The 144179-nt window shown below is 39.5% G+C and overlaps 2 long non-coding RNA genes across 4 annotated transcripts; both read right to left on the minus strand.

The window, feature by feature from the left end:
* Positions 1-52269: 52269 nt before the first annotated feature.
* LOC127484845 (uncharacterized) lies at positions 52270-92670 on the minus strand. 2 transcript variants are annotated; one of them, XR_007912017.2, is made up of 4 exons: positions 92353-92670; positions 86447-86544; positions 76988-77054; positions 52270-67920 (listed from the first exon to the last, which is right to left on the minus strand). It is a non-coding gene; the product is annotated as an uncharacterized lncRNA (long non-coding RNA). The 2 variants fall into 2 exon arrangements; XR_011385618.1 differs by lacking the exons at positions 86447-86544; positions 92353-92670 and adding an exon at positions 77864-78071.
* A 7041-nt stretch (positions 92671-99711) lies between these two features.
* Positions 99712-117561, minus strand: LOC127484844 (uncharacterized). 2 transcript variants are annotated; one of them, XR_007912015.2, is made up of 5 exons: positions 117367-117561; positions 108605-108834; positions 106303-106369; positions 103665-103766; positions 99712-102055 (listed from the first exon to the last, which is right to left on the minus strand). It is a non-coding gene; the product is annotated as an uncharacterized lncRNA (long non-coding RNA). The 2 variants fall into 2 exon arrangements; XR_007912016.2 differs by lacking the exon at positions 108605-108834.
* Between the last annotated feature and the right edge of the window lie 26618 nt (positions 117562-144179).

The following is a 144179-nucleotide window of genomic DNA, read 5'->3' on the forward strand; positions in this document are numbered from 1 at the left end:
GTTCTCTCAGGCTATCTTGAATCCTTCGTAGAACACTGCTAGTGGCAGGCGCCGTGGCTCAATAGGCTAATCCTCCACCTGCGGCGCTGGCACACCAGGTTCTAGTCTCAGTCGGGGCGCCGGATTCTGTCCTGATCGCTCCTCTTCCTGTCCAGCTCTCTGCTGTGGCCCGGAAGTGCAGTGAAGGATGGCCCAAGTCTTTGGGCCCTGCACCCGCATGGGAGACCAGGAGAAGCACCTGGCTCCTGGCTTCGGATCAGTGCAGTGCGCCGGCTGCAGCGCGCCGACCGCAGTCGTCATTGTGGGGTGAAAAAGAAAGGCCTTTCTCTCTGTCTCTCTCTCTCTCTCTCTCTCTCTCACTGTCCACTCTGCCTGTCAAAAAGAAAAAAAATTTTAAAAAAAGAACACTGCTAGTAGAAATGCTGCCACAAAAGCTCCAGACCTCCCTCCAGCTGTATCAATCACTACAGTATTGATCACTATTTTATTGATCACTACTAGAAAACAATAGTTCCATATTCTTTTTTTTAATTTTAATTTTTATTTATTTGAAAGACAAAGTTACAGAGAGAGGTAGAGACAGAGAGAGAGAGGTCTTCTATCCACTGGTTCACTCCCCAGATGGCCACAACGGCCGGAGCTCTGCAGATCCAAAGGCAGAAGCCAGGAGCTTTTTCTGGATCTTCTATTTGGGTGCAGGGCCAAGGGACCTGGGCCATCCACTGCTTTCCCAGGCCACAGCAGAGAGCTGGATCGGAAGAGGGGTAGCCGGGACTAGAACTGGTGCCCATGTGGGATGCCGGCGCTTTAGGCCAGAGCTTTAACCTGCCGCGCCACAGCGCCAGCCCTAGTTCCATATTCTTAAAGCCAAAGTAGAAAGTCTTAGGCATCATCATCATCATGTTGCCGTCCCCTCCACCATGGCAGTGTGATGTTGAGGTGGTCAGGTGGTCCATGTGGTGAGAATGATTCATTTTTCCAGGAAAAGTTCAGAATCAGCAGAAGAGTCTCTTCCTAGGTCGAGTCCTGCCACCTGTGCCTACTTCTCAGAGCCTTAACCTGTCACTCCTAATGGCTCCTCAGAAGCCCCTCCACTTCTCTGAAAATTATTTTTTTAAATTCATTCATTTATTTGAAAGGCAGAGTTACAGAGAGGCAGAAGTGGAGAGAGACAAAGAGAGAGAGAGACAGAGACAGAGAGAGACAGGGAGATCTTCCATCCGCTGGTTCACTCCCCAAATGGCAGCAATGGCTGCAACTGGGTTGATCCGAAGCCAGGAGCCAGGAGCTTCTTCCAGGTCTCCCACACAGGTGCAGGAGTCCAAGGACTTGGGCCGTCCTGCACTGCTTTCCCAGGTCATAGCAGAGGACTTTAACGGAAGTGGAGCAGCTGAGATTCGAACCAGTGCCCACATGGGATGCCAGCACCACAGGTGGCAGTTTTACCTGCTACCCCACAGTGCTGGCCAATGAAAATTATTTCTTAATAGTAATCTTTTGACATACAATGTTAAGGAAGTTAGGATAATTCTCAGTCCTACCAAAATAACAATTTTTTTTGTTTAGAAAACTTTAAGAATTTTTTTCTTTATCCTGAATGTCTTGAAATTTCATGGTGTTTTACAATTGTATGTGGTGGGTATTTAAACCCTCAGGTTTTGAAAAATTTTCTATTTATTTATTAATTTTTTCCTTTCTACTTTCTTTGTTGTATCTTTCTGAAATTTGTGGATTGGTTTTCTGTATTTGTAATAGTTTCTTTAATAAATTATACTCACTTTGCCCTTTGGGGTCAATATTCTGGAAAATTTTCTGGACTTTTGATAATCCAATAATCATGTTTAAAAAGATTTATTTATTTGAAAGGCAGAGTTACAGAGAGAGAAGGAGAGACAAACACACACAAATACACACACACACACACACACACAGAGAGAGAGAGAGAGAGAGAGAGAGAGAGAGAGAGATCCTATTTGCTTTTTCATGTACCAAATGTCCACAATGGCCAGGTGAGCCAAAGGCAGGAGCTAGGAACTTAACAAGGTCTCCCATGTGGGTGGCAGGAACCTAATCACTTGAGCCATGATCTGTGCCTTCCTTGGTCCATATTAAGAGGAAGCTGAAATCAGGAGCTGAAGTCAGGAATCAAACCCAGGTACTCCAATGTGGGACCTGAGTATCCCAACTGGCAGCTTAACTGCTAGGGCAAATTCTTACTCTCTGTTATAATTTTTAAATTCTTCTTTTCTATTCTAGAACTTGTTGAAATCCCTTATCTGATAATGATCTGTACTATCATTAATTTTTTCATTTTATTGTGTTCATCCCTCTTTCAATGGTTTTGCTATTACGTGAATAGGGTTTCTTGAGGGAGAAGAGAAGAATGTGTAGTAATTAGGTATAATTAGAAAAATAAGGGCTTTGGGGGTGCTTTGGTTCATAGAAGAAAAATAATGTTGAAAGAAGGAAATCTTTTGATTATTCTTATTTTGCAGTATTTTCGGCCAAAATTACCATGCATCCTATGTGACTTTTAATAGGCCTGTAATAGGGCAAAACAAGGCCTTTTAAGACCATTCATAGCAGGATCCAAGATGGCTGAATAGAACATAGCCTCACTAACTCAGCTCCCTTGGGAAATGAAAAGAGCAAAGAACAGAAGATCATGCTTCCAGGGATCTGACTGACAGAAATGTTCAGCAAAGAAGTGAAAAAACAATGAAAACTCAGTGAGACAAGAGGAGGAAGAGAAGAGACATTGCTGCAGTCAGCTGTATGGTGCAGCCAGCTTCCAGCTGTGAGCTGCCATCTTATCAAATCAAGGTAGGAAAAAATTGTCATGTACCCTGTCACTCACAGTTTTAGCTGGGAGGAAATTCCATAGCCATCCACTTTTGCTTTGGCCTAGGGAGCTAGCCGAGGTCTGAGCAACTGCCAGGCTTGGAGCAAAGAAGTTACATTGTTTCCCTCTCCTCCTCCAACCTCACAGAGCTCCCTACTCAGCAGGGAAAAGTTGCTCAGTGGGCCTCTGTTCTTCTCCTACCAGAATCAATCAGGGCAACTTTTCAAACAAAGGACAGATCCCCCACATCCTGCAAATGTAATTTTTGGACATTAGCCCTAGAGCTATGCTCACATACTCTACATGAGCCAGGGGACTCCCCTTAGCTTCTGGGGGCTAGCACCAGAAGCAGCCCATAAAAAAACCTGCTTACACCCTGAGAGATCTGGATCTGGATAATGGCCCCACTGCATCCAGCAACACTAGGACTACAGCAATTAGCTCTTTTTTTTTTTTTTTGACAGGCAGAGTGGACAGTGAGAGAGAGAGAGACAGAGAGAAAGGTCTTCCTTTTGCCGTTGGTTCACCCTCCAATGGCCGCTGCAGCCAGCGCGATGTGGCCGGTGCATCGCGCTGATCCGAAGCCAGGAGCCAAGTGCTTCTCCTGGTCTCCCATGTAGGTGCAGGGCCCAAGGACTTGGGCCATCCTCCACTGCACTCCCAGGCCATAGCAGAGAGCTGGAGTGGAAGGGGAGCAATGGAGACAGAATCCGGCAATTGATGGATAAGCCCTAGCATCACTCAAGCTTGCCAGTGAGAAAAGGGGAAAACTATTTTGTTTCCCTCAGCACCAAGAACAAGGCACTGGCCATCACACTCACCATGGAGACTGACAACAAACTCTATGTGATTTGGTGTCACAAACCCTTGGAAACCATATTCATCTCAAAGCCAGACTTCTATCTCTATGAACTGTAGCAAACCAGACCACTGTGTCACTTATAAACATTAAGACAAAAGAAATCACTCAGAGATTATACCCCTGGGCTCACCTAGAGCCAAAATCAAATCAACAAGCTAAGTGATACCCTGCATTCCAGCCAAATCATAAGCTCTTTTCCAAGAAGTTCTACTCCATGTAGAATGAAATATTACATCAGATCCACAGATGTCAATGTAGATACAAGAGACATGAAGGAACAAGGTAGCATCATGTGTCCAAACGAACACAATAATCCTCTAGATTTAGATCCTAAACTGAAAGAAAGCTATGAAATGACAGATATAGAACTCAAAACGATTATAAGGAAACTAAGTGACATTCAAGAGACTGCAGACAGATTAAAGAAATGAGGAAATCAGTGGGTGACATCCATGAAAATAGTAGTTAGAAGATAGAACACATTAAGAAGAATCAAACAGAAATTTTGGAGATGAAATCTCCAATCAGTGAAATGAAAAATAGGATTATGAAGCTAAACAATAGAAAAGACCAAGTAGAGGAAAGAATTTCTGACCTCCAGGATAAGACTTCTGAAATAACCCAATCAGACAAAATTAAAGAAGAAAGAACTAAAAAGAATGACGAAAGTCTAAGCAAAATACGGAATACCATTAAATTACCAAATATTCATATTATAGGTACTCTTGAAGGAGAAGAAAAGAACCTGCTAAATGAAATAATAGCTGAAAATTTTTCAGGTCTTGAAAGAGACATGGATATCAAAATACAAGAAGCTCAAAGAACCCAAAGCAGATTCAACCAAAAATATTCTCCCCAAGGCATATTGTAGTTAATTATGTCAAGAGTTAAGGACAAGGAAAGAATCCTAAAGACAGTAAGAGAAAAGCATCAAAGTTACATATAAAGGAAAACCAATTAGAATAGCATCAGACTTCTCAGCAGAAACCCTACAGGCCACAAGAGAATAGGATGATATATTCAAGATCTTAAAAGAACAAACTTCCAACCAAGAATATTATATCCAGTAAAGCTATCCTCTAAAAGTGAGGAAGAAATAAGGTATTTCCAAATAAGCAAAAACAGAGAATTCACAATCACCAGATCAGCCTTACAAGAAATTCCTAGGGGCACCCTACCTTAGAAGTAAACATCAGGCCAGCGCCGTGGCTCAATAGGCTAATCCTCCACCTGGCGGCGCCGGCACACTGGGTTCTAGTCCCAGTTGGGGCGCCGGATTCTGTCCCGGTTGCCCCTCTTCCAGGCCAGCTCTCTGCTGTGGCCAGGGAGTGCAGTGGAGGATGGCCCAAGTGCTTGGGTCCTGCACCCCATGGGAGACCAGGAGAAGCACCTGGCTCCTGCCTTTGGATCAGTGCGGTGCGCCGGCAGCAGCGCGCCAGCCGCGGCGGCCATTGGAGGGTGAACCAATGGCAAAAGGAAGACCTTTCTCTCTGTCTCTCTCTCACTGTCCACTCTACCTGTCAAAAAAAAAAAAAAAAAAAGGCCGGCGCCGTGGCTCAATAGGCTAATCCTCCACCTTGCGGCGCCGGCACACCGGGTTCTAGTCCCGGTTGGGGCGCCGGATTCTGTCCCGGTTGCCCCTCTTCCAGGCCAGCTCTCTGCTATGGCCAGGGAGTGCAGTGGAGGATGGTCCAGGTGCTTGGGCCCTGCACCCCATGGGAGACCAGGAAAAGCACCTGGATCCTGGCTCCTGCCATCGGATCAGCGCGGTGCGCCGGCTGCAGCGGCGGCCATTGGAGGGTGAACCAACGGCAAAGGAAGACCTTTCTCTCTCTGTCTCTCTCTCTCACTGTCCACTCTGCCTGTCAAAAATTAAAAAAAAAAAAGAAGTAAACATCATAAAATCACATGACACCACCAAATCTACTAACAGAGCAGGTAGAATCAGTATCCAATCAACAAAATGACAGGTGTTAGTTCTTATCTATTAATACTAACCTTGAATGTAAATTTTCCAGCCAAAAGACTTATACTGGGTAAATGAATAAAAAACTAAAACCCCAAAGTATTCTGTCTTCAAGAAACTCACTTCACAAAGATACACAGAGACTAAAAGTGAAGGGCTGGAAAAAATATACCAGGCAAATGGAAACCAAAATTGAACAAGAGTAGCCATCTTGATATCAGATAAAACAAACTTTAAATCAAAAACTGATAAAAGATTTGATTCACAGATTGGATTAAGATGGAAGATTAAGGAGGGGGTTTACTGCTCTAGTCTGGGAGAAGATAGTTTAAAAAAAGTGGAGAGAGTGCAGACTCAGGGAAGAGTTAGGGAGAAAACAGCAGAGGAAACTCCACCCAAATTAGAGGAACACAGTGAACCTACATGGAGGGTGTGGACACGCACAAATCAGGACCCCAGCAGCCTAGAGCCTCCACACCAGCTTTAGAGAATGGTGAGACCGGACTGCAGCAGCCCAAGCCACTGGCAATAAAGCTGCAAGAAAAGCCTGGAGGGAATCCGGCTTGGAGCCCTGTGGGGCATAGTGTACCTGCCAGACTAGAGGAGAAAAAAATGGGAGGGCATGTTTCTCTCTCCCCAACCACTCTGTAATGGCGTCCTTTTGGACATAGATAACAGCTGGGCCAGTTCATGTCTGTGCCCAGCAAACAGCTGAGTGGAGACTCCTAAGTCTGGGGGTAGAACTGACAGGAGGTTGGCTGCTTGTGACTGCAGGAGGCTTGTGTGCCAGGACTGTGTAAACACTGAAGCTGTGGGACTGAAAACACTGAGGCTGCATGGAAAGGCTCAGGGTGTGGCTGGTACATTGGGCAGTCACCATGGGAGGCTCCACATGCTCAGGGCTCCCTGGTTCCCTGGTGAGGGACATTGCTGGGGAATCTGCTTACACCAAGGACTGCATAGATCCTTAGTGTGGTCCTTGTGGAAGTGCAGAAAAGTATTATATCCACTAGGGTTAGGGCCCAGGCACCAGTGTCCACTGAGGAGAGGAAGTGAGCTGAGTCTATGGTAGCCAACAGAGCAGAACAAACCTTCCTTCTGAAAAAAAAAGAGAGGAGATTTACCACAACCAATCTGAATTTCACTTTAACACTCATTTCACCCTAGAGCACTGAACAGAGCTCCCTGGCCACACCCACAACATGCCTCCAGGAATTCACTGAAAGCTGACAATCCAGGAACCAACATAGTCCAAAGATAAAAGCAGCCACAGCAAAAAAACAAACAAGAAATTAAAGAGTATCTCCATAAATGCTGAATAATAAAAGCACCAATTCCAGAAACAAGAATAAGGAACACAACATGATGCTCACAAAAGAATACAATACTTCAAACAGGAAGATGTAACTATTCTAATCATATATGCACCTAATTACAGGGCACCTGGCTATTTAGAAGAAATGTTAATGCATCAAAGGAACACATGGACTCAAATACAATAGTAATGGGGGACTTCAATAATCCACTTTCAGTAATGGAAAGATGAACCAGACAGAAAATCAGCAAGGAAATAACAAAGTTAATAGACACTGTAGACCAAATGGACTAACAGATATCTACAGAACTTTTCATCTTACAGTGGCAGAATGTACATTCTTCTCAGAAGTACATGGAACTTTCTCTAGCATTGACCACATGCTAGGACATAAAGCAAGTCTCAGCAAATTCAAAAAAATTGAAATCATACCATGCATCTTATTGGACAACAATGGAATGAAGCCAGAAATCAGCAACTCGGGAATCTCTAGCATATATGCAAACACATGGAGACTGAACAACATGCTCTTGAATGAACAGTGAGCCATAGGAGAAATAAAAAAATTTCTGGAAACAAATGAAGATTCCACTATAACATAGCAATACTTATGAGATACAGCAAAACCAGAGTTAAGAGGAAAGTTAATAGCAACTGGTGCCTACATCAAGAAATTAGAAAGGCACCAAATAATTGAGCTATAAATGCATCTAAAGGATCTAGAAAAACAACAGCAAACCAAACCCAAAACTAGTAGGAGAAAACAATTATTAAAATAGAGAAGAAATAAACATAATTGAAACCACAAAAACAATACAAAAGATCAGCAAAACTAAGAGCTGGTTATTTGAAAAAATAAACAAACTTGACAAACCATTGGCCCAACTAACCAAAAAAAGCAGAGAGAAGACCGAAATTAATAAAATTAGAGATGAAAGAGGAAATGTAACAACAGACACCACAGAAATAAAAAGAATCATAATAAATTACTACAAAGTGCTGTATGCCAAAAATCTGGGAAACCTAGAAGAAGTGGAAAGATTCCTGGATACAGACAACACACCTAAATTGAGCCATGAAGCCAAAGAAAAATGAAAAAATAGACCCATAACCAATATGGAAATTTTAATCAGTGATAAAGACCTTCCAAACAAAGAAAAGCACAGGATCAGAAGGCTTCACCGCTAAATTCTACCAGACATTTAAAGAAGAACTAACTGCAATTCTTCTCAAGCTATTCAAAACAATTTAAAGGGAGGGAATCCTCCCAAAGTATTTCTGTCAAGCCAGCATCACCTTAATTCTTAAACCTGAAAAAGATAAAACAGAAAAGGAGAGCTACAGACCAATTTCCCTGATGACCATAGGCAAAAAAAAAAAAAAAATCAACAAAATACTATTGGAATTCATAGAAGAGCTTGGTAAAGTGGCAAGACATAAAATCAATACACAAAAATCAACAGCCATTGTATACACAGACAATGCCACGACTAAGAAAGAACTTCTAAGATCGATCCCATTCACAATAGCTACAAAAAAAAAAAAAAAAAAAACAAAAACAAAAAAAAAACAAAGACCTTGGAATAAATTTAATCAATGATGTCAAAATATCTACAATGAGCATTACAAAACATTAAAGAAAGAAATAGAAGAAGATAAAAAAGTGGAAAAATCTTCCATGTTCATGGATTGGAAGAATCAATATCATCAAAATATCCATTTTTTCCGAAAGCAATTTACAGATTCAATGTGATACCAATCAAAACACCAAAGACATTCTTCTTGGATCTAGAAACAATGACACTGAAATTCATATGGAAACACAGGAGATCCTGAATAGCTAAAGCAAACTTATACAACAAAAACAAAGCCGGAGGCATTACAATACCCAATTTCAAGACATATTACAAGATAGTTATAATAAAAACAGCCTGGTACTGGTACAAAAACAGATGGAAAGACCAATGGAACAGAATAGAAATGCCAGATGTCAATCCAAGCTTCTATAACCAACCTATATTTGACAAAGAAGCTAAAATAAATCCTTGGAGCAAGGACAGTCTCTTCAACAAATGGGGCTGGGAAAACTAGATTTCTACATGCAGAAATATTAAACAAGAACCCTACCTTATACCTTACACAAAATGCACTCAAAATGGATTAAAGACCTAAATATATGACCTGATACCATCACATTATTATAGAATTTTTGGGAAACCCTGTAAGACATTCACATAAGGCAAAGAATTCTTGGAAAAGACCCCAGAGACACAAGCAATCAAAGCAAAAATTAACAAATGGGATTACATCAAATTGAGAAGCTTCTGTATTGCATAAGTAACACTCAGGAAAGTGGAGAGGTAACCAACACAATGGGAGAAACTATTTGCAAACTATTCAACTGATAAAGGATTAATAACTAGAATATATAAAGAGAACAAGAAACTCAACAAAAATAAAACGAACAACCAAGTGAAGGAATGGGCAAAGGCCTTAAGCAGATATTTTTCAAAAGAGGAAATCCAAATGTCCAACAGACACATTAAAAAATGCTCAGGATCCATCCTCAGGTTCCACCTCACTCCAGTTTGATCAACTATCATACAGAAATCAACAAAAAAAATGCTGGTGAGGATGTGGGGAAAAGGTTCCCTAATCCACTCTTGGTGGGAATGTAAATTGGTAAAGCCACTATGGAAGGCAGTATGGAGATATCTCAGAAATCTGAATATAGACCTACCATATTACCCAACCATCCACTCCTGGGAATTTATCCAAAGGAAACAAAATCAGAATATGAAAGAGCTTTTTATATACACTATTTATAGATCTTGTTACTTAACATAGAGTTAGATATATGTATATAACCAGTTTGGCACTTGTTCAATCGGACTTGCCCCAAATGGTAGAGTTAGACACATGCCAGGGGATTCCAATTCAATCCCATCAAGGTGGCATGTACCAATGCCATCTCACTAGTTCAAGTGATCAGTTTCAGTTCATAATTGATCATAATGACAGGATTAAGAGTCAAAGGGATCACATAAACAAGACTAGTGTCTGCTAATACTAACTGATAGAATTAAAAAGGAGAGAACTATCCAACATGGGAAGCGAGATACACAGCAGACTCATAGAATGGCATATGTCCTAAACAGCATTCTGGCCTCAGAATCAGCCCTTAAGGCATTCAGATATGGCTAAAAAACCTATGAGAATATTTCAGGCATGGAAAGCCAAGACACTCTGGCAAAAAAAAAAGACCTAAATGAAAGATCTCTGTGAGATCCCAGTGGAAAGAATGGGCCATCAAAGAAGGAGGTACCTTTCTCTGAAGAGAGGAGAGAACTTCCACTTTGACTATGATCTTGTCTAAATAAGATCAGAGTTGGTGAACTCAACAGGCTTCCATAGCCTTGGCAACTCATGACAAGAGCCTAGGGTGATTACTGATGCCATAAACAAGAGTGTCAGTTGTTAAGTCAACAACAGGAGTCACTGTGTACTTACTCCTCTTGTAGGATCTCTGTACTTAATGTGTTGTACTATGTGAATTAATGGTATAGCTAGTACTCAAACAGTACTTTACACTTTGTGTTTCTGTGTGGGTGCAAACTTTTGAAACCTTTACTTAATATATACTAAATTGATCTTCTGTATATAAAGATAATTGAAAATGAATCTTGATGTGAATGGGATGGGAGAGGGAGCGGGAGATGGGAGGGTTGTGGGTGGGAGGGAAGTTATGGGGGTGAAAAAGCCACTGTAATCCAAATGCTGTACTTTGGAAATTTATATTTATTAAATAAAAGTTAAAAAAAGAAAAAAAAATATATTTATATGTATAACATCAATAGAAAATAGATCTGACGACAAAATAAGAGTGGGAATAAGAGAGGGAGGAGGGAGAGGGATGGGAGTATGGGTGGGAGAGCAGCACAGTGGGAAGAATCACCATGCTCCTAAAGTTGTAATTATGAAGCGTATGAAGTTTGTAAACCTTTATAGTTCTTCATACATTCCTATGGACATACTTCTAAGGGTACAGTTCAAAAACTTGCCATGGGATCCCAAATACCTTCAGCTGGGTGGACAAAATACCAGGCTTAGTGTTAAAGTGATATGGATAGGATTGAGTGTGTGGTAATAAAAATAGATAAACTAAAAAGGAGTGAAAGTTCCATCATGGGAAGCAGTCCACACATCAGACTCATAGAATGACAATCACTTTAAATAGCACTCCGATCTCAGAATGAGCCCTTAAGGCATTCTGGTCTGGCTGAAAAGCCCACAAAAGCATTTCAGGCATGGAAAGCCAAGACACAAGGCAAAAAATGTACTACATGAAGGATCTCAGTGGGTGAGACCCCAGTGGAAAGAAGTGGTCATCAAAGACGGAGGTATTTTTCTCTGAAGGGAGGAGAGAACTTGTACTTTGCTTATGGCCTTGTCTAAATGCTGACGGAGTTTGTGGATTTGAAAAACTTCCATAGAGTAGGCAGCACATGTCAAGTGCCTCAAGTGATCACTGATGTCATACATAAGAGTGTTAATTATTAACTTAGCTACAATTGTCACTGTGCACTAACTTCCCATGAAGGACCTCTGTCCTCAAAGAGTTGTATCATAATTATGTCTAAGTGCTTGCAAAAGATGTATTATTCTTGGGTGCTTCTTTAAAGTTAATTAAATTTCTTAAAAAAAGCAAATTAAATTAACTTCAAGATGCAATGACTTTGAACAGCCCTTGTCTCGACTGTTGAGGAGCAGACTTTTTGTTGTTGTTTTTATTTTGTTTTGTGTAAATTAATGAACTCTTTACTTAGCATAGAGTTGGTCTTCTGTGTATAAAGTTAACTGAAAATCGATCTTAGTGGAAAATTGGACTGGGGATGGGAGATGGAGGTGGAGGAGGGGTGTGAGAGGGTGTTGGAGGGTGGGTGTGGTGGGAATAATCACTATATTCCTAAAGTTGTACTTATGAAATTCATGAAGTTTGTATCTCTTAAATAAAAGGTTTCTTTGAGGGGTTTAAAGTTTTGATTCAGAAAAAAGACATAACATAAATATATATGCACCCAACACAAGACCAGTCAGATATATACAGAAAATACTATAAGACCTAAGTGGAGGGACCTGTGCTGTGGCACAGAAGATTAAGCTACACTCTGCAGTGCCGACATCCCGTATAGGTGCCAGTTTGAGTCACAGCTCCTCCAATTTCTATCCAATTCCCTGATAATGGCCTGGGAAAGCAGCAGAAGATGACCTAAGTGCTTGGGTCCCTGCACCCATGTGGGAGACCCAGAAGACATTCCCGGCTCCTGGCTTTGGCCTGGCCCAACCTGGCCATTGCAGTCATTTAGGGAATGAACCAGCAGATGGAAGATCTCTCTCTCTCTCCCCCTCTCCTTCTCCCTCTCTCCCTCTCTCTCCCCCTCTCTCCCCTTTTGCCCCTCTCTCTCTCTTCCTTCTATCTCTCCTTCTCTCCCTTTCTCCCTCTCCCTCTGTCTCCCCCTCTCCCTCTCTCTCCCTTCTCTGTATCACTCTGCCTTTGAAGTAAATAAATAAAACTTAAAAATGTGATCTAGGGCTGACGCTGTAGCACACTGGGTTAAAGCCCTGGTCTTCAGTGCCAGCATCCCACATGGGCACCAGTTCAAGTCCCGGCTGTTCCACTTCTGATACAACTCTCTGCTACGGCCTGGGAAATAGTGGAACATGGTCCAAGTGTTTGGACTTTTGCACCCACATGGGAGACTTGGAAAAAGCTCCAGGATACTGGCTTTGGATTTGCCTGGCTCCAGCTGTTGTGGCCATTTGCGGAGTGAACCAGCGGATGGAAGACCTCTCTCTCTGTCTCTCTTCTCTCTTCCTCTCTCTCTCTCTCTCCTTCTCTCTCTGCCTCTGCCTCTCTGTAACTCTGCCTTTCAAATAAATAAATAAAAATCTAAAAGAAGTGTGACGTAAATGGACAGATAGACTCCAGTAGAGTAATAGTGAGTGACTTCAACACCCCACTCTCATCAACGGACAGATCATCTGGGCAGAAAATCAATAAAGATACATTGGAGTTGAAACACTATCAAGCAAATAACCCTAAATGACACTTACAGGACATTTCACCCAACAGCCACAGACAACACATTCGTCTCATCAGCACATTAACACTTGCTAGGATAGACCGCGTATTTGGCCATAAATTGATTCTCAGCAAATTTAAAAAGACTGAAATCATACCATGTAACTTCTCAGACTTTAAAGGGATAAAGCTAGAAATCAATCACAGAATAATAGAACACTCATAAATATTTGGAAATCAAACAACATGCTACTAAATGATCAATGGGGCATTGAAGAAATTAAAATGGAAATAAAAACTTTCTTGAAATAAATGAAAATGAAAACACAACATTTAAAAACCTGTGGGATGGAGCAAAAGCAGTATTAAGAGGGAAGTTTATAGCATAAAGTGCTTACACTAAAAAGCTAGAAATGTCTCAAATTAAAGATCTAATGATGCATCTTCAAGGCTTAGCAAAGCAAGAACAAACCAAACATAAAATCAGCAGGAGGAGAGAAATAATAAGATCAGAGTAGAAATAAATGAAATCGAAACTAAAAAAAAAACCTGTAAAAGATCAACAAAATCAAAAAGCTGGTTTTTTGAGAAGATAAAAAAATAAATAAAACTCTAGCCAGATTAACAAGGAACAAAGAGAAAAACTCAAATAAATAAGATTAGAGATGAAAAAGGAGACATTACAACTGACACCACTGAAATACAAAAGATCATAAGAAATTACTATGAAGAATTAGATGCTAATTAACTGGAAAAGCTCAAGGAAATGGATAAATTCCTGGATACATAAAACCTATCAAGATTAAATAAAAAACATACGGACAATCTAAACAGACCCATATCAAGCAATGAGATTGAAGTAGTAATCAAAATCTTCCATCAAGGAAAAGCCCAGGGTTCAATGGCTTTACATCTGAATTCTACAAAACATTCAGGGGAAGTAACTCCAATACTTTTCAAACTATTCCAAAATATTGAACATATTGAAACCCTGTCAAACTCTTTGTATGAGGCCAGCATCACTTTGATACCAAAACCAAAGACATGACAAGAAAAGAAAACCACAGAATTATACCTTAATTAACATAGATGCAAAGATCCTCAACAAAATATTAAAGTGAATCCAAAACCACATCAAAAATATCATCCATTACAATCAAGTGGGATGTGTCCCAGAAATGTAGGAGTGGTTCAATATTCACAAATCAATAAATCACATAAAAAGAATGAAGAACAAAAACCATACAGTCATCTCAATAGATGCAGGAAAGCATTTGATAAGTTGCAACACCCTTTCAAGATAAAAAAAAAAAAAAAAAACTCCACGAATTAGGTAAAGAGACTATAAAAAATGTTTCAGAACAAATGGACATCTTGTGATTTGATTGTTGTTTTTACCCCTTATTTATACTCCTGTGGAACTGTGGTCTTTGTACTTTTTACTTGTTGAATATTATGGTTTGTGGTGCAAAAGATATAAAAATGAAAAAAAAAAGAAGGAACATACCTCAAAATTATAAAGGCTGTATATGACAAACCAACAGTCAATACATTGAATGGGAAACAGCTAAAAGCTTTTTCATCTCAGATCTGGAACAAGACAAGGATGTCCACTTTCATCATTTTTATTCAATAATTGCATAAGAAGTTTTACCAAGAGCAATTAGGGAAGAGAAAGAAATCAAGAGCATCAAAATTGGAAAAGAGTAAGTGATATTATCCATGTTTGCAGATGGCATGATGCTGTACATGGAACACTTCACCAAAAAGCTGTTAGAATTGATTAAATAATTCAGTAAAGTTGCAGGTTACAAATTAAACCTACAAAAAACATTAACTTTTTTATATACTAATGACAAACTGTAAAAGAAATCAAGAAATTCTATTCACAATAGCCAAAAAACCAAAATACTTAGGAATAAATTTAACCAAAGAAGTGAAAGATCTCTACAATGAAAATAATCAAACATTGATGAAAGAAATGATCATGAGCACACACAAAAAATGGAAAAAAAAAAACTTCCTAGCTCCTGGATTGGAAGACCCAATATCATTAAAATGTCTATACTACCAAAAGCAATCTACAGATCCAATGCAACGCCTATCAAAATAGCAATGACATTTTTTATGGAATTAGAAAAAATCCAAAATTCATATGGAATCACAAAAGATGCATCACAATGCCTGACTTCAAAGCATATTACAAAGCTATAATAAATAAAACAATATGGTACTGGCATAAAAACTGAAACATAGATCAATGTAACAGAACAGAAAGCCCAGAAATTAATCCACATACATGCAAACAACTGAGTTTTTAACAAATGTGCTCAGATCATACAGTAGAATAAGGATAATGTCTTCAACAAATGGTGCTGACAAAATGGATGTATATATGTAGAAGAATGAATTCATACCTCACACTCCATCCTCCCTTCTCATTCCTTACTATTTTTAAAATTTTTTATAATGACATAATTTCAGTTTATTTTATAATCATAAACTTAACCCTCTACTAAGCAAAGAATTCAACAAATAGTTAAAAAAAAAAAAACACTGTTCCTCAACAGTAGAGAAAAGGACTGTAAACAATCAAACCAATGGTTAAGAATTGTTATACTACTATAGTTCTAACGATTTGTGATTACTTTAAAATTTACTGTGTATGGTGAAATGGTCATTTTTCCATTCAATTGTCGTTTATAGCTATTTGTATTCCCACTAAACCCTGGTGTTTTTGCTTTTTACTTGTTAAACTTTTTATTGGTGCATGATTAAGCCTTTTTACTGAAATGTAAATGTATCTCAAAAACTAAAAAAAAAAAAAAAAGAATGAAAGGGAGTGGGAGGGCTGGTGGGAGGAAGAAAGTGAGAGGGAAGAAGGGAAGGAAGGAAGAAAGGAGGAATTAAATATTATAATCTTATAATTTTACCTATAAACTATATTGAATCTCTCAAAAACCAATTAGAAATTTTTAAAAATGAAAAAGAAACAAATCTGAAAAATAGACTGTTCATAGGTATGTGTATATGTGTCTATACCTATGAATGTGTGATTGCTTTTGTGCGGTATTAGAGGCTCATCAAGAACCAGCACTACTATAAATAGAGGATTTGTGGGGCTGGTGCTGTTGTGTACAGGTAAAACCGCCACCTGCAGTGCTGGCATCCCATACAGGCACCAGTTCAAGTACTGGCTGTTCCACTTCCAATCCAGCTCTCTGCTACAGCCTTGGAAAGCAGTAGAAGATGGCCCAATCTTTGGGCCCCTGCATCTATGTGGCAGACCCAGAAGGAGCTCTTGGCTCCTGGCTTTGGATTGGCTCAGCTCCCACCATTGCTGCCATTTGGGGAGTGAATCAGTGGATGGAAGACACCTCTCTCTTGCTCTCGCTCTCGCTCTCACTCTCACTCTCTCCCTCCCTCTTTCTCTCATCTTCCTCTCTTTCTCCCTCTCTCTCTGTAACTCTGCCTTTCCAATAAAATGAATAAATCTTTTTAAAAAAAGAGGACTTGTTGGCAGCAGAAGTTCTAAAAATAAATATATACATAAATTGATAAGTAGATAGATGGAGACATGAGCTGAATCCCATCTCTGAGCTTAAGGGTAGTATGTGTAAGGAAAAGGGGAGCAGAACAGAGAAAAGACAGCATATGAACTTGCAGCCGGAATGAATTTATTCAAGAAAAATAAATTCACAGAGGTGAGTGGCCAACTGCCAGTGTGAACACAGACGGAACTCATGGCAGACAACCTAGTCCCCCAGCGAGCTTTTATGTCTTTGAATGGGCTAAGGGTAGGGAGGGGTGCAGTAATTGGAGGCGAATTTCTCCATATAGGTTTTCAAACTTGGAAAAGAATGCAGGGGATGCAGGGGGTGGGATGGAGAACAATACAGTGTGTGGGGTTGAGGTGGTCTCTTGAAAGGCAGGGTAAGGGGTAAAATGGGATTTTATCTATTTTCAGGCAAAGAGATAAAATGGCTGAGGCTTATGTCCCTGTTTCATCAGTATGGACCATGTTGGAACTTACAACAGGAAAGGAATATAATGCTATTGGTTATATAGCAACAGTGTTATCTGGCCTTGAGTTACACATATAGCAAGACTATAGTTATGGCTAAATACAAATGTCTATTTCACAATGCCACCTAGGAAGAAAAGCAGTATCTTTCCTAATCCTATGATCAAACACCTCTTCTTGGCAGATTCAGCTCTATCACAACACTTCTCCATCCTTCCTGATGGTCACTGACAAACATGGTATTCCTGCCTTCTCTCCTCTCTACTTGCAAATACAGTTGTCCCTCCACATCCATGGGGTTTCTTTGTAGAACTACTGTGGTTGCTAAAATCCACTCTGCTAAAGTCCGTTATGTAAGATGGTGTAGATTTGCATACAATTTATACATATCCTCTAGATCACTTATGATACCTCAAACAATGTAAATGCTATGTAAATAGTTGTTACACTGTATTATTTATGGAATAACCACAAATATATATTCATTAGAAATCCAACTATCATAGGCCTAACTACCTAATACAGATAAGTAATAATATAACATATAAAGTATATGCTTAAAGTTCACAGTTAGTTGAATCCTAGATGCAGAACATGCAGTTATATATAGATGATGAACAGTGCTTACTTTCTTGATCTCAGAATGTCCTTCAGAAAATCTCCTAAAGTATCTGGGTGCATGGCAGCTCCCTACTGGATTGTTATATAATCCTGCATTTCTTTCTTTTTTTTTTTTTTTGACAGGCAGAGTGGACAGTGAGAGATAATCCTGCATTTCTACCCTTCCTTATTCATCAGATCTCAGGTGAGAGTTAGCCTTATTTACAATTGAAACCATATTTCCCAACAAAATGAGACCTCAATTTGTGTATAAAACCACATGGTGCTTCAAGATTTCTCTGGCCCATGCTAGAGAAAGAAAATGAATGTCTTATTCTCAGTGGTCATGGCCTGAGGAGTTAAAGCTAGCGTTGCTTTTGTGCAGTATTAGATGCATATTTCATACATTGCTTGCATTTTAGAACTGAAAGTTTATAGTATACATTTTGCAGGAAGAAACTAAAGACCAGAGACATTGTAATTTGCCTACAGTCAAGCATTTAGTTTGTCAAACATCTGGGTCTAGAACCCCTGTCCTCATCCTATTACAATCAATTATTTTTCCATAATAACAAAAATAATAGTAGCAGCTAAGCTTAGCTTCTATAGCTATTAAATTGCAAGCTTATACTGACCTTCACAACAGCACCAAGACAGGTATCACTATTATCATTTCTATTTGACAGATAAGAAAAGGGAGGCTAAATTTTCTGTCCAAGATCACATAACAGTTTGCAGACCTGGAATTGAAAACCTTGTAATACAGCTCCAGAATACATATGTGTTGCCATTAAACCATTCCGCCTCTCTCCATAGTGAGGTCCTCATTTCAGTGATTGTGTTTCTAAGATGAGATTCTTCTAATTCCAGCATGATAAATAGTATAAATAATACTCCAATCACAGGAGGACTTCACCTGAGGCTTTGTCACTGATACACTGGGCAGGAAAACCAACAAATTGGATAAAAAAGTGATAGAGGAGAGAAATTGGGAAGACTTCTCATTTTAACACAGATGTAAGCTGCAGAGCCACTGGCACACAGCTGGGACATTGCCGTTGGAAAATGAAATAATCAAAAATGGAGAGAGTTACTTAGAGTTGCAGAGGTTTTCTGCATTCTTTTCTCAGTAGGCATTTTACCAACAGCCTTTAAGAAAGCAGGTCATGTCTTCTGCTGTACTTACAAAGCCTGCACATGGTAATATAAACTGGAACTGGAAAACATTCATCACTGCAAAACCTTGCCTTACAGACTTGGATGAAAAACTTGGCTCCAGCTTCTTGCAACTATGGGCCCAGGTGAAAACCTTGTAATGGGAACCCATACGTTTCCCCAGGTAAGGAAAGACAGCTCCCAGCATTGAAGCCTTTATAAACAGTAGCTGCATCAGTTATCTGTTGCCACATAACAAATCACTACAGAACTTAATAACTTTAAATAATTTATTATTTCTCATGATTCCATGGGTTGCTTGGGTGGACCTTCTGTATATTTTGCCTGGAATCACTTACGTCTTCAGCATAAATAGCCAATGGAGTCTGAATTTGCCTGAAATAGCTGGGCAGACTGGACTTCTCTCTCCTCACAGTTTTTCATTCCACTTTTCACAGTAGGTGCTATGGTTTGAAAATGATTTTGTACCCAAACTCCTGAAGTTTAGTAACCAAAATCTTATGTTAATGGCACTAAGAAAGTGGAAATAGGGCCTTTGGGAAGTGATTATATTGGTTTGGGTTATTAGGGTGGGGTTTCCATAATTGAACCTTAGTGGTTTTACAACTATAGAGATAGACACATAGAGAGACGCATGTGCTCTCTGTCTCTTGCCATATGATGCTCTGTTCTACCTTGGAACTCAGCCAACAATAGTCATCAGCAGTCACCAACCAATGATGTTTTGCCAGATCTTAGACCATGAATCTCCAGAACAATGAGCCAAAATAAATGTATTTTCTTTACAAAGTTAGGCTATGTCAGATATTTCATTATAGTGATGAAGATATTCCTAATGCAGCATGGTTTTCTCAAGATTTCAAGAGAGCATGAGAGGAGGCTGTAAGACATCATAGGGCTTTAAGTACAGAGCTTTGTAGCATGATTTCCATCACATTCTAGTGGTCCAAGCAACTTCTAAGGCCAACTCTCAGTCAACATCGGAGAGAAATACACAAGACCATGAATTCAGGGTGGTAGGATTCACTGGGGCCCATTTTGTAGATATCTATTATTTAGGCATTTTAAGCCAGACCAGCCTTTCTGTTCTGTGGATATTTGGATTAGAAGCAGCTAATACAAGAGGAAAACTAAGCACTCATTATTGGGTTACCCTTTCAGAAAAAGACATCATGCCATGCTAAATGTAAGAAATATGGCTTTTTTTTTTTAGTGTTTCCTTATTGTCAATGATTCTCATAGCATCTAATTGGCTCTTACAAGAACATGGCCACCAGAGGGTGGGGTAGTACAGATTTTACTCCAGAATGTGAGGATGAGAAGGAGGAGGAAGTTGTACAGAATGCAATGTTGCCACAGGGCTGTCATACTCTAATATCAAAGCTAACAAAATATCCATGTACTGAAGACAGAGGGGATTCTTCAAGAGTATCAATGAAAACTCGTTTCTCCCACCAGCATACTCAATGACAAAGCTGAAGTTTTCTATGACAGGAGATTGGTTCTTCCATGTCCTTTACTAGGATATACGTATAAGAAGGCAGCATAGCAAGAAACATATTTGTATGTATGTGTTATGGTATAGTTTGAGGTACAACAGATCATCTGGGACAGAGTTTCCAAACAGATATACATGTTTGCAATGTAATTCTACAACTGTCCTCCTCTGAATGGAAGTTTCAAGAATGTTAAGGGGTGGGACAAGTCTTTTTCTGGAAAGAAAATATCATATATGACTTCACAGCATTTGTATTGCCCACGAATCTATCTGAGATTAATCCCTTAGATAGAGAGGTAGCTGGCATCTGCCAAGGGGCTTCCTGCTTGCAAGAAGATATATCAATAATCTAGCAAATGCAGTCCATCTACTCTGCTGTTTGCCCAGGTAAGAGGCACTCCAAAATCAATGATGGAAAGACAGTCATACATCTTTCACACTTTCTCAGCAAAGCTTGACAGAACAGTAACATTTGGTGGTATGTGGTTAGGAGAAAAGAAGAAAAGCTAGAAAATACTTTAGGAGAAATAGACTGAATGTCTTTTCAACTATTTACACCTTATTTGATTCTAAAGATAACATTTTTATTCTTCCATTAAGATTTTAGTAGTTTTACCAGAGAGCTACAATGATAAATTATGAACTTCCTCATGAAGATATCCTGGTCTTTTCTAAGCACAATTTTCTCTGTGTTTCTCTATTTGTCCATGTTACTGCTACAGGATGACTGAATTATCTCATAAAGACTATGGGCTAGTGGAATTCAGGAACTGTGTCTTATTGTTTGTACTGGGACTGGTACTTAAGACAGTTCCATTTGTTAAGCTTACATATAGCAATCTCAGATGCTTTTTAAAAAAAAAGATTATTTATTTGAAAGGGAAAGGAGAGGAGAACAGAGGAGAGTAGAGGGACAGGGTGGAGTGGGGAGAGGAGGGAATAGGAGGGAAGAGGAGAGGAGAGATATCTTCCATCTGCTGGTTCATTCCCAGAAATGTTCACAACAGCCAGGGTTGGGTCAAACTGTAGCCCAGAGCCTGGAACTCCATCTAGCTTTCCCATGTGGGTAGCAGGAATCCAAGTACTTGATCCATTATCCACTGCTTCCCAGGCACAATAGCAGGTAGCTGGATCAGGAGCAGAGTAGCCAGTACTGAAACTGGCACTCTGGTATGGCGCATGGGTATCCCAAGTGGTAGCTTAACATGCTGCACCACAACACCTGAACCCTGAGATTCTTCAGTACATAGTGACAGAATTTGGCATAAAGCAGAAGATGACTTATTAGGGTAATAATAGAGTTTGCTAAGATATAATTCATAAATATTATAAAATAATAGTTTCTGTTAGTGGGAGAGCTTGCACAAACTGAAGACAGGAGTGTGATGATAAGTGGGAGTGCAAGTATTTTAAAGTCAATGCTAATTTGCCAACTTGGGAAAATATAAGATGAGAACTTTAATATGTGATTTATAGAAACATGTCAAAAACCAAATTAGTGTACATATTTGTAATAAAAAAAGATAAACCAGAACACATTAGCTCAGTTAAGTAGCAGAAAAGTTTATGTGATGATAAGGCTGTTTGGCTTATGATTTCTTCCCATGTTAGTGATGTAATACTTTTTAAAAAGTTGCAAGCAAATGAACTGGCTATTAACCAGGAACAGAGCAACCAGCATATAACTAGCTTCAATTATGAAAGGATTAGGGAAGGATTTGGGAGAGATTTGGTTGTATATAAAGGACTAGATCCCAAGGGAAACTGGGTTGGAATAAAAGAGATTGGCCAAGTCTGTGGATCGGTGCTAAAGTGGTAAGGTGGATGATGGGGAGTTGGGGTGATGCTAATTGATTACAGATAAGGTAAAACTAGTCAATTCTCTTCATGTTGTCAACATGTCTTAAGGAGGTTCTTCTTCAAGCAAGAAAAATGTAAACATCATTTGGAGGGAAACTGAGCCTAATGTGTAAAGACATAATAAATATTTAGCTACTTTAATGAGGTCAGTACTCTAGGTCAGAGATAATTTGCTTTGATAAAACTGGCTCTAAGGACCATAGCAAGTTAAGTAAGCCCCTACCTGTGACACTGACATCCCATAGGAGTACCAGGTTGAGTCCTGGATGCTCCACTTCTGATCCAGCTCCCTGCTAATGTATATGGAAAAGCAGCAGAAGACGGTTTAAGTACTTGGGTCCCTATCACCCATGTGGAAAACCTGAATGGAGTTCCTGGCTTCTGGCTTCAGCCTGGCCCAGACATAGCGATTTGCCACCATTTGGGGAGTGACCAGCAGATGGAACATCTTTCTCTCTGTCTCTCCCTCTCTTTGTAACTCTTCCTTTCAAATAAATAAATAATAAATCTTTTAAAAACGTGTCACTGAACAGTTATTTTTTATTTGAGATACAGAGACAAATAGAGCGATAGCTCCCGTCATTGGTTCAACCCCAAATACCTGCAATGTCTGGGGTTGGGCTCAGGTCAAAGCCAAGAGCCTGTAATTCAATTCATTTCTCTCATGTGAGTAGCAGGAACCCAATTATTTGAACCATCACTGCTGCTTCCCAAGATTTGTATTAGCAGAAAGCTGGATATTGAACCCAGTTACTCTGATATGGTACACAGGCATCTTAATCACTAGTCCAAATGTCCACCCCAAAGCAATTGTTTTTATTGAATAGAAGGAAATAAATGAAAGAATGAATAAAATATATGAACAAAGAAATGTCATCCATGGCTCTTTAAATAAATTATATATAGAACTACAGCATTTCCAGAGGGTTCGATGATTTGAATTAAGAGGCCATATGCCCTGTCATTATGGTCAAGAAAAGGGCCTTTGGGTCTAAGTTGAGGGGAACGTAGGAAAGGGTGGCAATGGTACTCACTTCTCCTTGACTCATTGTTATGAGAATATTCGTCACTACAACAGAAATCCCAATATTTAAGAAAACAGAGGAGACCAACATCTTTGCTTTGAAACACTGCTCTATTGCTACTTGTTCTTCATAACATCTGAGTCTTTTGCTTTCATTTTCCCTTAAAAATATTTCCCTGGGCAGGCGTTAGGCACAGTGGTTGTGATACCAATTGGAATGCTCACATCTCATATCCCAGTCTCCAATTGGAATGCTCATATCTCATATCATAGTGCCTGGTTTGAGCACCAACTCCACTTTCATTCCAGCTTCCAGCTAATGTGCATCTTGGAAGGCAACAGAAGATGGCTCAAGTACTTGAGTCCCTGTCACTCACATGTAAGATCTAGACTGAATTCCCAGCACATGTTTTTGGCCTGACATTTGAGGAGTATGAACCAGCAGATGGAGGATAGGTCTCTCTCTCGACCCTCTGTCCCTCTATCTAACCGATAGAATAAATAAAGGGGAGAGTGATCCAACATGGGAAGTGAGATACTCAGCAGACTCATAGAATGGCAGATGTCCTAAACAGCACTCTGGCCTCAGAATCAGCCCTAAAGGCATTCCGATCTGACTGAAAAGCCCATGAGAGTATTTCAGGCATGGAAAGCCAAGACACTCTGGCAAAAGATCTCTGTGAGTGAGATCCCAGTGGAAAGAACAGGTCTTCAAAGAAGGAGGTACCTTTCTCTGAAGGGAGGAGGGAACCTCCACTTTGACTATGACCTTGTCTAAACAAGATAAGAATCGGAGAACTCAGAGGGCTTCCATAGCCTTGGAAACTCATGACTGGAGCATAGGGAGATTACTGATGCCATAGACAGGAGTGTCAATTGGTAAAGTCAACAACAGGAGTCACTGTGCACTTACTCCTCATGTAGGATCTCTGTCCTTAATGTGGTGTGCATTGAGATTTAATGCTATAACGAGTACTCAAACAATATATTTCACTTGGTGTTTCTATGGGGGTGCAAATTGTTGAAATCTTTACTTAATGCATACTAAACTGATCCTCTGTAAAAAAAAAAAAAAAAAAAAAAAAAGAAGAAGAAATTATCAATTCCCAACTTGACTCTAACTGGGATTAAACATGACAATAGGTCTGATCTGATTTCATCATCATTTAAAAAAATCATCTATTATTTTTCACTTTATGTTTCTGTGTGGGAGCAAACTGTTGAAATCCTTACTTAATGTATACTAAGCTGATCTTCTGTATATTAAGATAATCGAAAATGAATCTTGATGTGAATGGAAGGGGAGAGGGAGTGGGAAAGGGGAGGGTTGTGGGTGGGAGGGACGGTATGGTGGGGAAGCCATTGTAATCCATAAATCGTACTTTGGAAATTTATATTCATTAAATAAAAGTTAAAAAAAATAAAAATAAATAAAAATTAAATATGTATTTCTCGAAGTCACTTATTCTTAGCTTATGTATTTCCTTTAAAAATTTTAGGTTTCCTATTTTTTATCTTAATCTTTCTTAATCAATTCACTCTATGTAATTTTTAACAGCTTCATGGAGATATAATTCACATAACATAAAATCCACTCATTTACAGTGTACAACTCAGTGTTTCAGTATATTCATAAAATTGTAAAACCATAAATACTATCTAATTTAGAACAGTTTAATAACTCAGATAAACTTGATACTCATTAGCAATCATTTACAATCCCTGCCTCCTCCCATTCCCAACACGCACATAAAATATGAGGTAACTGCTAAATTACTTCCTCTCTTCATAGGTTTGTCTATTCTCGACTTTCCATATAAGAAGAATAAATTAGACTTATACAATATGCACTCCTTTCTGACTGGCTATTCCATTATTATAGGATTTTTTCAAGGTCCAATCATGTTGTAGCTTGTATCAGTACTTTATTCCGTTTTACTGCCAAATAATATTTCATTGTATGGATATAACACATTTGTTTACACATTCATCTGTTGATTTGAATTGATTCCACATTTTGAATATTATGAATGATGCTGCTACGCATACTTGTGCAGTTTTTATGTGAACATATGCTTTCAATTCTCTTGGGTAGATACATAGGAGTAGAATTTCTAGGTTATATGGTTACTCTGTTTAATATTTTAAGGAATGTCAAATTGTTTCCCAAAACATCCACATGATTTTACATTCCAACTAGCAATGCATGAGAGTTTCAATTTCTCTGTATCATTATCAATACATTGTATTGATTGCACTTTTTATATTAGCCTTCTTAGTGTATAAAGTAGTATTTAATTATAGTTTATTTTTCTTAAAGATTTATTTGTTTATTCGAAAGGAAGAGTTAAAGAAAGGCATAGGCAGAGATAGAATTGTCTTCCATTCACTGGTTCACTCCCCAAATGACCACAATGGTCAGAGCTGGGCTGATCCGAAGCCAGGAGCCTGGAGGTTCCTCCAGGTGTCCCACATGGGTGCAAGGGGCAAGGATTTGGGCTATCTTCCACTGCTTTCCCAGGCCATAGCAGAGAGCTGGATTGGAAATGGAACAGCTGGGACTTGAACAAGAGCCCATATGGGATGCCAGCATTGCAGACACTGGCTTTACCCACTACAGCACAGTGCAGGCCCCTCATTATACGTTTTTTTTTTATTTAAAGATTTATTTATTTATTTGAAAGTCAGAGTTACAGAGCGAGAGGAGAGGCAGAGAGAGAGGTCTTCCATCTGCTGGTTCACTCCCCAGTTGGCTGCAACCTCCGGGGATGCACCGATCCGAAGCCAGGAGCCAGGAGCCAGGAGCCAGGAGCTTCCTCCGGTCTTTCCACACAGGTGCAGGGGCTCAAGGACTTGGGCCATCTATTATTGCTTTACCAAGCCATAACAGAGAGCTGGATTGGAAATGGAGCAGCCGAGACTTGAACTGGTGCCCATATAGGATGCAGGCATTGCAGGCAGCAGCTTTACACACTACGTCATAGCGCCAGTCTCTCATTGTAGTTTTGATTTGCATTTCCCTAATAACTAATGATAATGAGCATATTTTCATGTGCTTATTTTTATATATTTGTATATATTCTGTGAAAAATGTCTTTTTAATACTTTAGCTCTTTTTATGTGCGTTGTCTTTTTATTATAAAGTTGTAAGAGATACTTAATGTTTGTTTTTTTTTTTTTTTTTTTTGACAGGCAGAGTGGACAGTGAGAGAGAGAGACAGAGAAAGGTCTTCTCTTGCTGTTGGTTCACCCTCCAGTGGCTGCTGCGGCTGGCGCACCGCGCTGATCTGAAGACAGGAGCCAGGTGCTTCTCCTGGTCTCCCATGGGGTACAGGGCCCAAGCACTTGGGCCATCCTCCACTGCACTCCCTGGCCACAGCAGAGAGCTGGCCTGGAAGAGGGGCAACCGAGAGAGAATCCGGTGCCCCGACCGGGACTAGAACCTGGTGTGCCGGCGCCGCAAGGCTGAGGATTAGCCTATTGAGCCGTGGCGCCGGCAAGATACTTAATGTTTTGCATATAAGTTCCTTAGCAAATTTGCAAATGTTTTCTTCAATTATTTTGTTATATTTTCACTTTCTTAATATCACTGGCAGCACAAATGCTTTTAATTTTGATGAAGTCAAATTTACCTACATTTTTTTCTTGTTGGTACTTTTTGTGTCATATGTAAGAAAACATTGTCTAGTGCAATTGAAGATTTACTTCTTTATTTTCTATTAAGAATGACACATTTAGGGGGTCAGTACTGTGGTGTAGTAGGTTAAGCCTCTGCCTGCAGGGCTGGCATCCCTTATGGGTGCCAGTTCGTGTGCTGGCTACCCCTCTTCAGATCCAGCTTCCTGCTAACGGCCTGGGAAATCAGTAGAAGATGGCCCAAGTGATTGGACCCCTGCACCCACGTGGGAGATCTGGAAGAAGCTCCTGGCTCCTAGCTTTGGATCCGCTTGTCTCCGGCCATTGCAGCTCTTTGGGGGGGCGGGGTGAACCAGTGGATGAAAGATCTTTCTCTCTGTCTCTCCTTCTTTCTGTCTGTAACTCTACCTCTCAAGTAAATAAATAAAAATTTTTAGGAAAAAAAAGAATTGCATGTTTTAGGAGCAAGGGTGCGGTACAGATGTTGAGATATCACTTGGGAAGTCCACATCCCATGTCAGAGTGCTTGGTTTGAGTCCTGGCTCCACTTCTCATTCAGCTTCCTGTGGATATACACACTGAGAAGGTAGTAAGTAGGTGGTGGCCCAAGTACTTGGGTCCCTGACACCTGTGTGGAAGACTTGGATTAAGTTCATGGGTACTGGCTTCAGCCTGGCCCAGCCCTGGCTATTTCAGTTATTTGGGGAATAAGCTTGAAGATAAAGAATCTTTGTCTCTGTCCCTCTGTCTTTTTAAAAAATTGGGAAAAAATTTAAAGAATTGCATAGTTTTAGTTTCTACATCTAGGTCTATGATCCATTTTTAGCTAATTTGTGTTGTGGTATGAGGTAAGGCTCAAACTTCATTCTTTTGTATATGGATATCCAATTGTCCCTCTACCACTGAGACTATTCTTTAACCATTGAGCAGTTCCAGCATTCTTGATGAGATTTGGTAGACCTTGGGTGTATGGGTTTATTTCAGAACTCTTGATTCTATTCCATTGATCAATATGTTTATCCTTTTGTCAGTACAACACTGTTTTGATATACTTTAGTTTTGTAGAATGTTTTTAAATGAGAAATGTGAGTCTTCCAACTTTCTTTTTCATTTTCAAGATTTTTTTATATTTGGGGTACATTGCAATTTCATATAAATTTATTGTTGAATTATGTTTTCCTTTGCTTCCAAAAAATGCTATTGGAGTTTTGATAAGAATTGCACTGAGGGGTTGGTGTTATGGTATAGCTGGTAAAGCCACCACCTGCTATGCCATCGGCATCCCACATGGGTATTAGTTCATGTCCTGGCTGCTCCACTTCCAATCCAGTTCTCTGCTAATGGCAGGGGGAAAGCAGTGGAAGATGGCACAAGTGTTTGAACTCTGCAACCCAAATGGGAGACCCAGATGAAGCTCCTAGCTCCTGGCTCCAGCCTGGCCCAGTGCTGGCTGTTGTGGCCATCTGGGGAGTGAACCAGTGGATGGAAGATCTATCTCCCTCTCCCTCTGTAACTTTCTAAATGAATAAGTAAATCTTTTTTTTAAAAGAATTGCACTGGATATTCAGATTTCTTTGGGTGGTGTTGCGCCTATTAAGCTTTTAAGTTTATTAACAGAGTTTCTTTCCACTATTTAGGTAGTCGTTCACTTCAAAGAGCAATGTACAATATGGGTTTCATATAATGAGTTATCAGTTTTCATCACAGAAACCTTATAAATCACTTGGCCAAATTTATTCCTAAGTATTCTTTATTGTAAATGGAACTATTTTCTTAATTTATTTTTCAAATTGTTCATTACTAGCATATAGAAATGCAATTGATAATTAGGTATTGATCTTTTATTTTCTGTCATTTTTGAGTGTTTTATTAGTTCTAATAAGTTTTTGTGGAATCTTTAGGATTCCTTATGTATATGTCACCTCCAAATAAAGATGATTTTATTTTTTCCTTTCCAGTTTTTATATTTTTCTTTATTTTTCCTAACTGCTCTGGCTAGATCTTCTATTATAATATTGAATAGCAGTACCAAGAATATACATCTTAGTCTCATTCCTGATGTTAAAAGAAAAGTGTTAGTCTCTTACCTTTAAGTATGATGTTAGCTGTCAGTTTTTCATAATCTTTAGTAGTGACAAAGTTCCTTTATATTTTTAGTTTGATGACAGTTTTTATTATGAAGGTATGCTAGTCCCTTTCAAATGATTCTTTAGCATCTATTGAGATTATCATATTTGGGTGCATCCTTAATTAATGTCATGTATATACTAATTTGTGTATATTAAACCAACAACGTATTCCTGGATAAATCCTATTGGTCATGTTGTAAATTGTTTATATGCTACTGGATTTAGTTTTTGAATACTTCATTAAGGATTGTTGTATCTATATTTCTTTATTTAAGGGTTTATTTATTTGAAAGGCAGAGTTAGCGAGAGAGAAAGGGAAGGAGAGAGATTTTTCACTGGGTATCTCCCCAAATGGCTATAATGGCTGTGACTGGGCCATGCTTAAGTCAGGAAACATGAACTCCATCTGGGTCTCCCATGTAGGTGGCAAGGAATCCAAATATTTGGGCTATCTTCCACTGATTTTCCAGGTGCACTAGCAGAGCATCAGATAGGAAGTGGAGCAGCTGGGACTGCTTCATATGGGATGTGGGATGCCAGCACTGCGGGGTTTGCTTAACCTGCCGCACTACAATGTCGGCCCTTGTGTCTATATTTCTATTAACTTATAAACTATTTCTATTAACTTATAATTTTTCTTTTCTTGTCTTATCTTCATATGTAGATTTTGTTTCTTTCAACGTTTCTTTGTCTTGACTGCATATCAGGTAATTCTGACCTCATGGAATGATTTGGCAACAGTTCTCTTCCCTTTTGGAAGAGTTTGTGAAGGACTGGTGTTAATCCTTTTTCAAACAATTGATAGAGTTCACTAATGAAGTAATCTGAGGCTAAATTTTTCTTTGTGACAAGTTTTTTTAAATTAATTAATTAGAGAGGGACAGAAGAGAGAGAGTGTATATATACAAGAGAAAGAGAGAGAGAGAGAGTGTGTGTGTTTCCATTCACTGCTTCACTTCCCAAATGCCCATAATGGCTGGAATTGGGCCAAATCGGGCCAAATCAAAGCTATGAGTCAATCTAGGCTTCCCACGCAGGTGGCAGGGACCTAACTGCTTGAGTCATTGCTTGCTACCTCCCAGGATATATACTAGGAGGAAGCTGGAATTGGGAGTGTGGCTTGAACCCAGGGATTCTGATATGAGATGTGGGCATCCAAATTGATTATTAACGCCTCAGCCAAATGCCTGCCCCAGAGAAGTCTTAAAAATCAATGATTCAGGGGCCAGTGCTGTAGTGTAGCAGGTAAAGCCACTGCCTACAGTGCCAGCATCCCATATAGGTGCCAGTTCAAGTCCTGGGTGCTCCTCTTCTGATCCAGCTCTCTGCTATGGCCTGGGAAAGCAGTAGAAGATGGCCCAAGTCCTTAGGCCCCTGCACCCACATGGGAGACCTAGAAGAAGCTCCTGGCTCCTGGCTTCGGATCGGCACAGCTCTGGCCATTGCAGCCATCTGGGGAGTGAACCAACAGATGGAAGACCTCTCTCTCTCTGCCTCTGCCTCTCTGTAACTCTGCTTTTCAAAAAAAATAAATCTTTAAAAAAATCAATGATTCCTCTTTTGAAAAATGTCTATTGAGGTCCTTGGCCCATCTCTTAAGTGGGTTGTTTGTTTTAATGTAGTGGAGTTGCTTGATTTCTTGGTAGATTTTGGTTATTGACCCTTTATCCGTTGCATAGTATTTTCCCATAGTATTTTTTCCCATTCTGTCGGTTGCCTGTTCACTTTCCTGACTGTTTCTTTTGCAGTACAGAAACTTCTCAATTTGATGCAATTCCAATAGTCAATTTTGGCTTTGACTGCCTGTGCTTCCGGAGTCTTTTCCAAGAAGTCTTTGCTGGTACCTATATCTTGCAGGGTTTCTCCAATGTTCTCTAATCAATAGACATTTTTCAAAAGAGGAAATCCAAATGGACAACAGAAACACGAAAAAATGTTCAAGATCACTAGGAATCAGGGAAATGCAAATCAAAACCACAATGAGGTTTCACCTCACCCCAGTGAGAATGGCTCACATTCAGAAATCTACCAACAATAGATGCTGGAGAGGATGTGGGGAAAAAGGGACACTAACCCACTGTTGGTGGGAATGCAAACTGGTAAAGCCACTATGGAAGTCAGTCTGGAGATTCCTCAGAAACCTGAATATAATCCTATCATACAACCCAGCCATCCCACTCCTTGGAATTTACCCAAAGGAAATTAAATTGGCAAACAAAAAAGCTGTCTGCACCTTAATGTTTATTACAGCTCAATTCACAATAGCTAAGACCTGCAGTCAACCCAAATGCCCGTCAACAGTAGACTGGATAAAGAAATTATAGGATATGTACCCTATAGAATACAGGATATGTACCCTATACAGCAGTCAAAAACAATGAAATCCGGTCATTTGCAACAAAATGGAGGAATCTGGAAAACATCGTGCTGAGTAGATTAAGCCAGTCCCAAAGGGAAAAATATCATATGTTCTTCCTGATCGGTGACAATTAACCAAGCACCGAAAAGGAAACCTGTTGAAGTGAAATGTACACTATGAGAAACAGTGACTTGATCAGCCCTTGTCCTGACTGTTGATGTACAATTTAATACTTTATCCCAATTAATATTTTTTGTTCTATATATACTATTGGTTGAAGCCTGTAATTAACACACAATTATTCTTAGGTGTTTAAATTTAACTGAAAAGTGATCCCTGTTAAATATAACAGTGGGAATAAGAGAAGGAGGAGATGTACAATTTGGGACATGCTCAATCGGACTTGCCCCAAATGGTGGAGCTAGAAATGTGCCAGGGGATTGCAATACAATCCCATCAAGGTGGCATGTACCAATACCATCTCACTAGTCCAAGTGATCAACTTCAGTTCACAATAGATCATAATGAAAGGATTAAGAGTCAAAGGGATCAGACAAACAAGACTAGTGTCTGCTAATACTGAAAGAATTAAAAAGGGAGAGAATGATCCAACATTGGAAGTGGGATACACAGCAGACTCATAGCATGGCAGATGTCCTAAACAGCATTCTGGCCTCAGAATCAGCGCTTAAGGCATTCAGATCTGGCTGAAGAGCCCATGAGAGTATTTCAGGCATGGAAAGGCAAGACACTCTGGCAAAAAAAAAAAAAAAGAAAAAAGAAAGCCTAAATGAAAGATCTCTATGAGTGAGAGCCCAGCGGAAAGAACGGGCCATCAAAGAAGGAGGTACCTTTCTCTGAAGGGAGGAGAGAACTTCCACTTTGACTATGAATTGTCTAACTAAGATTGGAGTCGGCGAACTCAAAAGTCTTCCATAGCCTTGGCAACTAGTGACTAGAGCCTAGGGTGATTACTGACGCCATAAACAAGAGTGTCAATTTTTAAGCCAACAACAGGAGTCACTGTGCACTTACTCCTCATGTAGGATCTCTGTCCTTAATGTGTTGTTCAATGTGAATTAATATAAGTAGTACTCAAACAGTATTTTTTTTTAACTTTTATTTAATGAATATAAATTTCCAAAGTATGGCTTATGGATTACAATGGCTTCCCCCCCATATCGTCTTTCCCACCCGCATCCCTCCCCTTTCCCATTCCCTTTCCCCTTCCATTCACATCAAGATTCATTTTCGATTCTCTTTATATACAGAAGATCAGTTTAGCATACATTAAGTAAAGATTTCAACAGTTTGCTCCCTCACAAACATAAAGTGAAAAATAATAGATGATTTTTTAAATGATGATGAAATCAGATCAGACCTATTGTCATGTTTAATCCCAGTGAGAGTCAAGTTGGGAATTGATAATTTCTTCTTCTTCTTTTTTTTTTTCAGAAGATCAGTTTAGTATACATTAAGTAAAGATTTCAATTGTTTGCACCCCCATAGAAACACAAAGCGAAATATACTGTTTGAGTACTCATTATAGCATTAAGTCTCAATGTACAGCACATTAAGGACAGAGATCCTACATTAGGAGTAAGTGCACAGTGACTCCTGTTGTTGACTTTACAAATTGACACTCCTGTTTATGGCATCAGTAATCTCCCTATGCACCAGTCATGAGTTTCTAAGGCTATGGAAGCCTTTTGAGTTCACCGACTGTTATCTTGTTTACACAAGGTCATATTCAAAGTGGAGGTTCTCTCCTCCCTTCAGAGAAAGGTACCTCCTTCTTTGAAGACCTGTTCTTTCCACTGGGATCTCACTCACAGAGATCTTTCTTTTTTTTTTTTTTTTTTTTTTTTGCCAGTGTCTTGGCTTTCCATGCCTGAAATACTCTCATGGGCTTTTCAGCCAGATCGGAATGCCTTTAGGGCTGATTCTGAAGCCAGAGTGCTGTTTAGGACATCCACCATTCTATGAGTCTGCTGAGTATCTCGCTTCCCATGTTGGATCACTCTCCCCTTTATTTATTCTATCAGTTAGTATTAGCAGGTACTAGACTTATTTATGTGCTTCCTTTGACTCTTAGTCCTTTCATTATGATCAATTGTGAACTGAAATTGATCACTTGGACTAGTGAGATGGCATTGGTACATGCCACCTTGATGGGATTAAATTGGAGTCCCCTGGTATGTTTCTAAATCTACCATTTGGGGCAAGTCAGCTTGAGCATGTCCCAAATTGTACATCTCTTCCCTCTCTTATTCCTACTCTTATGTTTAACAGGGATCACATTTCAGTTAAATTTCAACACTTAAGAATAACTGTGTATTAATTACAGAATTAAACCAGTCATATTAAGTAGAACAGACAAAAAAACTACTAAGAGGGATAATGTATTAAGTTGTTCATTAACAGTCAGGGCTATGCTGATCAAGTCACCGTTTCTCATAGTGTCCATTTCACTTCAACAGGTTTCCTTTTTGGTGTTCAGTCAGTTGTCACCGATCAGGGAGAACATTCAAACAGTATTTTACACTTTATGTTCTGTGTGGGTGCAAACTGATGAAATCTTTACTTAATATATACTAAATTGATCTTCTGTATATAAAGATAATTGAAAATGAATCTTGATGTGAATGGAATGGGAGAGGGAGCGGGAGATGGGAGTGTTGTGGGTGGGAGGTAAGTTATGGGGGGGGAAGCCAATGTAATCCATAAACTGTACTTTGGAAATTTATATTTACTAAATAAAAGTTTAAAAAGTTTTTAAAAAATCAATCATTCAATCTTTTCCGCTATCACAAGTCTAGTCACATTTCTTGTTTCTTACTGGTTTATTTTCAGTAGTTTATTTCTAGGAATATATACATTATATTTCATTTATTTTATTTATTGTTATATAGATTTTCACAATATTCCCTTATAATCATTTTTACTTTATCAGGTGAATAGAGATTTATCCTGTATCATTCCTAATGTTAGCAATTTGGGTTTTGTATCTCTTCTTGGCCAGTCTAGCTAAAGGTTTGGAAATGTTGTTGATCTTTTCAAGGAATCAGCTTTTGTTTTTTATTTTCTCCATAGATTTTTCTATTCTTCATGCCAATAATGAACATCCTAATTGTTATTTTTCTACTCTCCTGCTTACTTTAGGCTTAGTTTCATCTGTGTATTGGAATTTCTTAAGGCAGGAAGTTGTTGATTTGAGATCTTTTAACATGTAGATACTGACATAATTTCCAGTTATTTACAGATACAAATTTCCCTTTAAGCACTGCTTTGATGCTTTTGCATATTGACTTTTCTTTTTTGCTTATTACAGAATTGCAGTTGCGATTTCTTCTTTGCATCATTGGTTACTTAGGAGTATCCTGTTTAATTTCCACATATTTGCTCATTTTCAGAACTTCCTTCTGTTATTGCTTTCTAATTTAGTTCATTGTGGTTTGAGAACATGCTGTGTATCATTTCAATTCTTTTTCTTTTATTGAAGCTTCTGTTGTAGCCTAACGTGTAGTTTATGCTGGAGACTGTTCCATATGTGATTTAGAAAGACGTTGTTTTCTATTGTTTTGGAGTAAACAGTAAGTGTTGGTTAGGTCTATTTGGTTTATAGTATTGTTTTGTTAGTTTTTTCCAAGGACCTGGAAAACAGGTGAAATTTGTATGAATGTTATGGGAATAGGACTTTTGAAAAGCTTCAAATCCAGTTTACTCCCTTCAGTGGCTATAAGACAACTGGTTTTCTCAGCTGCCTCAGGCTTGAAGCTGCTGATTTTCACAGCTATTGTGGCACTGAGTTAGGAATGGAAATGGGAAAGTTAACATGACAAGAGCACTGTCATTCTTACCATGAGTTAGTAGTTTTCTTTGAATTAATGCTTATCAGATTGTCGTATACCTTTGATCAATTTACAGAGTTATGAAAAAGCTATTTTGATAAATTTTGCCACTGTTTGCATAAGTTTTATGGAGGAATAGATTTATAGAAGTCCTTCCTGATCCCAAAGTCCCTTTTTCCTAATCCATGAATATTTAATTTAGTTTTATTTGTTTTAGCCATTTCTCATAATTATGTATCTTTGTCCTTTATATTTTCCTCAAATTTTGCTAAATTTCTGGATTTAAACTTTTTATCTCACTATATATAGGCTGTTATTTTAAATCTGTCCAGTTACAACTTTTTTGGTAGTCTTAATATTAATCTCTATTGGAACCATCCCTCAATTAAAATGATAATCTACTTTTTTAAATTTAATATATTACTTTACTTTTTTTAAACTTTTATTTACATCAACAGAAGACTGGATAAAGAAATTATGGGATATGTACTCTATAGAATACTATACAGCAGTAAAAAAAAATGAAATCCGGTCATTTGCAACAAAATGGAGGAATCTGGAACACATCATGCTGAGTGAAATAAGCCAGTCCCAAAGGGACAAATATCATATGTTCTCCCTGATTGGTGACAACTAACTGAGTACCTAAAGGAAACTTGTTGTAGTGAAATGGACACTATGAGAAAAAATGACTTGATCAGCCCTTGTCCTGACTATCGAGGAACAACTTACTATTTTATTCCATTTAGTTTTGTTTTGTTCTACTTAGTATCATTGGTTTAACTCTTTAATTGACAAACAATTATTTTTAGGTGATAATCTACTTTTAATTCCTTTAATTTTTTTTCCTGATTTTCAACTTGTAGTTTCAGTATTATTGATCTTTCTTAAAAGCCTTTCTTCATATATTGTGGTTTTTCAATTTTTAAATTTTTTAAATGCTATTTATTTATTTTTTAAAGATTTTATTTATTTATTTATTTATTTTTATTTGACAGGTAGAGTTATAGACAGTGAGAGAGAGAAAAGCAGAGAGAAAGGTCTTCCTTCTGCTGGTTCACTCCCCAAATGGCTGCTGCGCCGATCTGAAGCCAGGAGCCAGGTGCCTCTTCCTGGTCTCTCATGCGAGTTTAGGGGCCCAAGCACCTGGGACATCCTCCACTGCCCTCCTGGGCCATAGCAGAGAGCTGGACTGGAAGAGGGGCAGCCGGAACTAGAACCTGATGCCCATATTTTATTTATTTATTTGAGAGGTAGAGTTACAGACAGTGAGAGAGAGAAACAGAGAGAAAGGTCTTCCATCTGTTGGTTCACTCCCCAGATGGCTGCAATGGCCAGAGGTGTGCCGATCCGAAGCCAGGAGCCAGGTGCTTCCTCCTGGTCTCCCACATGGGTGCAGGGGCCCAAGGACTTGGGCCATCTTCTACTGCTTTCCCAGGCCATAGCAGAGAGCTGGATTGGAAGAGGAGCAGCTGAGACTCAAACCAGTGCCCATATGGGATGCTGGTGCCGCAGGCAGAGGATTAATTTACTGCACCACGGCGCCAGCCCCTTAGTTACTTTTGAACAGATTCAAAGTTATTTGTAGGCCTGCACCGCGGCTCAATAGGCTAATCCTCCACCTAGCGGCGCCGGCACACCGGGTTCTAGTCCGGGTTGGGGCGCCGGATTCTGTCTCGGTTGCCCCTCTTCCAGGTCAGCTCTCTGCTGTGGTCCGGGAGTGCAGTGGAGGATGGCCCAAGTGCTTGGGCCCTGCACCCCATGGGAGACCAGGATAAGCACCTGGCTCCTGCCATCGGATCAGCGCGATGTGCCGGCAGCAGCACGCCGGCCGCGGCGGCCATTGGAGGGTGAACCAACGGCAAAGGAAGACCTTTCTCTCTGTCTCTCTCTCTCACTGTCCACTCTGCCTGTCCAAAAAAAAAAAAAAAAAGAAAAGAAAAAAGAAAAACAAAGTTATTTGTAGATACAAGTCTAAGAGCATAACAATATTCCCTTCCTGTACCCTCCTTCCTTCTCTCATTCCCTCATCTTTTCCACATTTATTAATTTTGTCATTTAAGTTTTGAAAAGCTGGGAAAAATATTGCTGCAATGGTGGGAACATCGAAAACTCACCCCACCAATTGGAGAGAATATTTTACAGAATGTGTGGGTGCGTGTGTGTGTGTGTCTGTAGATTCTATGTCCTCAACTCCCCAGCCTTGCATAGCTGCAATGAGGCTAAGCCATCTACTTGGGGCTATTACTGAAGAAAAACTAGAATCTCAGACTTATTCAATACACAGTGTAAACTTTGCATGTGCAGTTTACACAAGAGGAAATAAATGTAAGTGAATAAATTAACTTTAAAATCTCATTTGGAACCAGTGAGGAAAGGTTGCTTCTCACTTTTAGGAAATCAGGAAGTTACATTTAATAGCAGTATTAACTTCCTAGGCCTGCCATAATATAGTATAGTTGTCCCTTAGTACCCATGGATGATTGGCTCCTGAAACCCCAAGGATACCAAAATCTGCAGATGTGCAAGTCCCTTATATAAAACGGTACAGTATTTGCCTAGAATCAATGCATATCCTTTAATATCCTTTAAATCATCTCTAGATTACTTATAACACCTAATACAATGCAAATGATTATTGTATTGCGTTGTTTAGGGAATGATGACAAGAAAAGAGTCTGTACATGTTCAGTACAGACACAGTTTTTCTTCCCAAATATTTTCAACCTGCCTTTGGTTGTGGCTGTAGATGTGGAACCCATGGATACAGAGGGCCAGCTATATCAAAAACTGGGTGGCTTAAAACAACAGAAATGAATTCTCTCAAAGTTTTGGAGGCTTCAAGCCTGAAATCAAGGTATTAGCAGAGTTGGTTCCTATTGGAGGTTCTGTGGGACAATCAGTTCCATGCTTGCAATCCCTGATGTCCCTTGGCTTGTACATGCAACTCCAGTCTATACCGCCACGTAGTGTTCTCCTCTGTGTCTCTTCACACCAACTTCTCTCTGTGCGTGACTTTGCCTAAATTTCCATCTTAAAAAAATCAGTGATTGGATTAGGACCTAATCCAATATGACTTTAGTTTAACCCTCTTTCAAATAAGCTCACATTCTGCAGTTGTGAGTAAACATGAATGTTTAGGAGACATTATTCTACCTAGTACAGTAGTTGGTCAAAATGCTGAAAGTGGGTCTGGCACTGTAGGCTAAGCCTCTGCCTGCAGTGCCTGCATCCCATACGGGCAACAGCTCGAGTCCTGGATGCTCCACTTTCGATACAAATCCCTGTACCCATGTGGAGATCTGGAAGAAGCTCCTGGCTCCCAGCTTTGGATCAGCCCAGCTCCGGCTGTTGTAGCCATTTGGCGAGTGAACCAGCAGATGGAAGACATCTCTCTTTGTTTCTCCCTCTCTTTGTAACTCTTTCAAATAAATAAAATTTTAAAAAATATGATGAAAGCCATCACTGATACTCACAGCTTCCTGCAGCACCTTAGCAAAATGTGAGCCAAGAATATTCTGTTCAACCAAATTGTATCTGAAGTACAAAAGGATAAAGACAGATAGTTTTGATCATGTAGGAGCTGAGAGAATATCATTGCAATGAATGAATACTTGCTGAGAAAATTCCTAGAAGACAAACTTAAGACAAAAGGAAACGATGAAGCAAATTATGGAGAAAAAAACTCACACTGATTTTTAAATATATTTAGCTACAGGATCAGGACTAAAACACATATGGAGAGTGAAAGGCACAATAGAATATAAAAATTATACATAATAACAATGGGGAAAACGTGTTATAAAGGACATCATCTCAGTGTCCCAGCTGTATGAAAGAGGCCATACCACTTCAGTTTGTTCTAGCTGATTTTTATCTGCCAAAATATGCAGTTATTTCCTGAAGGCAGCATTCAAGAAATGTCATGGAATCAAAACCCCTCAGAAAAAGCCCTCAACAAATGATTGCTGGGAGTTGGTGGATAAAAACCCTAGGTCCCTTGATCTTTGGAAAGATAACTTCAAGGCATGCGCATTACAGACTTTCCCAGAATTTCCTCACAGTCACCCACAGAGAGATGGCTTAATACTTTCTTGATTGATTGGTTGTTTTGCTTTTGTGTGTACTCCTTCACTTCCCTACTGATGTTTCCTGCCCTTCCCAAATAAAGCAGTTATACTTCAATCATTGCCTCATGATCTGCTTCTGAGGGCACTCAGATGAAGCCACTATAACTAGTCAAAACTGATTTGGGGAGTGGGAGAAAAAATAGAATTTTATAAATCTAATTGTTTCATCTGTAATTGCTGGGAGTCCATGGAGATAATTCAAAGTTGCAAATGAAGTCATAGAATTATATGCGTAGTTAACTATAAATGGTAAATGCAAATATAATATAATTAACCAAAACTGTGAAACAACAAAAGTGAAACCAGAAAAGGAAGAGGAAAAAGAAATATTTTATCATTGCTCAGATTCAGTAAATAATAGGGACTTTGTAAAAACTGGAAGATTAAGGGTATTATATAAATTTATAATTATAGAACTAAAATGGCAAAGCTGAGCTGCCAAAACTTTTCTCCTCCATAAAAATCATGAGAAACCCAGCAAAAAAATCTGAATCAGCATTTTCAAAACTCTGGAAATTAATCAAGAGCTTGCAGGCAATGTTTATTCAAGAAAAAAATGGCCAAGTTTTGGTAAAAACTACAAGATTTAGGATGCTTAAACTTGTCCTGGTCTCATTCTATGCTTTCTCGCTTTGCAGTAGTCTTGAAAAGTAAGATTCCCCATTGGTGGTGAAGACTGGAAGCTACTGGAGAGTGGAACAGGGTAGAAGCTCTTTCAAAGTCTCAGCCAAGAATTGTAAATTTATGACCTGCCTATTGGTTTCCGGGAAGACCATACTTGCAAGCTATTTGTATCGCACTTGACTCAAAGATTGCCTAGCATGAAAAGTCTTCCCTCTGAGGACATTTATCAAAAAGAAGTTACAGACAATTGCTTAGTTTCTTGGCTGGTTGAGTCAGTAGATGATAATTGAAGCAAACAATAGATTAATCAAAACTCTTGAAAGAAGCTAAGGAATGAAATTCCAAAAGGAGTTTCAAAAAGACTGATATGTTCTGGAAATCTAGAAGACCAGGCACATGTTCAAGGCTATTTGAATGCCCAGGGCTGTGAACATGCTCAAGAAAGACCTGAGGCAGCCTGTGTAAGCAGGAAGTGAAGGCTAAGGCAGACTGCCTGGATGTGTGTTGAAAGCATACACAGAGCCTCTCAACACAAAGAGTAGGAGAATTAACTTGGTCTCAAGCATTTGAGAAAATCTCTAGCCAATCATTAACTTCCTAGTAGGATATCCAGGTAAAGCCTTCAGGGCCATACATGGCAAAGATAGATGTGATGATTCATTTTAGCTGTCAATTTGACTGAATTCAGGAATGGCTAGAGAACTGGGAAAGCATTACTTCTGAGCCTGTCTAGGCAGATGCTTCTAGAAGAGGCTAAAATGTGAGATAGTAGACTGAGAGGGGAAAATATGGCCTCAGTGTAGGTTGGCACATCCAGTCTGTTGGGGGCCTGGATGGAACACAAAGCAGAAAGAAAAGTCAGTCCCCCACTGCCCCGACTCTCCTGGGCCAGAAACACAGTTCTGATGTATCCTAGGACATCACAACTCCAGGCTGTCAGATGTTTGGAATATAGGAATTACACCAGCAGCCCTCTGGTTCCTCAGGCCTTCAGCATTGGACTGAAAATTTCACCATCAGTTTCCCTGGTTCTGAGGCTTTTGGACTTGGATTGAAATACACTACCAGCATTCCAGGGTCTCCAGCTGGCAAAATATCAATTATAGGACGTTACACACTCCAAAACTGCATGAGCTAATTTACCTAGTAAATTCTCCCTCTTATTTATATATTTATTTTCTGCTGGTTCTGTCACTCTGGAGAACACTAATACAAAAGGCATTCAATATAAATTGTACTGGAGAAAGCCCAGATATTGCACTTACTAGACAAAGATTCTAAATCAGCTATAAATATATTTAAAGAGTTAAGAGAAATGATAAAGAACTAAAAAGAAATATGAAACTGATATCTCACCAAGTATATAATATCAACAGAGAGAAAAGAAATTATTAAAAACAAACAAAAAATTTCTGAAACCAAAAAGTACAATTATTGAGATGAAAAAATTCATTAGAGGAGCTTAAAGGTAGGTATGAAAAGTCAGAATAAAGAATCAGCAAATGTGAATATAGGTCAATTGGTATTATATAGTCTAAGAAATAGAAAAAAAATGAAGAAAAATGAACAGAGGCTTAGCAAGTAGCATACACATAATGAAAATCCTAAGACAGGAAAGAGGAAATGAATTTTTTGAACAAATGATAATCAGTTGTTCAAAGACAAAGAGGATCCAGAGCAGCAAGAGAGAAGTGACTCATCTCATACAAGGGATTCCGGAGATTAACACCTGACTTTTTTTTTTTTTTATCAGAAACTAGAAAGGTCAGAAGGAAGTAGGACGATGTATTCAAAGAAGAAAAAAACCTGCCAACCAAGAATTATATACCTGCAAATCTATCTTTCAAAAATAAAGGAGAAATTAAGAAATTCCTAAATAAACAAAAACAGTAAAATCATTACTAGCAGACTTGTCTTACACGAAATATTAAAGTGTCAAAGAAGGACAAACAAATGTCTGATACATCTATGAAAGGATGCTTAACAGTATTAGCCATTTAAGAAATGCAAATGAAAACCACAACGAGAAATCATTTCATACTCATTCAGATAGTTATAATCAAACAGCCAGACAATAATTATTGATAAGAATGTGGAACAATCAGAACTGTTACATACTGCTGATAAGAATGTAAAATGAGGTAGCCACTTTGGAAAACAGTGTAATAATTCCTTAAATAATCAAACAGAGTTATCACATGACCCAGTAATTCTACTCCTGGGCAGACACCCAAAAGAACTGGAAATATATATTGACAGAAATACTTGCATATGGATGTTTGTAGCAGCATTATTCATAACATCCAAGATATGGGAACAATCTAGATATTCAGAAAGTAGATTAGTGGCTACTTAGAGCTAGTGAGAAGGTTAGGGGATTGGTGAGTGCTAGCTAAAGGGTACAGGGTTTGTTTTTGAGGTGATGAAATGTAGTGATGGTTGGACATACACATTCTAAAAGGACGAATTGCACATTTTGTGAAGCATATTCTATTAAAGCTTCTCAAAAATACTAAAGGGAGTCATTCAGGATGAAATAGCAGTAAACAGTAACTTGAATCTACATGAAGAAATACAGAAGGCCAGTGAATATTCAACCACTGATATTTTCTTAGCACCACTGTGCTTTTAGTGGATATTTATGGAAGACTTTCTGTGTACTATGCTCTATGTTGGATGAGACCAGCAATCCCTGTCTTTTTTGGAGATTTCATAGTATAGAGGAAAACACACAGTGAGTGCATCCTGTCCTCATGATGAGTGCTGCAGCAACAGTGGATGCACATGTCACTGCAAATTATTAGCTCTAGGCTACAGCCTTTCCATGCATAAGCTCATGAATCCTTACTACTCCTGTGAGGAAGGGACTGTTGACTTCTCCGAGAACTCATGCTCTGTATCTGTGAAATGAACTTGAAAGATTTGCCTGAGATCTTAACTCAACAGAAACAAAAGCTTCATTTTTAGTGGAAAAATAAGCAAAATCTAAAATTCAGTGTTAATTATTATGTCACTAATTCAATGGAATATCATGTATTTTCATAATGATATAATTATTATTCTTTGTATAACTGTTAAAACTATGTTAACACATGACATAGAGCACTGGTATTCTCACACATTAAATTAATGAAGCATAATACAAATTTTTATTTGTACTCTGTTTATAATCCTGTGATACTTGTAAAATTATATAAAAGTGAAACATCACAGATATAAATGTATCACTGGTCTAAGAACATGTATCTCCCTAAAATACATGAAGAGTTGCACACAGTACAAGAATAAACTTTCATGTCAAGTACACATTTAGCAATCATGAAGAGGAAGGGGTTTGGCCTAGCAGTTAGGATGCCACTTGGGATGCCAGAAGCACATACTACAATGCCTGGGTTCGATTCTGAGATCTAGATCTCGATTCCAGCTTCCTGTCAATGCAGAATCTGAGGCAGCAGGGGTTATGGCTCAAGTGGTTGGGTCCCTGCCACCAACATGAGAGTCCTGGATTGAGTTCTCAGCTTCTGGCTTTTGTCTGACATAGTCCTGGCCATTGAAAGTATTTGGGAAGGGATGCAACAGATGGGAGATCTCTGTCTATATACCTGTCTCTGCCTCTCTCTGTCCCTCCCTTTGCCTCTTGAATAATGTTTTTAAAATAACAAAAAAGTTGTGGCCAGTGCTGCAGTGGTGCTGGCATCCCATATGGGTGCTGCTTGGTTTCCCAATTTTTCCTCTTCTGATACAGCTCTCAGATGCTATTGCTTGGGAAAACAGTAGAAGATGGCCCCGGTGACTGCACTGCTGTACTACATGGGAGACCTGGAAGAAGCTCCTGGGTTTGGATTGGCCCAGCTCCAGCCATTTGGAGAATGAACCAGCAGATGGGAGAGCTTTCTCTCTGACTCTCCCTCTCACTGTCCATAACTCTGCCTCTCAAATATATAAATAAATTTTTTTAATTATATAAAAAAGTAAAAAATGACCATATATTGATTTATGAAGAAAACACACACACATAACTGCAGTAAATTAAACAAAATCAAATATTCTCATTTCAGTGAAATAAAACTGGATATTAAAGACATAATTAGAAAACAAAAATCTTATCTCCTGGAAATTAAAGACAGTGGAGAGAGTGCAGTTTCAAGGAAGAGTTAGGGAGAAAACAGCAAAGGAAACTCCATGCAAATTATAGGGACACAACAGATATACATGGAGGGTGTGGACACACATAAATTAGGACCCCAGCAGCCGAGAGCCTCCATACCATCTTTGGAGAGAGAGAGATGACACTGAAGCAGCATATCTTTGGAGTAAGTCTCTGTGGATTATTGGACTGTCTGCTTTCAGCAAATACCTAAAGGAGTGTTGTGGGTGTGGCCAGGGAGCTCTGTTCAGTGTTACAGGGTGAAGGGAGTGTTGAGGTGACACCCAGGTTGGACATGGTAAATCTCTCTCTCTTTTTTATCAGAAGGTTTGTTCTGTGCTATTGGCTTAAACTCAGCTCACTTCCTCTCCTCAAAGGACACTAGTGCCCAGGAACTAACACCAGTCAGTATAATATCCATACATACTTCTACAAGGACCACTCAAATGATTTGTGTGGTCCTCGGTGCAAGAAGATTCCCCAGTAGTGTCCCTCACCAGGGAACCAGGGAGCCCTGAACATGTGGAGCCTCCTACAGTGACTGCCCAAAGTCCCACATGGCCTCAGTGTTTTCTTAGTCCTGCGGCTTCAGTGTTTTCACAGCCTCAGCATACAAGCCTCCCACAGTCATGAGCACCCTGGCCCCTGTCAGTTCTTCCCGCCAGACTCAGGACTCTCCGCTTGGCTGGTTGCTAGGTGGGGAGACAAGCTGGCCCAGCTGTTACGTGTGTCCAAAATGGCACCCACCCTCTTATCGGCTCATTACAGGATCTGTTGCAGGGTGATTGGGGTGAGAGAAACATGTCGTTCCCCCTTTTTTTCTCCTCTAGTTTGGCAGGCACACTATGTCCCACAGGGATCCAAGCTGGGTTCCCTCCAGGCTTTTCCTATATCATTTTTGCTGGTGGCTTGGGCTGTTGTACTTATGAAATGCAAAAAATAAAATAAATTTATTTTTAAAAATTAAAGAAAAAAGTCTAATTGCTAGAGCCTAGGAGGAACTAAAAACTAAATTTATGCAGAGTCAGGCAGAATTAGTAAAAATAAATAAATATCTAGACACCTTGTAATAAATATGTAGAACAACAATGGCAACAAGAAAAATTTTAAGCATTCAAGGAGAAAAGAAAGCTTAATAGAAGAACAGATAACAAATTTCTGGCCCATAATGGCAGAATAATAATATTTCTAAAGTGTTAGGGAAAAATAATTACTACACTAGAATTCTGTGCTGAAGAAAGGTATTAGAGTTATATGATAACCAGTAGTTTATGAACCATGCACAAAGAAAGAAAGGATGGAACATGTAAGATACAAAAAGCAAACATGGGCAAAGAAATTGGTATACTATTCACAGTAGTCAAGATATGGACTCAAACTAGGTGCCTATGACAGGGGAATAAATAAAGAAAATGTAGTATATATATACAGAATACTATTCAATCATAAAAAGAACGAAATCCTGTCACTTGCAGACAAATGGGTAGGATATGAAGAATTATATTAAGTAAAATAAGCCACACACAGAAAGACAATTAATGTATATTATCTCTCATATATAGAAACTAGAACAACAGAAGTTGATCTGAAAGTAGAATAATGTTTACGAGACACTGGGGAGCTTCACAAAGCTGGGAGGCAGATAAATGGAGATTGGATAATGAGTACCAAAACACAGTTAGATAAAGAAAGAATAAATCTGAGTGTTCCACAGTACAGTGGGATGACTACGAGTTTACAATTATGTATTATATAAATTATGAAGAATTTGAAGAGAGGAGCTTGAAGCCTCCAAACATAAATAAATGATAAAGAGGAGCTGGCTTTGTGGCACAGTGGGTTAAGCTGCCTCTTGTGACCCTTGCATCGCATAAGGAGCACAGGTTCAAGTCCCAGTGTTCTACTTTGGATCCCGCTCCCTACCAGTATAAGTAGGAAGCAGAAGATGGCCCAAGTACTTGGGCTCCTGCCATCCATGTGGGAAAACCAGATGGCGTTCCAGGCTCCTGGTTTTGGCCTGATCCAGTTCTGCCTGTTGCAGCCATTTGGTTGGAAGATCTCTCTCTCTCCCTTTCTTACTTTACTTTTCAAATAAACAGATAAATCTTTAAAACAAAAAAATGTTAAGAAGATATACTAATTACCATGATATGAGCAGTATATGCCGTATAAATATCTTGAAATATACACCGTCCCATAAATACGTATAGTTATATGGTAACCAAAACATAATGGGTTGCTTTCTGGCTTGGTGTTGTCTGATGATAGCTTCCTCTACAGTGAACTTTTGTTTTTACAGCTATCTCCTACTGGCTTTTCTTATGTCTGATTTCATTGGCCTGCTGAGCTAACCTGTCCAGCTCCAAAGAGCAAAACACAATGACTACTGTGTGTGGCAACACAGCATCTTTTAGCCCTGGGGAAGAAAGGTCCAAACTGTATCAGAGGTAGCTTCCTTGTGTTCCAAAAGAGTGGTTAACTACCCAGCCACCCTGAGTTTCAAAGACCATAAAGGTCTGGGAGTTGCTGGGAACTTCCATTTGATGATCAGTTCTGTTTGTTCTCTAATGAGATTAATGGCCTTGCCTCCAGGTATAGAGGCCACATTTTATCTTCAGAGCCCAGTAAAGCACTACAGTCTTCTTTTTTAAAGATGGCTCAAGGCCCCAAAAGTTCAATGTTCATGTTTGCACACATTGGAAGGAAAATCAGGTAACCTCCCTGTCCACATTCCACCGCTTTTTTTCAAATTCCTAGGATTTTGCTGAATCTACTGCTGAGCAAGTTTGCGCTCATGTCCCACATCCCCATCTAATTAACCTGCAATTAACCTTCTCATTAACCCACAAATGGAGAAAACCAGCACACATATTTCTATATGCTCACGTGGGCTATCATTGGCTATGGTTAATAACTAACTTCCAGTTGATATGCAGGAAGAATAGTCAGGAGATATCTGAATTGGAATTTTAATTGCAAAAAATCAATTGCCAAAGCATGTATTTTTATATTAACTAAGAGGACACACTTGGAATAAAATTAATTGAAGAGAATATTGCATCATCTTAGGAAACTTTTCCATGTTTCTCTTGATTTTTCCCTATTTTGTGTATCTAACTGACTAGGGAACAATATACTTAAGCTGTTGCATGTTTGTTGGTTTACTCCTGCCCATGGAACATATGGCTCTTCTATAAATTCCTTGTCTTTACTGATGTCCTTACCACTGCTAATCTTTTCCCTTGTTCAAAGTTCAATATTCTTGCCTTCATCAAACTTTACTTAATGCAATAGCTCTATTATTGACTGCCCTTGATGGTGGGCACTAGTAATTCTACAGCACTCTGTCTTTTGATGAGTTCCAGGAGCATCTTCCTAATTAACACCTGTGCCTCAATTCATTCTCTCACTTTGCCTAGTCTTTTGGAGTCTTACTGTCAAAATCCAAGTAGAAAAGGCAAAAAAAAGGAGACAATGGGTTTCCAGTTTTATGCCTGTCTTAGCAATTCCGTGAGAGATGTTTTGAGGCTCCTCTTGAAAATTCTGTGCCAAAGACCTGGTAATTGTTTTTTATGGTTTTCCAATGAAGTGTGAAGTCCTTCTAATAGCTGTCAAGAGCTTTCTCTCCTCTGTAGCTGTGAACACTAAGAAAAACTTTTAACAACCTTTTTTTTTTCTTTTTTCCATCATGACTACTTGGGTCTAATGTCTTGTTAGAGACTGAACAGGTGGCATTATACCCCCGAATAGCTTTAATTAGGGGTAGGTAAAAATATTGAATCCTTCCTTTCAAAATAATAAATTGAAAATCACAGGCAATATATATCCTATAGTTCACTAGAAATATCATTGACATTTGCTCTATGCCAGGCACATTGCTAGAAGTTGAAAATATGTATATTTTTTTTAAAAAAAGGTCCCTGGTCTCAAGTAACACCCCAGGCACTTAGAGGGAGATGTAAATGAAAACATTGCAAGCTCATGTGCTCAGAGAAAAGAGGTAACCAGAAGAGGCTTATCTGTGGGATTATGAATGTAGGTATGCCTATTCTAACTATGTTTTTACTGCAAAACAGAGGGGCCACCATTAATAGATACGCAATAAATACATAATGAATATAATCCTATCACCTTACTCTTGTTAAGGCATCAGAATGGACAGTGAGATAATCTCCAACACATTTTTATACTACTGCAAGGTGTATTATAGGAAAAAAAGGCATCTAATTTAGGTATTTCTATGTCTTAAGTCCAACGCCTTAACAACTCAGTCCTCCTGGTGCAGGCATTTCTAGGTCTTTTCAAAGAGATGAGTCAGCAAAACCATTCCCTAAAAAGCCCTTTAATTTTTTTATGAAGGTACATGAAATGGCTGTAAAGTAAATGTTTAATTAGTATTTATTATACTTTGCATAACAGTTTAGGTCAAATTTATGATTCATGAAAGTTGTATTTTTACATGTTGTATGTATTCTTTATGGCATATTTGGGGTCCCTTCTGGGCAATCAATACACAAGATATTTGTGCCCATTATATAGGACTTGGCACATAATTTTAGTCCTTTAAATTGTTGTGGAGGTTTGTAGTTGCTATAGATTTGCTTATATAATATCCCGTTGTTCCTATTTATAATTTATTTTTATATCATGTTATTGGTTAGAAACACGATTCCAATTATTACATTGGTCCTCGGGGAGAAATGAGAACCTGTTTTAGTACCACATACTCTGCTTCTCAAAATACAAAAGTGCCTTGTGGTAGACCTTGATAACTACCTAGGCAGTCTGGTACCACTTGTTATTCTTTCATAGGAATGTTGAAGCACTTTCCTATATCTGAATTTATTCCCCTTCTGGGAGTTATTGTTTGCCCAATGACTTGTCTCTCCTAATTTTTCCTTCACCTACCCAACTGCCTATAACCAGCACTGGCTGGGACACTGGTGCCATAGACATGAGTATTCTATTTATCCCACACCCTTCACAATAGCTAGTACAGGACTGAGCACACAGAAACTCCTGCTGTGCAAAGACCTGACCCAAAAAGGGAAAGTTACCTATAGATCTTGGTCCAGAAATCAGGAGCAAACAATGGCAGAGCCAATGTGAACTAAACATCTCTGCCCCCACAAGTTTTTAACTTGATGGGGAAAAGAAGATGAACATACAGAAAATGGCAGCAAATAATGCAGATGGTCTAGTTCCTGTGTTTTCTATGGAGGTTAATGTTACTTCTACCTTACGAGTCATTCATGCAAGAAAATATCTATTCTTCATTTGGTTATTTCAGTATTTCCTTCCAATGTTTACCATTTAAAGCTAAATAGTTTTCTCTATTTTTTTCAACTGGGGACATATGTCATTCTTTCCTACAATGTAGAATGGCAGGAAATGGAGAATAACTATCCCTCCTACCTCAGATGCTCATTTCTTTCTAGTGGCAATTTCAAAATATAAGAGGGCTTTCCTCACCTCCCACTCTTTTCTTCATCCACTCCCATCTGGTTTTTGGTTCAATGATTCAACTAAAACAGTTCTCACCAGGGACAATTCCACATTTTAAAATGCAATAGAGTTCAGACTTGTCATCTCAGCAGCATGTGGCACTCACTGTTGGCTACTTGCTCTGCTAAGAAATTCCCTTACTGTGTTCTGTATTGATTTCCCATGACTGCTATAAGACATGACCACATTGTGGGGAAGGCTTAAAAGAACACATTTATTCTTGCATGGCTCCGGCATTAAGAAGTCCACAGTCAGTTTCACTGAACTGAAATCCAGGTGGCAGGAGCATATGCTCCTATGAAATCTCTAGGAGAGAATTCATTTCCTTGCTTTTTCTAGCTTCTGGAGACTTCCCGTGTTATTTGGCTCATGACCCTTTTTACCATTATCAGAGCCAGCTGTGCAGCATCTTGCTTCAGTTTGTCCCATTGCCTTCTTGTTTCATAGTCAAATTTCCTCCTACCTCCATTTGCTAAGGACATTTGTGATTACATTTAGCACTCACCTAGATAGCTTAGTCTAAATTCCCCATCTCAAGACCATCAATTTAAAATCATATCTGCAAAGACACTTTTGCCACATAAGTTAACATTCTCCGGTTCTGGGGATTAGGGCACTATATTTTGGGGGACATTATTCAATCTTCCCAAGGCTCTATGATATAGCACTACCCGTGTCCTCACATCTCCTTAGCCACGTATTCTCTGTCTCCTTTGTTAATTCATCTTGTTCCGCATAAAAATTAAATATCGGATTTTCTGAAGGATTAATCCTAAGTCCTTTCCTCTTCATAGGCTGTGTTCTACTTATTTACTTCCTTTTGATGATCCATAGTCCCTTTTATAAAGTGTATGTTTAAATAAATAAATTTCATTTAGGTAATGTTAAATTAAATTGAATAAATACAAATATGTTATTGAAATGAAGGCATTGAACAACTGCAAAACATTAAAACAGAGAAAAGAGCAAAATCTATAAATATATACAGATTAACAAATTGTAGCATAAAGACACATTTGAGGACCACTAGGGTGGAGAAATAGAACTCTGTCAGCAGCTGAGAGACCCTATGTGGGCCATTTCCCAAGTACACCCTTGTCTGTGTAAAAGTTATTTTCAAGAGTCTTAACCTATATAATGCTATTGTATGCAGGATGTTTTACTCTTTTTGAGAAAGAGGAAAGCAGCACAATGTCTTAGAACTGGCCTGGCCACTTCCTGTTGAACATAAACAGAAACAGTTTCACAAGAAGGGCACCAGAATATGCCACTCCCAAATCTGTCACTTTGACATATGGTTTGTTTTGAGCTAAAGGCACTAACAAAACAAAACAGCAGGCATAATAATGGTGCTCTGACCCTCACTTTTTTCTTCGTGAAAGTGTGAGATAGAACTCCCATATGGAAGACATCCTTCCTATATCAGGAGGGAAGTAACCTCTTATTAGCAAAAATGAGAAGTTGAGATCAAGAGAATTCGATATAAACAGAACTTATTAAAATGTGTATCTTCCTTTAGTCTTCCAGTGTAGTTTATGTTTCTGAAATTGCCACACTTTGTTCAACCTAATATAAAAATATTTAGGTTTTACCACTTCTTTCATAAGACTTTTCATTTCCTTATGAGGGCTCAGATGTCATGCCAAACTTATATTAAACAAACTCGTATGTTTTTCTCTTCTCTTATGTCAGTTTAATTCGCAAGCTCAGCTAATAAAACCCTAAGAAGGTAGAAGTAACATTCTGACTCCCCTACACACAAAACATCAATGTCAGACCAGGCCACTCTGCAACCCTGATGGGTCAAGACAACCATTAGAGCACTCTGTAATCAGGTCTGAACGTGGGCAAAAGCATAAACTCTTCTAAACCACAAAGCTGAGCAGGCATTCTCTCTTAGCTGACATGGGTTGCTGATACCTTTCTACGACTTACAGCTTTAACCTCACTCTAATCCTCCCTCTTCCCAATGAACATGTATTAATGCAATCACAGAAATACCCTTACTTCCTGACAACATGCAGTCTAAAGCAAAATCCTGCTTGAGCCCTGCGCTGAAAGGGCTGGATACAAGCTCCAGTCCTGTAATAAGTCCTTTATTAATACCCTATCACTGAGACATCCCCCTCATGATAGGTGCTCTCTCTCTTTGCAATGAGCAACAGATCTAATTTGTTCTCCTGTACATGTGATCCTGTACCGCTTGGATTTTCTAAGTGACTCTTATTTGTGTAAAAATAGCTATTTTTTTGTATATAAATTATATTAATTTTCCAAATAGACTTCCTAGTGATTTTTCTTATTGTTTTACAGTTTCAAAAATATTTTTTACAAATGTATAAAATCTTTCTACCTCTTCTTTTCAGCATTTTTCCTCTTCCTCATATTTCTCATTCCTATTATTTTTATTTGCATTGACTAATACTTGCAGACATAATAGATACTTCTAGGGGCCTGCACTGTGGTATAGCAGGTAAAGCTGCCGCCTGCAGTGCTGGCATCTCATGTGGGTGACGGTTCCAGTCTTAGCTGCTCCACTAGTACAGCTTTTGGATTACAGTGGCTCCCCCCCATAAGTTCCCTCCTACCCACAACCCTTCCATCTCCCGCTCCCTCTCCCATCCCATTCACATCAAGATTCATTATCAATTATCTCTATATACAGAAAATTAATTTAGTATATATTAAGTAAAGATTTCATCAGTTTGCACCCACACAGAAACACAAAGTGTAAAGTACTGTTTGAGTACTAGCTATACCATTAATTCACATAGTTCAACACATTAAGGACAGAGATCCCACATGAGGAATAAGTGTACAGTGACTCCTGTTGTTGACTTAACAACTGACACTCTTGTTTATGGTGTCAGTAATAACCCGAGGCTCTAGTCATGAGTTGCCAAGGCTATGGAAGCCTGTTGAGTTCATCACCTCCGATCTTATTTAGACAAGGTCATAGTCAAAGTGGAAGTTCTCTCCTCTCTTCAGAGAAAGGTACTTCCTTCTTTGATGGTCCATTCTTTCTGCTGGGATCTCACTCACAGAGATCTTTCATTTAGGTGTGTTTTTTTTTTTGTTTTTTTTGTTTTTTTTTGCCAGAGTGTCTTGGCTTTTCATGCCTGAAATACTCTCATGGGCTTTTTAGCTGGATCTGAGAGCCTTAAGGGCTGATTCTGAGGCCAGAGTGTTGTTTAGGACATCTGCCATTTTATGAGTCTGCTGTGTATCTCGCTTCCCATGTTGGATCATTCTTTCCTTTTTAATTCTATCAGTTAGTATCAGCAGACATTAGTCTTGTTTATGTGATCCCTTTGACTCTTAATCCTATCATTATGATCAATTATGAACTGAAACTGATCACTTTGACTAGTGAGATGGCATTGGTACATGCCACCTTGATGGGAATGAATTGGGATCCCCTGGAACATTTCTAACTCTACCGTTTGGGGCAAGTCTGATTGCAGCTGCTCCACTTCTGATCCCACTCCCTGCTAATGTGCTTGGGAAAGCAGCAGAAGATGGCCCATGTGCTTTTGACCCCTTCACCCACGTGGGAGACATGGAAGAAGCTCCTGGCTCCTGAGTTTGGACCGGCACAGCTCCAGCCATTTCAGCCATTTGGGGGGTGAGCCACTGGATGGAAGATTCTCTCTCTCTCTCTCTCGCTCTCACTCTTGCTCTTGCTCTTGCTCTCTCTGTAACTCTGCCTTTCAAGTAAATAAATCTTTTAAAAAAAATAGATACTTCTGGTGATCATAGGTGAACTTGTTCTTACTTTGATTGGATTTTGTTGGGTTTTTCACTACTATACATGATTGGCTTCTGGTTTGGGATGCATCTCAAATAAAGAATTATCCTGGTTCAAATACTGTCTTTGTCACTTAAATGCTTTGTGACCTTGGCAAGTTATTCACACTTCTGGAACTAATCTCCTCATGTGAATGTGATGGCAATAATAACATTACCTCACAGGGCTCTGTCATGATTATATTCATTAAAATATGTTAAAATATGAAAAAAGTTTAACATTGTACTTAGTTCATAATGATTGCTATGTAAAGGGCCTAATTATATGCTGTAGTATCAATATAATATCCTAGACAAAGAGAAAAAGAGACATTCTCCATCCTCTAGTTTGGTCCCCAAATTCCTGCAACAGCATGGGCTGGGCTAGGCTGAAGCTCAGTCTGGTTCTCCCACCTGGGTTGCATGACACAGGTACTTAAGCCATCACCTGATGCCTCCTGGGGTGCACATTAACAGGAAGCTGGGTTGGAAGCAGAGCCAGAACTCAAATCCAGGCACTCAATATGAGATCTGTGTACCCCAGAAGCATTTAACCACTGCACTGAACACCCCTTCTAGGAGGGGTCGGTACTGTGGCATAGAGGGTAAAGCTTCCACCTGCAATGCAAGCATCCCTTATGGGTGCCAGTTCAAGTCCCAGCTGCTCCACTTCCAATCCAGCTCTCTGCTATGGCCTGGGAATGCAGTAGAAGATGGACCAGGTCCTTGGGCCCCTGCACCCATGTGGGAGATCTGGAAGAATCTCCTGACTTCAGATTGACGAAGCTCTGGCCATTGCAGCCAATAGGGGAGTGAACTAGTAAATGGACGACCTCTCTCTGTCTCTCTCTCTCTGCCTCTCCTTCTCTGTGTAACTCTGACTTTCAAATAAATACATAAAAAATAAAAATAAAAAATCTTAAAAAAAACACGTATCAGATCATATGACACTTTCACATCAACTCACCACTAATTGCAAAGCAAGACATTCGAGACTCTTCATGATCAAACTTTCAATTTGATGAACTTGACTATAGTTCCTGTAAGTGCATTTTACAATTTTCTCTTAATCCAAAACAATTTTAACCACGCTATGACTTTTCAATTTTTTGTTACTTTCTTGTGTCTCTAACATTGGTACAAATCATTGGACAAAAGGATAACACTGTGTGTATTGGCTTTTACTGCTCTGAAAACTTTCAATTAATTGGAGCAATTTCCTGCCAATCTGTGTTCCTTTGTTTGGATCCAAAATGCTTCTTGGTTAAGTGCTCATTTGTGTGACATCTATACTGCATATGTAAAAATTCCACATGTGTTAAAAAAGAATTCCAACTCCATACTTGGATCCTTGTTCTAACAGTTTCCTGTTTACTAAGCATACGTTACAGACAACTAAACAACATTTGTAGATCCACTTAGGGCAGTCTGAAACCTCAGAGATATATTGAAATCACATCAGCAATATTTTCCTTTTCATTATATATTATGCCACAGGTTTATAATCTCTCTTAAGGAAACAAAATTAAATTTTTGATCTTGTTCCCCTGTGAGAGATGCAAGTATAATAAATACTCCATCTTTGTACGTTTGGAGATAATTGGCTGGAAAACGATTGGGTGAAAATTGTTTTCTCACTCAAGGTCACTCTGCTGCACATTAGCACCACTGAGGCATGCTTCTGAATACCAGGAACATGCCCTTCAGATGAAGATTAATTAGATGCAAAAGTTGAAAGAGAGAAACAGATGAATCCTCAGCACGCTTTTTAGAATATAAGAAGTGTAGTCCATGTTAATGGCTGAGCTACTTTTCAAAGCTAGCCTTTTGAACTCATCTTATTATGTCTCTAGTTTAAAAGGCTTATATGCCTATTAATAATAAAATTTTAAAATGAAAGAGAGCCATATAATGATCTAGCATTCATGCAAAGGAAATAATTATTTACCATAAAAGAATTAATTCACAAATTTCACCTAAGGAGCCAAACTGAGGAGAAACCTCTGCTTTGGTTATCCTCTTTCATCCAATTATAACCATCCACTGTGCTGGGAAGAGATGCACTGGAGTTACAAAGGCATGTATAATGTGGTACGACTACATGATGTCAAGTTCTTTAAGAGTAGCGACCAGGACAAATATACAAATATCTTTGATGCAAGGTAGAAAGAAAATGCTAGGGCTCAGAAGAGAACTTTTCAAAGAGGGAAAGATCAGAGATTCTAAGATAGTGGATTGGAGAATGACAAACTGCGCTAGGCTAGGGATAAACAGTTTTTTTTTTAAAGTGTAGGAAGTGCACTCTTGGGAGAATTGGAGAGAAAACTGCACTGGAAATCCTACAAGAGGAAGAGGAACAATATGGACCTGTGTGGAGGGTGCAGACTCACAGTACAAACACAAACACAACACACAACTGCAGCAGCCAAGAGGTGGAGCTGGAGGTGGCTTGGCAGCAGCTTGGAGACAAAGGTAAGATTAGACTGTAGCAAACCATGTTGATATAGCCAGAAGGAGTGCATAGCATGAGTTCAAACTTGAGTTCAGAGGTTTAGCAGCTGCTAGTGGTTGCCTGTGGGCCCATGGAAGTAGAGGGGGCACATTTATCTCACCCCAACTTCCCCACAACAGTGCCTGCTGCCTGGATGAGAAAGGGTGTGCACCATTTTGGGTTTGGGCAGCAACTATGGAAGTCTTTGTGTGCATGCACAGCAATTGGCTGAGACAGGATGCCTTCTCGGCAGTACTGGTGGCAGTGGTGGGGAGAGAGCAATATTTTGCCAGTGGCTCTTGTGATCCAGAGATTGTAGTAGAGGGAAAAATCCACAGTCCCCACTAACTTTGAGCCTGGCTGGGAGGTGGCTGGGCAACCACGTAGAAGTGTAAGGCACCCTCTTCCTCCCAGGATCAAGATGCCTAGGTGGAGCTAGCTCAGGGAACATCTGCCTCTCTGTTGACTGGACAGATTGGCAGAGCAGAGCCAAACCTCTGCACCCAGTTACTGTGAGACCCTTGTGTGTTGAGACCGTGGGGACTCAATGGTTACATGAGAAGGTGCAAGGTATAGCTGGCTCTCTGGGCAATAATGCTTGGAGCTCCTTGGTTGCTTGGGGCAGGTTACTGCAGTGGGAACTGTTCTCACAGTGAGGACTGCACAGATCATTTCTGCAGTTCATTTGGTGGTGCAGATGACTACTGAACACACTGGGGGCTAAAACCCAGGCATTGCTCAGCTTGGAGGAGAGGAGAGGAAGGGGTGATCACACCAACAGAGGTGACCATTATCCTCTGTTCTGTTAACAAGAGATCTACCATGCCCAAATTGGGTGTTAACCTGGATACTCAACTCACTCTGGAGCATTGATCTAGCCACACTCACCACACATCTCTTGGTATCCATTGAAAGTATACACATTCCACAAAGCCACAGAGGGGTAGCTCAAAGATAAAAGCCATCAGAGGAAAAAACATCAACTCCACAAATGCCTAAAATTAAACACAAAAATTAAAGAAACGAGAATATAGAAGACTCCATGACCCCTCCAAAAAGAACACAACAGTATTTCAATATAAGAATGTGAAGACGAAAAGATTGAGGAAATGCCGGAAATGGAATTCAAAAAATTAATAAGATTACTCAAAAGCAATCAGAAGCAAATCTGTGAACTAAAGAAAACCATACATGCCATGAATGAAATTTTTTTACCATGAAACTGAAATTTTAAAGAGAAATCAAAATGAAATATTAGAAATGAAGAATTTAATAGATCAAATAAAAATGTGATAGAAAGCCTTAACAGCAGACTTGGTGAGGCAGAAAAAAAGAATATCCAAGCTAGAAGACAAATCTTTGGAAATCTTTAAGTCAGACAAATAAAAAAAAAGAAGAAATTAGAAAACTTATAAATAGTGTTGGAAGTTTAAGGGATACTATCAAGCAGTCCAACATATGGGTCTTAGGAATTTCTGAAGGTAGGAAAGACACAATGGAGTAGAAGGCATATTTAGTGAAATGATTCAGAAAACTTCTCCAATTTGGAAAAAAGGGCATCCAAAAAGTACAGGAAGCACATAGAACTCCTAATAGACATGAACAGAAAAGATCTTCACCACAACAAATTGTAGTCAAACTCTCCAGAGTAAAGTATAAAGAAAAATTCTAAAATGTGCACAAGAGAAACACCAGATTACTTTCAGAGGATCTCCAAGTGGACTCAAAGCTGACATCTCACCAGAAACTCTACAGACTAGAAGAGAATACTGAGATATAGCCCAAGTCTTAAAGGAAAAAAACTGTCAACCCAGAATACTGTACACAGCAAAGCTCTCATTTATGAATGAAGGTGAAATAAAGACCTTCCATAACAAACAAATTGAAAGAATTTGCCACCACTCATCCAGCCTTACAACGGATGCTAAAGGATGTGCTATACACAGAAAAAAAGAAAGGAAGCCATAATTACAAAAGAATGTGAAGGCAGAAAATCCCCTCAGTAATAGCACAAAAGAAATCCCCAAGTAAACAATAGGAACATTCATGGAAAAAAGGCCAGGCCAAATCGTTACTTATCAATAGTCAACTTGAATGTAAACAGCCACAACTCTCCAGTTAAAAGATACAGACTAGTCAAAAGGATTAACAAACAAGATCCATCTATTTGCTGCCTTTAAGAAACACATCTTACCAACAAAGATACACACAGACTAAAAGTGAAAGGATAGAAAAAATATATTCCATACTAATGGAAAGCAAAAAAGGGCAGGTTTTGCTATCCTAACATGAGACAAAAATAGACTTTAACACAAAAACTGTTAAAAGAGACAAGCAAGGGCACTATGTAATGATTAAGGGATCAATTCAATACAAAGATGTGACATAATAAATGCACATGCACCCAATTATAGGGCACCTGGCTATTTAAAAGAAATGTTATTGGATCTAAACAGAGACATAGAGTCCAATACAATAGTAACAGGGGACCTCAACACTCCACTTTCATCAATGGACAGATCAACTAGACAGAAAATCAACAAAGAAACAACAGAGCTAATTGAAACTATAGACCATATGGTCCTAACTGATATCTACAGAACTTTTCACCTCACAGTTTCAGAATACACATTCTTCTCATCAGTACATGGAACTTTCTCTAGGGTACACCATATGCTAGGCCACAAAGTAAGTCTCAACAAATTAAAAAAAAAATCACACCATGCCTCTTCTCTGACCACAATGGAATGAAGCTGGAAATTAACAATTCAAGAATCTCCAGATCATATGCAAACATATGGATACTGAACAACATGCTCCTGAATGAACAGTGGTCAAAAAAATAAAAGATAAATTTAAAAAAACTCTAAAAGAATGAATATTACAATACAACATATCAAAACTTATGGGATACAGCAAAAGCAGTGTTGAGAGGGAAGTTTATAGCAATCGTTGCCTACATGAAGTTGGAAAGGTACCAAAAAATGAGCTATCAATGCATCTCAAGGACCTAGAAAAACAACAAACCAAAAACAATTTACAAATACAATGTGATCCCAATCAAAATACCAATGAAATTATTCATAAACATAGAAAAATGATGCTAGAATCCAGACGGAAACACAAGAGACCTCAAATAGCTAAAGCAATCTTATATAACAAAAACAAAGCTAGACACATTACAAAACCTGGTTGATTTCAGGACATATTCCAGGGTAGTTGTAATCAAAACAGGTGGGGGGACCAGTGCTATGGCACAGCAGGTTAACACCCTGGCCTGAAGCACCAGCATCCTACATGGGTGCCGGTTCAAGACCCACCTGCTCCACTTCCAATCCAGCTCTCTGTTATGGCCTGGGAAAGCAGTGGAGAATGACCCAAGTCCTTGGGCCCCTGTGCCCATGTGGGAGACCTGGAAGAGGCTCCTGGCTCCTGATTTTGGATCGGCACATCTCCAGCCATTGTGACCAATTGGGGAGTGGGCCAGCGGATGGAAGACCTATCTCTCTCCCTCTTTCTCTCTCTCTCTCTCTCTCTCTCTCTCTCTCTCTCTGCCTCTCCTCTCTCTGTGTAGCTATGACTTTCAAATAAATAAATAAATCTTAAAAAAATGGGGAACCAGCAAGAAAACAGATATTTCAACCAATGGAACAGAATAGAAACTCCAGAAATCAATTCACACATCTACAACCAACTTACCTTTGACAAAGGAGCTAAAATCAATCCCTGGAGTAAGGACAGACTCTTCAACAAATGGCACTGGGGAAACTGGATCTCCACTTTCAGAAGTATGAAACTAGACACGTATCTCACATATATATTACAAAAAAAATGCACTCAAAATGGAACAAAGACCTAAATCTATGACCCGATGCCATTAAATTACTAGAGAACTTTGCAAAAACTCTACAAGACATTGGCCTAGGTAAAGACTTGTTTGAAAAGATTCCAGAAGCACAGGCAATCAAAGATAAAATTGACAAATGGTATTATGTCAAGCTGAGAAGCTTCTGCACTGCAAAAGAAACACTCGCAAAGTGAAGAGGCAACCTACAGAATGGGAGAAAATATTTGCAAACTACACAATTGATAAGGATTAACATCTAGAATCTATAAAAAGCTCAAGAAACTTAACAACAACAAAGCAAATAATCCAGTTAAGAAATGGGCAAAGAACTTGAACAGGTATTCTTCAAGAAAGATAATTCAAATGGCCATCAAATACTTGAAATAAATGCTCAGGATCACTAGCCATCAGGGAAATGCAAATTCAAAATCACAATGAAGTTTCACCTCATTCCAGTTTGAATGGCTATCATACAGAAATCAACAAACAACAAATGCTGGCAAGGATATGGGGAAAAAGGTAACCTAATCCATTGTTGATGGGAATGTAAACTGGTACAGCCATTGTGGAAGACAGAATAAAAATACCTCAGAAATATGAGTAGAGACCTACCATAAGATCCAGCCATCCCACTCCTGGGAAGTTACCCAAACCAAAAGAAATTGGCATCTGATAGTGTTATCTGTACTCCATGTTTCATTGCAGCTCAATTCACAATAGCCAAGATATAGAATCAACCTGGATATCCACTAACTGTTGACTGGATAAAGAAATTATGGTATATATACACTATGGAGTACTATTCAGCTGCAAAGAAAAGAAATCCTATCTTTTCAACAAGATAGATGCAATTGGAAACCATTATACTTAATGAAATAAGCAAGTCCCCAAAAGATATAATATGTTGCCCTGATCTGAGGTAATTAATAGAGTACCTAAAATGTTATTTTTAGGAATGAAATGGACATTTGGGGATTCAATTATTGTTTATAGCCCTTGTCTCTTCTGTTGAGGAACGGTGCTTTTTTTTAGTTCATACTTTTTGCCAAACTGTTTTAGTGTGTTAAGTGGAGGATATTCGTATGTCTCACAAGTTTTAGTTATGCCTAAGTGCCCAACTCCATTGCTTGTTTTCTTAGGTGCTTCCTTAATTAATGATAAGACTCATTCTCAAAGACTTACTTTCTTTTAATGTATTACATGGAAGATATTCATATGTCTCATAAGTTGTAGTTATGTCTAATTGCTTGCAAAAGATGTATCATTGAGTGCTTCTTTAAAGTTCATTAAGTTTCTGCGCTGGCACACTGGGTTCTAGTCCCGGTCGGGGCGCCGGATTCTGTCCCGTTTGCCCCTCTTCCAAGGCCAGCTCTCTGCTGTGGCCAGGGAGTGCAGTGGAGGATGGCCCAAGTCCTTGGGCCCTGCACCCCATGGGAGACCAGGATAAGTACCTGGCTCCTGCCATCGGATCAGCGCGGTGCACTGGCCGCAGCACGCTGGCCACGGCGGCCATTGGAGGGTGAACCAACGGCAAAGGAAGACCTTTCTCTCCCTCCATCTCTCTCTCTCTCTCTCTCTCTCTCTCTCACTGTCCACTCTGCCTGTCAAAAAATAAAAAAAAATAAAGTTTATTAAGTTTCTAAAATAAAAAAGAAGTGAAATTAATTTTGAGATGCAACAAATTTGAATAGTCCTTGTCTAAACTCTTGAGGACAGTTATTTTTTATTTTTTTCTTTTTTCTGTGCAAATTGTTGAACTCTTTACTTAGTATAGAGTTGGTATTCTGTGTATAAAGTTAATTGAAAATGGATCTCAGTGGAGAATGGAACTGGGAATTGGAGAGGGAGGAGGAGAAATGGTTGGAGTATGGGAAGGTGGGTGGGTATGTTGGGAAGAATCACTATATTCCTAAAGTATTTATTAAATGCATGAAGTTCGTATTCCTTAAATAAAAGATTTCTTTTGGAAAAAAGATGGAAAAATTTGAAAAATATATCTTAAAAATTAAGAGAAAAAATAAGAAAGGAAGGAGGATGGAGTATGAGAACATCAACAGGAAGGAAGGTAGGGTGGGAAGTATCATTCTACTCTTAAATATGTATATATGAAACACAATGAAATTTGTTCACTTTGTATAAATAAAAAATCTTTTAAAAATACTCTAGTTAAGACACGTCCTACATCAGAGAGCTTGGGTTAGATACCCTTCAGTAGCTCCCAGTTCCAGCTTCCTGCTAATGTTGACCCTAGGAGGCAGTGGTGATGGCTCAAGTAGTTGAGTTTCTGCCACTTATAATGGGAGAACCAGACTGAATTCCCAGCTTCCAGCTTCAGCTCTGGCTATTGAGGGCATTTGGGGATTGAACCAGTGGATAGCAGCTGTCTCTCTGTGTGTGTGTGTGTGTGTGTGTGTGTGTATGTGTTAGTAAATATTTTTTAAAAAAGCAATATTCACATTTCTAACTCCACCATAAATGTGCCAGGGGATTCCAATACAATCCCATCAAGGTGGCATGTACCAATGCCATCTCACTAGTCCAAGTGATCAATTTCAATTCACAATTGATCACACTGATAGGTCTAAGAGCCAAAGGGATCACATAAACAAGACTAGTGTCTGCTAATACTAAATGATAGAATAAAAAAGGAAGAGAACGATCCAACATGGGAAGTGGGATACACAGCAGACTCGTAGAATGGCAGATGTCCTAAACAGCATTCTGGCCTCAGAATCAGCCCTTAAGGCATTAGGATCTGGCTGAAGAGCCCATGAGAGTATTTTAGGCATGGAAAGCCAAGACACTCTGGCAAAACAAAAACAAAAACAAAAAAAAACAAGAACAAAAAACACCTAAATGAAAGGTCTCTGCAAGTGAGATCCCAGTAGAAAGAATGGGCCATCAAAGAAGGAGGTACATTTCTCTGAAGGGAGGAGAGAACTTCCACTTTGACTATGACCTTGTTGAAATAAGATCAAAGTCGGAGAGCTCAGGGGGCTTCCATGGCCTTGGCAACTCATGACTAGAGCCTAGGGAGATTGCTGACGCCTTAAACAAGAGTGTCAATTTGTTAAGTCAACAACAGGAGTCACTGTGCACTTACTCTCCATGTAGGATCTCTGTCCTTAATGTGTAATTCAATGTGAATTAATGATATGACTAGTGCTCAAACAGTATTTGGCACTTTGTATTCTTTGTGGGGTTAAACTGATGAAATCTTTACTTAATATATACTAAATTGATCTACTCTATATAAAGATAATGAACCTTGATGTGAATGGAATGGGAGAGGGAGTGGGAGATGGGAGGGGTGTGTGTGGGAGGGAAGTTTTGGGGGGGGGGAAGCCATTGTAATCCATAAACTGTACTTTGGGAAATTATATTTACTAAATAAAACTTTAAAAAAGCAATATTCAGCATAATATCTTTTTAAAAAGAGAGGAAGCTACACATTATATGCCTCATTTTTGACATTTATCTTCATTTGAAACTCTCATCTTATTAAATCAGGCACACAGAAGTGATGTTCCTTTTGATTAACTTAAAGTCAACTGATTATGGGCTTGAATCTCATCTGCAAAATACCTTTACAACAGCACCCAGTTTAATGTTTGATTGAATAACTTGAAGAAGGCCTATGTGTGCTACAGAATGGCTGCTATCTTCCCTTTATTCTTTATCTCTTCTAAGCATCTTCCTCATAGCTTGCAACCCCAGAAACATACTAGAAAGGGAATTCTGGGAAGTTGAAACACTGAATAATCATCACAGGTATTCTTTTGAGTTATCTTTTTGAATTGTGGTATCCACTATGGTAGCCACATGTGGTTATTTAAAGTAACCAAAGTTAAATTAAAAGTTAGTTTCTTAGTCACCTTAGCCAAATTCCAAGTGGTCAGTAAGCACATATGGCACAGAGGGAGGGAACTTCCAGCTCATCTCAGAAAATTCTTGTGGACAATGATATTTCAGAAACTTTATTGGTTTGTCTTTCACATTCAGGGAGTTTATTTTTTAATACCAGGCAAAGTTGGGGTCAAGATTTATTTTTTCATAGGAAAATTTATTTAATTGGGTGAGCATTATTTATTGAGATGCCCACCCATTTTCCCTGCACTTCAGTGGCTGGCACCTTTGTTGTAAATTGGGTGACCATGTATGTGGTTATCTGGATGATCAGTTTCTGGACTTTTTGTTCTATTCCATTTATCTAATAATTTATCATTATACCAATACCATCCAATCTTAATTCCTGTGTCTTTATAATAAGTACTCATACTGATAAGAAAAGCTTTCCAATTGTTTTTATTCTTCAAAATAGCCTCAGTAATTTTTGACCATTTCCATTTCTATACGCAGTTTAGGATCAGCTAGTCAATTTTTACAAGCTTTTTTTGGGGGGAGTACATTAAATCTATAAATTCATTGGGGGCAAACAGGCATGTTATTTTGCATTTTAGTTCTATTAAACATTGTCCAATTTGTTCAATTATGTTCCTAGACACATTCCCATTAGCAACACATGAAGCATCTCCTTCTGTGTTTTCTCATCACCACTGTTATCAGTATTTTAAAATATATATATCTGACAAATGAACAAAATATCTTGTTGTTTCTATTTGCACTTTCCTAACTTCCAGTGAAGATGAGCATCTTTTCATATTTTTCCCATATGTATGTCCTTTGCTGTGAATTGAATTTTCACTGAAAACTATCTTTGCTAATTTACTTATAAGTCTCTTTGTATATTATAGATATAGTAGATATTGCATGATGTCACCCAGATATCCTCTCAGGAAAGAATCAATTATTGTACTACTTGCCTGGATTGTTAGCTACTGACAGGTCACAGCTGTGGCCTCTAGGACTTACCTTTGGCCAGAGGGCACTGAATTCCTCAAGGGTGCATTTCACGAGTGGTTAATGCCGGTGTACAGATATGGCTTTCTTACCTTGAGGTGAAGCATCTCTAAAAGACTATCCCAACTTCAGAGCTTTTCTGATGGATTGTTTGAAGCTGTTGGTCCTGTATCATAATTTAATCTCTCCTTCTTCCCAGTCTGATTTTCCTTGTTATCCTATAGGCATTTTTTATAAGAGTGTTCCCCAATAAATTTGTGTGCAAATCCCAGAGTCTCAGAGTTTGTTTCTTTGGAAATCTAACCAGTGACAGTTCATAAAGTAAGTGATGCTAGATAGTAGATTCTAAAGAGAGATTTTAGAGCTGGATCACCTGCATGTTGTCTGACAGTAAATACCCCAATGCTGGTAGTAATAATGGAAAGTCCCAGGGACTATGTTGTGGTGGTATAATTGTTAAAACTTTCATCAGTGGTAAACTCATGTGGAATATTAGTGGAGAAGAATAAGATAGTGGGGACAATATCTCAAGCATCTGAGATTTATAGAGAGAATACTTATTTTAAGGATTGAAGGATTATGTGGCTGTTATTGGGGGCTTTGCAATGGTAGAGGCCATGCAACACCAGGACAGGTGTTCAGTGGAATGGCTAAGTTGCCACTTGGTACACCTGCATCCCATATCCAGAATGCCTAGTTCAAGTCCTAGCTACAGTGCTTTTTATCCAATTTCCCACTAATGAGCACCCTGGGTGGCAGCAGGTGATGACTCAAGTATTTGTGTCTCTGCCACCTACATGAGAAGCTCAGCTGGAGTTTGGGGCTCTTGGCTTTGACCTGGCCCAGTCCCAATTCTTGTGGGCATTTGGGGAGTGAGCCAGCAAATAGAAGATCTGTTTCTCTTTCTGCCTTTCAAATAGGAATAATTTTCTAAAGAAATTAAAAATCAATGCAACACCAAAATGGATAAATCAATAATTAAAAAGCTAACTGTGAAAGTCAGATGATCTCCATAGTATCATATGAAGAGATTATCTTAGAGCCATGGGGCAGAAAAGATGGCAAATCAGGCCTAATCATAAGTATAATAAAACTCTTCAGGAAGTGGAATTCACACACACAAAAAAAAGATTTGTGGGAAAGACATGGGTCAGAGATCCAGGATACTTTTTAGAAGGCTGGATTAAAACCATGATATTTTAAGTACCTATGAATATAAGTTTTAGTTCTCCCATTTAAACTTTTCTGGTTAAATAGAAATAAATGTGATAGGCATGGAAATTAGGAGAATTTGACTATATTACTATGCAGTTAATTATATCTTGCTATTTGTACAAGGATCTAAAATGGAGGCTCCAATTTGTTCTTTTCTTCCTATTTCCCTTCATTTCTCTTAGATTTTACACTCTGAAAAATTTATCAATTCAGTTATTCAGTTTTTGAGACAGCTCAGGAATACATGGAGAATCAGGAAATGTTTTCAAAGGGGTTAGAGTAAAAAAAAAAAAGTGTATCTCAGAGAAAACATAGTCCCTGGGAAAACAAACAAACAAACAAACAAAAAATTTGAAGGACAAGTGCATATGGGCAAAAGAAGAAAGGACAACGTGAAATTGAGAAAGGAAAAGAATATTAAATAAAAAGTAAAATAAAAGTGTTTAGTCAACAGGGTTGTAGAGTTTTATTACTAAAGCTGCTTCACGGGACACCAGCCCTCATTGAAAGTAACAATTTCCTAACAGTCAGTATTGACAGAATAATATAAAGTATTGCATTTACTTACCTCCTGAGTCCAATGCTAGACCTTTTTGTAATCACACATCAGAAAGATATTGGTTCTTAGTTTTCCATTGCCCTGGTTTCTTTAAAATTAAACTAGAAATACAGAGATGCCAATAAAAACTAATATTGAAAATCCTTTGTGGACTTGTATTTTTCCAAATGCTAAGCTTTCAGGTGAAATGACAAGAAATTCCTAAGAAGTTGACTGTACTAGGACAGAAAGATCATTCGATAACATGCTTTACTTATTATTTGGTATAACTCTAGGATGAGGTGTGCAGAATATATAGAATATGTTTTTGCCTAGAAAAGCCAAGTGAAATGATTTTCAAATATGAGAGGACTTCAAAAAGTTCATGAGAAAATGGAATTTAAAGATAAGTTGATTTTGGTTCAAAATAATTTTGAAATTCATGCATAGTTGTTTGACAACACACATTTTCCACAAGCTTTTTTGAATATTCTGCAAATGCATTTGACTTTTTATTTAAACAGAAAGTAAAAATGATGATATCTAATATTGTATAACCAGGTTGGAGAAGTAAAAATTCCAATATTGATGCTTATGGTACTATATTAAAATGTATCTGAAATAGAACAAATTGGCATGATTTTTTATTCCGCTAATGTGGATTTTTCAGTGACTTCATTGAATATCAGAAACCTCTGCAAAGAGCCATATAAGGTGGAATATATGGCTGTCTTTCATTTCAAATTCAAAATGATCTTGACTCCAAAAGTGTTAAATATTCTCAACATAATTTCCACTGTATATAACAGCTTTGTAGCTACATTTTATTCAGAAAATCTAGCTTTGAAAAAACAAGTGTAAATTAAAATCAGAATCTAGGCACAAGAGCTGGTTTTGTTAACCTTATCATGAGGGCTGACACTGTAGTGCAGTGGGTTAAGCCATCACCTGCAATACTGGCATTCTACATGAGAGGTGATTCGAACCCCACAGGCGCTCCAATTCCAATCCAGTTCCCTACCAATACACCTGGGAAATCAGAGGAAGATGGCCCAAGTTGTTGGATCCTTGCCATCCATGTGGGAGACCTGGATAGAGTTCCAGGCTCCCGGTTTCAGCCTTGCCCAGCCCCAGCCATTGAAGCCATTTGGGGAATGAACCAGCAAATGGACGATCTCCCTCTCTCTCTATCCCTCTCTCCTTCCCTGCTCTCTCCCCCTCTCTCCCTCCTTCTTCTCCTCTGTAACCCTGCATTTCAAATAAATAAATCTTTAAAAAGAATGTGGGACCTGAAAGGAATAATGACTTACCAATCACCAATGAGGGAAATGGAAAAATGCTTGACCAATGATCTCAAAAGTATTTATATATGAAAAAATTATCACAGTCAATTACTCAAGTCCCTGGTGCATCATCGCACAGGGTGCTGTACTTACTGTAATGATAAGGTTGTGGGTGAAGTTCAGGCTCTTTTTCATTAAGTTGCCCACACTTTCTATTCGTCACTCTCTGCTTACTGTGGCTTCTAACAGTTGAAATCCCGAGAAAACTTTCTGAGGACAGAGACATGTAGGAGTTACCAGCTGAGCTTTCTGTTTGGCACTATCCTGCCTGGCATTTGTTCAGCATTTTGTAGAAAATATATGGATCAATTAACTACATTTTTGTGAGTATGATGAATCCAAATGGTCTTTGTAAAAATAGAAATGTTGATATTTTCAGGCTGTACTTCAGACTCATATTAAGACAATTTACCTTCAAATAATCCCTCAACAGGACTTTAGTGGTATTGGTGGTGGACATCTGAGACATAACCCTTCTCTTACGAAGTTTCCAATCTCAAGGGAGTAGCTAAATAAATTCACAGTGACTCACACCACTGTGGATGAATAGGATTATTAGAAGATAATGACTTTAGAATGAGTCAGAATCACTTGGAGGGCTTGTTAAAACTCAGATTATTGGACTTACCCCACTCTTACTTATTTAATAGGACTGAGTTAGTGACTGAAAATTTACATTTCTAACAACTTCTCCATTAATATTGATGCTGCTGGTCTGGTCACCACACTAATTGCAGACAAATCCTGAGAACGTAGTATAATTAATAATGAAAGCCAGACACAAAGAAAGTCACATTTACAGGGAAACAATATGGGATAAAACCAGTTTGAGTCACTCAGGGAAAAAGAAGTAGAACTTTTGCAAAGCTCTTTCCTGTAAAAATTTCAAACTTGTTGTATAGGTTAAATGAGTTTAAGTGGTATCATCTCCATTTTATTCATAAGCAAAGATAGGCTATAAGGCAATCTAAATTACTTATCTAAATTTATACAGATAACACATCATAGGTCTACTGCTTCAACCTAGCCCACTTCGTATTACACTGTCTCTACACACACCTGATCAGAAGAGTGTTATTATGAGAATGCTAGGAACATTATGTGGAGAGTCCTGGAAGAGACCAAGCTTCCAGTGAAATTTAAATGATGGTAAGATGTAGGTGATAGAAAGTACAGTGTGAATCCTTTGGGCTGCTGTGAGCAAAGATGTAGTACTCTGAGTGTAAGATCTATGTTTAAGAGAAGGCAGATGGGGGAGTCTGACTATAGGGAAGGTTCAGGCTAGGATGTATCAGGAGATGGAGAGGGATCTCAGTACACAGTGGCATGGGAACTCTCTCAAAGCAGTACATGGGGCAACAGTAGGGCTAATTTTGTTAGTTCCCAATTTCTCAGGAATTTTTCCTTCAAATGATTTTGAATTACTTAATGACTGTTTACTATATTTTGTCTAGAATTGTGTTTGCTTCAAATGGGAAGGTAAATCCAGTCCCTGTTACTGTATCTTGGTTTGAGGAAATTCCTAGTCATCCTTTCTGTGCTTTCAGTCTTATTTCTCTTTTTGAGTTGACTTTCTTAGAATTGTTTCTTCCCTGAGTATCTGGGTAGTCCACACAGGACAGATCTGCTCTTGTTTCTGGGATAGAATAGTATTTATATTTGTATCCTTCACCTTGGATCAGTACTTCCTTAGCTGTTGACACACAATCAACTGGAAAGATGCTGAAACTCAAGATTACCAATTGTTTCTTGGGGTGAGGAGCCCTGGTGTCGCTCCCCCTCTTCGTGGAGGAACGACACAGGACCCTGCGCTGTTCTTTCGTCTGCTCGGCCCTCCCCGGGTTTGCTGCTGGTTCTTCCCGGGTTGGCTACTATCCCTTCCACCTCCGTGGAAGGGCAGTTCCCCCTGGCCGCATTCCCCACTTCCGCAGGGGAGCGGCACACCGCCGGCCGGTTCTCTCGGGGGCTGCACGGGTGTTCCTTCAGCTAGATGTTCCCCATAGATGTTCCTGGTGCATGCCGTCTCTCTCCTCCTTTATAGTCCTCCTCCGCCAATCCCAACTCGGCTGCCCACACGCCGAGTACGCTGCTCTCCAATCAGGAGCAAGTCCTACAGTTAATTGGTTGAACTGGAGGCAGCTGTGCGGAAGCTGTTTACTTCTCTCCCAGCGCCATATTGTGGGAGAGCAGATGCATAGAATAAGTCCTAATTCGAGCAACTTAGTCTAGTCCGGATTGCTCCCCACACCCTGGAAGCTACCCAGTCTCCTTCAAAATGTGCTCTTAATATATAACTAAAAGGGGTAAACTTCATTCCAATCTAGATCGAGAGGTCAGAGCTCTCATATTGACTGGAGCACCCCTTTATCAAATATGCCTGTAATTAACACACAATTATTCTTAGGTGTTTAAATTTAACTGAAAAGTGATCGCTGTTAAATATAAGAGTGGGAATAAGAGAGGGAGGAGATGTACAATTTGGGACATGCTCAAGCTGACTTGCCCCAAATGGTAGAGTTAGAATTGTGCCAGGGGATTCTAATTCAATCCCATCAAGGTGGCATGTACCAATGCCATCTCACTTGTCCAAGTGACCAATGTCAGTTCACAACTGATCACACTGATAGGTCTAAGAGTCAAAGGGATCACATAAACAAGACTAGTGCCTGCTAATACTAAATGATAGAATAAAAAAGGAAGAGAATGATCCAACATGGGAAGCGGGATACACAGCAGACTCATAGCATGGCAGATGTCCTAAACAGCACTCTGGCCTCAGAATCAGCCCTTAAGTCATTTGGATCTGGCTGAAGAGCCCATGAGAGTATTTTAGGCATGGAAAGCCAAGACACTCTGGCCAAAAAAAAAAAAAAAAAAAAACCCTAAATGAAAGACCTCTGAGAGTGAGATCCCAGTAGAAAGAATGGGCCATCAAAGGAGGTACATTTCTCTGAAGGGAGGAGTGAACCTCCACTTTGACTGTGACCTTGTCTAAATAAGATCAGAGGTGGCAAACTCAAAAGGCTTCCATAGCCTTGGCAACTCATGACAAGAGCCTAGGGAGATTACTGATGCCATAAACAAGAGTATCAATTTGTTAAGTCAACAACAGGAGTCACTGTGCACTTACTCCCCATGTAGGATCTCTGTCCTTAATGTGTTGTTCAATGTGAATGCTATAACTAGTACTCAAACAGTATTTTACACTTTGTGTTTCTGTGTGGGTGCAAACTGTTGAAATCTTTACTTAATATATACTAAATCCATCTTCTGTATTTAAAGATAATTGAAAATGAATCTTGATGTGAATGGAAGGGGAGAGGGAGCGGGAGCGGGGAGGGTTGCGGGTGGGAGGGACGTTATGGGGGGGAAGCCATTGTAATCCATAAGCTGTACTTTGGAAATTTATATTTGTTAAATAAAAGTTAAAAAAAAAGTTGGTTGAGGATTTAGATGTTCAGAATTCTGGCCAAAAATCTTTCCATCCTTTGTGACTAATATGGTAAGTCCATTTTGGAATAAAGTGGGAAGAAAGGAAGAACAAATTTTCACTTAAATGCCATATTTATACTCCCAATTATTTAAAATTTGTTGTATGTGCTTATGTTAAAGTTAATTCTGTATAGTTTTTTACCCTTGGTGTACATTCAGTTTTTCTCCATTAATCTTTGTTATTTTTAGACTTTTAATTAAATATCCCCTCCAGATATGCCCATAGGTAAGTACCTGAATCTTTTGAGACCAGATGATGATAATTACAGCTCAGTTGAAAAGAAAAAGCAGAGTAACTGGCCCCTTTATAGGTAACTTGAATCAGAATCATTCCTTTCTCCACCTGCTATACTCACATTAGTAGACCTAAATTTGCTGATACTCACTGGTCATGAAAATCAAGCTCAGAAAAATTTAGCAAGTATCAAAATTTTATACTTAAAACCCTAATCTTATTCATGGTAGTAATTAGCCTTTACCCAGAGATAATTAAGAAATTTTTCTTCATATATTTTCTCTTATAATGGCATCCATATTTTGACAGTATTGGAAAGTGTCCTAATAGGAAGGTTGATTTTTTTATGAGTCTATGACTTTAAGGTTAAAAGAGTTATAATATTCAGCCTTACTTTCTAAAATATGCAATAACTTAAAATCATTAATGGGAAAAGTACTTCTTAGAAAACAGATTGACATAGGTACTCAAAAAACTTGAGGTGAATAATGGAAAGCAGTTATTGAAAATGTTTCTTTCTCCACCCCTCTTTCCTTGGCAACAGAAAACTGTCATTATTAATATTTTATTTGTATATTTTTGTGGGGTATAGTTTGATACCTCAATATATGTATATAGTGTATAATGATCAAATCAGAGCAGTTAGCATTTCCTTAAACATTAAGAAATTTATTAACAGGTAATAATTATACATATTTATGAAGTACAGTGTGATATTTCAATACATGTGTGCAATGTGTACTGCTCAAAGCTGACTGAGAGAAATTATGACTTGGGAAGCCTTAGGAAGGCAGTATGATGCAGCCAAAAGAGCACTACGAGACATTTTGTACATGGTCCCAGATCTGCCATGAAAAGGTGGGACTTTTAAGAGATCATGAGCTGAATTTATACTACCTTACAAGTTAGCATTCCTGCCAAAGAGCACATTTCTCATTCATTAACAGATATTTTGTAAACATCTACCAATTGTCATGAACCATGAACCAAAATGAGAAAGGGTAAAGATAAATGAGACAAGCTTTGCCGCAGGAGCCCTCAAGTTGAAGGTCATCTAAGTCATTCACTTGACACATTCCATAAACTTCACGTTTGTCCTTTGGGGCATTGATGGGAAGGAGAAAGCTACAACATTTATGCCTATAGTTGGGTTTGATTAAGATACATTTGTCTACATTTTGTGCTTTATAGTATTTTTCCTGTGTTACAAATTAACAATATCCCCAGAAATAGAATTTGTGTCTAAGATTACTTTTCTAATCCCCCTCTCTTTTTTTCTAGTCCTCCCCCTCTTTTTTCTAACCCCCCTCTTTTTTTCTAATCCTCCCCCTCGTTTCCTTCTCCACCAGAACCATAGAGAATATTTCACAGATTGTATCATGAAACTATTTACTTGAACTTTTAGGATTCTCCATTATGTCAAGTAACATCATGTACCTCTTCTATGTTTGAGATTCATATGATCCTTAACTGGTTTAGAATTGTTATATAATTGGAGCAAGGAAAAAAAAAGGCCCATTGCACCTTTGGAAAAACTTAAAATTGAATTATAAATTTATAGCTTGCTCATAGAATGGAATAGTATTCATCAATGAAAACAATGAACCACTCTTACATTCAAGGGGAACTTCACGTTTGTGGAAAAAGTAAAATTAAAACATATATTTATTTGGGTGCCAAAAATTTTTAATCTATGCATTAAAGGGGTCTTCAAAAAGTTTGTTAAAACTGTGTATTTTGAAAACACTGTGCTTGATTTCAAAATTTTTGCACCCAAATAAATATAACCTTTAATTCCATGAACTTTTTGATGTACCCTTGCATTTCTACTATACACATTAGTTTGCACCCAACTATATCAGCCAGTCCATAAAAGGACAGTTGTGTGTGTACATGTGTCTCTCTTCAATCCAGTGAAGGACAGCTATACTGCTTGAAGTTAAGGTATAAAAATGAGGATACTGCTTATAACGAAGGCACTCTTTTAAACATTTTAAATGTATAAATAATTTAATTTTCACAGTAGTCCTCTGGTAGGCTCTATTATCATCCCTGTTCTACAAATGAAGAAACTGAGGTATGGCATAGATAAGTAAATTGCCAAAAGTTGCACATTTAGTAATAAGGCTGCCATTCAAACACAGGCAGTCTGATTCCAGAAGCCAGGCTCTCATCCACTCCAGTATACTGGCTTTCTGATCATTAAAGAATATTAGTTACAACATTAGGAAATAATTGTTCCCATCTACAATTCAAGCTGAATTTAATTTCCAGGATCATTTCTAATAAATAAAGGACAATGTTCTCTCTACAAATCCAAAGGAATAAATCAGGCAGCAAGTGTAATGTGGTTCTTTCTCAGCCATGTTATATCAAACTATACTGGTCTTCACTTTTGACAGGGAAGAGAAATATAAGACAATATTTTAGCAAAAGAGGAGACAATTTGTTGGAAGGTCAAAGGGGAGGCATTGTCATAGTTCATTATGAGTTTCACATATCTACAGAACTGCCTTCCCCACAATTGTTTCTTTTTACTTAGCTTTTTCATGTTTACAATTCATTCCATTAGCTCCTCATGTCCTAATATTACAGCTGCAATCCAACAACAAAAGCACTAACACATACACAAACTCAGTAAGATATACCTTTACTTGGATTTTATTTCAGTGGAAATCTGTAGAAAATAAACCCGTTTGTATACTGTTATCTATTCACACTCTACCTTGTTCCAAAAATGGATATGGGTAATGGCATTTTTTCTGTATAGTTCATACACATACACATTTTAAAAAATCTATACTTCTACAACCTCACCATAGATGATGTACTGACCAACTATGCAATATATTAGAATTCATGTTAGGCATTACATTCATCTCCAAGCTGCAACTGCTCCCCATTTTTCATTGTCAAAGACTTTTGGAAATGTTATGCTAAAAATATCAGACTTTTAATGTGAGTAACAGGTTAACAAAATGAAAGTTGCTATAGAAACAGAATACACACTTCAGAATATGGGACTGCAAGGAGAAGTGATATTTATCAGCTACAATGAGTTAGCAAAAGCTTATCAATATATGTCCCATAGTGTGTTGCAGATAGCTTTGGTAGCTGCTAATAGCAATATTTCCTGAGTTTTAAGAGTATATGCAATCAAGGGTGTGCAGTCAAGAGGCAGAAAGAAAAAAATATGGCTACTTTATGGATTCCTGCAATACTCAGCAGAAGCAAAAGTGGGTCTATCAATGGTAAGGCCCTCATGTCTCTTTAAATGCTGGATTTTATTTTGATGTCTTAACCATTAGCATTTGCAGGGTTGTCAGAATCATTCCCATCAATAAGAGGGAATTCCAGAATCTTTGAGAATTGCCATGTACATGGGGTTTGCTGCTCTTGGTTACCCTGGGTATAACAGTGCAGTATAGTTAAGCAAAACTTAATGATGGAACATCTCTTGTTTAACTGCATTATTAAGGGGCATTTTATTTATTGTTGCTCTCCAACTACAACTTTTGACTGAATATTGCCATAGTTACACTGTGTTTTATTAGAGAGGAACAAATAGCAGCTTTTATATAGCATGTACCATTCTGCTTTTATAACCTTCATTTTTCATGCAGTAAATCCGGATACTTTATAATCATTAAGAATATAGAAGAAGACTTGGCTCCATAACATCTCTCCAGAACTCAACTTGTGCTATAAAACAAGCCACCACAGAAATATACATTCAGGTTCAGCTCTCTAAAAGCCAAAAACTCCTGTTGTAAATAAGATATTCCTGGTAGGGCAGTCACAGGCAATTTGCCTGGGATGTTTTGCTCCTTTCATCCAGATGCCTATTGCTTCTTTCCTGCACACCTCTTCTACATCACAATTTGCCCTGTTTCTATGATCATTAGTAATATAGCCTCTGGTAAGTGTAAAAGCCTTCAATGAGACAACTCTATTGTTATTAGGACCCAGCTGGATTGCACACTGAGGTTAGGAAAAGCTGTAAGTAGGCAGGAATTTCCCTTCTCTCATGCATTTGGAGAGCTTTCCTCCAAAGAATTTTGAGAGGATTCCGATAAGCACTGTTCCGGACTTCGTTGATGTTGCCCTGAGACTCTTACTCCCATCCTGTCTCCCCTGTACTGGCTCCTCCAATGTGAGAGCAATGACGATAACAAATGGGGTTGTTTGGGCCAGACTGACAAGAGAAAAAGTTAGATTAGATTCAATTGCTTTTGTACTTGAGATTGCAATTTCCTTCAAGATATGGGAATGGTTCTCTGGAGAAAATGAAACAAAGATAGATCAGGGTGATTTTCCAACCTTATGGAATTCTGGACTTGAAACAGTATAAATGGCCTTTCTTACTTCCCATAACCCAGAAAAGCAGTCCAGAAACAATACCTGATGAAGATGGGGCCTCTCTGGAGTTTACTAGGTCTTCAATGCTTATTGAGTCTCAATTGTATATCAAGCATTGTGTCTTATCTCACATCTTAGCTCATTCCATCTTTACAGAAGCCCCCTTAAGTAAAAATTATTCCTGTAATGGTTAATCAATTCTTTCTTTCATCTCAATTCTTTTGAATTCTAATTCTCTTTCTTGTTGGCCACACATACAAAGTCAGAAGTTCTGAATTCCCTTTTCCTTCCATTTTGTAATGCTAAATCTTTATGAAGTAGAGATCATCTTTTCTTCTCCATAATAATGCTGTAAAATAACTTTAAATTTCTTTTTTATGGTATTGATCTTTCAGTTTACTTCATGGTATAGCCCAGAGATCAGTGAACTTTTTCTGTAAGGAGCCATATAGTAAATTCTTTAAGCTTCATGGACTATATGCAGGTACTTCAGAAAGTTAGTAGAAAGTGGAATTAAAAAATAAGTTTATTTTGATGCAAAAAAGTCTGAAATCCATGCACAGATTTGCTATAATATATGTTTTTCATGAACTCTTTGAAGACCCTTGTATGCATGGATTTCAAAATTCTTTTGCACCAAAATAAACTTATCCTTTAATTCCAATATCCATGAACGTTTTGATATTTCCTATTATGGTCTTTGTCTTAGTGACTCAACTCTTTTGTTGTAGTGTGCAAAAGCAGCACAGATAAGACATAAAAGAACAAACATGACTGTAATCCAATAAGACTTTCCAGGAATAAGAGGCCTGCCTCACGACCTTACATTGCTGAGCCCTGGATTTTAAAAATTAATAATAATGTTGTAGGGAGGTGATTATGAAGGCAAAAGTGATTTAAATTACCAGGACCATATTATTAGCTATATGGCCAGAGCAAGTTACTTTACTGCTCTGAGGCTTAGTTTCCTTATCTGTGAAACAAGAGTCATAGCTTCCTTTTGTGATTATTGTGGAGATTAAAAGAAAAACATCTCCTCTTGGATTTCTTCTCTCTGATTATTTACCATATTTTAATTTTGATTTATTTACAATTTTTTGGACATTTCTTTAAATGCTGACGACAGGAGCATCAAACAAAATCATTGTTTTTTTTACCACCACCCTGGACTTCAAGGAACATTATTCCTACCTCACAAAGAAATATCAGATAGGAGGCATCCAACGTTGGCCTTGAGGGATAAGCAGAATTTTTTAGGCTGAGAAACAAGAGAAAGGCATTTCAAATAGAGATAACAGCAGCAGGAAAAAGAAAAAAGCTTTGTTGAATTACATAGTATTTTCAGAGAACTATGAAAAATAGTCTAGTACAGCTAGAGAACATAATGAAGCATGGTGAGATAGATACTGATAGCCCCTATGTGATATCCAGTTCCCCATCCTCCTTACTCATAAATTAATGGTTTTGTCCAGGACACAATATGTCCAGCTAAAATACTCAATCCTCTAGTCTCCCTTATAGTGAGAGGTGGTCATGTGACACAGTTCTAGCCAAAGATTATAGGTACAATTTTCTGGAAAAATCTCTTTTCCTGAATAAACAGAAAACAGCCATTAAAAAAAAAGAAGACTGTTTTCTCTCCTGGAATGTAACACTTGGAGATTCAGCAACCCATTTGCAAGCATGAAAACAAAAGCCACATAGTGTGAGTGGCATAGCAATAAGACAAAAGTAGCCTGTGTTCCCTATTCTCTGTGGCTCTGCTGAGCCACCACACCTGCTATAAATACTTATTTTCAGGTTTTTGTTATAAGAAAATAAGAATACTCTTACTACTGCATATGGAATTTTCCATTATTCAAGACAGAATATGATGATACTAACTGATGCACAATGAATTGTGTGAGGTATGAAAGATGCTGAAAACATGGATCGCATTCATGTTATTACGTCGTTAATGTCATATAGGTTGAGCATCCATAATTCAAAAATCCGGAATCCAAAATGTTTCAAAATCCAAAAATTTTGGATCACAAACCTCATACCAAAAGTGGAAAAATTCCATACCTGACCACAGGTAACAGATCTCTGTGAGTGAGATCCCAGCGGAAAGAAGGGGCCATCAAAGAAGGAGGTACCTTTTTCTGAAGGGAGGAGAGAACTTCCACTTTGACTATGACCTTGTCTAAATATGATCAGAGTCAGTGAACTCAGGGGGCTTCCATAACCTTGGCAACTCATGACAAGAGTCTCGGGTGATTACTGACATCATAAATAAGAGTGTCAATTGTCAAATCAACAACAGGAGTCACTGTGCACTTACTCTCCATGTAGAATCTCCATCCTTAAAGTGTTGTACTATGTGAATTAATGCTATAACTAGCTATAATCCAAAAGTTGTACTTTGGAAATTTATATTTATTAAATAAAAGTTAAAATAAAACAAAACTCAGGTACTCTCGAAATACTACATAAAATTATCTTCAGGCTATGTGTATAAACTGTGTATGAAACTTAGATAAATCTTATATTTAAACATGAGTCTCATCCCTAAGACATTTCATTATGTATATTCAAATATTCCAAAATCTGAGAAAAATCCCAAATCTGAAACACTTCTGGTCCCAAGCTTTTTAGATAAGGAATATTCAACTTGCAGTACATAATTTAGTCTCTGTTTTGTAGATAACTGAAAAACATCTAAGGTTTTTGAGCAAACAAGAGATGTAAAATAGTTTATTTAATTGTGTAAGCTCCAGGTATATGCTGAATACTACGGGGAACCACACAAAGAACAGCAGCAGGAAAAACAACAGGAAACAAACTAACAAATATAATTATTAGAAACAAAGATGCCTTATGAAGGAAATAAACGGTTTTACTAAAGAGTAATCAAATTGGCCTACTTTAAATATGGCAGGAAGGCCTTTTAGGGGAGGTAACAATTGAGCTCAGACCTACAAAATGAGAAGAAGTTGGTCATGCAAATACTGATAATAGCATTCTAAGCAGATGGGCCAGCAGCTGCTGAAACTCTGAAGCAGGAAAGAGTTTAGTAGTTTATAGGAATTTTAAGACACTCAATATAACTTAGAGCTCATTACCCAAACTGAGAGTTGATGATCTGAAAAGAGATTGAAGAGATAGGCTCAGTCTTGTATGGCTATGATACAGACATTAAAGTGAACCAAGGCTCCATTGAGGAGTTTTAGACAATGATATGATCCAGGTCATATTTTTAAAATTATTTATTTAATTAATTATTGGAGAGGGAGGAGGAGGGGGAGGGGAAGGGGAGAAGAGAGAAGGAGGGAGGGGGGAGGGATAGACAGCGACAGAGACAGAGAGAGACAGAGAGACAGGGGATCCAATCATTGGTTCATTCCCCAAGTGCCCATAATGCTGGAGCCAGTAGCTAGGAACTCAATTTAGGTTTCCCACATGAGTGGCAGGAACTTAATTACCTGAGCCATCACATGCGGTTTCCTAGGGTCTATATTGGCAGCAAGCCTGAATCAGGAGCCAAAACTGGGAACTGAATTCAATCCATTCTGGGATATAGGCATCCCAATTGCTAAGCTAAGTGCCAGCTCTTCAAGTTATCTGTTAGAAGAGTTTTCTTGCCGGCGCCGCGGCTCACTAGGCTAATCCTCAGCCTTGTGGCGCCAGCACACCGGGTTCTAGTCCCGGTTTGGGCGCCGGATTCTGTCCCTGGTTGCCCCTCTTCCAGGCCAGCTCTCTGCTGTGGCCCGGGAGTGCAGTGGAGGATGGCCCAAGTCCTTGGGCCCTGCACCCACATGGGAGACCAGGAGAAGCACCTGGCTCCTGGCTTCGGATCTGCGCGATGCGCAGGCTGCAGAGCACTGGCCGCGGCGGCCATTGGAGGGTGAACCAACGGCAAAGGAAGACCTTTCTCTCTGTCTCTCTCTCTCACTGTCCACTCTGCCTGTCAAAAAAAACCTTTTATTTTCATTTTATTTGAAAGACACAGAAACAGAAAGACAGATGGAGAGAGACCTTCCATCTGCAAGCTCATTTCCAAACACCCGAAACATCTGGATTTCAATCTGGGTCTTCCATATAGGTGTCATGAGGCAACAGATGCTGCTTCCAAGGGTACACATTAGGAGGAATATAGATCAGAAGCAGAGTAGCTGAGACTTGAACCAGGCACTCAAATATGGAATGTGGGTATTCCAAGTGTCACCATATTGGCTGCACCACATGCCCACCCCTGAAAGGGTGTCCTTGATATCACATAGAGAATGAATTAGGAAGTAGGAAGAATAAAAAGGGGCAGACCATATTAGGTTTGTTGCAGTAGTCTAAGTGAAAGGTGATGATCAGACAATGGTGGCCTAGTCTAAGGTAATGAATACAGGGATGGAGAAATGTGGATATTTGTGGTGCATCAGCACGACTTTTTATTTGGATTGGATGGAGGACTCAAAGATGACGCTCTTGGAAGTGAGTTTCTGGGTGGAAAGTGAAACCACATATGGAGATGGGGAAGACTGGTGGGAGGAGAGACATTTTGAATGAGAAATTAATTGTTCTGTTTTAGACATGCTAAGTCTGCAATGCCTCTAAGACATCTAAGTGGAAACATCAAGTAGACTTCTGGATATGTGGGATGTGTGAGTCTGAGATTTAAAGAATTCCTCTGGCTAGAGATAAAATTATGACTCATCAGCAAAATGATGGCATTTTAATTCAGGAGAATATATGAGCTTACCTTGGAATACTGCACAGAGAAAGTGAAAACACAAGGTTTGGGAAATGTAGATGGATAAAGGTTAAAGAGCAAAGAGAAAAAGGGATGGATTTAAGAGAGAGTTCACAGGAAGAATCTACAGAATTTGGAGTCTGACTGGATTGCAGAAGGGAAAAAGTTGAAGCCAAAGATAGCTCTGAGGTTCCCCCTTGCTTGATTGGCTGTCGTCTGATGCTCTCAATAAGTATGTGACACAAAAAAGGACAGGGAGTTCCAAGGTGAGATAACAAGTTGGATTTGGATGCTCCAAGGATGAACATCAGATAGGTCAAAAGCCTGGGACTGCTAGTTGATGCTTTTGAAAAACTGGCCCCTCTTCACCTAAACCTGAACCAAATGCTTAGGAATGGTGTATAGTTGTTTTGAAGCTAGTATGAAGGTAGAGAAAGAATCCAGAACAGTTAAATTGATTCTGCAAGGCTTTTCTTTTTCTTATTTATTTATTTATTTGATGGGGGGGTAGAGAATTCCAACTGCTAGCACACTCCGCAAATACTTGCAACAGCAGAGGCTAGGCTGGGCTAATCCTGGAAGCTGGGAACTCAATCTGGGTCTCCCACATGGGTGTCAGGGACCTAACTACTTGAGCCATCACTGCTGCCTCCCATTGTCAGCATTAGCAGGAGTCAGGAGCCAGAGCTGAGAACCAAACCCAGGTGCTCCAATGAAGGATATGGCCATTCTATGTGGTGACTTAACTGCTAGGCCAAACACTTATCCTGTGGAGGGCTTTAAGAAGGCTATGAATATCCATGAGAATGGCAAGAATTTCTTATTCTAGTGCAATCCTTGGTCCATATTGTTTGTGTCATCCACAGCTGAATGTTCATGTGTGGAACTTTTGGGGTTAAACTGTGTATTTTCTACTTCATTTAGCCACCTTGATAGAAACTTAGTATTTTCAGCTGCATCTATTGTCTTTCTGTAAATCCTATCATCAATTCACTGTTTAAATGGAATTTCTACAAGGTCCTTGGCTACTGATACCTGTGATAGCTGTGTTGAGGAGAACTGGAGAAACCATAGAGGCTTTACTACTACCAGAACGCAAAAGTAATAAGTGGACCACCTTAGTTTTAAAATAATAATAATAATAACAATGAGGAGGAGGAGGAGGAGGGGGAGGAAAGGAATGGAGGGAGGACAGAAAGGAAGAGAGGGAGGGAGGAGAATGAAAGAAGAATTGTGTCAGTGAAGTATGTCAGCTGGCTCCTTGATTCCACATAGTTCAACATTCTGGATTGAATATTGGAAATGGTCACAGTTATAATTTTCTGGTTACTTCTGTTACTTTAAGCCAAAGATACCTGAGTTATCACAATAAAAATGAAATTATAACATCCAGTCTAAGTTGTTACAGAAATGGAAACTCAAACTGTTTTTTGGCAGAAGTTGGAAGTGTCTGGCATTTATAGATGTGGACAGGGTGAGTGCAAACTATGCCAAAAAATTATTTGCCTTTGTTTTAGATTTTTTCAGAGGCAGGAGATTTTTACAATAAGAATTTAAGAAATAAGTTTTAAATGTGGGAAGAAGTGGTGATGATAATGATATAATTCAGTAAAGCTCAATCTTCACTGATATTACCTGAAAAGGAGGAATAAAGAATAATTGTGTTGAATATGGGCCTTTAGCCTAGTGGTTAAGAAACCTGCCTCCCACATTGGAGTATCTGGGTTCAGTTCCCAGCTCCAGCTCCTGACTTCAATTTCCTCCCAATGCAAACCTTGATAGTCAGTGATGATGGCTCAAGTGATTGGGGTCCTGCCACCCATCTGGGTGATCTGGACTGGGTTTCTGGCTTCTCACTTTGGTCCAGCCCAGCCCTAGCCACTGTAGGCATTTGCAGAGTAAACCAGCGGATGGGAGCATGCTCTCTCTCTAGTATATTTTTGAAAAGAATAGCTACCCACATTAGAGTTTTAATTATGAGTTACTATGTTTTAAACTTTGTGTACTAAACCTTTTCCTTGACTATCGATTCTGACCTTATATAAACCAATTGAGTTTTTTTTTTTAATTTTTTGACAGGCAGAGTGGATAGTGAGAGAGAGAGAGACAGAGAGAAAGGTCTTCCTTTACCGTTGGTTCACCCTCCAATGGCCGCCGCAGCCGGCGCACCGCGCTGATCCGATGGCAGGAGCCAGGTACTCATCCTGGTCTCCCATGGGGTGCAGGGCCCAAGTACTAGAGCCATTCTCCACTGCACTCCCTGGCCACAGCAGAGAGCTGACCTGGAAGAGGGGCAACCAGGACAGAATCCGGCACCCCGACCAGGACTAGAGCCCGGTGTGCCGGCGCCGCAAAGCGGAGGATTAGCCTAGTGAGCCGCGGCGCCGGCCAACCAATTGAGTTTTAAACATTGCATTCATACATAGCCACTCTCATTGGACCAGGTACTCTTTGAGTAGAAATCTGAAGAGTCTCTACGGAGTATAAAACGTTCATTGATAAGGAAGTACAAGAAATGATTTCTTTTTGAAATGTCTAGTTGAAAAATAAGTGTTTGGTTGCAAAGAGGCTGGTCAGGAGGTATTTAATGGTTTAAACATGATTGTCATGGACACCCACCTGGAAACCAGTGCCACTTGGAAAAAGTGAAAGGAAAAAGTTCTCAAGGCATACCAGAAAGAAGAATCCAGAACAGTTAAATTAATTCTGCAAGGCTTTTCTTTTTCTTATTTATTTATTTGATGGAGAGAGAGAGAGAGAGAGAGAGAGAGAGAGAGAGAGAATTCCAACTGCTAGCACACTCCGCAAATACTTGCAACAGCAGAGGCTAGGCTGGGCTAATCCTGGAAGCCGGGAACTCAATCTGGGTCTCCCACATGGGTGTCAGGGACCTAACTACTTGAGCCATCACTGCTGCCTCCCAGTTGAGTACAGGTAGTGTTAACGGGACACAGTGGTTAGCCCAACAGCAGGATTCCTCATCTGCACACATTTGGGGTTGGACAGTTCTTTGTTGGGGGGCAGGGCAGTCCTAGGCATTGTAAAATGTTTAGAAGCATCCCTGGCCTCTAATCACTAGTTGTCAATAGCATTGCCCCTCAAGTTGTGGCAACAAAACATGTCTCTAAACATAGCTCATGTTGAGAACCACTGTCCTAAAAAGAGGGCTACTAGTGGATGAATATCGATAATCTGTGCCTCCAAATAAAATGACAATAATTTGTAAAGTTAATTGAAATGTTATATAAGGTCATAACCTCATTATAATGCTGAAAAGGAAACATAATTTGACACAGGAAAAAGTCAAGCCAATGTGAGTCAGTTTCTCACAAAAATGGAAGGGATTCTTAAATAAAATGCTTACTTCTAAAAAATGGGCAGGTTTAAAAAACTATACAGTTAAAGAAAAAGTCATCATTAATTCATTATTTAATTTTCCAATAGGGTTGTCTATTTTATTGTTCAAGAAGTTACTGTGGGAGCAGGTACTGTGGTGCAATGAGTTAAGCTGCTGCCCTCAGTGCCAGCATCCCGTATGGGTGCCAGTTTGAGTCCTGGCTGCTCCACTTCCAATCCATCTCCCTGCTAATGCACCTGGGAAAGCAGTGGAAGATGGACCAAGAACCTGATGAAGTGCCTGGCTCCTGGCTTTGGCCTGGTCCAGCCCTAGTTGTTGCAGCCATTTGCAGAGGGAACCAGCAGATGGAAGATCTCTCTCTCTACCTCTGCATCTCCGTCTCTGTAACTCTACCTTTCAAATAAATAAATAAATCTCTTTTTCTTAAACAAAGAAGTTATTGTGCTCTGCCTGAAATGTCAAACATCCACACATCACAGTCATAAATGTAGCAATTTCATGCTGGAAAATATCAAATCATAGGTCAGGGTATGGATCAAAGGAGACAAGTCTGAAACCTAAGTCCTTAGGGATTATTTGGGGAAACTGACCTTGGGTTTTTCAGGTCTTAATGTAGACACTCAAATGTGTGCTAGGATTTTTATTTAGTTATTTGCACCTGGTAGCACCCACACTCTCAAAAGTCAAGCAATAGGTGGCTAGGAGAGTATAAACTTGAATAAGGAGACTTTCTAATGCCACGTCCTCCTCAGTTCTACATCTCCGGAAAACTTTGGGAGACCTGGAACATTCTTCTAGTAGGGAGAATGATGTTATTAATGTCCATTTCTAAATATATCTCCATAATTTTTCATGTCTTTTGCCACTGAAGAAACTTTATATCTTCTATAACAGTATATGTTGGTATTTTTCTGTCAATCATATCACTGTCCTGTTGTGATGACTGAGCAGGTGCCTTTTGAATTTTTATGCCCTTTTCCCACCCTACAGTGTTGTGTATTAGACATTATGAAATATAAAAATGAAACTTAAATTGGTACCAGTCTCCTATATTTCCTTTTGGTTTTTTTCTTTTTCTTTCATCTTTTGGTCCCATCAGAGGACCACTGTGTAGACATGTTGCTTTCTTTAGATTCCTCCTTTTTTAAAGTCTCCCTTTCATCTCATTTCTTGCTATATTGTATGAATCTCTAGAACCCCTATTGTGTCTTGAACATCATTTAGACACCCTGAACATGAGAGTGTAACCACATTCTCTCTGAATGTTTAAGAATATGATCTAAGAAAATCTAGGGTAATTTTATTTCTATTTCCAATTTTCACTTTTAGAAACACCAAGAACCTTTCCTTCCGGAGTTCCTAGAATACTCATTTAAAGCACACTTTTGTTCTTGTTGGTGGAAATTAATCCCAAATTAAGAGTTCAGCTTGCTATTTCATCTATATACAGTAAGAAAGTCAAGAATGTGTCAAATAGTAGAGTGAGACTTGGTGTAGATACAGATACCTTGCCTCTAAACCAGGCAGAGACAGGTATTAGAAGAGCATAGTTTATTTACGAAGTCATAATTGATGAATTACTTTCTATTCTGTTTCAAACTTGTATATCGACATGCTTCCAGACTTGCATAAAATTTGCTAGAATAGTACCAAGAATCCCCATGCACCCTCATCCAGATGCCATGAATGTTAACATTTCAATGCATTGCATTTGCTGCATCTATGCAAACAATTTGAACTGAAAGACATGGGCAGAAACACAAGAGATTCCTCATATGTACAAACTATGATCCCAAATATTGCTTCCCCCTGCTTCACATACTTTCAAGCTGTACATGCAGACGTTGGAAGCTTCCTAGCTGCCCCCTTGCTCTTATTTCAGGCTGTGTAGGTCTACCTCCCTCACTAGAAACATTCATACCACTCTCGAAGGCAGCAACTCTATTATTTATCTCCCAACCCCTAATCCATCATTCAGTACCCAACACATTGTAAAGATATTTTTTTCCTTTCACAGGGTTGAGTTTGGAATTTTGTTGTTGTTGTTCTCCAGTATTGATCTACTTCTGAAACAGATGCTCTATTCCATCTACAAGTTCATCTAGCAAAGACTTTTAGACATATGAAGCCATAGCTGAGACACCTAGATCCAGTCAGTGAGGATAACACCAGAGAAGATGTGGGTATGGGAAATGAGAGCAAAGGTGTTGATGGTGTCTCCGAAAGCCTCAACAAGAAAAGGAAGATTGGTACAGGACAACAAAGTTATAAATTGTCACCAATCATTATGTGTTTGAATAGTATAGCACTGCTGGGCAACTAAAAAGTGAATGTTTAGGTTTCAGCAGTGAACTTTACCCCAATGAATGCAGCTCAGATTTTGGAATGAGGTTATGCATGGACATACTCAAGGATAAAAATGTTGCGAAAAATAGTATGCAATCTAGCTTGTGAAATGATAGGTTAAAGAGGTAGCATGCAAATGGAAATGCCAGAGAGGGATATAGATAATCATATCTTCTCACCATTTTTTGAAAAGCTTTTCTACATTTGAAGAAATCTCTACCTTGTGAGCTCTTCCTCTGTAGTGTTGAAGTCTGAATTCAAATACCCAGGTTCCTTGGTAGCAAGCAACATGACTTAGGATCCATGAATTTGCTATATCTACAAGAGAATTAAATTTAGAAATAAACAAAAAAGGAAACAGTCTTGGCATGTAGTCTCTGTGCCAGCACAGACAAAGCCAAGGCATTTGTAGACTTGAGTACTTGATGCAGAAGTAGCATTACCAGTGACAGCAGCAATGGTTTCGATACAATCAAATTTTTGGCAATTAGTGATTGGCAGAGGAAGCAGGGGTCATTTTTTTAGGCCATTCCCAGGATATGATTTTGTTAATTTCTCTAGGAAATATTTATTTGAGTTACCTAATACCATTAACTATACTATAAATTTGTTCTATGGTTGAAACAAAGTGGATTGCTATTTGCAACTGCCCAACATAATATTATAGGTATACTCAACTCCATCAAATTTTAGGCGTCTTTATGATCTGAAGAATATTCTCTCTTGTTTTAATTTTTTTTGACAGGCAGAGTGGACAGTGAGAGAGAGAGAGACAGAGAGACAGAGAGAAATGGAAACAAGTCAGCACTGTGGCGTAGCAGATAAAGCTGCCACCTGCAATTCCAGCATCCCATATGGGTACTGGTTTGTGTCCCAGCTGCTCCACTTCCAATCCAGCTCAATGCTAATGGCCTGGGGAAAGCAGCAGAGATGATCCATGTACTTGACTTCCTGCCACCCATGTGGGGGACTCAGATGAAGCTCCTGGCTTTATCCTGGCTCAGTCCTGGTCATTGCAGCCACTTAGGGAGCAAACCAGTGGATAGAAGACCTCCCTCTCTGTCTCCTTTTCTGTCACTCTTTCAAATAAATAAATATTTTTTAAATGGGAGCATAAACAACAATAATTGTGGAGAAATGGTGAAGCAGAAAGCAGAAATTGTTCTTTGTCTTATCTGTTTTTCAGTATGCTTCGTGTGAGTGTGTGTGTGTAAGCAAATGATAGAGAAGCTACATAGTACATAGAAGCATATAAGTGGCCATGGGCCAGCATTTCTGCGGATTCTCCTGGAAATTCTCCCAATTATTTAAATGTTCCATGCTAATGGGCTTGCCCATCACAACCCTCTAGAAGAGCATACTCTGCTCCTTTATAAGAGGCAGAGTGTCTCTTTTCCTCAGAGCTGACGGCCTCTATTTGTTTTCATTAGTGGAAATGAAAACAAATGGAGTCCCTAGGTGCCCTAGGCAGAAGGGATGCTGTGCCTCCCCCCCCCCCGCCCCTGCCCCCATCGCTGTTGCCTGCAGACTTTTGAGCTCATTCAGAAACCTTGTGAAGAGAACAATGCTTCTGCCGTGGCTCTCCCCTTCTGGGACTCAAGCACATTATTTTGAATTATTTCATAACAGGAGAATGTTAGTCAATCAAAATGCGGCACTAACACTAGCTGATTTTCAAACAAATGATAGCTTTGGAGACCCAAAGTCTCCTTAGTTCTCACCATTTCTATGCTGTTGCCTTCCTAAGCCTGATTTTAGCTACCGTCTCCACACAACACTGAAGCTGTGTTACTGTCTTCGCAATTTTGCATGAACAAAGAATCTCATAAATAGCTGCAGTTAATTGCTGGAATTTGTGTTTACAAGAAGTTCCTTGCCTGTTTTGCAAACTCAGGCTCAGCTCTGCAGTGTTGCAGAGCAGCATACCCCCAGCAGATGTTCTGCCTCTCGCTGGCTGTACTCTTGTCTGCACTCATTTGTCTCACCCTGCTGTCCACTTCCACACACAGCCTGGCAAGGTGATTTTTCATCCCTGCTGTTCAACCCTCTATACCAGTGACTGATCCATGGCTTCACTCTACAAACAACAGCCACAGAATTATTCATTGTCCCCTGTGCTGCAGTTATTTCTGTTTCTATGGCTCTTTACAGTGGAATCCTAAAACCAGTGATGACTTAAGCCTACGTTTTTCCTCCTGACACCATCTCCCCATGCTTAAGCTTTTCTGTCACAGTGGGAGATGGCACCACTAGAAAAACTCAGTTGGATAGCAAGGACATCCTAGAGTAATATTTGAACCTTTCCTTGCTTTTGTTTCTTTAGGGTTTAAAGTAATCACTATACACTGCTAAATATACTTACTCTGATTTGATCCTCTTATCCAGTATTACAGTCAAATGTTTGTTCCTATTTTTAATCCAAGATCTTATAATCATATCACCATTGGCCAACACATCTGGGGCCTTAATTCAACAAATATTTATTGAGAGGTAGGAAGTATTTATTGAGAATTTGCTTCCAATTGTCAAAGATTGGAATGAGAACAGGATGAAAATATGAGGAAAAAAATCCATGGAAAATATGTATTATGAAAAACTAGCCGGCGCCGCAGCTCACTAGGCTAATCCTCCGCCTTGCGGCGCTGGCACACCGGGTTCTAGTCCCGGTCGGGGTGCCGGATTCTGGGATTCTGTTCCGGTTGCCCCTCTTCCAGGCCAGCTCTCTGCTGTGGCCAGGGAGTGCAGTGGAGGATGGCCCAAGTGCTTGGGCCCTGCACCCCATGGGAGACCAGGATAAGTACCTGGCTCCTGCCATCGGATCAGCGCGGTGCGCTGGCCGAAGCGCGCTGGCCCCAGCGGCCATTGGAGGGTGAACCAACGGCAAAGGAAGACCTTTCTCTCTGTCTCTCTCTCTCTCACTATCCACTCTGCCTGTCAAAAAAAAAAAAAAAAGAAAAAATAAAAAAAAAAAAAAAGAAAAACTATGTCTGAGAGAGTCCTCCAAGATGGCGGAATAGGGAGGGAGCACACTGATAGTCCGGGAATGGATAGTTTAACAAAAGTAGAGATACTGTAGTTTCAGGGAAGAGTTAGGGGAAAAAACTGCAGAGGAAACTCTTCTGGAACTAGTGGGACACGGTGGACCTACGTGGAGGACATGGGCGCCCATGGCTCAGGACCCCAGCTGCCGAGTCTACGCCCCAGTGCTGGAAAGGGAGGTGAGGTGCAAACTGTTGAAATCTTTACTTAATATATACTAAACTGATCTTCTGTATATAGAGATAATTGAAAATGAATCTTGACGTAAATGAAATGGGAGAGGGAGCGGGAGAGGGGAGGGTTGCGGGTGGGAGGGAAGTTATGGGGAGGGGGGAGCCACTATAATCCAAAAGCTGTACTTTGGGAATTTATATGTATTAAATAAAAGTTAAAAAAAGGAAAACTATGTCTATGGGCTGGCACTCTGGTACATCAGGTTAATGCCCTGGCCTGAAGTCCTGGCATCCCATATGGGCGCCGGTTCTAGTCCCGGCTGCTCCTCTTCAATCCAGCTCTCTGCTATGGCCTGGGAAAGAAGTAGAAGATGGCCCAATGTCCTTGGGCTCCTGCACCCTTGTGGGAGACCGGGAAGAATCTCCCAGCTCCTGGCTTCGGATCAGCACAGCTACGGCTGTTGCGGCCATCTGGGGAGTGAACCAGCGAATGGAAGACCCCTCTCTCTCTCTGTCTCTCTCTGCCTCTCCTTCTCTCTCTGTGTAACTCTGGCATTCAAATAAATAAATAAATCTTTAACAAAAGAAAAACTATGTCTAGATTTAAAAGATTTCTCGTATCAAATTTTTTTTTCCATTGTCCATGAGCTTTTTAAAGTCCTCTTGTATGATTTAAAGAGAGGAGTTACCTGAAACAGGTCAGAACTCTGCCACAGGTTGATGGACCTGAGAATTAGGGAGTCCTAAGTGAATTTACCTATTGCAGGTTGTAAAATTTGATAACATGTGATTAATTAACTCATATTCTATGCAAAGCACTTTCTTTGAGGCTGTTGGAGATAACAAAGGTCTGAAGATGAGGCGTCTTTCTCTAGTTTAGAATGCTGCTTTACTTTTGTGGTCTTTCCAACATCCATAATGTAAATCAAACTATGAGGAAAAACATCAGAAAAATTAAAATTGAGGCACAGTCTCCAAAATATCTCATCAGTAAGCCTCTGAATTCAAGGTCATCCAACCAAAGAAAATGTGAGAAACTATAACTACCAAAAAGAGTCTAAAGAGATATGACAACTAAATATAATGTGGGATCCTGATACAGAAAAAGGATATTATGGAAAAAGTAAGAAAATCTGGGGGAAACTAGACATTAGATAATGATAACAAATCAACATTGGTTCATTAGTTGTCCTAGGTTTTCCATATTAAAATAAAAATTTCATAACTTTGGGAGTGTATACAGGAACTCCCTGTACTATTTTTGTAATAAGTCTATCAATGTTAAACTGTTCTAAGAAAAGTTTATGGAATCAATAAAAATGCTTGAATCTCACCCTATGTTAAAAGAATCCATCTCTTTGGGTGTAGTGTCAAAGCAACTGTTCTCCAAGTGATTCTGATGAACTATGAAATTGAAGAATCTGGCCCGGCGCCGTGGTGCACTAGGTTAATCCTCCACCTGTGGTGCCGGCATCCCATATGGGCACTGGGTTGTAGTCCCGGCTGCTCCACTTCCAATCCAGCTCTCTGCTGTGGCCTGAGAAAGCAGTGGAAGATGGCACGAGTGCTTGGGCCCCTGTACCCATGTGGGAGACCAGGAAGAAGCATCTGGCCCTGGTTTCAGATCAGTGCAGCTCCGGCTATTGTAGCCATTTGGGGAGTGAACCAATGGAAGGAGGACGTTTCTCTCTGTCTCTCTCTCACTGTCTGTAACTCTACCTCTCAAATAAATAAAAATCTTTAAAAAAAAGAAATTGAAGGAGCACTGACTCATCTAGCAAGGCCAGATCAAAATTTAACCTGCAATTCAAAATTCTTTATTGTTTTTCACCTTCTTTTGCCCTCTTTAGCTCTTACAGATAGATGTAGCCATGGGCCTCATCTCCTGGCCTAGCCCCAGCCTGTTTCCTGGGTCAAACTGGACAAGCTAAGTGATCTAGCTTATAATGTGAATAATCTCAGGCTGGGGCTGGTCACTGTTTTCCCTTACTCCACTCAGATTTCAGCCAATGGTCAATACTACCGCCTTTCGATATCTGTGAGTTTCACATCCAAAAAGTCAACCAACTATGGTTTCAAAATAATCCAGAAAAAATGCATCTGTACTGAACAGGTAAAGACTTTTTTCCTTGTCATCATATCAGAAACAATACATTATAATAATTATTTATATAACATTTATAGTGTGGTGAGTATTATAAGTAATCTACAGATGATTTAATGTATACAGGAGGATATATGTAGATTAAATGCTATTCCATTTTATAAAAGGCCTTGAGTACCTGTGGACTTTGGTATCTGTTGGGGGTGGGGGATCCTGGAACCCCCTCAGATATGGAAGGAAATTATACTCCTTGGTTTCTCCCAACCAGCCATGACCCAGCATATAGGGACATGCTAGATTCTTTTCTTGTGATCTTTTTGAGGAACTCCTCATGTCAAGACTTCCTCTTGGGTTAAGGCATCAGTTTTCTGAAGTGGAGAACTTACCTCTGCTAGTTTCCTTCCTTGAAAATTTAGAACCCTCTTCAGTCACTAATCAGACAGTGACTGAGGTAGAGAGAGTCTCTGAAATAACCCTGCCTTACTCTTATGTCATTGACTTAGTTTCTGAAAGTTTTCCCTACCATGTTTCATCTGCCAGGTTAGACCTCTGTGACATGAACTGCCCAAATTCCCACCCCAGGATCTCCATCCTCTGGTTAATGTCCTCCACCCTACAATTGGAATGTTACAAATGATCCCAGTTAAACTTCATCTTGCTTGTCCTCTTTTGATCACCATAATATGCTGAGAATTGAATCTACTCCCATTAGGATAGCAACCCTTCTGTGACACCAAACTTCCCTTTCAACTAAGAAGACTTTCATATCTCCTACCCTCCACCAATGTTTGATCCTTGTCCCACACTTACCACATTATGCTCCACTGCATCTCCATATCCTCCTTGCTCTATCTGGCATGACCAATGGAATTCTTATAATTCATCTTCCCTGACCCAGCAATATCACCAGGCATATGAACAAAACCCGCAATGTGGAAAACAAACAGAAAAAAAGAATTTAGAAGAAACAGAGAAAACATAGGCAGCAGAAGAAAGCTTTAAAGACAAAGAAAAGATCTATACAAATATAGGTTCAAAAAGTCCATGAAAAAATGTAGTTAAAAGATAATGCAAATTCTTCATGGACTTTTTGGAGTTCCCTTGTATAATAACTGTCCTAAAAACAACTTGAAGCAAGACGAATGGAGAAGAGCCACAACTGGCCTGGAGCTTATGTATACTGCATGCAAAAAATAAACTTTCACCATAAACCAAAAAAAAAAAAAAAAAAAAAAAAAAACTAACGAGCAAATATTTCATTCATTCAATGGAAATAAAATTCTATATTTAAAATGCAAAAATAAGCAAGAGTTCGTGGAAATTTAAATTTGATACAGAAATCTTAAAATATCGTTAGATGGGGCTGGCATTGTGGCACAGCAGGTAAAGCCACCACCTTCAATGCCAGCATCCCATATGGGCACTGGTTTGTGTTCCGGTTGCTCCACTTCTAACACAGCTACTTGTTAATAGCCTGGGAAAAGCAGCAGAAGATGGCCCAAGTGTTTGGGCCCTTGCCACCCACATAGAAGGCCTAGAATAAGCTCTAGGCTCCTGGCTTTGCCCTGGCCTAGTCCTACTCATTGTGGATATCTGGGGAGTAAAGCAAAAGATGAAAAATCTCTCTCTATTTGTCTCCCCCTCTCTCTGTAATGTTGACTTTCAAATAAAGAAATCAATCTTAAAAAACATCATTAGAAAAGTTGTCTTGTTTTTGCTTGTGCTTTTACTTCTAGATTGGGACTTGATAGCCACCCTTGAACTTCTTGACTTCTTAGAGCCACTTTAGAATGAACAAATCAGTAAATCCAATTGAAAATTGATCCCTGCTAAAAATAAGAGTGGGAATAAGAGAGGGAGGAGATGTACAGTTGGCACACATTCCCTCAGACTTACCCCTAAGGGTAAAGCTAAAAACTTGCCATGGGACTCCAAATCCCATTAAGTTGGCAGGTACCAATGCCATCTTACTAGTCAAAGTGATCAGTTTAAGTTCATAACTGATCATAAAGATAGGATTAAGTGTCAAAGGGATCACATAAATAAGACCAAGTGTGTGCTAATAATAATTGATAGAATTAAAAAGGAGAGAACGATCCAATATGGGAAGCAGGAAACACAGCAGACTCATAGAATGACAAATGCCCTAAACAGCACTCTGGCCTCAGAATCAGCCTTTAAGGCATTCAGATCTGGCTAAAAAACCCATGAGAGCATTTCAGGCATGGAAAGCCAATACACTGTGGCAAAAAACGATCTAAATGAAAGATCTCTGTGAGTGAGATCCTGGTGGAAAGAAGGGGCCATCAAAGAATGGGGTACCTTTCTCTGAAGGGAGGAGAGAACTTCCACTTTGACTATGGCCTTTTCTAAATAATGTTGGAGTTTGTGAATTCAAGAGGCTTCCACAGCCTTGGCAGCTCATGACAAGAGACTTGGGTGATTACTGACATCATAAATAAGAGTGTCAATTGTTAAATCAACAACAGGAGTCACTGTGCACTTATTCCCCATGTAGGGAATATGTCTTTAATGTGTTGCACTATGATAATTAATGGTAAAACTAATCTTCAAACAGTACTTTACACTTTGTGTCTGTGTGGGTGCAAACTGTTGATCTTTACTTAGTATAGAGTTGATCTTCTGTATATAAAGATAATCAAAAATTAATCTTAATGAAGAATGGGATGGGGGAGGGAGTAGGAAGTGGGATGCTTTGGGGGTGGCAGGGTGGGTATAGGGGGAAGAACTGCTATAATAAAAAAGTTGTACTTACAAAATTTACATTTATTAAATAAAAGCTTTATATATAAAAAAAGACTGAACAGATCAGGCAGAGCTCCTGCTACTGGGTGTGGAAGTTGCTTTGGGGTCTTTGAACACCGGACAAATGGGCCCAGAGTCTACACTTCGGGGCTATTCATATTTCTGTGGGATCACCTAAGCAGGTGAGTCCTAAGATCAGGATTTAAGTTGATGACCAGAAAGTTCCATTTTAGCCTCAGATCCAAATCAGATTCTTAAATCTGGATCTTACCTAAGAGACTTGTATTTGGATATTATAGAATCAACTATCCAGCTATTGATAAAGTCCCATGTGGGCCCCATCCTGACTTTTGTGTGTATGCTTCCACACCCAAAATCTCAGGTAAGAGAGGAAAGATATGAACCCTTAGGATATCCTGTTCCTCTAGTTAACTAGAAGGAAATATCAAAAAAAGTAAAGTATATCTCAAATGTGGACATTTAAGGAATTTTTAACAAACACAAAATAAAATAAAATTCCAAATGTGATATCCATGTGTCTCTATAGTCTACCTCCTCAGAGGGTATATGTTCCATACCTCCCACATAATGCTCTCATCAATCAAAACAATCAAAATGAATGTACTAATTTGTGGAGTACATACTTTGTATCAGGCTTTGTGCTTAATATTTTAGAAATATCTTTTCATTCAAATATAAGAATATCTAAGAGACACGTGCAACTGTTATTCTCATTTTACAGATTAGGAAACTGAGGTGATCAAGCAAATCATCCTTTATTTAGCAAGGGAAGAGTCCCAGATTAAAATATAGGACAACTGACTCTGACTATACTACCATTGTTAAATTTGCTGTTCATGGTACCTTAATGCAGTACTGGCTCATTAGCTAGAATATCTCTCCTGTCCATCTGCCCAGTGAAAGCCTACTTATTACTCAAAAAGCAGCTCAAGTGTCATTTCTTCCATGAAGCATTCCTTTTTCAAACTTTGTTTCTCTTTCTTCAGTATTCTCATCAATTTAAAAATAGAATATTTATTTTAAAGGCAGAAGGAAAGACAGAGGAGACAGAGAGAGAGACAAAGATAGAAAGCTCCTACTTTCTGGTTCACTTTTCAAAAGCCCTCAATGGCTGGGGCTGGGTCAGGGATAGAGCAAGAAGTCAATAACATAATCCAGGTCTCCCATGTGGGAGCCAGCATCCCAATTCCTTGAGCCATCACTGGTGCCCAGGTCTGCGTTGATGGGAAGTTGGAGGCAGGAGCTGGAGCTGGGAATAGAACCCAGGCACTCCAATGTGGGATGTGGGCATCTTAATTACTAAACAGCCTTTCTTTATCCATTTTTAAAAGTATCCCTATGAATTAATCCCTGACAGGGTTTTCCAGAAGCAGACTTCAAGAAGAAAGTTTGTCCACAAGTGATTCCTGAAGGAAAGGCTCCTGAGAGAAACTGGTAAGGGAGACGGGAAGCAGGACATGGAAAGTGAAGAAGCTAGGCAAAACGTAGTCTTTAAGCAAAGCCGCAGCCTCTGTGTGATCGCATAGGGGAGCTCTAGATGACAGGAAACAGCAGAGTTTCTCTTGAGCTGAGCAATCTGAGAAAGCATTAACCCCTCCTCACCCAGCACCCTTGCCAGTCATTGGTTAAGCGCTTTATTCCTGAAACATATAAACCCTCAGGCATTTCGGGCCTTCAGTATGTCAATCCAAAGTGGCTTAAGAACTAAGTGGAATTCTCTTATAAGAATATGCAAGCTGGGGCTGGCACCGTGGTTCGCTTGGTTAATCCTCCGCCTACGGCGCTGGCATCCCATATGGGCACCGGGTTCTAGTCCCAGTTGCTCCTCTTGCAGTCCAGCTCTCTGCTGTGGTCCGGGAGGGCAGCGGAGGATGGCCCAAGTGCTTGGGCCCTGCACTCCCAAGGGAGACCAGGAGGAAGCACCTGGCTCCTGGCTTCGGATCAGCGCAGTGCCGGCCGTGGTGGCCATTTTCGATGTGAAGCAACGGAAGGAAGACCTTTCTTTCTGTCTCTCTCTTTCACTGTCTAACTCTGCCTGTCAAAAAGAAAGAAAGAAAGAAAGAAAGAAAGAAAGAAAGAAAGAAAGAAAGAAAGAAAGAAGGAAAGAGCAAGCTACTGAGGTCGGCATTGCGGTGCAGCAGGTTAAGAAGCCACTTGTGATGCTGGCATCCCACATGGGTGTGCTGCTTCGACTCCCAGTTACTTGGCTTCCAGCTAATGTGCATCGTGGGAAGCAGTGGATGATAGCCACGGTGCTTGGGTCCTCACCACCTATGTGGGAGACCTGGATGGAGTTCCAGAATCTTCATTTCAGGCTGGCCCAGATCTGGCTGTTGAAGCCATAGGCTATAATTTGAATATGGTTTGTCTCCTCTGAAAATTCATCTGGAAACATAATTCCCTTGTGAAGTATTAAGAGACTGAAAATCTAACCTGACTCTGATGATGTGGGGCCCTTGGGAAGGGATTAGGATTAGATAAAATTGTCAGGGTGGATGTACCCTGATTGGATACTGGTGGCTTTTTAAGAGGAAGGAGAGAGATCACACATATAGAGAGACACTTCTACTCCCTCTGCCCTGCCATGTGATGCTCTGTACCACCTTGGGACTCTGCTGCCAAGAAAGCCATCACCAGATGAGATCCCTCAACCTTAAACATCCAGAACCATGAGCCCCAAAAACCCACTTTTCTTTAAAACTTGCACAATCTGTGGTATTGTATTATTGGCAATAGAAAATGGACTAATTAATATCCTTTGAAATTCACTCCATTATTACTTTAGTATGTGCTACTTCTGTATCTTTTCATTTGCACTCAACAAATATTATTTGGTTTTAATTCACCTTAAGAGTGAAGAGAGTCTATGACCAGACTGGTAAATTCTGCATTCACTTCTCAGGTCCTCTGAAAATTCCTCACTTCCTAGTACTTATGCTGGGATGCATTCTTCTTCTAATCCCCAATGACATCAACCTCTACTGAAAATTTCTGTTAAAATCTGATGAGGAGAAAGTACATTCTCAAGGACTTGCTTCTTAATAGGAAACTAATTACTGAGCAGCCAAGTTAGCCATCCTCCCCTTCTCGAACCACAGAAGTGTCTACCTTCTCAACAACTTCCCTTTCCCTCTTCCTAATCCCAGAGGTGAATACAGATAATCAGGGTGACTTTGTTAAGTGACTTAAGGAAAAGACAGCTAGTAAGTTCATAGTGTGTATCAATGAACACTTCATTTCACATCATCAAGATGTGGGAGAAGTTCTGCACATTGAGTGGCTGCCATTGTACTAGCTGTCTGTGAAATTACCTGTTCAGAAGCTCAGAAAACCATTCCCTTTCAGTGCCTGCTCAGGGCTGGGAGATGACACTAGTGCAGAGCCAGTTAGTTCCCACCGAATACATATAGTAAGAACTAAAATGGAGAGATACCTAAAATTACTTGTGCTATAAACATAAATAAGGAGACAGTCCTTTATCTAATTTCTATATAATAATGTCCAGCATTATTTAGTACTTACAGCTGGCTAGACCAAATGAGTGTTAGACATGTGATATCTTTGATGTGAGGCCTGTTTTCTAGATGAGGAAACAAAGACCTGGGAACGAAAATTACATGACCAGGGTCAGACAGTGCAGAAGTTGTAGAGATCTGAGAGTTGAGTCCAGGAAGGAATGACTCGTGTAAGCCTCTGATCTCAGAACTTTGTGCTTTTCTAGTTTTCCACACGGGATCAGGACGTGTGGGTTCTTCAATCAAGCTCGCTCAGAATATATGGAGCCAGTTTTCTATCAGTATCATCCAATCATTTTGTAAGACCCACATTGAAGACACTATTCTTCTCAGTGGAAACTTAAAGAGTACTGAAACAGTAGTGAAACAGTACTGAAAACTTAAACAGTACTGAAACAGTACTGAAAACGAACTTCTTAAGTCCCTCTTTAGAATTCCAGATCATGTACAGCTCTGCTAAGGTAAATGTTAATCACAAAAAATGTTGGTGTGTAAAAATAGGAATAACAAGGAAGGGAAAATGTTTATCCTGTAAAATAAAATGACATTGTGTACATGTGTTTGAGAGCATTAGAAACAAGTAGCAATGTTCACTAAAATTGAAACAGAGGCTGGACCTCTGTTCTAGAATATTTAGTGAGCCATTAATCCATATATGTCTACATATGGAGAACAATACATATATAATTATATAAATCAGGCCTTTCATTTTTAATATGGCTTTACTACTATCAATCCTATTTAATTAAGCTTCTAATTAATAAACTCCCTAATGAACTATGAATTAAACTGTGTGCTATTTTTTACTTACAGTAATGATTATTTATGCTATATATGGTTGTTGGGGTGTTGCATTATCTGAGCTCAAGGGGACTCATATACAACGTTGATTAATTCCAGAGAAACCAACCAAAGTCTGATTGGGAGAGACATGGGTTTATCGCTCTTAAGAAGTGACTGGTGGCACTCCATCAGTCAGTAATCTGCACTGCCCCTGCAGAGTGCACAACATTAAATAGCTCATGAGTAAACACACACAACTGGTTCATGATCAAAAAAAACAGGTGTGTTCCTTGGTGTTCTACAAGCTTATGTTGGTCCTCCCCACCAGATGCTACTTAAGATGTTCGCCCTGGAAGTTGAGGTGGGGAGGCCTTGATCTCAGAGGCCACCCAGGAAATAGAATGCTTTTTCTCATGGGAGAAGGGAAGTGTTATGAGCCTTCCCTACAAGAAGGTAGGCAGTTTTAAATTTCATTTGATGTTTTAAATCTTATTTCAAACTTCCTTAGGTTAAATTTAATGACCAAGAATCTAGGACAGAAAATCAGGTATGTGTGACTTTCTGACAGTAACAAGGTCTCACAGGGAAAAAAGATAGTATACTTAAAAGTTATACCATTGGCAGAGAGTTTAATGAAAGAACTATTTACAAAAAAAAAAAAAGTGGGCACAGTGTACGGAAGCCATTGGGATGGCAGAGTACCTAAGACTAGTAAGAAGGTCCTAGGCCAATTACCCAATACCCACCTTCAACCTGAAAGGTTTTTGCTTAGTTCTTTTTCTGCTTCTATAACAAAACACCTGAGGCTAGGTCAATTATAAAGGAAAGATGTTTCTTTTGACTCACAGTTGTAGAGATTGGAAAGTCCAAGACCAGAGTGCTGGCATCTGCTCAGTTTCTGGCTAAAGGACCCGTGCTGCATCACGCCATTGCAGAATAAGAAGGGAAAATGGGAACATGCAGAGGGGCACATGCGGAAGAGAGGGAGGGGGTGCACCACTACCATACAACCCAGCTATCCCACTCCTTGGAATTTACCCAAGGGAAATTAAATTGGCAAATAAAAAAGCTGTCTGCACCTTAATGTTTATTACAGCTCAATTCACAATAGCTAAGACCTGGAACCAACCCAAATGCCCATCAATAGTAGACTGGATAAAGAAATTATGGGATATGTATGCTATAGAATACTACACAGCAGTCAAAAACAATGAAATCCAATCATTTGCAACAAAATGGAGAAATCTGGAAAACATCATGCTGAGTGAAATAAGCCAGTTCCAAAGGGACAAATATCATATGTTCTCCCTGATGGGTGACAACTAACCAAGCACCAAATAGGAAACCTGTTGAAGTGAAATGGACACTATGAGAAAAAATGACTCGATCAGCCCTTGTCATGAATGTTGATGAACAACTTAATACTTTATCCCTTTTAGAATTTGTTTGTTCTACTTAATACCATTGGTTGAACACTTTAACATTCTTTAAATTTAACTGAAAAGTGATCCCTGTTAAATATAAGACTGGGAATAAGAGAAGGAGGATATGTACAGTTTGGGACATGCTCAATCGGACTTGCCCCTAATGGCAGAGTTAGAAACGTGCCAGGAGATCCCAATTCAATCCCATCAAGGTGGCATGTACCAATGCCATCTCACTAGTCAAAGTGACCAATTTCAGTTCACAATTGATCATAATGATAGGATTAAAAGTCACAGGATCACATAAACAAGACTAGTGTCTGCTAATACTAACTGATAGAATTAAAAAGGAGAGAATGATCCAACATGGGAAGCAGGATACACAGTAGATTCATAGAATGACAAATGCCCTAAACAGAACTCTGGCCCCAGAATCAGCCCTTAAGGCATTCAGATATGGCTGAAGAGCCCATGAGAGTATTTTGGGCATGGAAAGCCAAGACACTCTGGGGAAAAAAAGACCTAAATGAAAGATCTCTGCGAGTGAGATCCCAGTGGAAAGAACAGGCCATCAAAGAAGGAGGTACCTTTCTCTGAAGGGAGGAGAGAACTTCCACTTTGACTATGACCTTGTCTAAATAAGATCAGAGGTGGCAAACTAAATAGGCTTCCATAGCTTTGGCAACTCATGACTAGAGCCTCGGGTGATTACTGACGCCATAAATAAGAGCGTCAATTGTTAAGTCAACAACAGGAGTCACTGTACACTTACTCCCTATGTAGGATCTCTGTCCTTAATGTGTTGAACTATGTGAATTAGTGGTATAGCTAGTACTCAAACAGTACTTTATACTTTGTGTTTCTGTGTGGGTGCAAACTTTTGAAACCTTTACTTAATATATACTAAATTGATCTTCTGTATATAAAGATAATTGAAAATGAATCTTGATGTGAACGGGATGGGAGAGGGAGCGGGAGATGGAAGGGTTGTTGGTGGGAGGGAAGTTATGGGGGTGAAAAAGCCACTATAATCCAAAAGCTGTACTTTGGAAATTTATATTTATTAAATAAAAGTTAAAAAAAAAACTTGTTTTTGTGGTAGCCAAAGTGTCCTTTGAGAACTAATTTAGTCTTGAGAGAAATAACACAGTCCTGTGAGAAAGAAATAAATCTGGTCATGAGAATGGATGCCCCGTGACACCAAATGACTTTCATAGGCCCCACCACCTCTCAACATCATTATATTAGGGATGTAGTGTAAACAAGAGCTTTGATGGGGCAAACTATACTCAAAACATAGTAGTATTAGAGAGGGAGCTGTTATCAAGACTCAGGGATGTGGAGATAATGCACGATAGATGCTGACAGGCCCTTTAGGAAGAAAGCTATAAACATAAATCTTTAATCTTGTTCTACTGCTAATCTCCCACCACTTCTGATGGTTTCCTAATGGGAAGCCAGAGAAGAAGGGAGCCTGTTAGTGGTCCACATCTCAGGGCACAGGGTAAGGATGTTGGCACACCCAACAGAGCATCTTTGCAGTGTGGACACAAGTTCCCTTCATCTCTGTATCCTCTACACATAGCTGAGACTTAGCTAATGTGGGATGAAGGAGTAATTCCTCTAGTTAGAAAAGAACTCATCAGTGTAATCTGTGGAAAATCAAAAGAACAGAACCAAACTTTTTGTGTTATTCCTAAGTATATCAATCAGGTTTATCTCAAAACCCACTATGTTGATAAATTTCTCAAAGTAAGAAAATGATGGGCCTACTTAGGAACATTGCTACCTTTGAAGTTAAGTTCAGAGTCACAAGTTGAGTGTATTCACTGAACTTGATTTAGTTATTTTGATTTAAGTGCCTCCCACATTTCAAAGCTGCATATCAAAGTGAAGTCTTACTTTGGAACTTTGCTTTTGCATGATTCTTTTCATGATTTCCTTTCCATTTCTTCACCTTCTACCCTCTCTTCTTTTTCCTTTTCCCATTCAGTGGTTGAGGCCCTAGGGATTAGAAGATAACTCATTTGGGACAAAATCCAACAAATCAAAAGCCAATTGTTGAAGCAGGCATTTGGTCCAACAGTAAAGATGCTGCTTAAAGAGCCACATTTCAAACGAGAATGCCTGGGTTTCATATCCAGGTCTGGCTCCTGATTATAGCTTCTTGCTATAAATGCAGACCCTAGGAGGCAGCAGTGATGGTTCAAGTAATTGGGTTCCTCTCATCGACATGGGAAACCTGGACTGAGTTCTTGGCTCCCAGATTTGACCTCAGCCCAGCCCTGGTCAGTATAGACATTTGGAGCATGAATCAGTGAATGAATTAGTAGATGGGAGCTCTTTCTGTCTCTTTTTCAAACTCACTCTTGCTCTTAAATAAATAAACTTCAAAAATACATATTTGAAAAAAAAAAAACATCTGTATTGAACATAGACCAAAAAAAAGGGCCACTTGCTCATTCATTCTGGCCAGGTTAAGTGATAATCACTTTCGCATGCCCTCAATGCCCTCACTTCCCTTTGTTTTTGTTTTTGTGCCTAGATCCATGATCTTCAAATCCCCAGACTGCTATGGTTATCTCTTGCAAAAGCGAGGTAGAAAGCAGGATTCATGCCTGGCTTCACCTCACACTTCATACACAAATCACTTAATACTGGAGAACGATTCCAATGGCTTATGCTACAAGTTGACTTCAAGTCTTTTATTCTCCAAAGCTATGTCCAAAAGGAACTTTTCCTATCCCTTCACTAATTTGTCTCATATTTTACCCCCAACTCCCACCCCCTCTTTAGTAATTTCTGCTAATAATTCTTGCTCTACCCACCCTCTTCAGGTCTTTCTATGTCAAAACTCATTTACTAAGTGAATGACACTACATGCAGTTGTGTCAATCATCAACAAAGCCTCGGTTTAACCCAGCCCCCTCTTTAATACAGCCCAGTGTTTTCTTGTTGCTTAGTCTCCCATCCCACTCCACCTCCCACTCCACTTGCCAGAAATCTCTCAGCCCCTCTCCTGCCCACAAAATCATTTTCTCAATCCCTTTGACTCCAAATCATATTCTCCTCTTAACCTTGCTTAATGTGTATGTCCCCCTTTTATTCAATCTTCACATATTAACTCTGAAGTCATTTATTTCATGCTAAATTACTGTGCTGGTGATAATTGTTTTACTTTTATAATTATTTTTATTGTTATGATTATCATCACTGGTTTCATGTGTCTGTTTATCCCTGCTACTTGAAAATGAGTCTCTGGTAATTATGCTGTTATCTGTGTTTTATATTGAAGTGGCTATCTTGCCTGCTCCCTCAACCTGCAACCTGAGTTTAAAGCACTTGCTTTGCCACACATTGTAGATGAATGCCAGAATTAGACATTAAATGCTCTGTTGCATGGGAACAAATAAGCCAGGAGAAGCAGTGCTGACTTAAAAGAGAAATACTGCAAACAATGGAAAAATAACAAACATTTAACAGTATAACCTAAGCATTTGTTTTCCTGAGAAATGTATGTAATAAGATGATAACTTGAATGAAGGGACAATTTTGGCTTGTTTGGACAGGACAAGGAAGAAAATCACAGCCCCTCCATCAGGTATAAACTCACGGTCTTGTAGGGGGGTCAACTTCTGGTTGATAAAGACTTCCAGCTAGTGTACTCACTCTCTGGAGAAACTGATTCCATTCAGCTGGTAATCAATTAATAGATCTATTTGGAAAAAAAAGCCATAGGAGGCTATTATTTTGGATAAAACTCGTACACTAGGCTAAAACAGATCAGGGTAAAAATCAAAATAGGGCCATTCATGTTCAAGTTCCACATCACCATCCTTAAACTGAATTGTTTATCTGAGCTTGAGAGAAATCAGTATTAAAGAGGTAATAGCCAAATTTCCCAAACATGCCAGCTTCATTGGCATGATACTGAAGTTCTCTCTGCTTTGATTCTTACACAGAATTGGCAACATGAAACTGTGATGTTAACCAGTTATTTTTTTTTTATTGTTTTGTCTTCTTGTCTCTGCCTTGTAAGTAGGCTTGAAACCGTTTCTTCTTCTCCTTCTCCTTCTTCTTCCTTCAGCCCTTTTCTGACTATAAAATCAACCTTATCTTGGGGCTGTCACTGTGGCATAGTAGACATAAGCCTCAACCTGTGGCACAGACGCCGGTTTGTGTCCCGGCTGCTCCTCTTCCAATCCAGCTCTTTGCTTATAGCCTGGGAAAGCAGTGGACGATAGTCCAAGTACTTGGGACCCTGTATTGACGTGGGAGATTTGGAAGAAGCTCCTGGCTTCAGATCAGCTCAGCTTCAGCCATTGTGGCCATTTGGGGCTTGAACCACCTAATGGAAGATCTTTATCTCCGTCTCTCTCTCTCAAATAAGTAAATAAAAATCTTTAAAAAAGAATATCTCTCCTCCTAAACATAAAATCATCTACATCTTAAAAAAAAAAACAGCCTTATCTCCTCTGCTCATTGGAGCACTTATTCTATAGTATGGCATGATGTATTGCCCTATTTCAGAATTAAAACTAAAGCTAATTGCCGGCACTGCGGCTTACAAGGCTAATCCTCCGCCTTGCGGCGCCGGCACACCAGGTTCTAGTCCCGGTCGGGGCGCCGGATTCTGTCCCGGTTGCCCCTCTTCCAGGCCAGCTCTGCTGTGGCCCGGGAAGGCAGTGGAGGATGGCCCAAGTGCTTGGGCCCTGCACCCCATGGGAGACCAGGATAAGTACCTGGCTCCTGCCATCGGATCAGTGCAGTGCGCTGGCCGCAGCGCGCCGGCCGCAGCGGCCATTGGAGGGTGAACCAACGGCAAAGGAAGACCTTTCTCTCTGTCTCTCTCTCTCACTGTCCACTCTGCCTGTCAAAAAAAAAAAAAAAAAAAAAAAAAAAAAAAAAAAAAAAAAACTAAAGCTAATTAAAATATTCAAGTTGATGCAATTTTTTTGTTTTTGTTTTGTTTTGTTTGTTTTGATTTTTTTTGCTCAATCTCACTGGTGAGAAATAGAAATGTGAGCTTATTTTTTATTTAGTTCTCTGCCTGGCTTCCAAAGCCCTCTTGATGTCAATAATTGTCAAGACCTGTTTTAGAAGTGAGGTAACATCATTGAGTAACTACTCATTTTCTTATGAGGAAGTACATGGTTCTATTTCACTGTATAAAAAACAGAAAGTCATAGTAAAGATGGATTGAGTCCAGGGCTTTACGAATTGGAAACTCTGCTGCCATGACAAATGTCATTTTCAGGGTATGGAGTCCTATGTTTGTAAACAAACACAAGTACAATTTTGGCCAACATGGCACACAGTTCAAATCATGGCACAGTTTATAAAAGGGATACACAAAACACCAATCATTAACCCTGTCTGTTGAAAAGATGTGGACTATCAATAAATGAAAAGATCATTGTAGCTAAGATTACTTAGTGAAAAAGTCAAAATAATTTTTTTCTCATATAAATGCTCTCACTCTGCTGGAGCTCTGGGCATTTTATTTTACAATCGTTATCTTCATTATTTTTTTAAAGATTTATTTGAAAGACAGAATTACGGAGAGAGGTAGAGACGAAGAGAGCAGTCTTCCAACTGCTGGTACACTCTCCAGATGGCTGCAACAGTCAGAGCTGTGCTGATCCAAAGCCAGGAGCCAGGAGCTTCCTCCAGGTCTCCCACGTGGGTGCAAGGGCCTAAGGACTTGGGCCATCTTCTACTGCTATTCCAGGCCATAGCAGACAGCTGGATCGCAAGTGGAGCAGCCGGGACTAGAACTGGCACCCATATGGGATGTCGGTGCTTCAAGCCAGGGCTTTAACCCGCTGCGCCACAGTGCTGGCCCCCATTATCTTCATTTTACTCATCATTAATTGTACACATATCATGAATTTGGCTCTTTTACTCACTGGCTGGCAATTACTTTTCTATGTCTCAGAGCCCCATCTGTAAGGTGGGGATTAAGCTAACATATACCTCATGAGGTTGTTGTAAAAATAAATGAGTACTTCAGAAAGTTTATGGAGAAATGGAATTGAAAGAGAAGTTCTCTTTAGTGTAGAGGAATATAGAAATCCATGAACATGCTTCTCGTAATTTTCATTTTCTTGAACTTTTTTGAAAACCCCTTTAATACATGGGTTTCCAAAATTTTTGCACCAAAATAAGCCTATCTTCTAATTCTATTTTCCAGGAACTTGTTGAAATACTCTCATTAGTATAAAGTGCTTCTGACCATGCCTGATACTTACTCTTCTCAGTGGCAGCTATTATTTGAATCATCGTCATTCTCACGTGGCATTCTTCATGTTAGTTCATCTGAAAAGATGAAGTTAGCATTATTATTATTCTAGTTTTACAGATTAAGAAATAAAAAAGCTCAGAGAAATGATGCAACTATGGAGATAACCAAGTTAGTACAAGACCTATCAGAAACAACTGTGTTACCAAGTATACTCTCATCTGGATTTTAGTAATCACAGGATAAAGGAAAACTTATTGTTTTAACAATGTTGAAACTGTTTGGCTCGTTTATTCGGTGACATTTTCATTATAAAAAAATCTCTGCCTCTGGGCTTCCATGGCTTGATTTGTCTTCCTATTCTTCCTTTCCAGGACCCCGTTTCCCCCAGCACCCCACAGCAATTAGAGACTACAGACCAGAAGAGAGAAGAGGAAAGTGGCAAGCCAGCAGCTGAATCAGCTGGAGGGAGGTGTTCAAGCTCTTTGTCCATTTATACTCAGAACTCAAATGCTCAACTCTGTTGCAGTAGCAATTCATCTCATAAATCAATTTGGCAAGGCATCAGCTTTAAAATCCATTACATCGAATCAGGAGTGGAGTTTACAGCTAATATGCCGACAGGGCGCCCTTAGACCACAGTGACCTTTTAAGCTGGCATAAACCAATGTTTTTGCTCAGCTCTGCCTCTCTCCATTCTACTGAGCCAGTTATGTTCCTGCCTGTTACTTTATGTAGAAAAAAGGGCCAAAGTGTTGACACTCATTCTCCTTAGAAAAAATAGATATTAGCAGAATGATAGAACTGCTTCTGGTTTTTTATTTTTTTATTATTTTATTTATTTGAAAGAGTTACGGAGAGAGGTAGAGACAGAGAGAGAGGTCTTCCACCACTGGTTCACATCCCAGATGGCCGCAACAGCCGGAGCAGCACCGATCCGAAGCCAGGAGCCAGGAGCTTCTTCCAGGTCTCCCACGTGGGTGCAGGGGCCCAAGGACTTGGGCCATCTTCCACTGCTTTCCCAGGCCATAGCAGAGAGCTGGATGGGGAAATGGAGCAGCCGGGACTAGAACCAGTGCCCACATGGGATGCCGGCGCTTCAGGGCAGGGCTTTAACCCGCTGCGCCACAGCACCGGCCCGTTTCTGGTTTTTTAAAGATTTTTTTTTTATTTGAAAGGCAGAGTGACAGAGAGAGAGAGAGAAAGAGTATCTTCCATCTGATTTACTCCTCATATATCCACAAAAGCCATGGCTGAGCAAGGCAAAATCCAGGAGCCAGGAATTCTATCCAGGTCTCCTACATGGGTAGCAAGAACCCAAGTACTTGGAGCGTCATACGCTGCCTCCCAGGTACATGAACAGAAAGCTGGATTCGAAGTATGGAGTAGCCAGGACCATTTACTTCAATATGGTATGTTGTGTGTGAGTGTCCCATGCAGCGGCTTAACCCGCTATATGACAATGCCTGTCCCTGACCTTATTTCTTATTCCTAATAATCCCTGCAAATTCTACTAGCCATAAGAGTTGTCACCAAATCATTTTTTTAATAGAAATAAGTTTAATATTTATTCCTGTTTTAAAAAATATTTACGTAATTATTTGAAAGGTACAATTACAGAGAGAGAGTGGCAGAGGCAGAAAGAGAGAAGCCGTCTGTTCACTGGTTCACTGCCCAATTTGCCAAAATGGCCAGGGGCTGGACCATACTGCAGCCAGGAGCCAGGAGCTTCATCTGGGTCTCCTACGTGGGTTGCAGGGGCCCAAGGACTTGGGCTATATGTCACTGCTTTCTGAGGCACATTATCAGGGAACTGGATCAGAAGTAGAATAGCTGGGACTCAAATCTGCACCCATATGAGTGACCGGCCCTGCAGGAAGTAGCTTAACCTATTACACTGCAGCTACAGCTCCAATATTTATTATTTTAAACTGTTTATTCATTGATTAGTTATTTAAAACATGGTTCCCTCCATAAAAATTTGAAAGAAATTGTTTTCTGGTAAGACACCCATGAAACACTAATTACCAAACCCCAAAGCTACTTTTTTTTCTTCATATCTTTGGCAATGCTTCTCTAGCATTTGACCAAGTGGACAATTTTTCCTTCTTGAAAATCTCAATTCTTTTTGCTTCCATAGCATTCCAGTAATTTATTACTTTACTCACTTATCTAAAGACTACTCAGTATCAAACTCTTTGATATCCTATAGATTAGAGCTTATTCCATTAACTTCTATGGCAGCATACTGCCCCCTCTATGCCTCCCCAGGAAGTCCATGTCTTAATCCTCAGGTCCTGTAAATACGTTACCTTACATGGCAGAAGCAAATTTTAGGATGTGATTGTGTTAAGGATCTACAGATGGGGAACATCATTCCTGGATTATCCAGATGAGTCAAAGGTAAAATAAGAGTCTCATAAGGCAGAGACAACAGGTTAGAGTCATTGTAGGAGACATGGCAATGGAGAGAGATCGATTGATTTGAAGCTAGCAAATTGCTGGCTTTGAAGACGGTAGAAGGGGCCATGGCCTCTAAAAGCTGGAAAAAGCAAGGAAATGAATTGTCCCTCTGGAGCCTTTAGATGGAATACAGTCAACTCTCCACATTCATGCATTCTGCCTCTCTGGATTTAAACAACTGCAGTTCAAAAACATTTAGAAAAAGAAAAATTACTGTTGTACACACTTTTTTCTTGTAATGATCCCCTAAATACAGAATAACAACTATTTTTTACATTTTTAACATTTTTAAACAAATTCAATATAGTTTGTAGATACAATTCTAAGAATGTGATATTCTCTTCTTCGTTCTTCCTTCCTTCCTTTCCTCCCTTTCCCTCCCTTCTTTCTTTCTTTTATAAATAATTTGAAGTATACAGAAGTATATGCATAGGTTCTTTGCAAAGGATTTTGGTGTCTGTAGCGTTCTGGGAAACAATCTCCTATGGATATCAAGGGATGACTGTATAGCTGTGTCTACACGTTGATTTCAGGACTCTGATCTCCCAAACTATGGTGATAGATATGTGTTATTTTGTTAGTTCTGATAGTTTGTGGTGATTTATTACAGCAGAAATAATAAACTAATAAAACTGTCTTTTCAAGTATTTATTTCTCATTTTGAAAATTCTCCCAAATTCCAGAGCTGGCAAATGCGTTCTGGACATTTCTACCTAGATACTTTGCCAGTATCTTAAACACAACTTGTTCAATATTAAAACTATTGGCTCTCAATAAAAGTTCATTCCTTCTGTGGATTTTTTGGACTGCCTTCATGCATTCACTTATTAACTATTTAATTAACTTGTTTATTCACAAACCAAAACATTTATGAGTAACTGCAATGTCAGAACTGTTGAGACTCTTGGAGTGCAGGAGTGAACAAAAGACAAAATCTGCCCTGAAGGAGATCACATTCTAGAGGAACGATCCACAAAAACAGGAAACAATTAATTCGTTCAAACTACTAAAGTTAATTGAAGACTTTTAAGCTATTATAATAGGGTGGTCAGGGAGGGCAGTTAGTGCAACAGTCAAGATGATGCTTGGGACACATACATCCCACATAGGAGTGCCTAGGTTTAAGCCCCAATTTTGTTTCCAATTCCACTTTCCTGCTAATGTGTACCCTGAGAAACAGGTGATGGCCCAAGTATGTAGGGTCTGTGTCACATATATGGGAGGCCTGGATTGAATTCCTGTTCCAAGGTTTTGGTCTAGCCCAGCCTCAGCTGCTGCAGGTATTTGGGGAGAGAACCAGAAGATGGAAGATCTCTCTCTCTCTCTCTCTCCCATCCCCCTCCAAATAAAATTTAAAAAAAAAATTTTTTAATAGGATGGTCAGAGAAGGGCCATCTGAAAAGGTGACATTTGAACAGAGATCTAATTGAAGAGATGAGACAAGAAAAATAAATTTGGAGGAATCTCATTCAAGGAATAATATACAGAAAACAGAAAAGCTCTTTAGCAAGAATAAATTTGGATAGTTCAAGTTCAAGTAATTGCAAACAGATGTGAGTAGAATGGGCCACATGGAGAATGGGAAAAAGATGTAGTCAGAAACATAGCCAGTGACTTCTTTGGTCATAGGTAGGAATTCTAATTGTTTTCTAAGTGTGATGGGAAACCATTAGAGAATTTTGAAGAGAGAGAGTGATATGATCTGATTTAGAGTTTAAAAAATATACTGTCACTACTCTGTGAAGAACAAAGTGAAGGGGGAAAAAAGGAACTCCATCTGGAAAGCTAAGTAATGAATTACCCTGGCTTGGCCTAGAGTAATAGCCATGCAGGTGGTCAGAATCAGGATATATTTTGAAGGCAGATCTAACAACAACTGCTAAATGATTGATGTGCAGAGTGAGGACAGAAAAGAGTCAAGGATAAACCCTTAAGTTTTGAACAATTGCAAAAATGCAATTGCCATTAACTAAACTAAGGAAGACTGCAAAAATAGTAGGTTTGGGAATGAATACCAAAAGTTTGGTTTATGATGTTTTAAAATTGACATTCCTTTAGACATCAAAGCAGATATGTCATACATGTAGTTGAATACTGGCATATACGTTTGCTGCTAAAACAGGCACTGTGGACTAAAGACACTTTTTTGGGAGATTATTAGCATGTAAATCATGTTCAAAGTCACAAGACTGGATGAATTTACTCATGGTATGACTGAAAATAAAAAAGAGAAGTATGAGGTTTGAACCCAGGAGGACTCCAATACAGAGGAATGGGGAGAAGAGGAGAAGCCAGCAAGGAAGATTAAGAAGGACCAGCTAGTGACGCAGAAGGAAAGTGAGGAGAATGTATCTCAAAAGCTAAATGAAAACTAATATTTTCAAAAGGGGAGTAATCACCTCTGTTAACCGCTGCTGAATACTTGTGTAAAATGAAGATATATAACTCAGCACTTGATTTGGATGGAGCTCTGTTCACCATGACAATAATTATTTCTAACCAATGGAGAGGAAAACATTGTGATTCGAATGGGCCAAGAAGAAAAAAACTGGAGATAGTAGGTATAAACAACACTTTTCTTTTTTTTTTTTTAACTTTTATTTAATGAATATACGTTTCCAAAGTACGAATAATGGATTACTATGGCTTCCCCCCCATACCGTCCCTCCCACCCACAACCCTCCCCTTTCCCACTCCCTCTCCCCTTCCATTCACATCAAGATTCATTTTCGATTATCTTAATATACAGAAGATCAGCTTAGTATACATTAAGTAAGGATTTCAACAGTTTGCTCCCACACAGAAACATAAAGTGAAAAATAATAGATGATTTTTTTTAATGATGATGAAATCAGATCAGACCTATTGTCATGTTTAATCCCAGTGAGAGTCAAGTTGGGAGTTGATAGTTTCTTTTCTTTTCTTTTCTTTTTTTTTTTTTTTTTTTTTTTACAGAGGATCAGTTTAGTATGCATTAAGTAAAGATTTCAACAGTTTGCACCCCCATAGAAACACAAAGTGAAATATATTATTTGAGTACTCGTTATAGCATTAAATCTCAATGCACAGCACATTAAGGACAGAGATCCTACATGAGGAGTAAGTGCACAGTGACTCCTGTTGTTGACTTTACCAATTGACACTCCTGTCTATGGCATCAGTAATCTCCCTATGCTCCAGTCATGAGTTTCCAAGGCTATGGAAGCCCCTTGAGTTCTCCGACTCTTATCTTGTTTAGACAAGGTCATAGTCAAAGTGGAGGTTCTCTCCTCCCTTCAGAGAAAGGTACCTCCTTCTTTGAAGACCTGTTCTTTCCACTGAGATCTCACTCACAGAGATCTTTTGCCAGAGTGTCTTGGCTTTCCATGCCTGAACTACTCTCATGGGCTTTTCAGCCAGATCTGAATGCCTTTAGGGCTGATTCTGAGGCCAGAGTGCTATTTAGGGCATCTGCCATTCTATGAGTCTGCTGAGTATCTCACTTCCCATGTTGGATCACTCTCCCCTTTATTTATTCTATCGGTTAGTGTTAGCAGGTACTAGACTTGCTTATGTGCTCCCTTTGACTCTTAGTCCTTTCATTATGATCAATTGCGAACTGAAATTGATCACTTGGACTAGTGAGATGGCATTGGTACATGCCACCTTGATGGGATTAAATTGGAGTCCCCTGGTATGTTTCTAACTCTACCATTTGGGGCAAGTCAGCTTGAGCATGTCCCAAATTATATATCTCTTCCCTCTCTTATTCCTACTCTTATGTTTAACAGGGATCACATTTCAGTTAAATTTCAACACTTAAGAATAACTGTGTATTAATTACAGAATTAAATCAGTCATATTAAGTAGAACAGACAAAAAAACTACTAAGAGGGATAATGTATTAAGTTGTTCATTAACAGTCAGGGCTATGCTACAGGGCAGTTGTAATCAAAACAGCATGGTACTGGTACAGAAACAGAAGGATAGACCAATGGAACAGAATTGAAATACCAGAAATCAACCCAAACATCTACAGCCAACTTATATTTGATCAAGGATCTAAAACTAATTCCTTGAGCAAGGACAGTCTATTCAATAAATGGTGCTGGGAAAATTGGATTTCCACGTGCAGAATCATGAAGCAAGACCCCTACCTTACACCTTACACAAAAATCCACTCAACATGGATTAAAGACCTAAATCTACGACCTGACACCATCAAGTTACTAGAGAACATTGGAGAAACCCTTCAAGATATTGGCACAGGCAAAGAGTTTCTGGAAAAGACCCGGGAGGCACAGGCAGTCAAAGCCAAAATTAACTATTGGGATTGCATCAAATTGAGAAGTTTCTGTACTGCAAAAGAAACAGTCAGGAGAGTGAAGAGACAACCGTCAGAATGGGAAAAAATATTTGCAATCTATGCAACAGATAAAGGGTTAATAACCAGAATCTACAAAGAGATCAAGAAACTCCACAAAAACAAAACCAACAACCCAATTAAGAGATGGGCCAAGGACCTCAATAGACATTTTTCAAAAGAGGAAATCCAAATGGCCAACAGGCACATGAAAAAATGTTCAAGGTCATTAGCAATCAGGGAAATGCAAATCAAAACCACAATGAGGTTCCACCTCACCCCGGTTAGAATGGCTCACATTCAGAAATCTACCAACAACAGATGCTGGCGAGGATGTGGGGAAAAAGGGACACTAACCCACTGTTGGTGGGAATGCAAACTGGTCAAGCCACTATGGAAATCAGTCTGGAGATTCCTCAGAAACCTGAAGATAACCCTACCGTTCGACCCAGCCATCCCACTCCTTGGAATTTACCCAAAGGAATTTAAATTGGCAAACAAAAAAGCGGTCTGCAGCCTAATGTTTATTGCAGCACAATTCACAATAGCTAAGACCTGGAACCAACCTAAATGCCCATCAACGGTAGACTGGATAAAGAAATTATGGGATATGTACTCTTTAGAATACTATACTGCAGTAAGAAACAACGAAATCCAGTCATTTGCAACAAAATGGAGGAATCTGGAACACATCATGCTGAGTGAAATAAGCCAGTCCCAAAGGGACAAATACCATATGTTCTCCCTGATCGGTGACAACTGACTGAACACCAAAAAGGAAACTTGTTGAAGTGAAAGGGACACTATGGGAAACGGTGACTTGATCAGCATAGCCCTGACTGTTAATGAACAACTTAATAAACAACACTTTTCAGAGTTTTCCTACAAAAGGATGGAGAAAATGGGGTCATAGCTGGAAGGAAACATAAAATAATGGCAGTTTTAAGATTGGAAATATTAACCTAAGATTGGAGGCTTTATAGCAAATTTATAAGATAGGGATGATCTTATAAAAAGGGTATAACTTTCTTTTTCTCTTTTTTTAAAAAAGATTTGTTTATTTATTTGAAAGTCAGAGTTATAGAGAGGCAGAGAGAGAAAGAGAGAAAGAGGTCTTCTATCCGCCGGTTCACTCCCCAATTGGCTGCAATGGCCAAAGCTGTGATGATCTGAAGCCAAGAGCCAGGAGCTTCTTCCAGGTCTCCCACGTGGGTGCAGGGGCCCAAGGACTTGGGCCATCTTCCACTGCTTTCCCAGGACATAGCAGAGAACTCAGTTGGAATTAGAGAAGATGGGACTCGAACTGGCGCCCATATGGGATGCCAGCAACTGCAGGCAGTGGCTATGCCACAGCGCTGGCCCCAAAGGGTATAATTTTCATAGCAAAGATTTCAACTTGCACAGAAGAGGGCATTCAGTGTATAAATGTAGTGGTTACTATTATTCATTTATATCATTAGTAGAGAGAGAACATTAGTTCTGATAGAAGAAGTTATGGATGAGAATAAATATGAATGTGAATATGTTAGAGGTTTAAAAAAAGAGAAAAGATGGAAATATACATCCCAAAGAATGGTACAGCAACTTTGCAAATAAAACAAAGAACATTTTTTAAGCATTCCTGAAGGTCCACTTGGTTAGATGTTAGGAGTCCTAGCCGGCGCCGCGGCTCACTAGGCTAATCCTCCGCCTAGCGGCGCCGGCACACCGGGTTCTAGTTCCGGTTGCCCCTCTTCCAGGCCAGCTCTCTGCTGTGGCCAGGGAGTGCAGTGGAGGATGGCCCAGGTGCTTGGGCCCTGCACCCCATGGGAGACCAGGAAAAGCACCTGGCTCCTGGCTCCTGCCATTGGATCAGCGCGGTGCGCCGGCCACAGCGCGCCGGCCGCGGCGGCCATTGAAGGGTGAACCAACGGCAAAGGAAGACCTTTCTCTCTGTCTCTCTCTCTCACTGTCCACTCTGCCTGTCAAAAAATAAAAAATAAAAATAAAAATAAAAGAAAAAAAGGAGTCCTGATAGGATTTAAGAATAGTTAGAGGGGCTTGTGCTGTGGCATAGCAGGTAAAGCTGCCGCCTGCAGTGCCAGCATCCCATATGAGCACTAGTTATAGTCCAGGCTGCTCCACTTCTGATCCAGCTCTCTGCTATGGCCTGGGAAAGTAGTAGAAGATGGCCCAAATGCTTGGGCCCCTATACCCACTTGGGAGACCAGGAAGAAGCTCCTGGCTCCTGGCTTTGGATAGGCATAGATTGGACTGTTGCAGCCAACTGGGGAGTGAACCAACGGATGGAAGAACTCTCTCTCTCTCTCTCTCTCTCTCTCTCTCTCCTTTTCTCTGTAACTCTAACTTTCAAATAAATAAATAAATAAATCTTTAAAAAATAAATAATAGTTAGAATGAGGATAACACATTAGTAAGCTAGAAACAGAGACAGCGGGTGACAGCTTTGTGCACAATGCTGGCATACCATATTTAAGCTCCAGTTTGAATCTAGGCTGCTTTGCTTCTAATCCAGCTCCCTGTTAATGTGCCTGGGAAAGCATCAGAGATGGCTCAAGTGATTGGACCCCTGCCACCCATATAGGAGATTTGAATGGAGTTCTAGGCTTGTGGTTTCAGTTTGGACCAGCTCTAGGCATTGTAGCCATTTGGGGAGTGAACCAGGGAATGGGAGCTCGCTCTCTCTCGCTTTCTCGCTCTCTCTCTCTCTCTCTCCCTTTCCCTCTCTCCCACCTCCCTCACTCTCTGTCACTCTGTTTTTCAAATAAATCAAATAAATATTTAAAAAAAAAAACAAAAAAGGAAACACAGAAGGCTGTGGTCAGAGTTTATTATATTTGCTGTTAAGACTAAGGATATTCTGCAACATGAATGAGACTGAGTGACTAGGAGTGTAGTATATGATAGCTGCTAAAAGCATGAGTTAAAACTTCAGACTTCAATTGTAATGAAATTCAATGACCTGTAATTTGGGTTTTTGAGTTTAAACTTTTAAAAACATTATCTTCATTTTATTTGAAAGGGAGAATGACACATGCACACATAGACACGCACACACACACAGAGAGAGAAAAAGAGAGAGAGACAGAGACAGAGAGAGACAGAACTAATTTGTTGATTCACTCCCCAAATATTGCAAATATTGCAGTGTCTAGAGCTGGGCCCAGACAAATCCAGGAGCTGGGAACTCCATCCAGGTCTTCCATGTGGGTAGTAGGGACCCAACTACTTGAGTCATCACCTACTTCCTCCCAAGGTGCACATTAACAGGAAGGTGGAATCCAAAGAGGAGCTAGGACTGAAACCTAGGTAGTAGCTTAACCACCAGGCTAAATGTCCACCCTCCATTAATGAACATTTACTTAATATGCAACTACTTGAATTGCTCCTTAAATTCTTCTTTGGGTTCACATTTCTGCTTTCACCCTCTTGCAAAGATAAAACTACTCTGATTTTGAGGAACCTAGCAAATGATTACACTATCACAATAGCTTCCTGGGTCTGTTTTGAAAAGCAACACTTTTTAGCATATAAAATTATTTGCATGAAATTATGTTTAAGGTTTAAATGCCTCTAGTTACCAATAACATAAAATATTTACTAAGCTATTTAGGAAAAAAAAAAAAAAACAGGATCTCTCTCTCCCTCTAACTCCCCCACTTTTGTCTTTACACACATAAAATTTTCCAAAATCAGTATACATTCCACAACATAGCTTTATTTCATAGTAATAGTGTCACTCATTAGAAAAAGATCTGTTTCTAAAGGATTACCCTTTTGTCTTTCAGAAAAATATATCAATAACCACTAGAGTATAGAGAAATCTTTACTTTTTTGATATTGTTTCCCTGTACTACTGGATGCTGTTTGCTGGAGAGCTCAGGATAATGGTTGGTGAAAGTACACATTTCTAGAAGAATCCTGCTGAGGCTATGTGGAAAGATTAGTAATGGCTAAGAATTGCAGGCCACTCAGTTAATTGATTTTTTCTATCTAAAGGATAGCCATTCCTTTATTTTCACTGTAGTTGGTTTATAATAGACTGATCTCAAGGTATACAATTGAACACTCTCCAGTTGTGAGAACATGTGCTTTTTAATGGAAAGCTTGGTACCAGTTTAATAAAGGAAATTATATATGGGCTGACATTAACCCTTACCATTTGTTTCATGAATATATGTTGTTATCATTCTCATAGCCAACAACTGACACAGAAGATGAATAACCAAAGACCAATAAATAAGTATATTTATAGCTAGTACCACATACCTCTTTTCTCATATGTAGAGTCTTCATTCTTCATATGACTGAAAATAAAAGCTCTTTTGATGCTATTTCTAAAGACTGTGTGTTATATTTTTCTTTTAAACTAATCATAATCATATCTATCATGTACATTTCACTTATGAATCTACCAATCTTTGTAAACATTAATCTCAGAGCTCCACAAAGAAGGAAGACAGATCCTCCAAGCAAAAGATTCTATTCTCTTGTTGCCAGGACACTATGTAGAATTTCCAGAGTTGGAGCTTAAAGGTATAGTCCTTTTTTATGTCTCCCTAAAAGAATAGTTACTAGGAAGTTTATAAAGAAAAAAAACTATTTCCTATTTATTTATGAGGCAAATCAACCCTATTGGCAGTTCTGAACTAAAATTTTATTATATCAGGATAATGTATTAATTATAATTAACACATTAGTTATACTCCCTAGGAGGCAGTGACTGATGGCACAGTCATTGATTCCTTGAGATCCGTGTGGGAGACCATTTTGCCTAGGTCCTGACTTTTGCCTAACCCAGTCCTGAGTTTTGCAGGCATTCTAGGGAGTGAGCCAGAAGATGAGAGTGCTTGCCCTTGCTTCTTCTCTCCTCATATAAATAAATTATAAAAAATTACAATGTCATCTTATATTTGTTTCTGGAAGAAGTCAACATTTATGCTGGTGAGGATGTGGGGAAAAAGGTATCCTAATCCATTGTTTGTGGGAATGTAAACTGGTGCAGCCACTGTGGAAGACAGTATGAAGATACCTCAGAAATCTGAATTTAGATCTACCGTATGACCCAGCCATCCCACTCCTGGGAATTTACCCAAACCCAAAGAAATAAGCATATAAAAGAGCTATCTGTACTTCCATGTTCATTGCACCTCAATTCCCAATAGCTAAGATATGGAATCAACTCAGATGTCCATCAACTGATGACTAAATAAAGAAATTATTGTATATATACACTATGGAGTACTACTCAGCCATAAAGGAATGAAATCTTATCTTTTGCACCAAAATGGATGCAATTGGAAACCATTACACTTATTGAAATAAGCCAGTCCCCAAAAGACAAATACATGTTTTCCCTGATCTGGGGTAACAAAGAGAGTACCCAAAATATAATGTATTAGAGTGAAATGGACATGCTGAGATTTGATGATTATTTATAGCCCTTGTCTCTTCTGTTGAGGAACAGTGTTTTCTTCTGCATACTATTTGTTGAATTCTTTACTTAGTGTAGGGTTAAATTCATGATTATTAACTGAAAATAGCTCTTTGTAAAAATTAAGAATGGAATGGGATGGGGCCAGTGCTGTGACATAGCAGGTAAAGCCACCACCTGAGGTGCCAGCATCCCATACGGGTACCAGTTTGAGTCCCAGCAGCTCCACTTCCAATCCAGAACTCTACTGTAGCCTAGGAAAGCAGGGGAGGATGGTTCAAGTGCTTGGGCCCCTGCACCCCTGTGGGAGATATGGAGGAAGCACCTGGCTTCTGGCTTCAGATTGGCACAGCTGCAGTCATTGTGGCCATCTGGGGAGTGAATCAGCTGACTGATGGAAGATCTCTCCCTCTCTCTCTCTCTCTCATTCTCTGCTTCTCTGTAACTCTGCCTTTCCAATAAATAAATATTTAAAAATAATTAAGAATGGTATATGGGTGCTGGTTCGTGTCCTACTGCTCCTCTTCTGATCCAGCTCTCTGCTATGGCCTGGGAAAGCAGTAGAAGATGGCCCAAGTGGTTGGGCCCCCTGCACCCACGTGAGAGACCTGTAAGAAGCTCCTGGCTTCAGATCAGCTCAACTCCAGCAACTGGGGCCATTTGGGGAGTGAAACAGCAGATGGAAGACCTTTCTCTTTTTCTCTAGATCTCTCTGTAACTCTATCTCTCAAATAAATAAATAAAATCTATAAAGATTGGACAGGAGAAGATGCCAAAGTAGGGAGGGAGATTGATGCTCTAGTCTAGGAGAAGATAGTTTAAAAATGTGGAAAGAGTAGTCTCCGGGAATGGTCAGGGAGAAAACAGCAGAGGAAACTCTATGCGAATTGGAGGGACACAGTGGACCTACCTGGAAGGCAAGGACATGCACAACTCAGGACTGCACCAACCGAGAGCCTCCACACCAGCATTGGAGAGTAAGGTGAGACCAGACTGAAGCAGCTCAAGACATTGGCCAAAAGGCTATAGGAAGAACCTAGAGGGAATCTGGCTTGGAGCCCTATGTGAGACTGTACCTGCCAAATTCAAGGAGAAAAAACAAAGGGGGTGGCATGTTTTATCTCTCTCCAATCACCCTGCAATGTTCTCCTGTAACAAGCTGATAGAGAGCAGGCACCATGTTGGACATATGTAACAGCTGCACCAGCTCATGTCCACACCCAGAAACCAGCCAAGCAGAGACTCCTGAGTTTGGTGAAGAGAACAGACAGGAGGCTGGGTGATCATGACTGTGGGAGGTTTGTATGATGCAACTGTGAAAACACTGAGGCTCCATAGGAAGACTCCAAGTGTGGCTAGCACTTTGGGAAGTCATTGTGGGAGGCTACACATGATCAGGGCTCCCTGGTTACCCAGTCAGGGACATTACTGGGGAATCTGAGCTTATACTGAGTACTGGACAGCGCCTTTGTGTGATGCTTGTGGCAGAGCAGACAAACAATATATCCACTGGGGCTAGTGCCCAGGCACTGGTCTCGTTTGAGGAGAGGAACACAGCTGAGTCTATGCTAACAGTCAAGAAGAAACCTCCCTCCGATAAAAAAAGGAGAGATTTACCATGTCCAACCTGGGTGTGTCACCTGACATGCCTTTCATGCTAGAGCATGGAACATAGCTCCTTAGCCACACCCGCCACACGCCTCTAGGTATTCCCTGAAAGCAGACACTCCACTAATCCACACTGACATAGTCCAAAGATAAAAACCACAACAGCAAAAAAAACAAAGAAAACAACGAATATCTCCACAAATGCAGAATAACAAATGCACCAATTCAGGAAACAAGAATAAGGAAGAAAACAGAATGCCCTCAAAAGAACATAATACTATATTGTGAAGATGATGAGATTGAAGAAATGCCAAAAATGGAATTCAGAAAAACTGATCACAGGATTACCTAGAAGTAATCAGAAGCAAATGCACTAACTAATGAAATCCACACATAACATGAAAGAAAATTTCTCCCAAGAAATTGAGATCTTAAAGAGAAAACAAAATGAAATTTTGGAATTCAATAGAACTAATAAAAATGCAGTGGAAAGATTAACAACAGAATCAGTGAAGCAGAAAAAAGAATATCCACCTTAGAAGACAAAGCATAGGAAATTATACAGTCAGATCAAACAAAAGAAAGAAATTAGAAAACTAAAAAACACTGTTGGTAATCTAAAGGATTCTATCAAACAGTCCAACATACGGGTTCTAGGAGTGCCTGAAGGAGTAGAAAGAGACAAAGGATTAGAAGGCCTTTTTAGTGAAATAATAACAGAAAATTTCACTAATTTGGAGAAAGAAAGGAATATCCAAGTTCAGAAAGCACATAGAACTCATAATACAGGTGACCAGAAAAGATCTTCACCACAACACATTGTAATCAAGCTCAACACAGTAAAACACAAAGAAAAGATTCTGAAATGTGCAGGAGAGAAACACCAGATTACTTTCAGAGGATCTTCAATTAGACTAACAGTGGACAATTCATTAGAAACCCTACAGGCTAGGAAAGAAGGATGAGATATAGTCCAAGTCCCAAGAGAAAAGAACTGTCAACCCAGAATACTATACCCTACAAAGCTTTTATTTATGAATGAAGCTGAAATAAAGATCTTCCATAACAAACAGAAATTGAAGGAATTTATCACCACCCTTCCAGCCCCATATCTTGGTGGTGTCAAACAACAACTTTTTAATTAGCAAACAATTTTAGGGGATTAGCAGTTCAGGTAGTAGTCATCTCAATGACTCTTGTCTCTGCTGAGATCTTTCATGCATTTGTGGGTTGGTTGCAGGCTGGCTGTGTGGTCTTTCATACTGCATCAGGAGGCTGGACAATGTTCCCTGATGTCAAGAAAAAGCATGGAAGTCCATTTGAGGACTGGTCTCATAATTCATATAGCATTCTAGTTGCATTCTACTGGCCAAAGAAAAATCCCAGAACCAAGGGGCTGATAAATCAGAGAAAAGAAGAGTCAGAGATGCTAAAGGAAATGGTTCTATGATTAGAGACATCCTAGCCCAAGAATAGGTCTCAATTATGTAGGTCATGGCCTGATGTCCTTCAGGCTTAACTCTATACAAATAACTCTCTGCTGCAATCTCATGCTCAAAATGCAACCTTCCAACTTAATTTAATTAATTAAATTTGGTTTGTGATGTGGTGTGCATTTACCCCACTTAAGCTCCCTGCACCAACTTTCTCATTCTCTCTCCCATTATATAAAATAGCTTTTTTCTTCCTCTGTATTCTGGGTCCTACATTACCCAGATAGTGGAGGTAGAGGTTCTGTTTTGGCACAGGCTTCTTGCTTCTTGACACCATAGTTAAGTTCCCTGTCCTCTGAGAACAAGGGCTAGGCTTCAGCATGGGCATTATCGTACTTGTCCCAGAATGAGCCACAGTTGTTCTAAGACCCAGTAAAACAGAAAGGAATTGGCAGATAAATTGCTGGTCCTTCCTCTCTTTCCAACATAATACTATGGTTCAGAGAGGCTGTGATTCCATGCATCCTTTATGAAGATTTCACATGACCAATCAGCCAGGTGCCCCAATAGGCCTTGTAGTAGCCTTGGTGATATTTCAATTTGTATTGGCTTTTGCTCCTTCCTTGACTAAAACCTGCTTTTCCTTCATTCGCGGTTCATTGAGAGTGTACTCTTTTCAAAAGGCAAGACACATAAGTCATGTTTCATGCCCTTTAGCTTTCTTTTTAGGGAACCCAAGATTAAATCTGTTCATTTCTACTAAGTGTACGTGGAATTAGAGAATTTGATCATGCTGAGTTTTGACCAATAGATGAATAATAGTTCCATTTGAGAGTAACCCTGATTGACTGGAGCATATTGTGGTATGTTGTTTTTCTGGGAGTTAACTCTTTATCTCCCATGCAATGAGACAGGATGGTGGAGTCACTTAGAAAATGGCAGTAGCCTGTCTACAGCAAAGCCTTTTCAGGCAAATTATGCTCTTCATGGGATTTTTTTATACTTATAAAGGAAAAATAATTTTTTCCTGACTCAGTAAGGGCAAAACCTCATTTTAAAATTGCAACTGGGGATGGGCATTGCGGTGCAGGGGGATTAAACCACAGTTTGGGATGCTTGCATTCCAATCAGAGTGCTTGGGATCAAGTTCCACCTCTGCATCCAATCCAGCTCCCCGCTAATGCATCCTGGGAGTCATCAGATGATGACTTAAGTGCTTGGGACATTTTTCCCCACATGAGAAACCTAGATGAGTTCTGGATTCTGGCTTTGGTCTGAGCCAGCCCTGGATTTTATAGCAATTTGAGGAGTAAACCAGTGGATGTAAGATACCTCTCTCCCTCTCCCTCTCCTTTTCCCTCTCTTTCTGTCACTCTGCCTTCCAAATATCTAAAAATAAATAAAATTAATTTAATTATAATGGTTTAAAATATGCATATGTAAAGCTAGGGATGAACTCCTTATGCTATTATCTCCTCTACAGCTATACAATCTAAATTGAACTTTAAATTTACTATATCACACATAGGATAGAATTGAAATAAATGGTATTAATTGTATATAGCAGATAATTTTTTGCTGAAGCTAAACTGGTGTTCACCAGTGATATTACATACATAAATATTGTGGTATGTCATATGATGGTTCAATTCTCCTTTTTTGCTACTTAAACAATTTTCAGACCTTTTATTTTATAGATATCATTTAGTCTTTTATCATGAGAATGGACTGTTCACATATTAATCTGCCTTTGTCTTTTTCCATGAGCCCAGAACAATTAAAGTAGAACATTGCTCTAAAGCATGTAGTATTCTTCAGGATATTACATCAGACACCTAAGTAACTAAGTAGCGTAAGCCAATATTGAATACTTTTCATAGACCAATGCTTTCTTCAAGCATTGTGTGTTAATAATTGTTTAAGGACATCACTGGTAGTACAATGGTAGGTGCAAGAAAGTTTTTATTTGTGGCATTAGGGGAGGCTAACAAGAGCAAAGACATGTGCTTATGAGCATATTAAAACTTTAATGATTTAATATCACTTCATGATATTATGTGCAAAGTGTTCACCTAAGCACAAACACAAACACGCACATTTAAAATAAATTAATGTTCAATTATATGATGGCTGCTCACATGATATGGAATATGCTATTCTTTTCCATTTTAAAAACAAATGGAATGGAAAACCACAATTTAAAAGGAATCTCAGGGGGCCAATACTGTGGCATGGTGAGTAAAGTTGTCACTTGCAGTGCCGGCATCCCATGTGGGCGCTGGTTCAAGTCCTGGCTGTTCCACTTCCAATCCAGCTCCCTGCTACGGCCTGGGAAAGCAGTAGAAGATGGGCCAAGTCCTTGGGCCCCTGCACCCATGTGGGAGATCAGGAAGAAGCTCCAGGGTCCTGGCTTTGGATTGGCATAGCTCTGGCCATTGAGGTTATTTGTGGAATGAAGCAGTGGATGGAAGACCTCTCTCTCTCTCTCTCTCTCTCTGACCCTGCCTAACTGTAACTCTGCCTTTCAAATAAATCTTTTTTTAAAAAGAATTTCCTAATAAGCTCACGGGCACACAAAATCATTTCAAAGACTCCTAGAAAGATGAAGTCTTACATTGGGGAGACATGATCTAAGGGTGTGGTTTTTAATTTATTTGTCATCTCATTTTGTGAATCAGGTAAAAAGCAACAGGTCTTCATTTACATTCATTACATATTTACATTCATTACATATTTACACATATGTAAATAAACAATATTTTGAATACAGCTTCAGTTCATTTAGGAATGTCCTATGCCAATTCTTGGACTAGTATAATTACATTATTTCACTGAATTCCTCCAACTATTTCCATAAGTAGTATCCTGTAGAGAAATCTGGGAGTAGCATAATTATTTTCCCTTTTATATGATAATTGCTTTTTCTCCGAGATTCCCTTAGGATACTTTTTTTCTTAATCTTTGAATATCAATAACTTTACCAGTTACTTTTCCTAGGAAACAGCCAGATTTGATCTTCAGAGTCAAGATTTTATTTCAAAAATATTTCCTTCTATCAAATCTTTGAATATGCTTTTCTGTCTTTTCTGTTCTCCTTTTATCTCTATTCTGTATTCATAATTTAAAAATAATACTTCTCTATTTCATTTCTTTTGCATTTTATTCTGTAGATTTTTTGCAGCTTGACTTCCAGGTCTCTGATAATAGTTTCAAAAATTATTTATTCTAGTTATGTTGCCTTCAGTGTGGCACTTATGTAAATATTTTCATTCTATTGCTGTTTGGCTTCCATCATTTCTCTTGATATGTTACTATGTTTCCTTTGAGGATAAATACTGGTTGCTGTCAAGACTTTCTCTGTCTTTGGTTTTCAGAAGTTTTACTAGGGGGGCCGGCGCTGTGACGCAGCAGGTTAAAGCCCTGCCCTGAAGTCCCGGCATCCCATATGGGTGCTGGTTCTAGTACCAGCTGCTCCTCTTCCTATCCCGCTCTCTGCTATGGCCTAGGAAAGCAGTAGAGGATGGCCCAAGTCCTTGGGCCCCTGCACCCATGTGGGAGATCAGGAAGAAGCTCCTGGCTCCTGGCTTCGGATCGGCGCAGCTCCAGCTGTTACAGCCATCTGGGGAGTGAACCAGCGGATGGAAGACCTCTCCCTCTGTCTCGACCTCTCTGTAACTCTGACTTTCAAATAAATAAAATAAATCTTTAAATAAGTTTTACTATGACTACATAGATGTAGTTTTCTTTATGTATATCTCGCTGGTGGTCTTTAGCACATTTGAGTCTGTGGGTGGTTATGTTTCATTATTTTTGGAAAATACCCAGTCATTATCCCTTTAAATTTGCCTCTATCACCTCTCCTTATGGGATTAACATTTCATATATGTTAGATGTGTACCATATACATCCTAAATACCTTATACTGACTTTTTAAAATTTTAAAATTAAAATACCACTTATCTCTTCATACCTTACTTCTGAATATTTTATTCTGACTATATTCCAGTTTTATATTTCTTTCATCAGCTATCTCTAACTTTTTCTTTTTTATTAATTTTTCTTTTTTAAAGAATTTATTAACATTAGATTTTAGGATCACAGCAAAAACATTATAATTACTATGACAAAATTCTTATCAATTCTTATGTTAATGTGATATTAATACAAAAAGAACAGATTCAATGTAGTTCATAGACATAATTCTAAAAACATACTTTCTCCCTTCATCTCTCCCTTTCTCTCTCCCTTTTTCCCTGCCTCCCTTCTTCTCCCTTCCTTTTTTTTTAGTTTTTAAGATAACATATTTTTACTTTATATTATAATCAAAGGCTTAATGCTCCATTGAATAAAGAGTTCAACAAGTAAAAAGTAAAAAGACTAGTTTAGCAGGAATATAGGCAAGGGCTATAAGCAATAATCAAATGAAAAGATGACCATTTCATTCATATATAATCTCATTTTTTGAAAAAAAGTTTATTTGATGAATTATTTGAAAGGCAATGTGACAAAGAGAGAGGGAAACGCGTGTGTGCACACAAGCACACACACACATACACACACACACAATCTTCCTTCTTCTGATTCACTTCTCAAATGGCTGCAACAACTGTGGCTGGACTAGGATGAAGTCAGGAGCCAGGACCTGCATCTGGGTTTTCCATGTGGATAGCAGATATCCAAGTACTTGGGGCATCATCTGCTGCCTTCCTAGGCACATTAGCAGGGAGCTGGATTGGAAATGGAGTACTTGGAACTGGAACCAGGCACTCTGGTAAGAAATGCAGTCATGCTAAACTGTGGCTTAATCTGCCATGCAACAACACCCATACCCATAATCTCTTTTTAACTGTATCTGTTGTGTTCTCAGTTTTAACTATTGTAACTTTTCTATTATAACATTTCCACTGGATTATTTTAATTTATAATTTCTACATCTCTCCTGGACTCTCTGAACATATTAACTAGTTATTCTAAACTGGCATATGATAATTCCAATATTTGAATCTCCTGAAGGCCTCTTTCTATTGTTTAATTTTTCTCCAGGCCTATTTACATACTTGAACACTTTTATTGCATATGCAAAACTGTAGAAGAAAATTGAAAATTGAAGCTCTGGATTGTTTCCTTCCTCCAGTGATGATTTGAGCTTATTTTTGTAAGGTAGTTTTGATGGGGGCAAATCAAATTTACCAATCAGGTATTGATCTGTTTCAAAGTTGGACTTCCATCATTCTAAATCCTGGACTATTTTCTACGTAGCATTATTCGTAAATTAGAGGTCTTTGGGGGATTTAAAGACTTTGATGTTTAGTAGGGCAGGTACTCCATCACAGACTCTGAACTTTATTCCCTTCCGCAAACCTATAAAACTGTCAGCTTCTCAGCCAGCACCATCTGCTTGGCTTTTTTGCTTCTCAGACACGATATTTTGCTCAGCTTCTCAGAATGCAGTATTGGAGTTTCAAATGCCTCAAAGTATGTATTAGCTTCCTACAGTGGCTTAAAACAACATGCATTTATTTTCTCAGAGTTACTGTGGCTGAGATCTAGGCCCAGCTTACCTGAATTTTCTGCTCCGGGTCTCACAAGGATGCAACCAAGATTTTGAACATGGGCCAGAGCTGTGGCACAACAGGTTGGGTCACTGCTTGCAATGCCACATCCCTTATCAGAGTGCTGGTTTGAGTCCCAGCTGCTCAGCTTCTGATACAGCTCTCTGCTAATGTGTCCAGGAAGGCAGGGGAGGATGGTCCAACTGCTTGGACCCCTGCTACCCATGTGGAAAACCCAGATGGAGTTCTGGGCTCCTGGCTTTAGCCTGGACAAGCCTCAGTTGTTACAGGAGTGAACTAGTGGATGGAAGGTTCTCTCTCCATGTCTGTCACTCTGCCTTGCAAATAAATAAAAATAAAATCTTAAAGCAAAAAGATATTGGATAAGCTACAGTCTCATCTGAATACTGGAATGAAAGAATTTGCTTTCAAACTCAGTAGGGTCATGGGCAGATTTCATTTCCTTAAGTCCTGTGATGCAAGATCCAGTTCTTTGCTGGCTGGCCATTACTACCAAGTCTTGGAGGTCACCAGGTATTTCTTGACATGTAGGCAATTAATGCCTCTTTTTAGGCAATTAATGGCTATTTGCTTCTTCTGTCTCCCTCTAAGCAGCTACAATAGAGAGTCTTATATAAAGTAACCTGATCATGACAGTGACATCCCATCACCTTTGCTATATACCAAAATGAAATCAAATGATTGAGATCATATTTCTTATTCCATGCTTTTTACAACAGAAGTTATGATTTGTTTTATTATAAAAATAATATTTCATATATTACATTTACATTTTGCTAGGGAACATATAAATAAAGATTTGCAGGTTGTATTACTGTAGCTTTTTATTTTTTTTACAATGATATATTTGCAGTTTATTTTGTAATCATAAGCTTAAACCTCCACTAAGCAAAGAATTCAACAAATAGTAAGAATAAAAAAAAAAAAAACACTGTTCCTCAACAGTATAGACAAGGGCTTTAAACAATGATCAAATCTCAGAATGTCAATTTTACTCATATACATTATATTTTTAACTTTGTTAGTTACCACAGATCAGGGAAAATATATATTATTTGTCTTTTTGAGACTGGCTCATTTTATTAATAAGCACACTGGTTTCTAGTTGCATCCATTTGGTTACAAAAGATAAGATTTCATTCTTTTTTATGTCTAAGTAGTATTCCACAGTGTATATGTATCACAATTTCTTATCCAGCCAACAGTTGATGGACATTTGGGTTGATTCCATATCTTAACTATTGTGAGTTGAGCTGCTATAAACATGGGGATACAGATAACTCTTTCATATTCTGATTTCATTTTGTTTGGGTAAATTCCCAGGAGTGGGGTAGCTGGATCAAATGGTAAATCTATTTTCAGATTTCTAAGGAATCTCCATACTGTCTTCCATAATGATGATACTAGCTTACATTCCCACCAAAAGTGGGTTAAGGTACATTTTCCCCCACATCCTCACCAGTATTCTGGATTGACAGGTTTTTTTATCTTAATACTTGGACTATGTCTCTCCATTCTCTTAGCCTGTATGATTTTTTATGAGAAATCATCTGTCAGTCTAATTGAAGGCCCTCTGAAGGTAATCTAGTGATTCTCTTGTGCACATTTTAGAATCTTTTCTCTGTGGTTTACCGTTGAAAGTTTGACTATAATGCATCACAGCGAAGATCTTTTCTGGTCATGTCTGTTAGGAGTTCTGTGTGTTTCCTATACTTGGGTGTTCCTTTCTTTCTCCAAATTAGAGAAGTTTTGTTATTATTTCACTGAATAGGCCTTCTAATCCATTCTCTCTTTCCACACCTTCAGGAACTCCTAGGACACATATGTTAGGTCATTTGATAGTATCACATAAATCTCGAAAACCATTTTCAGTTTTTCTCATTTTTTCTTCCTTTTTTTTTGTCTGAGATATTTTCAAGGATTTTCTTCTATCTCAGATATTCTTTCTTCTGCCTCTCTGCTGTTGTTAATGCTTTCCACTTTATTTGACATATTAAACTCTTTATTCCTAGTATTTCAGTTTGATTTGTATATCTCTGTTACAGGAAATATTTCATTCATGTCATGTCTGGATTTCATTAAGTCATGAATATGCTTCTCATTGCTTTTCAGTAATGTTTTGATCATTCTTTTGAATTCCTCTTCAGGCATTTCATTAAGCTCTTCATCTTTACATTCTAATACTGAAATGTTGTTCTGTTCCTTTGAGCGAGTCATATTGTTTTCCTTGTTCATGTTTCTCATTTTCCTACATTTATTTTTAGGCATTTGTAGAACCACTTGTTGGTTTTCTCCTCTGATGGCTTTTATCTTTGAAATATTCTTCTGTGGCTTAATGGAGTGTCTGCTCCTTCAGTGGCTATTTAGAGGTATGTGCTGGGTGGGGCCAGGGAGCTCTAGTTTGTGCTTCTGGGTGGTGCATGAATCCAGGGTGACACCCAAGTTGGACATGGTAGATCTCCTCTATTGTCAGCAGAGGAGAGGGTATGATCATTTTGGCTGGTATGACCACTGCCTCACCTCCTCTCTGCCAAGGTGACCAACGTCCAAAGTAAACCCAAGTGGATACAGACCCCATCCATGCATTCGCAAGAATCACACAATGGATCTGTGTTTTCTTCTGTGTAAGGCCTCTGCAATGACCCTCCCCCCTCCTCAAGGCACTTAGGGAACTCTGACCCTCTGAAGCCAGACACATTGATTGCCCAGAGAACCAGCTACATTTCACATCCTATTGTACAGTTATAGAATTCTCATAGTCATAGCACAAGGGGCTCCCACAGTCACAGGAAGCAGGGGATCCACTCTCATCTTCACAAGGCTGTTCTGTCCACGAAGAGAACCAAGGCATTCCCAGATACAAGCACTAATGATATAAGTCAGAAGAGAGCACCTCACAGGCTTAAGTGGGCATGCCAGCCCCTGCCAACTCTCCAGGCCAGACTCAAAGTCAGTGGTGACTGCAGATTTACTCCTCAAAGCCCCTAGTCACACATATGCATGCGAGTTGTGGCAGCCTATATTCACCTTTTAAGATGACTCTCCCTCCCTGCTATCTGCCAGGAGCCCTTGTGGAGGGATGAGAAGCAGGCAATGTGCTCTCACTGCAAGGGTTTATATAGGAACCCTGCCCCCTACTAACGCCCCAGGATGGACTCAAATTCCATGTGGTCCACAAGGTCCTGCCTCAGGCAATATCACCAGCAACATGGGCTGCAGCAGTCTCCTCTCATTTCTTTTGAAGAAGATGGCATCTCCTGACGCTGATTCTGATACCGGTAGGGGCAGAACAGAGGAACTCTGTTCTACTATTCAGTGCTCTGCAGGAGTTGGGGCAGGGAAAGAAGCAGGGCAGCTTCGCTCTTCCCAGCCCAGCAGTTGCTCAGACCCCAGTCAGCTCCCCAGGCTGAAGTAAAAGTCAGTGGGTGACTGTGGAATTCCCTCTCAGCTCACACTGCGAGTGGCGGAGCACGCAGCAATTTCTTCCTACCTTGCCATGGTATGATGGTGGCTCACAGCTGGGAGCTGGCTGCACCATGCAGCTGGATACAGTGGTGTCTCTGTCTTCTCTCCTCTTGTTCCACAGAGTCTTCATTGTTTTTTTCAGTTATTTGCCAATCTCCATCAGTCAGGCCCCTGTAAACATGGACCTTCCTTTGTTCTTTTCATTTCCCTGAGCAGCAGAAGTTAGTATGGCTACACCCTATTCAGCCATCTTGGATCTTTCCTATTCAGTATTCTATTGCTTACAACCAAGTCACAAGTCCCACCTACACACAAGGCCCTGAGAGTGGCATGAATCTCTGTAATGCCTTTAGGAATGCAGTACTGGTTTTGGCTTACTATTTAAAGTTAGATGCTGTTTTAGTGGCTTTCCCTTGGCCTTTCCTTCCATAATAGCCCCCTCTCTATATATGCCAGAGAAGTAACATGGTGATTCTGAGAGTTACTGAGTATGTGTATTCCAATAATATATCCTGAAAATGGAGAAACAGAGCCATAACGGGTATGAGTATCTGCTGGGACCACTGGGAAATGGATATGAGATGAAACTCCAGTGATCACCTAATCTTCAACCTCCATATATCTTTAACTTTGCAGAAAACAGTGACATTTAGGATCTCCAGGAATTAATGTCAGTTCAGAGCGAGTATCTAGTAATTTCCCCCTCCCAAATGTACAGTCACTTTGAAAAATTGTAAATAACTGCAAGTACTTTGGGGGAAGGCTAGTGGGAAGATTAGCAGAATAAGTTTGTGACAGTACACTAAGTTCTTTTCTCAAGGGGACACAATTTCCCCTTCATTCAAGGAACTTTAGGCTTATGAACTGGCTCAAATCTGGGAACTGACTGAGAGGCCATGATGTCTTAGGGATTCAAGGTAGACTTATATTTTCTAAGCCTAGATATTTTCTGCTTATACATTTCAAGTAAGAATTTAGTAAACTTCCCATTATTTCTTTTCTAAAAGCATCATGATCTATCAGCCAAAACCAGAGATCTCTGTGTCAGACTATTCTGATTAGTGCCTTGATCTGCTGTTAATTATAGTAATTACATCCATTTTATCTTTGGTGATTTCATTTCTTAGAGCTGCCATAACAAAGTACCACATACTGTGTGGCTTGAAACTAAAAAATTTATTTTCTCACAGTCTAGAGGCTGCAAGTCTGAAATCAAGGTTTTAGCAAGGTTAACTCCTTCTGGAGACTCTGAAGGAGAATCTAATCCATACTTGTCTCTCAGCTTTCGGTGGTTGCTAGCAACCATTAGCATTCCCTGGCTCATAGATGCATCACTTCAACCTCTTCCTCAGTCCTGACATGGAATTCTCCCTATGTGTCTCTGTGTCTAAATTTCCCTCTTCTTATAAGGACACTAGTAATTAGATTAAGGGCTATTCTAATCCATTACAGCATCATCTTGATTACATTTGCAAAGATTCTATTTTCAAACAAAGTCACACTCACGAGTACTAGGGGCTAGGACTTCAACAAATCTTTCTAGTGGACATAGTTAAACTCAAAAGCAATTAAGTGTTGTTACTTGGCCCCTATGATCTAAGGGTTCCATCATTCTTATTGTACTTACAGATCCTAGGTCTATCACAGCAGTTCTCACAGCAGTTTCTACCTATAGGGAATAGCCAGAACTAGGCTCATCAAGGATGCTGGAGCTCCCTTTACAGATTTATTTCTCACAACTAAGATAAAAGTTGTGCTCTCAGAACTCTCTCAGGGTTAGTGAGGGGGTCTTACATGATAAAGACACCCTGACATTCCAATATCCCTAAGCCTTTGGATGCCTACCAGTACATGAGGGCAAATCTGGCATTTCACTTTCATTTACTGTAGGTCACCTTTGGGGCCATGTTTCAGCCAACCAAACAAGTAAACTGTCAAAGCCACTTCAAGCCTCTCAAGCTGAAACACTGAATCCAGATCTTTGCTTAGTTGTCCCGGGAATGGAATGCATTGTTCCCCTCTCAAATTCTTATGTTTAAACTCTTAATACCCAATGTAATTGCATTTGGAGATAGGATGTTTAGGGATAGAAATAAAGCTAAATGAAGTCATAAGGATGAATCCCAGTTCCACAGGACCAGCATCAGCATAAGAAGAGGAAGAGATATAAGCGAATATATACAGGATACAGTGAGAAAGTGACCATCTGTAAGTTAACAAGAGAATCCCATCAGAAACCAACCACTCTGGCATCTTGATCTTGGACTTCAAACTTTAGAACAATGAAAAAATAAATTTCTGATATTTAAGTCACTGTACCGAAGGTAATTTCTTATGGTTTACCAAGATAATTAATACAGACCCACATTAATAAACCCAACTTTATATTCATTTCATGTTGACCTCATATTTTTAAGATGTATTCCCATGCATATTACACAGGTTTATGGCTATATAAATTGACCAAAAAAACCTTAGAATTATTTTGGTATGCATAGCAGCTTCTTATGGGGCTTTGTACTTCACCCTTCAGGGACTGGTGGGAATTAAGACTAGTTATAGGTCTAAAAGCAAAAAGAAGAGAGTTAACTTTCTTATGATCTTTCCATAGAATACCATTCCAGTTTTGGGAATCTCATTCTTTCCCAATAAATGCCCTAACTCTATTTATAGAGACATTGTGAATCTTGTGATTTAGTTTGCATAGTTCAGCCACTGGCAGGAAGAGACTTTGGGTTTGATTTTCAGAAATTCCAGCCCTGGGACTAGAAAAGACAAAGATTGCTGTCAGGTCAGATACGGAAGTTTTAAAGTCCTTTGTGCAGACATTGAGCTAGGAATTCGAATCACTGAGCTCATCCTTCCCCTACTTTCCCTAGCACAGTTAGGAGCAACCAGACAATACCATTACACTCTTTGGTCTGATTAAAATTTTCTAAGGCATCAAATTCATGGTTATCCAAAACATTGGCTTCTCTAAGTTCTTATTAGAATTATCTAATGGTAACATTTTATGTACCTCTATTACTACAACATACCATTGACTACCAGTACCATCCTTGCCACTGGAAATAGACTTATTAGTGTGTTTATTTATTTATTTGAAAGCAGAGTGAATGAGAGTGGGTGAGAAACAGAGATAGATCTTTCATCCTCAAATGTCCACAAGAGCCAGGTCTATTCTAGGCCAAAGCCAGGAGCCAGGGACTCCAATATGGTCTCTTATGAGGGACCCAAGCATTTGGGCCATCATCTGCTGCCTTTCCAGGTGCATTAGCAGAGACTGGTGTCAGAAGCAGAGTAGCCAGGACATAAACCAACTCCAATATGGGATGCAGGTGGCCCAAACACTAGCTTAAGATGCTCTACCACAACACCCATCCCAATGCTATTAAATATCATGTTAGAGAACCATTTCCACAAGATGTAAAGCCAATTCAGAGAATTCATACTCAAGAGTCTATTTCTCTGGAACCACTCTTTGTTCCAAAATCTCTATCAGAGTTTAATCAGAGAATCTAGGATCTACTTATAACTATATATCTATACTTATATTACAGTTTCTTTTTAGTATCATTATTGACATTCGGGAGTTAGATAATTCTCTGATGGAGGTGAGGTAGGTTAGACTTTCTTGTGAATTATGGGATGTTCAGCAACATCTCTGGCCTCTACTCGTGAGATTCCAGTAGTACAACCTCCTACTCCTCACCAACATGTCACAACTCAAAATGTCTCCAGATATTGAAAAATTCCCCACAAAGGGCAAAATCTCTCCCACACTGAGAATCACTGGTATCTCTATCATCTATGTCTAAGTTCTAAATCTATATATCTAGACATTTATCAGAGAGAGAGAGAATTTGTTACATGGAATTGACTATGCGATTGTGAGAGCTGGTCAAGCAGTCTCTGTATGACTGTTTTCTTACATGTGATACTGAAGTTTCAAGTCCACAGGGACAGAAGCCGGAAAGGGAAGCTCACAAACAGACTGGAATCAATAAGCTTGATCTGAAACTCAATTGGAAAAGACTTTGTTAGTTTTAGTTGTTGCCTCTGACCTTGATGAAGGTTTACAGCAGAGTGAAGTCCTTCTTCACAAAGCTATATACACACACTTGGTCTTGAAGTCTGAGAGGCTGAAGGAGCATCAGGGGAAGGCAGAGTAGCCACAGGTCCGGCTGGTGCTTCACACCAGTGAAGTAAACCTAAACATCAGATTTACCCAGTATATTCATCACAACATTTGTGAACTACAAAATGGTCACTGTTTCTGGCATAAAAATATCCTAAGATTTCCTTGTGGCTGACTCTAATCCAAAATTAATGAGATAATGAATTCTGGGATGTGTAGTTCAGCTGAGGAAGCTGACATATTACAAAGCTGTCACAAAATAGGTTGTTCGAAACAGCATCCAAAATAACTCACACCAAATGAAAATATTAACCAAGCTGGGAGACTTTGCAGTTAGAAAGATTAACTATGGGGTTGGCATTGTAGCATGGTGGGTTAAGCTGCTGTCTGCAAGGCTGGCATCCCATATGGGAACTGGTTCCAGACTTGGCTGCTCTACTTCTGATCCAGCTCCCTGCGAATGCACCTGGGAAAGCAGCAGAAAACGGCCCAAGTGTTTGGACCCCTGCACCCATGTGGGAGACCTGGAAGAAGCTCTTGCATGCTGATTTTAGCCTGGCCCAGCCACAGCCATCGAGGCTATTTGGGGGAGTGAACCTGAGGATGGAAGACCTCTCTCTCTGTCTCTCTCTGTCTGTCTCTCAGAAACTCTTTCATATAAAATAAATATTTTTTAAAAGAAAGAAAGATTAACTACAAAATAAATTATGAGCTTAAATAAGGGAAAAACCATATATCTAGGAAACTTCAAAACTGCAAATACAAGTATATCAGGTATAAATGTAATTTTTTCTTAATGAAATTGAAAACAGATTTGTCTGGCATAACTGTGTGACCCCCTGTATATTCAAAATGAGCGCAGCCAAAGCATATCATTTAACAGAAAGATCAAATGTATTGTTAACAAGCACATTTGATAATTGTTCCTTGTAAGACAGGTAACCTGATGAAGATATTTTTGCAGTAATCTATGATAGTCAATGTGTTAAAAGCATCACAGCATCATGTATCTAAGACATTCAGCAGAGCAGCATCAACTTATGTCAGAATAAAGACTTTCACCTTCTGATTGGAAAACTGCTGAGAGTTTATTTACAAATTTGTTGCAAGAATATCTGTTTTTCTCTAATTTCCCAGAACCTTTCTGAGGTCTCGGGAAATTCACACAGCCATTCAACAAACATTTGTTCAGCTGCTTCTGCGTGTCAGGCACTATTCTACATGCTCTCTATATAGTAGGAAATAAAACAAACAAAAAATCTGCTTTCAAGAAGCAAAGCTTCAAGTGAGAGAACGCAGACAATGAAGCAATCAATACACACACACACACACACACACACACACATATATATAGGAGTACAGTTGGCTTTCCATGTCCACATGTTCTTGCAACCAGGGATTTACCTAACAATAGATTGAAAATATTTGAAAACAAAATTTTGTCTGTACTGCAAATGTACAGACGTTTTTTGTTATTGGTCCCTAAACAATATAGGTTTTATGACAACCATTTACATAGCATTTACCTTCTATTTGTTGTTATAAGTAATCTACAAATGAAGTATATAATAGTATGTGCTACTGTGCCTATTTATTTATTTATTTGAAAGTCTGAGAGACAAAGAGAGATTTTCCATCCAGTGTTTTACCCCTCAAATGCCTGCAACAGCCTGGTGGGCTAAGCCAAAGCCGGGAACCTGGATCCAAATCCAGGTCTCATATATGGGTGGGAAGGGCCCAAGAACTGCCTCTCAGGGTGTGAGACAGAAAGAGCTGGAATCAGAAGCAGAGACAGGAATTGATATGGGGTTCAGGTATCTTAAGCAGCATCTTAACTGCTGGCCAAATACATGCTCCTGTGCCATTTTATATGGGACGTGGGCATCACAGATTTCAGTATCCTTGGTGGGTCCTAGAACCAACCCTTCAAGGATACCAGGGAACAACTGTGTGCAAGTATATGTCCAGCTGTGATACATACTATGGAGGAAAAATATGGCAGTATAAAAAACAAAAATTAAGTGTTATACAGTTGGGTGCTATTGCTTTTTTAAAAGATGTATTCAACATGGGAAGCGGGATACGCAGCAGACTCATAGAATGGCAGTTGTCCTAAACAGCACTCTGGCCTCAGAATCAGCCCTTAAGGCATTCAGATCTGGCTGAAGAGCCCATGAGAGTATTTTAGGCATGGAAAGCCAAGACACTCTGGCAAAAAAAAAAAAAAAAAAAAAAAAAAACACCACCTAACAAAACCACCTAAATGAAAGATCTCTGCATGAGATCCCAGTGGAAAGAATTGGCCATCAAAGAAGGAGGTACCTTTCTCTGAAGAGAGGAGAGAACTTCCACTTTGACTATGACCTTGCTAAATAAGATCGAAGTCGGTGAACCCAAATGGCTTCCATAGCCTTGGCAACTCATGATTAGAGCCTAGGGAGATTGCTGATGCTTTAAACAAGAGTGTCCATTTGTCAAGTCAACAACAGGAGTCACTGTGTACCTGGTCCCCATGTAGGATCTCTGTCCTTAATGTGTAGTTCAATGTGAATTAATGATATGACTAGTGCTCAAACAGTATTTGGCACTTTGTCTTCTTCGTGGGGTTAAACTGATGAAATCTTTACTTAATATATACTAAATTGATCTACTGTATATAAAGATAATCGAAAATGAATCTTGATGTGAATGGAATGGGAGAGGGAGCGGGAGATGGGAGGGTTGCGGGTGGGAGGGAGGTTATGGGCGGGGGGGAAGCCATTGTAATCCATAAACTGTACTTTGGAAATTTATATCTACTAAATAAAAGTTTAAAAAAGAATAAAAAAAAAGATGTATTCAAAGAAAGTCCTCTAAAAAGGTGACTACAATCAAAAATTTAGTGACTGAATGGGAATTCTTAGAGGATAAATCCTAGTAATCTCTGGAGATGGAATCAAACACAAAAGTCCAAAAGATTAGAGCTTTTGGCACGTTAGAGGTCCAGCAAGGTGGTCAGAGTGCCCAGAGAAGTAAGGATGAGCCAGGGAAAGAGAGTTGGAGATAAAGTCCAGAGAGATCAAGGGGCCAGACTCAGAGATCAGGGTTAGGACTGTACTCTGAGAAATGAGAGAAGCCAATGGAAAGTTTGGAGCAAGAGGCATGATTAGACTTTTGTTTTTAATGGGCCTGTTTGCTTTGTAGCACATTGATATTAGGGAGACAGTGCTGGAAACAGGGACATAAGCTGCAATAATCCAAGGGACTAGGGAGGTGGTAAGGGAAGTAGGGAGCAATAATCAGATTCTTGGTATACTTTTAAATAGATTATGAGATCTGCTAGTAGACAGTATGGTGGAGTAAGAAAGAAACAATGTAATGAAATCAATGTAATTATTTTTAAACCTTCATATTTAACATCCCCTTTTTTCTCCTCTTCCTCTTCTACAACAGTCACCTTTTTTTTCTCTCTCCTAATACTCATCACCCTCACTATTGCCTCCAGCTGCCTGAAGCATATACAATGCCCTTCTGTCTACAAATGGGATATCCAATCTAAGACTACCATATTTCTGCTCCCCTTTTCCTATAAAAACACTCTGTATCCCCTTTCTGGCATATTCCCTTTTCAATACTCACCCAAGCACTCCATTCAAAACTCTTATGTCCTGAGACTAACATTTTCATTTAGGTGTCAAGCAGAAAGTATCTGAGGTAATTAATTCATATTCAGGTAGAAATGACTAATAGCCTAGATTAAAATGATTTTCTTTCCAGGCAGGTATTTTAAAGTGCTTTAAAATCACCAAAAATGAGTTCTTGTCTTGTGGTTAATTTCTTAAGTAGTGACAAGTTCCATGATCATCTGTGAATTACACTTAGCTGGTAACTGCCCCCTACCCACAGGAGCTTTAGGCTGACTTTGACCAGAGCTCAGGCATTATTTTTTTAAAGAGGGAGCTATGGAGATATGAAATCATGAAGCACTATTTTTTGAAGAGCAACTCCATCATGCCTTGGTAATCATTATTAATAAATAAACAAAAGAAGTGGAAATCTCAACAAATCCATAAGAAACACAGATATTGGTCCCTGTTCAGAACCGGAAATTTTGAAATCCCATCATAACGTTCTACCTTCATAAAGATGCCTAGGGAAGGGCTTGAAACTTAACCTGGTATATTATCTGATCCAGGGTGATATTAGGGTCTCCCTTCATTTTATTACCATGAATTATCAGTTGACACAGTTGGCATTCTCTATTATTCTCTGCTTGCAGAGTAGGTTTGTTGGGGATGGGAAGAAAACATATATACTTTTGTGTCAAGTGTGGCTTGCCTATATAATTTTTTGTTTGTTTTAGGGGATAATAATAATAACTTAAAAACCTGTTATTATTTGCCATCTCATTTTCATTTGGTAAAATATGAACAAATAAAATCATATAGGTTTTCTAATTGGATCTTGACATCCATTGAATAATAAAATATAGAGGAGCTACAGGGAATTTCATCCACTTCAATTCTGTCATAGCAATAAAGGCATATATTCTTAGAAGCACACACCATCTCAGATGGAGGGAAGCATCATGGAAAATAAGCAAGCTATATTGGGTCAGATTGCCAGTTGCTCATATAAAATCCAGTCTCCTTTTCTCCTTTAGCTGGATATCTTCAGTCTCCTTTTCTCCTTTAGCTGGATATCTTCAGTCTCCTTTTCTCCTTTAGCTGGATATCTTCAGTCTCCTTTTCTCCTTTAGCTGGATATCTTCAGTCTCCTTTTCTCCTTTAGCTGGATATCTTCAGTCTCCTTTTCTCCTTTAGCTGGATATCTTCAGTTTCTTTCTTTCTTTCTTTCTTTCTTTCTTTCTTTCTTTCTTTCTTTCTTTCTTTCTTTCTTTTTGACAGGCAGAGTTAGATAGTGAGAGAGAGAGAGAGAGACAGAGAGAAAGGCCTTCCTTTTCTGTTGGTTTACCCCCCAAATGAGCGCTATGGCCAGCGCGCTGCACCGATCCGAAGCCAGGAGCCGGGTGCTTCTTCCTGGTCTCCCATACGGGTGCAGGGGCCCAAGCACTTGGGCCATCCTCCACTGCACTCCCGGGCCACAGCAGAGAGCTGGACTGGAAGAGGAGCAACTGGGACAGAACCGGCGGCCCGACCGGGACTAGAAACCGGGGTGCCGGCGCCGCAGGCAGAGGATTAGCTAAGTGAGCCATGGCACCGGCCAGTTTCTTTCTTTTTTAAAGATTTATTTATTTATTTATTTGAAAGTCAGAGTTAACAGAGAGAAAAGGAGAGGCAGAGAGAGAGAGAGAGAAAGAGATCTTCCATCCACTGGTTCACTCCCCAATTGGCCACAACAGCCGGAGCTGTGCCGATCTGAAGCCAGGAGCCAGGAGCTTCTTCCGGGTCTCCCACATGGGTGCAGGGGCCCAAGGACTTGGGCCATCTTCTACTGCTTTCCCAGGCCATAGCAGAGAGCTGGATTAGAAGTGGAGCAGCCGGGTCTCGAACCAGTACCCATATGGGATGCCAGCACTGCAGGCGGCAGCTTTACCCACTACCGTACAGCGCCAGCCCTGATATCTTCAGTTTCTTTGAGGGGGTAATATACCTAACCGAAAAAAAAATGTTATTCCCTTATTTATTGTGCTGGTAGGTTTGGCCAGCTGACTAAAACCTGCTCAGTGAAATATAGGTGGAATTGTTGTTGGGCAATTTTGGAAATGCTTCTACAAGGGGAACTGGACAATTGGTGAATGTGTCTTTTGTATTCCTACTTCTTGCTTTTTAATCTTAAATTTAATAAAATTACTGAAGATCTCACAGCCATCCTGGATCATGAAGCAACCTTGAGGACAGAAGCCACTTGCTAAGGATAGCAGAGCAAAAGAGAAGGACACTATATCTCTGATGACTGTGAATCCTCGATATCACTGCTGTATTGACTATCTTTAGACTTACTTTATGAAAGGGAAAGGTAAACTTGTTTATTCATTTATTTATTTATTTGACAAGCAGAGTTAGACAGTGAGAGAGAAAGAGAGAAAGGTCTTCCTTTCCGTTGGTTCACCCCCCAATGGCCACTACGGCCGGTGCACCGCGCTGATCCGAAGCCAGGAGCCAGGTGCTTCCTCCTGGTCTCCCATGCGGGTGCAGGGCCCAAGCACTTGGGCCATCCTCCACTGCCTGTCTGGGCCACAGCAGAGAGCTGGACTGGAAGAGGAGCAACTGGGACAGAATCCGGCGCCCCAACCGGGACGGGGTGCCAGCGCCACAGGCGGAGGATTAGCCAAGTGAGCCATGGCTCTGTCCGGGAAAAGGTAAACTTGTAGTTCTGTAAAGTCCCTGTAGTGGCAAGTAACTGTTATGATCAGCCACACGCAATTCCTAAATTATTCAGTTGTTTACCATATTCATGTACTAACTTTGGAAACCAAAAATATTTTGGCAAAATAAGCTAACATTTTAGTAAGTTGAATATTGATTTTTAGGCACCTTCCCCAGCCAGTCCTGTTATTGCCCAAATGACTCATGAACAAAGTGACCATGGTGGCAGAGATGAAAGTTATGCATGGGCTCAGCAACATGGACTTCCACTCACCAAGACAGACCTGGCTATGACCGCCACTGAGTGCTTAACCTGCCAGTAACAGAGAATAACACTGAGTGTCCTATATGGCATCATTCTCTGGAGTGATCAGTCTGCTACTTGGTAGAAGATTGATTGTACTGGACAGCTTCTATCATTTTGTTCTTATCGGAACAGAATTTACTCTTGATATGGATTTGTCTTCCCTGTACAAAATTCTTCTAGTAAAACTACCATGCACAGGGCTGGCACTGTGGCATGAAAAGCCACCTGCTGCAGTGCCAACATGCCACATGGGTGCCAGTTTGAGTCCTGGCTGCTCCACTTGTGATCCAGCTCCCTGCTAATGTACCTGGGAAAGCGGCAGAAGAGGCTCCAAGTCCTTGGGCCTCTGTACCCACATGGGAGACCTGGAGGAAGCTCCAGGCTCTTGGCTTCAGATCGGCCCACCTCTGGCCACTGAGGCCATTTGGGGAGTGAACCAGCAGGTGGAAGACCTCTCTCTCTGTCTCTCCCTCTCTGTAACTCTGCCTTTCAAATAAATAAATAAATCTCAAAAAAAAAAAAAAACACAAATTACCATTCAGGGGATTGCATACAGCATTTTATCTAGTCAGTGAACTCACTTCACAGTCAAAGAAGTACAGCAATGGGTCTATACTCTTGGGAACTGCTGGTCTTACCATGCGCAATTATCTTGAAGCAGCTGACTTGGTACAATGGTGGACTGGACTGGCTTTCGCAGACTCAGTTACAGTAGGTACTAGCTGGAAATCAATACCTTGATGGGCTGGGGCAAGATTTTCCAGATTATATGTGACCTAAATCAGTATCCAACAGATGGTGCTGTTTCTCCCCTAGCCAGTATTCATAAACACAGGAATCAAGGCATGGGAATGGGAATGTCTTCTCATTATTACTCATCATGATACAACAATTTTTTTTTCCATACCTACGGCTTACAACTCTGTTGGTCTAAAAGCCTTACTTAGTTACAAAGAGAGGAATGCTTACGTCAACAACAATTCCACTGAATTGGCGGATAAAACTACTGCCTGACCACTCAAGTATCTTGTGCCCCTGAATGATCAGAGAAGGAAGTTACTGTCTGGCTAGGGCAATTAATCCTTATTACCAGATGGAAACTGGATTGCCACTCCTACTCAATAGGAGCAAGAATGAGAATGTCTGGAATGCAAGAGATTCTCTATTGTGCCTCTTAGTACTCACTTGTCCTATGAGTAAACTTAGTGGAATATTATGACAATTCAGGCAGGGCTGCTAATATCCCAGACCCAGAACAAAAACACATGAGATATTTGTGGAGGCAAAGAAAATATAGGATGAGTTGAAGAAAGTAGCTATAAATGCCAGGTTATACCCACATGATTATTACAGAAATGAGAATTTTAATAGTAATGAGTATTCATTCCTTAATATTTTTATTTATCTAATTTTATATGATTTAATATATCTTATCCTCTAACATAAGAATTACTGATCATGAACTTTATATCACACTTAACTTACAAAATATAAAACAGGGAGAATGGATCAACTAGGAGAAGAATGAATATAACCTCTTCTGGGAAAAGGATTAACATGTTTTCTAGTTTTTTTTATGGTTTGCGACATATTTTTTTAATTTTTAAAAACTATTTGCATTTATTGACAAACAATAATTGTATACATTTATCGGGTGCAATGTAATACTTTGTTACATGCATATAAGTTTTCTGTTTTATGTAGGATAGTTGCATAATTTTTGGAGGAAGTATGTCTCTGTTACTGTTTGGAAATTAAGTATGATTCAAGGAGTTGTATCTCAATTAAAAGTCAGCAAGAGGGGCTGGCGCCATGGCTCATTTGGTTAATCCCCCGCCCTGCGGTGCCGGCATTCCATATGGGCGCAGGGTTCTAGTCCCGGTTGCTCTTCTTCCAGTCCAGCTCTCTCCTGTGGCCCAGGAGGACAGTGGAGGATGGCCCAAGTGTTTGGGCTCCTGCACCCGCATGGGAGACCAGGAGGAAGCACCTGGCTCCTGGCTTCAGATCGGCGCAATGCCGGCCATAGCGGCCATTTGGGGAATGAACCAACGGAAGGAAGACCTTTCTCTCTATCTCTCTCTCACTGCCTATAACTCTTACTCTACCTTTCAAAAAAAAAGTCAGCAAGAATGGATTGTGGACAGTAGGTGTTTAGTCTAACAGTTACAGTGCCCGTGTTGTATATCAGAGTAGCTGGGTCCTATGCCCAGCTTTGGTTCCTGAATGCAGCTCCCTGCCAGTGCAGATCCTGGGAGGCAGTGGTGATTGCTCAAGTAACTAGGTTCTTGCCTCTCATACAGGAGACCAGAATTGCATTCCCTGCTTTCTGCTTCAGCCCTAGCCCAATCCAATACTGGCCCTAACCACTACAGGTATTGGAGGAGTGAATTGGTAGATGGGAGTGTTCTCCATCTCTCTCTGTCTATTTTTTTAAAGAATGGACTGTGGGAAACAGGGAGGGAGAGCCAAGATGGTGGAATATAGTGGGAGCTTACTGCTCTAGTCTAAGGGAAGATAGTTTTTAAAAAGTGGAGAGAGTGCAGTCTCAGGGAAGAGTTAGAGAGAAAGTGGTAGAGGAAACTTCACACAAATTATAAGGACATTGTGGACCTGTGTGGAGGATGTGGACATGCACAGCTCAGGACCCTAGCAACTGAGAACCTCAGAACTAGCTTTAGAAAGTGAGACCAGACTATAGCAGCCCAAGCCACTAGTGATAAAGCTGCAGGAAGAACATGGTATGGGCCTGGCTTAGAGCACTGTGGGGGACACTATACATGCAAAACTAGAGGAGAAAAAAAGGGGGCAAGTTTCTC

Source organism: Oryctolagus cuniculus, chromosome X (assembly GCF_964237555.1).
Source record: "Oryctolagus cuniculus chromosome X, mOryCun1.1, whole genome shotgun sequence".
Classification (NCBI taxonomy): domain Eukaryota; kingdom Metazoa; phylum Chordata; class Mammalia; order Lagomorpha; family Leporidae; genus Oryctolagus; species Oryctolagus cuniculus.